General features: G+C 38.4%; 5 protein-coding genes across 7 annotated transcripts; 3 read left to right on the top strand and 2 right to left on the bottom strand.

Moving 5' to 3' along the window:
* The first annotated feature begins 19,387 nt into the window (after nucleotides 1-19,387).
* On the top strand, nucleotides 19,388-26,780 carry eif2b4 (eukaryotic translation initiation factor 2B, subunit 4 delta). Of its 2 annotated transcripts, none has more exons than XM_041804584.1 (13): nucleotides 19,388-19,455; nucleotides 19,984-20,021; nucleotides 20,596-20,776; nucleotides 20,903-21,112; nucleotides 21,600-21,682; nucleotides 23,572-23,663; nucleotides 23,765-23,879; nucleotides 25,038-25,114; nucleotides 25,242-25,344; nucleotides 25,482-25,609; nucleotides 25,881-26,058; nucleotides 26,147-26,327; nucleotides 26,434-26,780. In XM_041804584.1, the coding sequence occupies exons 1-13, from the start codon at nucleotides 19,434-19,436 to the stop codon at nucleotides 26,631-26,633; spliced, it is 1,608 nt and encodes a 535-aa protein (XP_041660518.1). In that variant the 5' UTR covers nucleotides 19,388-19,433; the 3' UTR covers nucleotides 26,634-26,780. The 2 variants fall into 2 exon arrangements, with proteins under 2 accessions (XP_041660518.1, XP_041660517.1); XM_041804583.1 differs by having other exon boundaries at nucleotides 20,596-20,785.
* A 1,541-nt stretch (nucleotides 26,781-28,321) lies between these two features.
* atraid (all-trans retinoic acid-induced differentiation factor) lies at nucleotides 28,322-31,627 on the bottom strand. Its single transcript, XM_041805517.1, has 7 exons — nucleotides 31,520-31,627; nucleotides 31,206-31,342; nucleotides 30,784-30,852; nucleotides 30,040-30,111; nucleotides 29,827-29,948; nucleotides 29,621-29,721; nucleotides 28,322-29,539 (listed from the first exon to the last, which is right to left on the bottom strand). Exons 1-7 carry the CDS (start codon nucleotides 31,616-31,618, stop codon nucleotides 29,435-29,437), a joined length of 705 nt encoding a protein of 234 aa, XP_041661451.1. The 5' UTR covers nucleotides 31,619-31,627; the 3' UTR covers nucleotides 28,322-29,434.
* Nucleotides 31,628-32,342: 715 nt separating this feature from the next.
* On the top strand, nucleotides 32,343-74,288 carry snx17 (sorting nexin 17). Its single transcript, XM_041804710.1, has 15 exons — nucleotides 32,343-33,115; nucleotides 43,295-43,369; nucleotides 46,167-46,284; nucleotides 48,832-48,896; nucleotides 51,688-51,798; nucleotides 54,990-55,080; nucleotides 59,341-59,428; nucleotides 63,988-64,057; nucleotides 64,711-64,803; nucleotides 65,053-65,256; nucleotides 69,822-69,950; nucleotides 70,113-70,190; nucleotides 71,349-71,423; nucleotides 71,498-71,539; nucleotides 72,224-74,288. Exons 1-15 carry the CDS (start codon nucleotides 33,056-33,058, stop codon nucleotides 72,341-72,343), a joined length of 1,419 nt encoding a protein of 472 aa, XP_041660644.1. The 5' UTR covers nucleotides 32,343-33,055; the 3' UTR covers nucleotides 72,344-74,288.
* Nucleotides 74,289-76,078: 1,790 nt separating this feature from the next.
* znf513a (zinc finger protein 513a) lies at nucleotides 76,079-89,922 on the bottom strand. The gene is made up of 5 exons (XM_041805600.1): nucleotides 89,752-89,922; nucleotides 87,400-87,536; nucleotides 86,102-86,236; nucleotides 78,893-79,660; nucleotides 76,079-78,590 (listed from the first exon to the last, which is right to left on the bottom strand). Exons 2-5 carry the CDS (start codon nucleotides 87,437-87,439, stop codon nucleotides 77,641-77,643), a joined length of 1,893 nt encoding a protein of 630 aa, XP_041661534.1. The 5' UTR covers nucleotides 87,440-87,536; nucleotides 89,752-89,922; the 3' UTR covers nucleotides 76,079-77,640.
* A 4,380-nt stretch (nucleotides 89,923-94,302) lies between these two features.
* Nucleotides 94,303-134,898, top strand: si:ch211-278j3.3 (E3 ubiquitin-protein ligase RNF19B). Of its 2 annotated transcripts, none has more exons than XM_041805599.1 (10): nucleotides 94,303-94,512; nucleotides 113,561-114,146; nucleotides 116,560-117,050; nucleotides 121,982-122,187; nucleotides 122,360-122,501; nucleotides 126,509-126,671; nucleotides 127,033-127,147; nucleotides 131,060-131,191; nucleotides 131,798-132,068; nucleotides 133,418-134,898. In XM_041805599.1, the coding sequence occupies exons 2-10, from the start codon at nucleotides 113,994-113,996 to the stop codon at nucleotides 133,704-133,706; spliced, it is 1,962 nt and encodes a 653-aa protein (XP_041661533.1). In that variant the 5' UTR covers nucleotides 94,303-94,512; nucleotides 113,561-113,993; the 3' UTR covers nucleotides 133,707-134,898. The 2 variants fall into 2 exon arrangements, with proteins under 2 accessions (XP_041661533.1, XP_041661532.1); XM_041805598.1 differs by having other exon boundaries at nucleotides 122,354-122,501.
* The last annotated feature ends 1,540 nt before the right edge of the window (nucleotides 134,899-136,438 follow it).

The raw sequence follows: 136,438 nt of genomic DNA, 5'->3' as shown, positions 1-136,438 counted from the left end.
CAAGAGGCTGCTGTCTATCAGGACCAAAACCTCACACCTCAGAAACAGTTTATTCTTCTCTGCTGTCAGCCTCATGAACAATGCCCCAGCCTTCCCACTCCCCCACACGACTCAGACCTCCATCCAGCTCCAGAGCCAATAAACATTACAGTAATGCAAGTCTAAATCGGATCGTAAGCATTACATTAATACACAATAGATAGTGTGTATTGCTTTTGTTACCACTGCACACTGTATAAAACTATATTGTAGATATCTGTGCATCTCTATTACCCTTGTACATACTTTTTGTGGTCTTTATATTCTATTTTATACTTTCATATGGCTTTTATGTCTTGTTTTACTCTATTTAATCACCCATCAGAAGAGCTGCTCTTTATATAGCTTCTGACTTTATTGCTTCTGCCAAGGAGGCTATGTGATCAGGTGGGTTTGTTCATTTGTTATTTTGTTAGCAACGTAACTCAAAAAGTTTTGGACAGATTTTGATTAAATTTTCAGGAAATGTCAGAAATGGAATAAGGAAGAAATGATTCGATTTTGGGAGTGATCCGGTTCACCGTCTGGATCCAGGTATTTTTTATGGATTCTGTACTATTGGGAGATAGGGCTAATGGTGGAGGTCTGCGCTGTTACCACTTTACATTAGGAGGACATGAGTAACTTCAATCCAAGCAGCATTTTTGGGTGTGTTTCTATTCAAAGTTTTGGAGTTTATAGAGTCTGAAAGACGCAGGCCCGGTCGAGGAGACGAGTCAGAGCGTAACAGAGAGAAAGACAGCGAATTGTAGCAAGAACACTCAAAATGCTGGGAGGAATAGAGAAATATTCACCCTCTGCCATGACTTACAGTCGTCCAGTGAGACCATGGGTGAGACTGTCAGTGCATCTGTTGGCACCGGCAGGCAATGCTTCCATCATGACAGTCCACTTGTGGTGAAGCCAATGCTTTGCCTCACCGCGTGTCCACCCCGTCGGGGAGGGAGTAATTGGCGAATGCCGTGGTGGGGGGCACATGGGGACGGATCCAGGAATTTTTTAAAGGTTCCTTCACTATTGGGAGATAGAGCTAATGGCTGAGGTCTGCGCTCTCAGAGTGCTTTTCTAGTTTACCATTCTCCCTCTCAGTTCATTGCTGGAACAAAATACCAAGTTAAATCTATTCTATTTATAAAGATACTTGGCATTGAAACAAATCTGGATTTTGATGGAAAATGTATTGATAAATTTCCCCCGAGGCTTCCGTGGAGTAAAATATTTTCAGCCAAAACAAAGCCTTTTCCAAGTTAAAATAGGAATAAGGCTGTTGCGTCAAAGAATTTGACTTCATTGAAGAACTAAGAATCTTGAAAAACAACACTGTTTTTTCTGCTCTTTCATCTGATTTTTATGGGAATTAAATTAAGGTTTATAGCCATCTTGGTCTCAAATTTTGCCAGTTCTTCCAATGAACAAGATAAGATCCTTAAATGTCAAAAGTCATAGATCATCTTTATAGAAAGAGAAAGGTTGAGATTGTGGGTGTACCACTAATGACTAGATGCTCTCTGGTAGCTCCCAAAGCTACAAGCAGTGACTGGATGGAGGGAGATTTCTGTCTGTGGAATTTCATCAATGTGAGAGATCAGACGTACAGTGTGAGTTACAAACACGGAGCACATTCCAGCAATCCTAAAGGACCACACCCTTAAAGAAGACAGGGTTGTGTGTGCATATGTCTGTGTATGTGAGGTTTGACATTCAGCGAGAGAATAGGAGGGAAGAAAGGGGGGGATGGATGTCCCACATAGGTTTCTCCCACCTGCCCATGTCATGTGACTCGGGGTGACACCACAGCTGTTACCACTCATGAGGGGGATGGAGAGGACGAGGGGAGGTGTTGGCTGGGTGAGGGGTTCAACGGAGTCATTTCCAGGGATGAAGTATAAAAACCCAAAAGAAGAATTCAGGTCATTTATTCTGTAAAAACAGTAAAACAATAATATGAAAACACTCCATCACAAGTTTAAACTGCAGTCAAATGCAACATAAGCAAAAGTAACACTAAAAAGGCCGAAAATGTATGTAATTGTCCTCATTTAAGGCCCTTTTGACTTATTGATTATACATTTACTTTGACTATGAACACTGGTACAAACACATTATTGTGTAAGCAGTCAATCAGTTCCAGGGTTTGCAACCTGGGGCTCAGGTCAATCCAAAGGGTCCCAAAATGAATCTTAGAGCTCATCAGAGACACAAAAAGAGAAAATGAGCAATGTCTGTTAAATCTAAGAAGATTTTTGGGGTTTTCTTTGTTGTTTTCTCTTTTTTCACTAAAAGTAATAATGCGAGGAATTTGCTTTGGTCGGCTTTGTGTCCTGCCGCAGTAGATGTTGTAATATTCAGAGTGCTGTTATCTCTACTTCTGCTAGACAACATGCATTTATTGACAAATAGAAGAAGATGATAAAGACATTTTTAAAGTCAAAGAGCCATGTTGACTGACAAGGTACAGTAATCTAACTAGATTTTGTATCATCACCATCCTCTTCCTCATCAAACAGCACCAATTAAGGCTGACTGGCTCTTTTAAGCTGAAGGCTGGTGTGCGAACTTGCTGAAAAAATACTGGGCTCTGACTCTGTTCTGAAATAAATGATTATGGTGGCCTTGTGCTCATATAATGAACGCCTGTCTTACTGTGCTCATATAATGAATACAAGTTTTTGACTTCTAATAAGTGAGTGAGATAGGCAGGTGGCCCAGGCAAAGCAACTAAGAGTCTCTCCCATGCTATAAAGAATGTAACTTATTGGTTGGCAAGCATGATTTATGCTGAGGGTAATCTGTGTTATGCTTGAATACTGATGCATCTCTGTGTTGTGTAAGATTCTGTGCACAGCTTGAATGAAGAGGTCAAGATTCTCATTATGAGTGTGGGGATTCAGTGCAGTAAAGCAGCAGAGAACTACAGCCTGCTACCAAAGTTACACACTGCTGAAAGCAGGCAACTAAATAAGTGGATGAATGGGACTTATGAATTTAATGATGTTTAAGAAAAGCTTTGCTCATATGGATGTAAATGACTGTCAGACAAATGTTAGTGGTAAAGATTATGACTACACTTACCAACTGCTTTCAACAGAAGCCCCATTGTTTGCTCTGAGCCCACAAAGCTGTCTGAACATCTGCAACAGAGAGAGGAAAATAGTGCCATGAACAACTTATTAATCTGGCTTTGACTCAATCATGTGTCACCATTAGGAGGGCTCTGACTCATCAACACTTTGCTTTAAGGCTTGTCACAACCTGTAGCTATGGTAGTAGAAATGCTGTAAAAGTTTTGTCTCCTTTTCTGTCTCATTAAGATGCATTGGAGTTTGCAGTTGACCAGAAGAAATGGGAGAAAATGGGCAGCCCAGACTGAAAACAGATACGTTAGACTTAATGTTTTCAGCATCTAAACTCAGTCAAAGCCACAAGAAGAAAGCAGGGCTGCAAGCAGCACTGAAGGCTCCTCCTTCATCATTTTATGGTGTGTTGAAAAATATTGAAGTCTGCTTCTTTTTCTACTTTAGGTAGGTAGGTAGAATTGGTCTTCTCGCAATAGGATGATTGTGGGTTTAACAGCTCCTGTGGTCACATGTCGACGTGTCCTTGAGCAAGACACTTAACCCCAATTTGCTCCCACTGCTTCACTAGTGGCGTGTAAATGGGCACAGATTCGATTGAATGGGATAAGTTAATACTGATGGCCAATTCTCCATAGCAACCTTTGTCATCAGTGTGAATGGGCAGGTGGGCTTTATGTTGTCAGATAACTAGCAAAACGTTAAGATCATTTACCATTTTCTAGGTCACTTTCTGATGATCAAATGCACAATATGCAATACAACTTGAACTTCTTGATTGCTACTGAACTAAAGTTTGGTATGGTAAGACTCACATGAAGGGCAGGTGTGGTTTAGTGGTAGAATTGTCATACATCTGGAAGGTCAGGGGTCCAATCCCCAGCTCTTCCGTCACATGGAGAAGTGTCCTTGTGCCTAGACACTGAACCCAAATTTCTTCCACTGCTGCATCAGTGGTATGTGAACTTGTATGGAAGATGGGATAATTGCAGCCTCAGCCATCAGCATTTTGTCTAAAGGAAATCATATCAGCCATAGATATTCATAATCTCCATCGATGCAATTTTTTTTTTCCACCAGTGTCTCTGCTGGAAAAATTTGTGTTGAAGACAGAATATTTGGGAGATCATGAAGATAAAAGCCATGTATTTTTTAAACAAGGGCCGAACCAGTGTTGATCTCCACTGACTCTTCTGTTAAACATCCTCAGTTGGGTGTCTGATTCAGCTGATCCAACCACTCTGTGCCTCAATAAACCCCCACATCTCTGTTTTATCTGCTGCTGCTGTTTCTGCTGCTGCTGACTCTCCTGCAGTTGTCGTCCCCTTTTGGTGGGAGCCGGGCAGCTGACTGACGACCCCCACAGGCCCCTGGGTGTCCACAGGCTCCACTACATTCAGTCATCCAGCAGGAGCCACAGTTAAGACAGGATCATGTAAAAGTATTTTCCATGTACTACAACATGAGGCAGAGCACTTTCCTGTGATGTATGACACACTTCTGTGTGTGAGGAGTCTTAAATACAGTATATGTAGTGAAACTGTAACAGAAATGTACGATCAACAGTGTATTTTGTTCCAGTATGAGCTATATTAAGAGCTGTTACTTTACACCGTAAAACATTTAGATAGAACTACACAAATACCAGCACATACTCCTGTTCATCTGCTGTGATATATTTGAAAGTGATCTCTGCTGCTTTCATGCACCTTTATATTGATGCATCCATACAATACACATGTACACAGATGAACTGAAGTCGTATCTCTCCTTGTGTCCCTTATTCTTGTGTTTTAAGGAACAATATATAGAATTATTACTCTGAAATGTCTTGACTGATTTAAAAAAAAAAAGATTAAACCAACTGTTTATACATTTGAATTGAGTAATTACATTAACTGTAACATTTCCAAAGCCAGAGAAATCCTTTATTTTTAATGATGTGATGGTCTGTGTCTTGTCATAGCAACTGCCTAGACAAAGTCTCCATGACAGAAACAACCCGTTCGTTCCACTTTTAAGAGTATACTGGATGGTAATACACTTCGTTGCGGTACACTCTCCCAAACTGTTGTCCTTTTGCCTGTTATTTCTTCTTCTACTTCTTTTTAACAGCAAACTGCAAACAGCTATTAGGCAATTATCACTAAAATTCGACAGCTATTATAACCCACTATTATAGGCATTTAACCTGTGCTTTATTTGAAGTTTATTCTCTCAAAGATAATGAACTTTTTTTTTTTTTTTTTTTTTTTTTACTTTCAAGCTGAAGACTTTAAAGCAGGTATCCTCATCGCTGCTAGTAGCATGAGAGGCATTTGGCTGTAGATCATACATTTCTGTCTGCCACTGACAGGCTGTCTATCTGAGACACTGTATACCTCAGAAAGGAAGTGGAAGGAAGTAATTTGCCGATGCAAAATGTTTCCAGTTTTAGATTAAAAAATAAAAAAATCTACATTAATCATAAACAATGTCTGGCATGACATAACCACATTGCATATAGACTTAGAAACTTATCATAATAAAACAGAGAAGAAGGTCAGAGGTCTAATCTGGAATGAAATCATGTATAGACCTGTTTTAGACGTAGTTACATGAATGGTGTTTTATTAGCTTTCACAAAAGCTAACATTGCTATGCTAGCAACATAATCAAAACTACTACATAAACCAATGTAGCTAGCTTCAGCAATGTAAACTTTAGTGAATGTAGCTAAAGCTAACGTTGCTACATAGATAACGTACCAACATTGCTTGCATGCCTGCTTTGCAAGCTTAGCTATAGCTCCATTAGCTATGTTAATCTGTTAGCCATATAGCTCTGTTTTCTTACACAGTCAACAGAACTACACAAACTATGTTGGAATGTTCCATGGAGGACAAGCTTTTTTCCTGTAAGCAGACTGTTTACTCAGCTTTCTTAAATATTTTGTAATCAGGTTTTGCAGAACAAGTTTTGAATTTTAACTTTTGATATCAAATTCTTATCCTAACTCGAAACGGAAATTCAGTCTGAGGTTATTATAAAACTTTTAGCATGTATTTGCATTCTGAGTTATCCAGAGTCTGAGATGAAGTGTCGTGAGAGTGGCCATCCGAAATGCAGTCAGACTGTCTTAAGTATCACACTGGCCAGCTAGCAGATGCTAACATTAGCATGCTAACACCAAATCATTAACCCTTTAAAACCTGAGTTTCTGGACTCTTTGCTTATTCTAACCATAAAAGGCCTAGAAAATGTCCTGTGAGTACGTGCTTTTGCTAATTTTTCCACAATACTTAGAACTTTTAATATATGGCAGTTATTGACATTTTACTGCATGTTGGGACTTCCGGTTTGTAGATGAGACTGTAGACAGCTAACACAAGGAGCTCCCGGCCGAATAAGTTTAAAAAACGGAGAAAACCCTTATAATCATAACTCGACGGCGGAAAAATAATTAACATGGATAAAACACATTTTACTGCATGTTAAGAGTGTTTTAACAGTTTAAAATGAAAAAACACAAAAAACGGGGGAAATTTATGCTAGAATCTTAGTAAGAAAAGTGGAAATTACAGTAATAACCACATGCTGGCTGTGAAGCACAGTTTCTCAGCTTTCAGAAACTGCTTGAATTTTTCCAATAACACAAACAGTCATGCAATTATGGTCATGCAAAATGTGCTTCAACAGCGCATCGTCAGCGACGGGCTAGGATTTAAAGGGTTAAAGACTTTAAAACCTTAACCGACATAGATTTCACTACCAGTATGTACCAGCATTTGGGTAGGAAATGGTTTTGAGTGCTGCAATACTACTCTGCATTCTTGTGTTCTTCACAGTGAGAGCACTCTGCATGCACTTATGAATTCAAACTATTGGTACAGAAGTATGTGATTTGTGACATACCTGCTATGTTTATTGTGACCATGGTAAAGCTGAATGTAAAGCGAAGACTCCTGCATAGTGCTGGCACTGGGCCATAACCTTCTATTTCCATTTTTTACTATTTTAATTCATTTTCATAAATCAGTGCTATTGGTTGCCCCTTACAGCAGTCAATGGGTTTTACAAAATGTTAACCAATAAGAAGTGTCAAAAAGGTGCTGACCATGACCATTAAGTGTTAAACTGATTGAAAAATACAGCTTTTTTCCCTTCCCTGAAGAGTGGGGATTTTGGAGATAGGAGGTAATGGCCTGACACCAGTGACAGAAGCATGTCCTGCTACTGCAAACTGCTGTTTTGTTTTTGTACCTCATTTTGTTTTGTTTGTGATGGACAGTGTTGGGGGGGTGAAGCTTACAAAGTAATTCATTGGAATACTTGTATTTCTTTTTTGTTGTTTGTTCCAGCTCCTTGTTTTTGATTGGGGACTTATTTCAACAGAATCTGGTTTACCAGGTGCATCCACAAACCAGTGAACCATTTTTGCTGCAAGTTATCCCAAAAGGCTCTTTGAAAAGCTTGCAGCATGAACCAGGAGGGCCACTTTTAACATCTTTTCTCCTTCAGTCTGTGAGATTCATCCATGAAACCAAAACAACAGTTTAATTTTTAGTAAATACACTTTATAGAGTGCAATTTTATTCAACATATCCTCTATCCAGAACAGGAAGTAAGCAGCAGAGATGGGTAGACCTGAGCAGAGTGTCTCTATTCGACATCTTTTTACAATTTTTACATGGTCTATGACATCAACACAGTAATTATAATGATAAAGAAAAACTATTTATACATCTCAAAATTTGTCGTCATTATTATGTGAGGCATTTATTGCTTATATTTACTTCATATACAGTATCACAGTGTCAAACATGTAGTTTCAACCCACTGTCCTATTTTGGGCCTCTCTGGACTTGATGATACTGCACTAAAAGGCTTTCACAAAGCTTGATTCATTGTAAAATTTTAAGCATCCCCTATCTTTATGTCTTTGTAAACAAAAATACTTCTGTTTCAAACAGGCAGATCTTTATTCTGGGACAATCTGAATTGGAAAGAAATGTTATTTTACCCCATAAAATTAATATAAGTTCTGGCGACTCCTGTGTACTTTGTTACACCTTGATCCCCCACACTGTGTCACCCGGTCACTCAGAGGACGCCCTACTGTCACACGCATCAAGTCAGAGCCATCAAACAGGGCCAAAGTGTGACACCCTGAGGCCTTTTATGTCCTGATTGTTTAGTTGGTGAGAAAATTTGGGGATCTGTTTCCTGTCATCGTACCTTTTGGGGCTTAAAGTGACAAATCAGGGGCTAATGAGGGCACCATATTTCAAGAAATCTCTATGACCGAAACTTTGATGTGATAAACAGTGACTGCCTGTTGTTTTGGTCTTTAGTCTTCTGATGTCTCTCTATGGTTTGAATATATTTTAAAGTATTTGCAATGTCCACCAGGAAAAACTGTAATTTACTCAGCTGTCTAAAGCAGTGGTTCTCTTCTACTTTGGCCTTAGGAACCACTTCTATTCCTCTATTATGAAACATTGTAATTTGCATACATTTATTCTACTTTTTCCAGGGATAAAGTGTTGATTTTGGTTATTTTTATAGAGATTTTGATAACATAACACATTATCATGGGGAAACCAGCTTAGAATCAGAAGACAGAGAGATTGAAAAACTCCCAATTTGGAGAAAACAACCAAACTTTATTCAGTTGGAGTAAAATAAAAAAAAAGATATGTGGCTACTAAAGGCTTCCTTACTGAAAACAGCTCTGCGGCCCATTTTTGGGTCGTGACCCACTAGTTGAGAACCACTGTTCCAAAGAGTTATTTTTTCAGTTTTGTTTTCTCTGTGGAATTGGTCATCTTCTTAATCTGCATCATTAGAATAAGTAGTTTTTTTTCAGTCCTCACTCCTCAGATCTAATGACCTCAAAGCATCCGTCTAAATCCTCTCACAGGAGCAGGCTGACTTCACCTCTCCCTCACCTGTTCCCTCTTTTAGCCTAAATGCTGCTGACCGTTGACCTTTCTGCTCCGTTGCTCCACCACACGGGACCATCTCTCCCTGCAACAGCTGTGTCAACCTCAGGCCGGCAACTGGTGTGCCCAGAGAAGGACGCAGAGCGGCATTAATGTCGGCACACGTAATGAGTCAGCAACATGGGACTGCTTTATCCCTGTCAGGATCAAGCAGATCACTTTTACATGTTGTGCTGTCATTGAACCACTGTTTTCTATCCCCATATTTCAGACATGTATGAGAAAAGTGCATGGACAGCTCTGTCTTTTTTTATTAAAATTTCACATTTTGGGGCACTCTTCCCATTAAAGTAATGCTGGAAAGAACTTTGTAGATTTTTAACCAATTGTATTCTGAGAATAATCAAATTGATCATGGGAAAACATAGTGCTAATATACTATTCCTTGTGTAGCTACTGAATATTTAATACATTTGGGTTTAAATTAAAGAGATTATTATGAAAACCTTTGATTAATTTTAAAGTATTTTCTTTTCCTTTCCTTATTAAAACATATTTTTCCAAATTTATGAAATTATTTGTGCAAAAAATTTTGCTTCTAACATCAGAAATCATGTTTTCAGTCACATGTTCACATGAAATACAAAGAAAGCTCAAAATCCCAATTGAATGTATTGTACAATTGCTTTTATATGAATATCAATAGTGAAATTTAAAGCTAAGTCTTCACTTCCTGAACAGACTTCCCTCCTAAGAACAGCTCCTAATCCACCCAGTGTCCTGTCTTGTGCATGTGCACGACCTGATCTGGTGTCAGCTGGAGGTTTATTTATACCAGTAGAAATCCTCACTCTCCACAGCAGGAGGAACTGCTCTGGGGTTAGTCAGGCTAAACTCCTACCTGCTGTCCCAAGGGAAATAATTTCCTCCTGCCGAGAAAAGTGTGTTGTGACCTCCGTAGAAGCAGTGCCAGGACATTGGCATCAGGGTATGATGGCTCTGACAGAGGGGGGAACAAAGTGATTAGCAAACGGGGGCCCCGGTATGTGAACATGGGTTAAAAATAACCTCACTGACCCAATTTGCAGAAAACATGCAACACAACTGCTGAGCTTCTGTGCTGTTGTCATACCATTCTAGCTCAATAACTGTACTTAAAAAACACTTGATGAGATAAAACCTTTAATAACACACTGAACTGATACATACCTATTGATACAAGGTCAGGTTGCTCTCCCATTTTCTATGTCCTGGTTTTAACACAGGCCTTTTGACTTTTCTGTTTTATACTAGTGACCTAAAACAAGCACCAATTTAGAAAATCAGCTCAAGTTTTAATGATCCATCAAAAAATAAAACCATAAAAGAAAGTGTAAATGATTAATTTTTCAGGGTTTCTGATTAACCAAAGTTGTGATACACTCCCCAAATAATTCCTGTAGTGTGATATAGTGACTTATTTTCTCTTTTGTGCAAATGAAGTAGTGAAACATCCCCTCTGATTTTTTTCCAGCCATGACCTGTTGTGGAATGTAAAAAGAAATCAAGGTTTGTTTAAACAGAGCAATACGATGAAACCAAGTTGGTAGTTTTGCAGTTGGTATGGTATGGAATGGTATGGTATAGTATGGAATGGAATGGAATGGTTTGGAATGGTTTGGTATGGTATGGTATGGAGTGGTACAGTATGGTATGGTATGGTATGGTATTGTAGAGGGATTTTCACACTCTTTTTTCCTAAGACACATCAAATATCAAGCCGAAATCTCTAGGCACACCATATTCATAATTCATGAAAACAGCATCTTTTACCCATGTTAAAGTATCTTAAGTTATTGTTTAGTTTAAGTATTACCATATGATCATACATATTGTCTATGAAATTGTATGTTATTATTTGTTATGTTATGTTATGTTATGTTATGTTATGTTATGTTATGTTGTGCTGTGCTGTGCTGTGCTATGCTGAGCTATGCTATGCTATGTTATGTTCTGTTATGCTATGCTATGCTATGCCGTGCTCTCTTATGCTATGCTATCCTATGTTATGTTATGTTATGTTATGTTATGTTATTTTATGATGTTATCATACTGTGTCATATTGTACCATTTTTTAGTATTGTATTGTGTCATATGGTATCGTAACATACAGTAACCTTTTTTAATTGTATCCTTCTAGATCGTAATGTATTGTACTGTGTTACCATATCATTTCATATATATCATGTATCATGTTATATCCATTTGTTTCATATTGAATCGAGTTGTGCTCTGTCATCTCGTATCGTACCAAATTGTATCTTTCGTTCCATGTCATATTGCTTTGTATCATATTGTATCATATCGTATCCCATCATATCGTATCATACCATATCGCTTCATTCCATATGGTATCATATCGTATCATATTGTGTTGTGGCAATCATATAATATCATATGGTATCATATCCTATCGTCTATCTTAATGCTTCATATCATATTGTATCGTATCGTATCTTATTGTATTGTGTTGTGTCACATCTTATCATACCTTATTGTCTCGTTTCATAGAGTAACGCTTTGTATTGAATCGTATCTTATTGTATTATATAATATTGTGTTGTCATTTCATGCCATATCATATTTTATCATATCTTATCTTACAATTCCATTGTACCCTTATGGATCAAATCATGTCATATCATATCAAATTGTATCACATTGCATTGCATTGCATCGTTTCATGATGTATCGTGTGGTATCATGTTGTTTCTTGTCGTATCACATAGCATCGTGTCATATCATGTCGTATTGTGTCGTATCATGTTGTATCATGTCGTATCGTGTAGTATCATGTGGTATTATGTCATATCATTTCATATCGTGTCGTATCGTTTTGTATCATTTCGTATCGTGTCATATGTCGCATCGTGTCCTATCATGTCATATCATGTTGTATCGTGTCATATCATTTCATATCGTGTCGTATCGTTTTGTATCATTTCGTATCGTGTCATATCATGTCGCATCGTGTCCTATCATGTCATATCATGTTGTATCGTGTCATATCATGTCGTATCGTGTCCTATCATGTCATATCATATCATATCGTGTCATATCATGTCGTATCATTTCGTATCATGTGATATTATGTCGTATCGTGTCGTATCATGTCATATCATGTTGTAATATGTTGTATCTTGTTGTATTGTGATGAACCAAATGACTGCCTGAATTCTTCTGGATTTCAAAAACAACACCATAAGAGTGTGATTAAGCACATTTATTTATTCAACTCCTCAGAAGAATGAACAATAGGTATGCTATGCTAAGGTACAGATAGTGAACTTAATTATATCACACTGTATTGTATCAGATCATATTAGTTGTATTATAACTTAATCTTTCCTTCAGTACTGTGTTGAGGTATTATGGTATTATATTTTAATTGTGTACGAGAGACTGTTACAATGCTGAAGAACACTGCCTGTCTAAACACGTTTGTTGAGTCTTTTGCACCATCTTACCCATGATTAAAAGAACTTGACAGGGTATTTTCGAGTGCTGACCCTACAGTTTTCTTGTAAGTCTTTTATGGTTGTGCACTTTAGAAAGTTGGACCATAGAATGTACTCCTTTCAGCCTTTTATTATATTAAATGTCATCATGTAGTATTGTTAGTAACATATCCTGTCAGACGGTGTTGCACCAAACCATGTTGTATGTGTCTTGTCCGCTTAGGTTGTAGTGTTTCGTATTGTATCGATTCATATTGTTTGGTATCATATGATTTTGTGTGGAATTATATTTTATCATTTGATTCTGTAATGTGTCATAAGAAATGTTATGTTATGCAGTTGTATCATATCACATTGAATAGCATTACGCTGTGTTTTATTGTATCGTTTAATTGTATTTCATCTTTGTGTCATCAGTTTTTGATATTGTATTGTGTCATAAGTTATGGATGGACTTACAAAATAAACACAACAACAAAATGTAAAAACTGAACTTGTACTCTACTTAAATGTTTTTCCTTAGTTGATGGCCAAACCCATCACTTTCACCTCTGATGTTTTGTGAACATTTTTTGTGGGATTTCTTTGACTTATAAATGATCACCTGGCTGAGGATTGGTGCTTTGATAAATTAAACAGAGGAGGAGTTGACAGATGAAAGAAGAATCAGACTGTAAGATGAGATCTTTTGCATGATGTATGACAGATGATGAAAGAAGAACAGATGATTAGATGAGACACTCTTCATCTGATCTGTTTGTTGGCTGATCCTCCGCTGTATGTGACAGCGATCAGCTGTTAGGAGGAACAGCAGGATCATGATTTGTGTCTTAACCATTGTGTCCGGTGTGAGTGACCGAGGAATCCACTCAACAACAAAAGCCATCTGATATTCTCAGCACCCAGATATATCTGGCCAGGCCTTGGCGCATAGCTGACATTAGTGGAAATGTTGCATTTGTGATACACCCTGGCTTGGGGCCATGGGAAATATCGAACAACTGTCAAATTTAAACAACATCCTGAGTGCGGGGAGAGAAAGAAAAAGCAGGAGCTACAAAGATGCGATGGGGAGGCTATTTGTGGACAGCGAGTGCCTCGAAAATAGCGAGACTATTAGGTTTCAATATAAGCCCCCCTCTCTGAGCTGGAGCTTTCTGTGAATGAGGCCCGGGTTCCTATCACACCCAACCCCGCGCTGATTTTAGAACACAGGTGTTGACCTTAGCGGAGCGGCTTGTGCTTGCAGCAGAGGAAAATGAACCCTGAGCCCGAGCCTCTACAGTATTGGTCACTGTGTGGTCGCACAGATGCTCCAATACAGTCATATAAGGATCTCCAGAGTCTTTATGATCACTAAGAAGATAATATTAGAGAGAAAACTGACACTCAAGTGCTAATGGGAATCAGGTTGAGCTCTTTGGTTCTCAATGCACTGTTTTAGCTGATGTGTTTTTTACACTTCCATCCTTTCATCTTGCCTTTTCTTTCTGTAAATGCAGATCAAATGCGGCTCCTGTTTCATCCTATGTTGTTTTCTAAGTGTCATGGCGGCAGGATGGTCACCTTGTAGCCACTTGAGATTTATTGCTCAAGTTTTATTGGGCTATAAGAACACCCATATAACATTTTCACACTCCTCACATATCATTGAGTGAGCTTCATTAACAGAGGCTTATATTTCAGCAGATTGATTGATTTGTTTGGGCTTTCTCCCAAAGAAAAATCAACACTAGCTACATGACATCAAATCAGACGTTAGCTAAATGACTGACATCTGTCACTTTTTCCTTAAGTGAAGCACAAAAACCAAACAAGGATGAAACTCAACCTTGTCTTCAGCTGTGACTCCCGGCCTGCTGTCACTGCTGCTCCGGCTTCTCCCAAACCCAATAAAACCCGCCCACCCTGCAGTTGCTTCCTTGTTTCCTTGTATCCCTCTCTTTACTCCTTTTTTTTTTTTCTTTTTTTTTTTTTTTTGCTCCCAGAAGCAGCCATTGACATTCGGTGTAAAATACACGCAGGGTGGGGCTGTGGTGGGGTCTTTTTGAGTTGGGGGGGGTTGAACAGAGGAACGGCAGGGGTGTAGGGTGTCTCGAGCCCAGTGTGAACAGCTGAGAGGTGTGATTTCACAGGCTGGCTCCCCCCTGTCAGGGCCCTGATTGGGCCGGACAGGAGGCGCAGGAGAGGCCCGGGCTTCTAAAGGACACCAACAGGTGGGAGGCCGCTTTGGAGGGGGGCGCTCCTGGGCGGGATAGAAAAGGCCGATCTGCAAGGCCTGCTGTGGGCACAATCCACCGGGTCAGATACGGAGGAGGTGGCAGGAGGGCTGAGATGGAGAGGAGGAAAATGAGGAAGGCTAGGGGGTAAAGTGTAGCTTTGTACTGAGAGTTAGGACGTTTTTAAAGTGTTGTTGGCCACAATCTTTTCTAAAACTTCTCTTAGGTTGCTCTTTTTTATCTACCTTTTTCTGCTTAGTCAAAACTCAGACTTACTACCCTTCTAGTTTCCTTGATTTCCACTACAATGTGAGTAAAATCAGGTGTCAAACCAGTTGTTTAAATCCTTCTGCAAGTTTTACGATGGACTCCCATGGCCCACTGTGGAGGAGCCTGACACCTCAGACAGGTGAGGGGAAGCTTGAGGTGTGATACAGGAAAGAATCAGGATCATTTATTGATCTGACATGTGCCTCTCACAAAGTGGCAGGGTTAGTCTTTTTAAGGCCATTTGGTTGACGGAGCGGTGGTTAGACTTGTCAGGGACGGGGTAGCCTTAGCAAAGGGGCCTCCTGCTCAACTCCAGCTGCTCAAGAGGAGACACAACAGACTTGAAGGTGAGTTTTAAAACATTACAGCTCCATTTATGTATAACTTTTTCATCATTTCTTGTCTTGAAACAGTTATATAGAGAGCATTTTTGCATGGCAGTTGCTTTCAGGCATGATGTTATGTGTAGAGAGTGACCTTTGCATGCTGGAAGTCAGAATTTGCCTCACCCTCTACAGTCATTTAAACATGATCAAGCTTTCCAACATCACATTGGTGTTCAAATATCTCTATTTCCAGGTATTTAAGAGCTTTAAACTTTATCTAGAAGAGAACATAAGAGACAGGCATAGTTTTTTTCATGCAAGTAGGCCCTACATACTAGAGGATCTCAAATAAGGTGCACTTTCAGTAGAAATCAAACTTGAATTCCCTCTTATGTTAGAATAAAGCATTTATTTCCTATCTAGTATTTGCCGCCATCACTTTTACTGCCTTCACGTTGCTCTGCCACAGTTATTAAGCTGGGTTCCTCCTGCGTGTCTGCATCTGTGTGACTATGAAAGGCTGCTTTGTGCCCCAAGGAGCTGAATCCAGTTGTTACCCCTTGTGAAGACATGCTTCCTTATATCCCCATATTAATACACCACTTATGGAATGTAAGGAAGTGTGTGGTTTCAAGGGGACGATCGCACCGACAGCAAAAGGAAGAAGATTAATCATATATTCTGCTTTTTATTTGTTTGATTTTTCATTCAGCACAGTTGTCAGAGTGTCTGTTTTATGAGCCAGGAGGGGGAGGAGGTCAGGGTTCATGAGCGTGTTTGTGTGAGGACAACAGGTGAAAAAGGCCCGCTCTCTCTCCTTCAGCTTAGGCACGTGTGCAGTTTAGCGTTACTCCCCGGGCAGCTCATCGGGGGGTCTCAGGGACTTCTTGAAAAAATGCCTGCCCTGCCCAACCGGCTGACAGTCAAAGAGGATTGACAGAGCGCAGCTGTCACCCATTATAGCACCCACAGGAGTGGGTCTCAAAAAAGGGAAGAGGGGAGCAGAGGGAGGGAGGGAGCTGTCAGTGAGGGTGAAGGTTTTGCTCCTGTAGGCCGGATTTGGATGGAAGTAGGGCGATGTCACCGGCTGTCAGGGTTCCCAGGTCTCTAAATAGGACCTGGTCTGCTCGGTAACATGGCGGCGCTTGTAGCTATGCAGACTATGTTCATGAGTGAGTCACTGATGATATTTCATCTCTCTGTGTTTCATCAGGTAAGGCTGAAGAGGACAACCCCGCCTCCAGAGGATGATGCCCACCCTCTATTCCCGCTCCTTCTCCCCTCTCATTTCCTTCTTTTCCACTCTGCCTATGTACTTCCTCCTCACTCTCTCCCTCTCTCTCTGTCTCGCTGATGCAACACGCCTTGCTGTGGCTGGTCAAACGGAACCAAGTCAGGTGTTTCTGTGAGGTTTGGTCCCCTTCAACCAGCTACTGCGTCGTGAATTCAGTCAGCAGACACCAGCGTGGAAGCAAAGACACAAAGGCCGTGTGGTGTAAATGCTGCTTACTTCACAGATACCCGCCTATTATTAAGCACTTTAGGTCTGTGTTGTTTTCCATGTGGACATGTATGCTTCAAAAATACAAATAAAAGTTACTGATGACACACAAATGTAAATCACATTCCTGATAAATGTTTACAATAAAAGACAGGAATCCAGATGTTTATAGAGCCAACTCTTAGAGTAAAAATTTCTCATAGCATCTCAGTTTAAATATGTTGAGTGTAAATTGAGTCTTTCCTGCAGTCATAAAATAAAGTTAACTTGGCCTAATTGCATCAATGAATAAACTCTTTGTCATAATAGACTTTAAGTCTGAAAAGTCTTAAGCTTAATAAATGAGTGATTCATGTAGTCTGTTTATCTCGTGTCCATTACTTTATTCAGAATATTCTTTGAGTTTGTTAAAAATGGCATTCCTTCATGTTAAACAGCATCTTTGATTGATTTTATTTCTTAAAAAGGATAGAGCGAAAATTGCAGCCCCCAAAATATTTACATTTTTGTTCATCTTTATCATCATGTCCAAATGATTAATGTCAGCATCACAGTTCAACTACCACAGAGGTTTCAGCCCAGATTTCTTTCTTTGTTTTATAAACAAACAAGTCAGACTTTGACATAATGGTTATAGACCTGCCTTTGCAAAATTTTAGTGAGTTGTGGCCTGAAAATCTTCTTCTCAATTTTGGTCAACTGTAGTAAAGTTTTTTCAGTGTTGTTTAACTTATAAAAGTCACGTTAACCCAAAATAAATGTATGAATAATGATTATCAAAACATCTATTTCCATTACTTAAAATCTCTGATGTTAGTTCTACGGTGTAGAAATGTTAATGCAGCATTGTTGAATGTTTAATTAGCAGCACCAGTTAATACAGCCCCAATCAAACTACGACATATATATCAGACTAAATAAATGTTGAGGAAAACTGATTTTTTAAATTCATTTTAAAGTTGTATTTATACAAGAAAGCAAACCTGGAATTTCAGAGTTTAAAAGTTGGAAATTAAGGAAAAAACCCTAAAAACTTCCAAGTTTAAAAAGTGTTACATTTTGACAAGAAACTTTTTTTAAAAATCAAGATTTTGAAATAATTTTACAACATTGTAATTTCAAAAATGTACAAGAAACCGAACTAAAAACAGTGGTTGGTCTTTCAACTTTACATGATCAGAACTTCTACATTGTGGTTGACCTACATTTATGACTTTCAAAGTAAAACATTTCTAGTTTTTTTTCTCGTAAATGATTCCTTAACCAGAAAATTTGTTTAAAAGTTTACTTGAAAATAAACAGCTCCTCTCTTTTGTCAAGAGCAATTGTATGTATGCCTATTAAGCTGGGATTTTGTCAATGGCAACAGTTAAGCTTGATGTTTATTTGAACTTCTGCACTAAAACCACATGAAACAGAATGAATGAAAAACAGTGGCACCTGAAGGCCTTTGCTTATAATGTCATAAGGTCATACACACACACACACACACAGACACTGGTCTATACACACAAGCATACCACTTCAACTAAATCAAAATATGGGGCATCTTCAATCATATCAAAGTTGAAGCAGAAACAGAAATAATAACAAACTGGAGCGTTTTGGTGAGTTGTTTACACTGCTGCGACTGCAGCCCAAGTTTTTATATATATGGAGGCAACCTGTGGAGCTGGTCATTTTTTACCTGGCAATATGGTAATATGTTCCCAAGATGAAGTGCAGCTTTGGGTGATGGTCTGATGACAGCGAGCCATTTACTCAGCCATATACTCCTACAGCCACTGGAATGATACAGGGACCCACCCGTACGCCATCCTCAGAATCGACAGCTAGGTTGACAGCTTGATCTGTACATCACTGATGACATGGTAAATCTTGGAGGGGGGCTTAGCTTTTCATAAATACGTGTAGGGGGGACATGCAGATTTGAACACTGGTATAGAGAGTACGCCAAAAAATAGATCTGAAATGTTTTCTGTTGATGAAAGGTCTAGACTTCAGGCAGGCAGTTTCAGACCGGACTCTTCTTTTTCAAAGAAGTTCTCAGGATTGATTGTGCCTTTCCAGATGTGCAAGCACGCCATAGGCACTAATGCAACCCCATACCATCAGAGATGAAGGCTTATTGAACTGTGCACTGGTAACAAGCCAGATGGTCCCTGTGTGTCTGTGTGTGTTTTTGCATTGTTACTTGACAAGGGATTCTTCTAAATAATTTGTTCACATGCTATGATTGCTTGTAGGTAAACTGGAAAGGGCCTAATATGTAGGTGTTTGCCTTGGGCCTCCAAATTAGCGAAATCCCCCCTTCAATCTAAGATTCACAAGTGAAATAGGTTAATGAATTGAGACTGTTTCCATGACGACGAAGATGAAGCTTTATGACAAAAGTGCAAATATCACAACATGACAATATTAAAAGACGAATCAATGTAAAGCACATTTTATTCCATTGATGCAAAGCCAGACATACTTGGAAGCGGGGTTGAAAGTACTTCAGTCCCCCACCGGGGGGCAGTATACATTTTCCTTGGCGGTAGTTTCTGTGGCAGCAGTCGGAAGTGAAGCGGCAGCGTAAACATGGCTGACAGTGGAGACACAGGTGAGTTTGAGAGTATTTAACAGCTGGAGTTTGTAGCCGTTTCCAGATATTGTGATAACCTTTTACATAAACGGTAAGAAAGGATTACATGCAGTCATTATATGTATTATTTTAGTCTTTAAAACAGGCTTGTAGAAATGTTTCATCTCTTGTGCTAGTAATGCTAATGTTAGCACTTCAGGCAATTCAATAGTAACAGTGCGTTGAACAGAGTGAGCGGTTATCACGATGTTGTTGCATCATATTTTTCAGCGCTATTTAGAGTTAACTAAACAGGATATGGTTGTGTTCTAATTTGTGGCCGGGCTATATATATTTGGTGGCAGCCTGGTGCTTCTGATGCTGCTGTCGTTAGCATGATGCAAACGCAGAAAGTCCAGTGTCATACAGTCCGCTTACAGCATCACAGAAATAAAGGAATAGTTTAAGATCAGGGGCTGGCTCTAGTCAGAACTGCCTGTGGACAAAGATTTAACAGAAATTTGTGATTATAGAATATTTGATATTTTAATAATTTCTGTTTTTCAGATGGTGCTATCAAGAAAGATGATATTGAACGAGCAAAGGTTGGTTTAATCCTTAATTTTCATCATTGCAGTGACTCATAAAAGACTTCATATTTAAAAGAGGAGCCAATGACTGATCACTGATGAATGATAACTTAAAAGAGGCCTTATACCACTAGAACATTCGGTTTGACACTGCATTAAACTGCTTTTAAACCTCTAACAAAACATTTATTCATTAACTTTATCTTTTTGATTGTATTTATCATTTATTTAAACAATTTTAGACTTGCGAAGCAGAGCAATGTGATATCAGCCTTTTGATGGGTGAAGTCTGTCAGCATTTGCTTTTGTTAGGGAATAAGCCAGACTCCAGGTTTGTGTATTATTTCTATATTGTTAGAAAAATATTTTCTGTTTCACAACTTTTACTTGGTAACTTCAGTCTAAATGTATGGTGGGCGCTAGACTGGGATCATATTTTAACAACACACAACGTGGCAGTACAAGAAATAATCAATCTTCATGGCTATATTTCACTCAGGACATATGCTAGACATAAGCCAACTCTAATGATTAAAGCCAAATAGCAATACAGTTTATTATTCTCTATTTAACTTGTTTGTTTTTTTAGACTGAAGGCAAAGAGCTGACCAAAGAGGAGAAGCAGCGGCTGAGAAAAGAGAAGAAACAGCAGAAGAAAAGCAAAGAAAAGAAAGAAGATAAATCTTCACAGGAAGGGGGGAAAGAAAAGAAGAATGTCACTTCAGATCCCCCATCAACCCAGCCCACATCACAACCCACACCACAAAAAGGTGACTTTTGTAAGGACAGCATTATAAGTTGTGTTGTTGCTGTGATTCATTTCTTGATACCTCTAAGTTTCATTGTATGCTGAGCTCACAATGACAGTAAAGGCATTCTGATTCTGAACCCCTTAGCTCCTTCAGCGGTGCCTGCTCCAGTCCCTGTGCCTGCATCAGAAACTCCCGCCCCAGCAGATAAGCCAGCTAAGAGTAAAGCCGAGTTAAAAGCTGAGAGGAGAGCTCGACAAGAAGCTGAGAGGGCCTCCAAACAGGGCAAGAAGGGAGACGCAGGACAACAGGCAGCCACAGGGAAATCTAAAGCACCGCCTAATGAGCTGCAGCCAGGTACTGTGATAGCCTGGAGATCAAAATCATTGTCATGCACACAATCTGAAATAATTGGAAATGGGGGGTGCCTGATACAGGTTTTTTTTTTTACAAATTTATTTACAAATTCATTTTAGCCAATATTGATATTGATAGTGATGTATAAATAAAGTTCAGGCCTAAAACGCCTGTCCTTAAAAACACTTTAAATCTCCAGGATGAAAGGAGGAACAAACCTCAATCCTCAGTACATTTTAAGATTTCTGCTGATGTAGATCTGTTGGTCCTGCCTAAAACTTCACAAACCTATTTGTACATTTGGCTGATATTTTTAAGCTGATATGGTAGTTTTAAATATTGGCATACATTTTTATACCTGGACCTGCTGGTACAATATCTGATAATATCATGCATCCCTATTCCAGACAAATGAGTTTCCCTTCACGGATAAATAAAGTTATTGTTTTGTATTGTATTTGAAATAGTTTTTTCTCATGTGTTTTAGTGGTGAAGAGACTTCCAGAACATGTACAGGTGGACAACCCGGAGGTTTTAAAGAAACTGGCAAAGAAACTGGAAAGACAACAGGTAAGATGCCTTTGTGTCATCTTCAAAATCTATGTGAAAACAGCATATCTGATTTAGTTTCACTTGACTTAATAAGAAAATACTGCCTGTCAGACTTTGTGAGCATTAAGGCTGAACAATAAAGGAAAAAGGATAAATTGCAGTATTGTTTTTTTTTCTGCAATATTGCTGTATACAAAATTAACAGGTAGTCAACCCAAATAAATGCAGTGTTTATAGGCTTATGGTAAATGAACATTTGAATCTTACAGTTGTCATTTAATTATTTTGGACTTTAAATCTATTTTATTTGAAGCTCACACTATATGGAGAAAAAATGAAATACATGGAGAAAAAATGAAATACACAGTACTATCTTTCAGTTTTGTGATAATGACATGAAGTGTGATGAATACAATACAAGAGAAACTTAGCTAGCTTAGCTGGAAATTCACTGTATTTCAATTTATTTCTCTTGTATCCAAAATGATAAGGACAAATTTTTTTTAAACACAAAAATTACAAGTATAACTCTGATGGTGGCTGATGGCTAGTCTTAGTTTCATTTGACTGCATGATGGGAATGTAAGAGCGTTTAGCTGCTTACATCCTGTGAGGAAGGCAATAGTTTGGCATTGTTTATTTTATTTTTTATTATTTTTCCCTTTTTGGTTTTAATTTTAGTTTAGTTTAGTTTTTTACTGATGTTTTGTTAGTTTAGTTTTTACTTTGCAAAAATGCTTCATTTTACTTTAGTTTTGATTAGTTTAAGTGTATTTTCAGTAATGCGGGATACTTGTCAGGGGCGAGACCAAAAAGGGCCAGAAAAAGTAAACATTAGACAATTTAAAAAAATATGCTCTTTACCCCTCATTTTATTTGTTCATATTTTATTCTACAGCTCAAGATCTAAGACCTAAAATTGCCATTGTGTGAAATCTTCTTCAATTAAATCAGGCCATTTTACTTTACCCAGTCAGTATGCTTCTGTCAAAGATAAAAACTAAGGATATTTTCTTGCTAATTTTTTCATTTTAGTTAGTTTTGTAAAAACAGTAACAGTAAAATTCCGACTTTAGTTAGTTTACATCTTTTTGTAAATATTTTTAATTTTAGTTTAAGTTAACTAAAATTATTCTTACATTTTAATTATAGTTGACTACAACCCTTGATGCAAAGCTTATATTGCAAAAAAGAATAAAATTTGGTTTCATTTTGAAGCCTAAGACAGCACCCTATGTAGAAGATTTATGTAAAGAACCAATACACAATGTGTTATCTATTAATTGAAAATAAGCTAGGATCTGGCATTAATCAGTGTATGATTTAAGTGGATTCGCAACAACTTCTCAAATTTCCTTAATTACTTTCACATACAGTGTTAGGAATAAATTGTGTTCACCACTGTAACCTCGTCTAACCCAGAGTCATAACTGCATGTGCTTGTACTGAACATTTCTTTCAGACACCAGGGTACAATGCTACTTCAAAGGTCAAGCTCTAACCTCTGTAAATGTGTGCTGAATATATTTGTCAAGATTATTTTGTTTGCTAGTTAGTTTTTGCTGTTTGTGTTATTACTTAAGAGTTAAGTATGCAAACCAGTCAATGGGATTTGTCTATTTGATGAGTTATTTTATTGTTTTATTGAAACAGAGCTGGTTTGTGTGCATGTTTATGATTAAATCTCATTCTGCTGTGTTTGCATTTGAAACCAGCTTTTTCTTAAAAATGAATAACTATCTGCTGTTTATTGGAGAGCAACCTATCATTAGTAGAGTTCTGACCTCAGACATATTTTATTGTTTGAATTCTTTGCTGTGCTGTGAATATACGGTTTCCTCATAAACTACTTTTCCTGCTAATGATTTGGGATTGATAGCAGTCTAATCTAATCTGCTTTGTTTCAGATTCCGCTCCGGTCAGACTACGGCTACAAAGTCAGCCTGTTTTCTCATCTCCACCAGTACAGCCGTAAAGCTCCTCTAACACAGCAACTTGGGTAAACGGACACAGTTAGCAGAGCTCTCTAAATGATTCCTTGATTCTCAAAGATAATCTGTAATCTCACTGGTTGTATTTGGCTGTTTTTGTGTGTTGCAGCATTCCCTCCACAGTGATTCATCCTGCTATCGTTCGACTGGGTCTCCAGTACTCACAGGGAATAGTGGCAGGGTCTAACGCTCGCTCTATTGCTCTCCTGCATGCCTTCAAACAGGTACAGAGCAAAGCCTGTTTAGTCTAAGAGCTTAACTGTGCCATCATGGCAAAAAACAAGGCTGCTTTTGTTTGCTTCTGTCTGTAATCAAGTTCAGTCAAAGTGGAAGATGTGAGCAGATACCAGACACACTTCTGATTGCCTTACATGTAGTCAGTAGCAATTGTTTAAAACACAAAGATCATGCAATTGGGGATGGAAATACCATAAGAATATAAACATCATTGCTTTGATTTAATCACCTAAATTAAGGATGTGTTGCATTCAAAATTGACAAAATTTTCAATAGCATGTGTACTATTAAATTCAATAGTGCTAAAAAGTACTAAAATTGATGGAAAAAAAAAACAGTGATCGGTGATCAAGTAGACATCTCTGTCAGAACACAAATACACACTAAAATGTTTGAAATAAAACTGAATTAAACTTCTGTTTAAGGTAAGGGTTAGGATATCAAAAGTTAAAAACCTCACCTGCAAAACTTCATTACAAAACATGAAGCACCCTTACAGGGAAAGGGCTTGTCCTCTATGAAAACATTCTAGCGTAGCCCTTTAAAAGCTAAGTTATGTAGCTTATGTAGCTACGTAGCTAAAGCTCAGCTGACAAAGCAGCTAAATAAGTTAGGTAGCTAAGTTATCTACATAGCTTCATTAGCTCTTGCTCCGTTTGCTGAAGTTGACATTGCTGAAGCTAACTTAGCTACATTGGCTTATATAGTATTGTTAATTATGTAGCTAGCGTAGCTAATTCAGATTAGACCGCCAACATTTTTCTCTGTTTTATTTATGAAATGTTGCTATGTTGTTATTTTGTGAATGTAATTGTCAGGCTTTGTTTCTGAATAAAGTTGGACTTAAAAAAATCTGGAGATACGTTGTGACAGCAAATTACAGCACTTCGTTTCTGACAGAGATGGTGTCTCACCTGATTGCTCTGTGAGAGGGGCTGTCAGAGATGTACTGTCTGCAGCCAGGCTGTTTCTGGCTGCTTCAGTTAGGGCTCCCTCTCCTCAGTGGGAAATTTTACGCAGCTAACTATCTCACCTCAATTTTGTAAGATACTGCTTTCTCTAGTATGAGTTTGACGTTTATTTTCCATTTTTATGAACTCATATTTAAAGTACGAAAAATAAAATCATGTATTTGTTCTCCTCAGGTAATAAGGGACTATACCACACCTCCAAATGAGGAGCTGTCAAGAGACTTGGTCAACAAATTGAAACCTTATATCAGGTATAAAAAGCATTTATCAATAAATCTGTGAAATTTACTGGGTTTATTGTTCACTCTTTTTATTTGTGCTTCGTACTAGCTGTGAAATTCTCCAATTCTCACAGAAATTATCATTTTTTTCTTACAGTTTTCTGAATCAATGTCGCCCTCTGTCAGCCAGCATGGGTAATGCAATCAAATACATCAAGAAAGAGATCTCCAATATCCCCAGTCAGTGCAAAGAAGAAGAGGTTATTGTCACTTTTTATTTTCCATGATGCAACCAGGGGTTTTAACGCATTACAGAACATGAAAAGTGGAATACTGCATTGATACAAGACTGTTTCCTTCTCCATCACACTTTTGCTTCCTCTCATCCTGTGTTTAGGCTAAAAGCAAACTGCTGAACTGTATCGAGTGCTACATTAATGAGAAGATCATTCTTGCTGCTAAAGCTATTGCCAAGTCCTCCATAGAAAAGATCAGTGATGGGGATGTCATTCTAATTTATGGATGGTAAGTCTAAAACGGCTATGTGTAATTTTATCTGTTTTTCATTCTAGTTTCAGATATAGAGTCGGCAGTTCTGTTTACACACCCACTGTGTGATAGTTTGTCATGTCAAGCTAATGCAGCTTTAAGTTCTACTTTTAAACACTCCTCTGACTTTCTGTTCCCTTTTTCCCCATGCCAGCAATCAAATCTTTACCTTCCTTCCCCATTCTCTTTCTGTAGTATTACTGTTGACTACTGCTGACTATTGTTGATTCAATCTCCCATTGCTCAGCTCCTCACTGGTCAACCACATTTTGTTCGAGGCCTTTGAGAAGAACAGGAAGTTTCGGGTCATCGTGGTGGACAGCAGACCTCGACTGGAGGGCCGGGAGGCTCTGAGGCGTCTCGTCCAGAAAGGAATTAGCTGCACCTACGTCCTTATCTCAGCTGTGTCCTACATCCTTCCAGAGGTAATCAAGTGTTAATAATTTCACAAAGATTTATGTTAGAATTTCTTATGTTCCTGTCTTGTTAATTCTCTAAACGTTGATCTTGAAGGTATCGAAGGTGTTCCTTGGTGCGCACGCCCTGCTGGCCAATGGCTATGTCATGTCTCGTGTAGGGACGTCGCAGATAGCTCTGGTGGCCAAAGCCTTTAACGTGCCTGTGCTGGTGTGTTGTGAGACTTATAAGTTTTGCGAGAGGGTGCAGACAGACTCTTTTGTGTCTAATGAACTAGGTAAGAGAAAAATGACTGCTGTTTGCTGAATCGTGACACTGTCTTTTTAAAGTTCCTTATGTTTGATTCAATCACATTAATACGTCATTACAACTCTTCTTTCCAGATGACCCTGATGACCTTATCGTGACGCGGAAAGGGAAAACCCAGCTCGAGCACTGGCAACAGGTGCCCTCACTTGGCCTACTCAACCTGGTCTATGACGTGACACCGCCTGATTTTGTAGACCTAGTTATCACAGATCTGGGAATGATCCCGTGCACTTCGGTCCCGGTGGTCCTGCGGGTCAAAAACGTGGACCAGTGAACGATCTTCTCATTCCGGCCTGAGCCTGAAGGCTGTTTCTCTGTCGCCACGGAGGAGTCTGTGCGCTTGATTGCACGCACACAACACAAAATATTGTGCTTTGAGCATGCAATAAATATATATCTGAAATGGCATAAGCTTTTTAAACAGAGTCCATGTGTGTTTTTGTTATAGAAATCCCATCAATACAGAGGTTTGATCAGCTCATTGATCTAGTGTGAAGAGTAGTTTTTTCATAATTGGTAGATAGCAAGATCTCAGTAGATGTGTGTGAACTGGTTATTTATGACAAAATACAAGTGCATCTTTTTTACTGTGATTTAATTCAACAAGTGAAACTTCAAAATATTCTACAATTATCTCATACAAGGTGAAAGACTTTTTTAAAAATCTTGACAAATATGGCTGACAAAAAAAAATCAAAAATCCACTATCTGAAAATATTAGAATATCTCAAAACACTAGTCTGAAAAATGGAAAATTATATTAATTTATGCACTCAATAGCTGGATGGATCTCCTTTTGCACAAATAACTGCACCTATGCCACGTGGCATGGAGCCAGTCAGTCCGTGGCACTGCTGGGTTGGCCAGTCAACCACAGTAATACCTGGGTATGCAAACCAGTTTCTGGTAGTTCTGGCTTCACTGTGGACAGGTGCCAAGTCCACTGGAAAAGGAAATCAGTATTTCCATAACTCAGCAGATGGAAGCATGAGGTGCTCTAAAATGTCCTGGTAGGTGGCTGACAATGTTGACACTGGACTTCAAGCACCTTGGATTCTGTGCCTCTCTGATCTTTCTCCAGACTCTGGGACCTTGGTTTCCAAATAAATTTCAAAATCTACTTTCATTTCAAAACAGGACTTTGTACCACTGAGCAACAGTCAAGTTTTTTTTCTCTGTAGCCCAGGTGAGAAGCTTACAATGAATGTGGTTCAGGACTGGCTCAACACCAGGAGCATGACACTTGGAGTCCATTTCCTGGACCTGTCCGTGTGCGATGGCTTTTGATCCACTGACTCAGCCTCAGTCCTCTCCTTGTGAAGCCCCTTTAAGTTCTTCAGTCTGCTTTGTTTGACCCTCTGAAGGCTGAGCTCATCCATGTTGCTTGTGCGCCTTTTCTTAACACACTTCTCTTCCAGTCAACTTTCAATGGATCTGATTTGATACAGCTCCTGAGTTCCTGACCTTCTGTGGTTTCCAATCTTAATGAAGGGTATCAACAATTGTACTCAGGACAAGTGATAAGTCAGCAGTCTTACCTATAATCGTGGTTGTGTGTATTGAACCAGACTGGGAGAATTGAGGCTCAGGAAATCTTTGCAAGTTGGATTTTTTCACAATATTCTAATATTTTGCAAGTTGGATTTTTGTGAGCTGAAAGCCGTAATATTCAAGATTGAAACGAAAAAGTCTTGGAATGTTTCAGTTTGTGTGAGATGAACCTAGCGCTTATATTTTAACTTTGTGAAGTAAATCATGGGAAGAAAGAACTCTTACATGGTATTCTAATTATTTGAGATGTTCCTGTAATTAATTGCCTGAATTTGTAGCTACATGGTCACATTGTGATTCACAGAAGACTCCTAAATAAATACAATAAATACAAATAAGTACCTTCTTCCTGCTATTTTAATGATCTGATCTGTTAAATAGGACAAAGAAAGTCTGAGACTGGGAGTAAACTCAGATCGTTTATTGTTTTATCCAAAATTGAACACATGATACTCACATGCTTTAGATTTTATTTTGGCACATATTGAAACACCAGTAAGAAAACAACACTTTTAAAAGCAGCATTTTGCACACAGCTACACATGGAGTGTGTCTTTAACAGTAGTCAGACTGCAGTCAATGCATTAGTTCATGCATTTATGCAGTTTTCAGATCCATAAAAGGCCTTCAAATGAGCAAATTCTTGCATGTGCAAAATTCATGAGCAAAGCGAAATGTGAACTGTGTTGATTAATCACAACTCTGAATGTCAATGAATCAAAACTGTTGCTAATCAGCAGCAAGACGGTGCCTAGATACCACATTTAAATGATTAATTAAGGGTTTAACACCAAGGCTCTGCTTCATAGCAGAATGTGGAGTGTAATGCAACAGAAGACAAACAGGATTTGTGGTCAAAACATGCAAGACATTGTAACAGCATTTGAAACTTCAGATTATGCTATGGTTGTTCATATCACTTTTTGTCTCACTTTTTTTCATCAAAATTTTTCATAGTGTTTAAAACTTAAAGCATAACACCCGATTAAACTCAGGATTCCAGTGGTTTACATAAACTTTTTTGTGGAAAACCTGGATTAGTTTGTCCTATAGGAAAAGTATGTGTTCAACATGTGGTACACAATTTCACAAACTGTACACATTTTCTTAAATATGGCCGTATATGTACATAATGTTCTTTGTGTAATCATACACATGCGGTGCATGTTCAGCAAAGTCTTTAGAATCTTCCAAAACAAAATGTTCTCATTGAGATCTTTCCTTACCTTACAACGCTTGAAATATTTAACTTAACAGTGGCAATATTGAAAAAATAAAAAAGGAGCAAAAATTGGGGCAGCATGCACTCAAATTACTTGTCTCCTTAAAACTGTGCTGATAAATCAGTTATTTGGTTTTAAAAATGTCCAAAGATAAAACTTAGCTACCCAACAAAAGGTGTAAAATACATCAACTGTATATTTTTAAAATACAAGACTTTGTGTCAGTTTTGCCCTTTCAGAACAGTCAGTTTCCGCTTGGTCGGTCATTACAGATTTAGAAAAAAAGAGAAACCTTTTGAATTTAAAATGACTTGACTTTACGCCTTTGTGTGACCCATAGCAGGACAGAGACCAAAATTGTAGATGCTCCAAGAGGCCCAAACACATACAGGGCTGGAAACTCCCCCTAAGTTCAAAGAGAAATGAAATGAACTTAAAATTACAAAAAGATCTTAAATGAAAACTGATTCATTCAAAAGAAGCTGACCTCTCTGAGACACTTGTATCCATGATAGTTGTCAGCACAGCTGCATTCAAAGAAGCCAGGTCCATAGGGGGCGCACAGGGAATTCTCAGGGCATTCAATGGCTGTGGATTGCCAACAATCATGACATAAACAGAAGTCACATGTCACCATAAGCCATTGGAGTTAAGATTTATACCCAAATGGAAAATTATAAAATGGAAACTTACACAGCTGTCCAGTCTGATTGCATATATCTTTCTGGCCTTTGCAAAGACGATTTCCTGCCTTGACCTCAACCTTTTCCCAGGAAGAGTTGCCTCCAGGACAGTCTATTTCTTGTGGCAAAATCCTATGGTGTCACAAAAATCAAGTTACAATTACTTTAACTTACAGGGGCAGCTTCCGTAGTTGTACTTATGCAGTTTTAACAGAATACTTACACATAATTTAACTCACTAAATCCCTGAAACACAGTGTCACTGATGTTAATGATGGGATTGAGTGAGAGGTCTCTGTAAAGCAAAAGTACATAAAATCAACCAGTAAAAAAGAAGAGCAGACCACAGTTATCAAATATGGACCTCTTTTGTTTGTCTGGATAATAAACACAAAATTAGGTAAAGTTTCAGGGGCAAGAGTAAAGTTTCTTTCCTTCTTTCCTTTAAGGGGGTTGTCATGCATCCTGTTAAAAAACAGCTTCTACCTCAGAGCCACTATTGAACTGAACTATACAAGAATAGTGCCACAAACACAACCACCATTTCCCCAAGAACAGTGACAATTACAGGACTCACATCTGGCTTTGTGAGCATGTGTGCTTAACATTTCTGTCATTTTCTCTTTCAATTTTTATGATACATCTCTTCTAAGCTGCAAAACGATTATTTTAAAGGTGCAATATGGTCTTATTGTCTTGTGTAATGCGGCTGGTGCAATATAACTAATAACCATGTGTAATTTTTCGGTTTTTAAATAACCATTTTTTAAGAACACTGTAAACTGCACTGAATGCATAAGACTTTTTATAACTGTTTAAAATCTCTTTTTTTATATATATTATCCTTGTTATTGAGAGTAGCACAGCAGATTTATTTGTACATTGAGCAAGGACAATACAGGTATTCTATTCTATTTTATTATAAATATAAGCACAGTTACACAAAAATTAGTGTTATAATACATACATCATTAATGCCTTTGACGCTTCCTGCAGATCCACCACATGAGTAAGTGAACAGTTGGATAGATCCAACCTGATACAGAAATACACAAAAACATGTCAAAACACTTATAATGCTAGGTCAGGGTTACATGTTTAAGTGGTCCTACTAAGCTGAAAGAAAATTACAACAGGTTGTCATAAATGTTAAATAAAATTTTCAAAAATAAAAAAAGTTAACTGTTTTATTGTTTCATTTAAGTCACAAAAATGTAGCATTTTTGTTGAAGTACTCTTACTTGTTTATTCACTTATATATTTACTTAAAGTGATGATTACATATCTGCTAACTCTAACACAACTTGGTTGTCAACGGGGTACACTTGTATAATTAGACCTTTCTTTCAATAAATCCGATAGGTCATGAAGGCACCATCAAAGTCCTACCCGGTGATGCGTTCATGGCAACTTGTGTTGTCATATTTGAAGCAGCAGCGTCCCAGTGTCCGACCAGCGGATGAGGCACAAAACTGACCCACTACGGAGTCGTTTAGGACGGCCCCGCTGCAGAGCTCACATACCTGCTATATTTAAAAAAAATCGGAACAGAAAGGGGGTAAAGATTGTAAACAACATTCCCAGCACTGGCTGTACATACGTCGCATCAAAACAAGTGGTTACTCAGGTATGCGTTGATGCAGTGTATCATTTAACATCGAGGGTTTTACCACAGCTGTTCAAAGGGCAAATCAAATTCTTACCTGCAGCTCATTAAGTTGAAAACTTGAGTAAAAACAGAGATTAAAGATCAAAATAAGCACCACAGGTTTTAGCTGGCTGTACCCAGCTTTCATTTTCATCGACTGGAGTCATATGATCCGTCTGAAGTGGACATGTGACAGGAAGTTGCTCTGACACGTTTCTATCCACACAGTTCTGCGCTACAATTACGCACATATTTAATTTTGAGTATTTAATTATAACTTATTTCGAGGGGAATGAAATAGATAAAAAAAAAAAGTGTATTAAAATTGTGTTTCATTTAATTGTCTCACCAAATTCCGTTACAGCCCCAAATAATCATTTTTCCCCAGATAATTACAAGCATAATTGTAATTATTTTAGTATATTCAATTAAACACCGTTCAAGCAGTCGAGCACCTTTTCTCTGTTTTACAGCAACAATTTGCGTAACTGGAAAAAGCGCGCCAATTACAGTAAGATACAATAATAAAGAGTAGAAATTCATTTGTTTTCAACAAATGTTGACGGAAACTAGACGCATTATTTTGTGACTGTAATGAATTTTGACGACGCTTTCACTGTCACATTGGGTGGCGCCAAATAAAATGGGGACGTAAAGTTACAAGAATTCTACCCGACTGAAAATATATGTCATTTTTTATTACTGGCATAATAATTCCTTTTAATTGCACTATTTTGTTGTTTAGAAAAAGAAACTGTACTGGAATTGTGCTACTGTAGTCTTATAGTTCAACTGTAAAAACTGAACAACCCCCGCCTCACAACGAGATGGTTTGGCCCACAGGGATTGTTGCAATGCTTCTTGATGGGCCACTAGATACACTGATCACAGAAAGGTTGGAAGGCGATGTTACATCTGATTTCTATGCTTTTACTTTCACGTTTTATCTATGAGTTTCCTCTGTCGCTTTGCAGTATTTCTTCAGAAAACATAGGAGACAGGAAATACAAAACAAAAACAACACAACTGCAACTGTCTCCCCTCTTATTTCGAGAGGTTTTCCAACGGCTCTGCGACGTTGTGTTGTTTGGAGGAATCAACGGCTCCTTTATCTGGGAAACTTCATCTGGCGATGCAAATGAACGGAGTCACCTGTGTACGTTGAGACTTAAAGACAACAGTAGGTGTTTTTAAGTCAACCCAAGTTTCTTAAAAGTGGACGAAAAAGATATTTTGACGCCTGTATTGAAGGTGTAATTACTTCACACTTGCAACATGGCTGCTGCTGGAACGACAGTGAGAAAAGTTTGACACTGACGTGGGAGAAGTTTTATGTGAATGCTGGTTGGTACATGCGTTTTCTGGCAGACCATAAAGCCGCCGACAGACTCCCCCAGCCTGGCACTGCTCTCCCCGGACCTACAGCCCCAGTGGATGAACCGTGTGAGACCCCCCTCCTCCTCCTCTGTAGTCGCCGCCGACAGTCACTGCAGTGGTGGACTTTGTGGAGAAACTGTGGTTGCTTCTTCTCCATCGTAAGCTGCGGTGGCGTCAAGGACCTCTCGTCGGGCTGTAGTGTAATTGAGCTAAAATGCATTTTTCAATCCCTGAAACGGAGGTTCGTTCGGGAGAAAATGGATCAACATATGTGGTGAGCATGATAATTTGTGTTTTTGTTTTACCTGCCTTCACTTAAGCTGGTGGCTACAAGTCGGGTTAACATCAATGCAGCACGACTTTCTATGTTTACCGTTAGGTAGAATCTAAAGGCAGGACAATAATGTATCAGCACAGGACTGCTAATGCAGAGGTGGGCAACTGGCGACCCCCCCCCCCTCACCCATGTGGCCCACGAGCCAGTTTCTAATATCAATAAATTGTGAAAATGGACAAAATGGCACGTAAGCATAAAACATTACAAGTATACCCGCAATGACACATAGCTACAATTTGAGATATGATTGCCTGTAAGTGTTGCTGGATAACTGTTTCATAAAGTATTACAATGTGCATTTGTGAAAATAGATATGTAAATAAAATACAGTTTTCCCTCACATAGATGACACTTGGGTGTGCCACTCAAGTGTTTACATATCCACCCAAGTATATTTGTTGACGATTTTTCCTGTTCTCCTTTAAATCCTTATTTAATCACCTTTCATTCACATGAGGTGTCTATGAATATCCTATATGAGGAGTGATGTTTCATGAAAAAAGGATTTAGCTTCTTACATAGTTGTTTTAACATTTTTTTCTAGAGGTAGACTGATTATCGGCCTGGCTGATTATTGAAGCTGTTATTAGCGTTATCAGCATTTTATTTCATTGATAATCAATGAAACAGTGTCATCAAAAAGTGCACTTCTTTGGCTGCACTACAAGTACCCCTCTGGCTTTATTTTTACTCTCCCCTGTCACACAAAATTTTCCATCCGTTTTTGATCATGTAATTTTACTATTGCCACATAAAAGTCTGTGTAAAGTGAAATCCAAACTTTGTGTCTAAACACACAAAATATGTTGGAATAAGGCTGCTGTAAACATGTGAAAACACAGAGATCTATGTGTGACTGACAGGGCTTGACATTAACTTTCTTGCTCACTGGCCACCGTGGCTACTTGTATTTAAAAGTTACTAGCCACTGAGCATTTCCACTGGCCACAATTATGTTGATGGGAAACTATGAGTTACATGCCAAATTGGGTGTGTCTGGTATGAGATGAAACACATGCTCCATTTCAGTCTTTAATGGATAATAAGTTTATGCTAACATTAAAACATTGAATTTTAATTAGCTTTATTCAAAAAATCAGAAATGCAGTTGGTTTCATCTAATTCTGACTCAGACAAATGTCCACCAGAGAATGCTGAGGCTGTCACACTGATAAATTCCACTGGCCAAAGTGGCTAGTTAGGGTCAATCTGGTGCCTGCCACAGCTGAAATCCACCCGCATTTGGCTAGTTGGCTGGTGTAAACATCAAGCCCTGGTTACTGAATTTTTATTTATTTAACTCTGTGCGTTAGACTTTGAAATAATAATTTCTGATGAAAGCTATCTGTTTGTTTCTTTTCTTAAATTACAAGTTATTATGATTGCTTATTTGACAATTTCCTTCAATTTGGTCCTGTAGCAGTGATGATAAAATGAAGAGTCTGTTTTAATTGTCAAAGTTGCCCATCCCTGGCTTTATGCATTACAAAGTCCAGCTACAGCTCTGAGTGAAGTGAAGTGATTTTATAAAACCCAAAAGAGTCAAGAAAAGGTGTAATTGTGAATATGGAAACATATGAATGTATCAGCAGGAGAGCCACCAGCCTCCTTTGTATTTAAATATATATTTAATATGAACTCTCTTCTTTTTGATTTCATGTTGCTGTAGCTTTTGTTGTGTGTCAAATCGTATTTACTGTAAAAGCCACCCAACACAGTCTCTTTTGTTGTGAAGGTTTGGGTCAGCACTTTAATTCCTTCTTAGATTTGCCACCATAATATTACAATCCTCCTCTCTATTTAGAGAAATTACAGCCACCATTCCCTAACTCTATTGTTCAGTGTTTGCCCTAACAGTTAAATATAACAGTCTAAAACATAGCAGTCATCATTTTTAGCTCTATCATTTAACATGGTTTAACAGCAGGCTAACTTTAAGCATTTATTCAGCTCGGCATTTCTCTTCTTAAGGTTGTTTTTACGCCTTATTTATAGCAACTTGAATCACTGCTGCGTTTGGGAGTTGCTATGCCTTGCCTTGACACATTGGTAGACGAGCTCTGCAGAGCTCAGAGAGGATAATTCATGGAGGCTGGTCAAGGACAGATGAAGTGAAGCATCATAAACCATTTTTAACCTTTTGGAAATGAATCGGCTCATAACTACAAATACCAGTGACACACACAGTCAGGATACAGTGTTTTGGCTAAGGCAGTATTGCTTAAAAGATTTACTGACATCCCAAAATATGTCCTCCTTTTCTTCTTCTAGACAACAGCACTAGCATAAATGTGCCTATTAACATGCCCCATCCATACTCACAAGTCATTATGTTGCTAGGAAACAGCTTGGGTTCATTTTTCCTGTTAGTTTTGAATATCATGTGAACAAACAATACAACGAATAATAGTCTTGAAGAGCGTGATGTGTATGGTTTTAATAAGAACAAGAAAAAGTAGAAGATGATTTGATGAGGAGCGCTGTTGCTCATACTCACCAGATGCTTTGAAACATCTGTGACATCTGATTTCCATGTGGATGTATAATGGCTGTTCTTACTGTGATACACCTGCAAATAACTATTTTCATCTTGTCTGCATGTGCTTCAGAGATGGAAGGCATATCTTAGAATATACTCATTAATATTTAGCTTTATTGTACTTTTTCTGCTGTCTTGAGAAGCACCAGAGAAGCTGGGATTCTGACTGTTACTTTTCTGTAGAGGTATTTATGGAATTGTCATCCATTGCAATTCTACAAATCCGTGTTGTCGAGCATTTCAGATGACCTCTATGTCTCACTTGGCTGAGCACACTTTCTCGCCTGTATTGCAGTGGAAACTTTAAAGCGTCAGGTTTTCACGTCTCTGCCTGCCAGTCGTGTGACAGTCATTGCGACCGTCCTGTAACAGCCTACAGGAAGGGACTTTGCTTGATTGTAATGCTGAGAGATGAGCTGTGTACCTTGGAACCAGCAGAGCACAGAATCTGCAGAGTTTGCACAGGGCTTTTTAGAATAACAAGGTTTGCAGTTTTTTAAATATGGTGCCATTCCTGTGCAAGCACAGACAAATGGAGCGCCCAGTCTCACTTCCTCTGGTTAAGCAGACTTGTAGCTTCCTCTCTGCTTCACATGATATTTACTGTAAGGTGTATGGGTGTTTGTGGGTGTGTTAAGGAATTTGGCGTTACTGTAAGAGATAGAGTGAGGGTGAAATGTTGTAGGGGCAGAAATATCACAGTTGAGAACAGCACTGTGAATGGGACTGTTGACTCATTTATTTCGCGTAAGAAGGAATATTAGATCATTGAGACAAGCAGGTTCATCTGTTTCTGTTTTCGGGGTTGTAAACCATGTAAGCTGTGCTTAACAGCATGTTTGAATCATATCTAGCAGTCAATAATAGGGACTGTATTTAGAGATACACAGATGAAAATGTGATCAAATAAGGAGCCATGGCTGCTCCATTATGGCAAAAATCATAAAGATAATTATTTTGATTAATCTTAATTATTTTTTATCCAACATTTTGCTTGAATTTCAGATCATCAAGTATATTGGTTACATTGTCCTTAAAGGTAACTATAAATGTGTTGGCAAATCTTACAAGTTATTTTGCATCTTTCCAGGTCAGACTCCTCCAAACCAGGGCTCTGCATGGCTGATGTCATTCTGCCTTTTTATTTGTCAACCAATAGTTGCCCTTCTGTGTTCTTCTTCAGCTCTCTTGCTTTACAAGCTGAAACCTGGCACACGCTGAAAGATTTTAAAAATCGTAACTGACTTTTTAACATGAGAGACCCCACACATGGTGACATGTAATGACAGATTTCACTGTTTTGTTCACACCGTCAGATTCAGTTCACCGACAACCAGACCCTCCAATCTAAAAACTCCAAATCTTGTGGAGTCAGACACAACATTAGAGTTAACAAGCTCAGTAAACTTGCAACACTCATGTTATCACTTCTGATGTCCATCTAACTTCAAGCTTTAGTTAGAAGCGGGGCACACACTATGATTCCCTGCTCCTGCTTCTGCTCCTCACTTAAATGAAAATGAGGTCTGTTTCAGTGGGCAGGTCAGAGTGCTGTGCTGTAAAGGACAGGAGGGTACGCTCTGTTTACGACACATGAAAAATCCTTTGGATTATTTGGTGTGTGTGCCAGTCTTAACCTGCGTGGGGAACTCCTGCTCCTCACTTGAATTAAAGTGAGAGCTGTTTTTGTGGGTGGGTTAGAGCACACACTGTGCTGTAAAGAAAGGGAGAGAACGCTCCATTTACCACACATGAAAAATCCTTTGGACAAAGCAAGTACAACATGGCATGTGGCATAGTTACTGAGGGGCTGGGCAATTATGGCAAAAATCCAAATCATGATTAATTGAACGCTTTACCTCGATTATGATTAATGAATGATTATTCCACCCCCAACCTCCCTACTCTGTTCTGAAAATCTTTTTTGTAAAAATTCAAATTTTCCAAGAAAAGTAAAAAAGAAATAAGTTGTATTTCTTGTTAAAGTAAAGTAAATTATTTTTATACTGTTGTAACAGAGAAAAAAAAACTTTGCTGCTCACATTGCACAGTCAGCTCTGTGTTAGAGTTTTAGTGGACTGGATGGGAATGAGCGCATGACTAGTGCTCTTAGGTTTACAGGAGGCTACATGCCTGGCAACACCTGGCTACCTATCTGTGACTACACAGCCAGAAGTTTGTTTTTAAGGGGGTGGTGCATTAGTAGAGAGAGAATTACAAGGGAAAATAATTGACACAGCAGGTTTATGTCGGTATAGGCTCTAAATGTCGGTTTCAATTATTTTTCAATTAATTTCCCAGCTCTAATTTCGATTATCTTGTTTTCATGATCATGAAATTGGGAAGCGAAAAATTGAAACCTGATTAATTCACCCAACACTGTAATGAGCTGTCTTAGAATTCCACTGACTCATCCCACACACATAACATAAGGTGAAAGGAAAGAGCATGAATAGGCACATCGTATGTGGGTGCAGGGCTACAGAAGACAGACAGACGCCTCCACATTAATTCCAAATATATTTAAATAGTGTTTCAAGCTCTGTTAGAGAATAGCTGCAAATGACTATTTTCATGAAAGATTGATCTACTGAATGCTTTTTTTATCACAGTTTTTTTTAAAGGTAACTTTCATGATGTCTCAAAATCTGAAGTGATTTTTTTAGAATTGCTTTGATTTTCAAAACAAAAATCCTTATTAACTTTCATATAAATGACAAAGGATTGGCAAAGACTTGATTATAAGAAGCTAAAATCAGCAAATGCTTGAATTTTTTTGCTTTAGAAATGACGGGATGTATTATATTACTAAAAAGGTGGTCCAAAGCAATTTGCTTGTGTTTTGTGTAATGTTATATTCTGATCTGACCTTTTTTGAACTATGGCATTTTTATTGTATTAATTATTTCAATAACAAGACGTTTCAAGAGAAATTTAAATGCTGGTTTTGTCTTGATTATTGAATCTGCAGTTGTCAGACAGTATGATTGCAATGACAGGCACATAACTGCAGTGCAGAATTTCTCATACTCAGCATTTTCTTCCTATTCACATTAGTAGTTATGGATAAAAACAACTAGTTATTTTTACTGTTGTGAATTTCATTTCCATCCCCATGGTGGTGTCTGACTTGCACATTTGTTAGGCAGAAAAAGAGTTTTCAAGAGATTTGTTTCTTATTTATGCAAGCCAGTTCTTGTACAAGTCCATTTAATCAGGATTTCTTATTTTTTGTCCAGTATGCCTTTTTCCATGAATTCCATAGCTTAAGCTAAAGGGGTTTTAATAGCATTGAAAGCTAAACATAAGCATGTTATTCTTCATATTGAGAACTTATTCTCCAGTCTTTTCTTTGTATACTGAATATGTAGTTTTTATTTGAGTTGCTGTACTTGTTTGAGCATAGATGGTAGTGATGGCCCATTTTTCCCTTTCAAATGGAGCGCTGGACAGTGCATCCAGTTTGCTGTTTTTAACCTTAAAAACAAAATATTTATTTAAGAGCTCGTGATATATCTTTCATGTTATCATACTCATTACCGTTATTTTCAGGGCTTTACTTTAAACTATCGGTAAGTTGGCTGTTGGGATTCTCAGCTGTGTTTTCTTCACTAAGAAGGCCTCATGAATGGGGCTTTTCCATTATTACTTTTGGGTGCGCTGATCCAAACTAAGCTGTGCTGATGTACTTTTCCATCACCAGTTTGGTTGTTCCGAGCCACGCCCAGAATGGTCCTGCTCTGAGGCAAGGCCCAAGCGTTACATAGAGAAGTCACCTCGGTTCATCATCATTCAGACATGTTTATGTAGAAACTGCGGCACCGATCTTAAATTAAAAAGCCCTATAAGTTCTACATGAACCAATATGATAATGAAATTAAAGTCCCCGGTTTGTTGTGGTATGAGCCACCAGGGCAAATTTCAATCATAAAAAAACATCCCTTAGTTTATACAGTTAAGCTTCAAAACCATGAGAAATGAGGCAGTAAAATCTGCTCTAGGAGGGTGTGGGCGTGTCAGTTGAATGAGCTGAAGCTCCGCCCACTCATGAGAAATAAAATCCTCTTAAAATAAAAACAAAAAGCTTCTGATTTGAGCACAGCTGCCTGGCTCTTCGTCAGAGCAGAGAGACAGAATTTGGAGAATAAATTTGATGGTTTTTTTTGGGACAAGTCTCTCCATTATCATGTTTCAAATGACCTGTAGGCCCCAGGAAATTTACCCCACAATGAACAAAAACACAGCATGTAGCTGGCTGTTAACTTTCAATGAAGGCAGTGAAATCAACTTGAAACAGACTGTACAGAGATGAACTGCTCTGGGATTTTATATTGGTGTAGCTTCAGGGGGGTGGGGTAATTCCCTAGAGGGACTGGTGATGTCATGGGCTCTTTTATTTGCCCTGCCAAAATCAAACCAAGCCACAACGGAGGTGAGCAACTTTCTATCGGCCTAAATCAAAAATTCAGTCACACATCGATCTCAGTGTTTACACGTTTACAGCAACTTTATTCCAACATATCTAGTGTGTTTAAACACAATTTTTGGGTTTCACTTTACAGAGACTTTAACTTGAGAGATCAGACAAAACTTGTTTTTGATATACACAAGTGTTAAGTTATCCGTGGGTACTTTAGCACTATTTATATTTACTTGATTTAAAATGTCCATGTAGAGAATTTTTTTTATGCTTTCTCAGCAGACATTTTTTGTGCAGTTCAACAATTTTTTTTTCCAATGTCAATGTTTTCTAGCCTTTAGCTGCTTTTTGTTGTGAAAATAGCTGGCTCTTACTTACTTCCCTTTGACTCATCAGTTACTTTACCTCTCGTAGCAGCTCTATCATCCAGTCAGATTATCTCTCACCAGACAAACATCAGACTGGACAAAAATCCAGTGAGAAATTCAAATTTGGTTTTGAGTTAAAAATGCAACAGATTATTGTGGTTGAATTCAAGGAAAAGCCCTTGCTGAACTGTCCTTGAGTTGAACTGCTTCTAATTCCCAGAAAATTGTCAGTTGTTTCAGTTTGTGTGTTGTCAAAAAGACACGCAGCATTCTGCAAACTCACTCTTCCTTCCTGCTGCTGATCTATGCATCTTTCTGTTCATTTGCTCTCTTTCCTAAAAAAACCCTCTTTCCTCTTTCCCTGCAGAACTTTCTCTGTTTTTTCTGTTGACAGGAAGTCTAGATCAACAGATACATGGGCAACTACATGCAACTGTGTGATCCTAAGCCTGCAGACTATTTTTTCTTGTTTCTTTTGGCAGATGATAGAATATGAATATCCACTGAAGGAGATTAAAGCACCAGCAGTTTAAGCTTTGACACCCAGAAGGGAAATCTCTTGAAAAAAGCAAACAAGACACTTCCCCTTATTCTCGACCTGAGCTGTATGAAGCCTGGTGAAGGCTGATGGTTCCTAGAAAATACACAAGCAAGCAAGTTTATTGTCATCACCATGAGTCCATTTCTATATGGAAGTTAAATAGAAAATGATTATTCAGTCAAATAAAAAGGGAAATGACAGCCTTAATCACAATAGAAGACAATATATCAGCAGTTTTCAGCAGTGGCCTCCTTTTAAGTCAGTTTGTGTTAGATTTTTTTGTAAATTAGAGGCATTTTATTAGTTACAGTGACGCTGACTGCAAAGAAACAAACTTTCTGATAAACTTTACTTCCTGATGCCAAAACTTAGAGTATCTCTTGCTTTCCACGCGGTCAAGTGTCATTCCTAATACTTGATCAATCACCTGTTCTAGAAAATAAGTTGATATTCTTTCTGAAATTGACTCAAAACAACTGAAAGCTGATATTTGGATGTCTGATTCCTTGTGTTTATTTTGAGAAGTATCCAGTGATACATCTTGCTCTATCTGTCTAAACAAAGCAAACCGAGGGGGTGCCTCAGAGAAAGAATTAAAGATTCCCTGTGTGACTTTTGCTTTCTGTATTTGTTAGCCTCTCCATAATTCGAGAAGACACTGCTGTGTTTGAAAATTGCGTAGCAGGCTCTGTTTTCCTCTGTGGAAATCAGCAGAGTTTGATCGAATCCAATTTACACTTTATTTGTTTGGTTCTCTTTAATAACTCGAGTGAGGAAACGCTCGGTGCTTAGATGAGATGTCTTGAGATTGTGCTTGCTGTGAGGGAAATAAGTAGTGAAACTTAAGTTCATGATGCAGTATGTTTGACCGTTGTAGCGTCATTGTCTTTCAACAGTTGTGGTATCATTTCTGGGTTGAGTTTAACTTGACGTGCACCTGGAGAAATCACATTCAGCTTTGAATGGATGCATTGAAAGTGCTTGACTTTTTAAACATAATATTCAAATAGAGGTTTTTAGGATTATATCTATGCATTTGTACTGTATATATATCTGTCTGTGTTTATTTAATCCTGTGATTATGCCACGTACAAGCTCTTCAGGATATGACCTTATGATACCAGTTTCATTTGCAAGTCACAATTGTCAGCCATTGCTGAGTATCTCTACAACTCACAGCATTTGGAGATTTATATAGCTGTTAAGTGTTTACACATTCAGGTTCACAAAAGCTGAGAGGCATTTATATTAAAGCTGAGAAATTATTTGGAATTGATGTAATATCACAATATGGCCTGCAATTTTTAAATCCCAGAATGTGCAATATTTCTTTAACATGAAATGTGTGTCAAAATTCCAGTTGAATGCATTTTTTTTTTTTGCAGTAGAAATGTTATGTTTCACACATTAGTTTGCAAAAAAGTCAGACTTTCCTTATTTTTTTGTTTTTCTAATTAAAAAATGAGATTGGTATTAAAACTACTCTCTATTATATATTTTCAAATCATTATTTATCCTTAGTTTACTCTATCTATAATGTATTGGTTATAATATAAAAGAATATATTGCCTGGGTTTGTGGATAAAACAAGGAATATGAAATATAATTGCTTATTAAATCGCAACATGGGGAAGAAAATTGCTATTCAGTAATTTTCTAAAATTGCTTAGCCCTAATTTATATATCAGTATTGATGTTGGTATTGGCCAAAAAACTGAAATATAGAAATATTGGCAAACCAAAATGCATACATTGCACTCTTCCAATGTTACACATTGTGCATGAGGCTTCACAAGGGTGCAAATAACCCGCCTTCATTCTGCAAACTGCCATTATCTTTTTTGCCCCACGTGCTTGAACTGGAGATACTTCTAACTACACAGTGTCATGGCACGTATTATTATTTTTTTCTTCAGCACTCTCTTTTAGGCTTTTCCTTGTGAAAACAGAACAACATGGAAAAAAATACAGCTTAATTCCTTTTTAAACAAACTTAAATGAAGTTTAAAGTTTACTTAGTTTGTTTTTGTGTGGAAAACGTTGTAGTGTAAATGCTGGTGATCTGGGTTTCTTGAATGTTACATTATTATAACAGCACTGTCTGAAGTTTTATAGTATCAGTGCATTGACTGGTGCACATGATGAAATCCGATTCCCTTATTTTAGGAGGTCTGTTTTGATATTGGTATTTCTGTCTTTATACCATCTTAGTACTTCATATTAACTTCGTTCTCACTCTCTCCTTCAGGCCTACAACATCCACGTCAATGGCGTGCTGCACTGTCGAGTACGCTACAGTCAACTTCTCGGCCTCCATGAACAGGTAAGCCTTCAGCCATCATGAGACACTCTAAACTGTTGGTGTGATTTGGACCGGAAGGGACAGTCCTGCGCATTATTTGCCCTGAAAGCTCTTCAAAGGCCACCACGTCCACCCAGCGTGACCTTTCACTCATCTCTGTGTGGCTTGGTCAATATGCCGCCCTCACATCACTTTGAATCATGGCAGTGGTGGCTTGAAGTCTCATGCTGTTATTGCTCCCAGAGTTCCAACTATTGCATGTAAATAGGCTGGATTGTTTGTGGAGGAGGATGGAGGAGGTGGTGGGTGACGTGGAAGGAATGTTCTTGGCCTTTCTTTGACTTCACCTGCTGGGAAAAAAGGAACCTAATCTGAGAAAGAGATGTTGTTGGAAAGTGTTGGGTTGCCTGGTCACTGCTTTAGTGAAGCTACACACAGAAACAGAAATTTGTAGGGTTGTTATTAGACAATTAGTGGATTCAGCATCCTTTTTGCTGTGCTGTTTCTAGAAATAAACTTACTTCAGGAATTCCTTGATATGCATTTAAAAAAAGGATTGTTGCAGAAATGGTTGCATTTTCTGTGCATTTATTTGCTGGATCTTTCCCCCAGAGCTCTTTGCGCTATAAAATGCACACTGCAGCATATAAGACTGTCTTATAGATGTGCTGGTCTCCTGCTTTCACACATTAATAAATAAGCAAGCAAGGGGCCAAACTTTGCTATCTCCCTCCACAAGTCTGTGTTATCCAGTCTGACAGTTACCGGTGTTGCCTGGCAACAGGATGTGGGGAAGACACACTTGAATCTTTAAGGACCAACCCCACAGGGCTTCCTGTGGCGAATGCATGACCCCCAAACATTAATAACTCCTGGGCACACAGAGCTGATGCTCAGAAAATGTGAATGTTAATTGTTTCTGTTGTTTCCCTCTTTGTAACAAGGTCCCACTTATAATGTCTAGAGCTTTTTCTTCCAGAAAAAGTGAAAAAACAAAGAGTTTTGCAAAGGAAGAAGCAACCTCAGCTCAGATTTTAGTTGGATTCCGTGGATACATCTGTAACCTGTGCTTAAGTGTGTGAGAGCTTATTGGTATGTGTGTCCAGTGCAGGCTCTGACGTACGGAAAATACCAAAGGGCAGTACGCTGAGGTGAAAATCACCTCTCTTCCTCTCTCTGTGTCTCGCCTTCTTCACACCATATGTGGAGAACCTGAGTGGTTTTATAATAGGGAAAAAATGTTAGTGAATTCCCTTATGATGAGAGTGATGTACAGTGTTTTTCCTGCCAAATTAAAGCATGTTTGATGTGTGATTTTTACTTGTGTGAAGGTTTAATAGTTTAAAGACTTCCACAGTTCAAAGCCGCCAGCGATAGAAAATGGGAAGAAATGAGTCAAGAAGCTGGAAGACAAAGTAAACTTGGACTGACGAGACTTTCAGGCTCCCAGATGTATCCGTGTGTCTGACTACGTGTATGTGTGTTAGGCATGGAAACTTCACTAGCTAGTCCATGAAAGAAACCTTAAAATAAACCTGTGATTCATCTCAAACAGCATGAATTTACCTCTAGGAAAAATGGCCCTACAGGTCCTCTATCTTAACGGCTGCTGCTCTGTGTGGAAGTGAATGGGTTTTGGTTTATTTTACAGATGTTAAAAAATTGATTAAAAACAAGCATAGCCATCTATCATGGGGTGGGACAATGTTAGTGTCCTTGCTCATATGTTATATTTATCAAATTGCTGGTGCCAGATATCTCAGGCTGACACCCTCCAGTCAGTTGGTTGTTTAGTTGTTCGATGTGCTCTCATCGGACTAAAATCTCATTGGTCTGACAACTGCACAGAGGGGTGGGGTAGTGGGTTATAAGCAAAGGGAGTGGTGAACGGGAGCAAACAGCAGAGGTTATGAGAGGGAGGAGCACCCAGCGTGGGCAGTATAGGTAGAGAGAAAGAAACAAACACAGCAGTTATGCAGAATGTGTTCTTTGTTGTTTGTTTCACTGAGGTTATGTTCTGAAGAACTTGGAAACAACACATGCACAACACAAATGTGTAGGATTTTGTTTTTATGGAAGTGCCTCTGTGCCACCCTCTGTCACAGCCTCTATCCTGCTGCCTGTTTTATTCACTGATCAGTAAATCTCCTCTGTCTTTAATTCTCTCAGAAAAGGTTGGGGAGTGTAAATTATGTTCTTCCGCGCCCCTTTTTTTGATGTAAATTTAAACTGAAATTTATACAAAGGAAGATATTCTCATTATAGCATTATAATGGGGACTCTTACCTTGTCCACCCCTTCTGCATCATTCTTTTTTATATTGGGTTAGCCTTCCCTCTGTGTGGCAGGGACAGACTCCCGCTGTAAGGTGCATGTGTACATGCATGCATCAACCAGATGAGAAGAATTTTAGGCGTAGAAATTCTCCATACATTTTCAGGAAACCACATGACTGCTCATCACCAGTTCATGACTCCTGAAGGGGGCCCTTATGCGATGAATGATACTGATATAAATAGAAGGTAAATGGCCAAAAAAGAATGGGCAATGGGATACAAGAAGAAGAAGAAAATGAGAGGAAATTGGCGTTGATAAATACAGTTATGCTGCACTTTAAGGTGTAGGGGCATCCAATATTCTTCACTTAATCAGAAATCAGGATGTATCATTATAAGATTGTCCACAGTATCACAGAATTGATTTGTCATGATATTATTGTGAATCAAATCATGAGTTACCCCTTAATTTGAAGTAATACATTTTGACGTTTTATAGCCTTGTCTCCTACAAACCCACTTCATGTGTTCTGTACCAACAGATAAAGAAAGAATATGGCAGCAATGTGGTGCCCGCATTTCCTCCAAAGAAGATCTTCACGCTGACTCCTGCAGAGGTCGAACAGAGACGAGAGCAGCTAGAGAAATACATGCAGGCTGGTAAGTTATTCCTGCTGAATGGCTTGTTTTGCATTTTATCTTAAGTCTGCCTGATTGTCTATTCAATGTGGTTGTTTTTGTCAGAGATTTAAACTGAACACCATTCTTCCCTGAATTGCAGAACACAAATCCATTAGACTTTATTTCCACATTTTTAAGTAAGAGGAGGGATTTATTCTATTTGTGGCGAAAGAAGAAAAAAAACGATCAGAGCCCCTCTTAGTTTTTGAAAGAGTGTAACTCTTCCACAAAATGTTTGCAATTCCACAACAATCACAGGAATGACCATGCTCACTGTCTGCAGGAAGTCCAGCCACACGAACTGCACATACGCTGGCCTCTTGATGTCATTAAAAAACATTAAAGTCTTACTGAAGAACTGATGATGTGAGAACAGACGAAGCAGGGACACTGAGCCAAAGCCTCACCAGACCGAGATCTGCTGACACATCTGATGAGGAAAAATAAACCTCTAGTCAGGGTTTCAGACCTGTTATCTTTTTAAGTTTTAGCTCTCTGAATGAAAAACTAACTGTAATAAAGGTGTAATTATCATTTTTTGTTGTTTTTAGGAAGAAGAGGAGCAGTCATTTTTACTTAACATTCCTTGTGACTATTTTGAAATAAAATATTAATCATGTTTATGAACAAGCTTGACTTTCATAACGAGTTTGGATGGTTTTCAGCAAATTCCCCAAATTTAGCAAACTACTCAGGGTTAAACTTTGTGCAAACACACATGAATAAGCGGAGCAGGCAATGCAGAGGTTTGTTTTAATCCTCTCAAGCACTGGCAGTTACAGCAGAACAAGGCAGCGTTGTTCTCGTGTGTATTTGCTCATAGTCTGGGAGCAAACGCACACAGGGTGTTCTTGGCCACAAGTGCGCCCGGTTACATCATGGCTTTTTACATAGTTATGGAAAATGAACGGCCACAAACACAGTCAGCTCTGACGCAGATGGCTCACTAGTTTGACATTTTGTTAGAGAGTTAGACTAATTTGCCAAAGGACAATAGTGTACAGTACGTGCACATACACACTCACAGTCATGTTGTAGTGGTACAGTGTTATCATGCAGATAATTAAATGCATGGCTCTGCAGCTGAAAAGTGCCTCATTAGAAAAACAAAGGACATGAGCAAAGGAGACATCTTGTCTGTTATTTACCAAAGCAGGGCTCTCCAGTGTGATGAAACAGCTCTTTAATAATTTACAGTTAATTGAGCCTTTGCCAGATTACAAGTAACGTATTGTTTGTTCTGGATAAAATTCATAAAGTGTAGTCTGCTTGCAAGGAAGGCTAAACTGCCTAGACAGAAGTCTCAGAAGGTCAAACCCATCTCCCAGCAAAAAGTAAAAAGAAGAAAACTGAAGAGACTTATGAAGAATCTTAGTCTGGGAAGGTTTTTTATTTACATAGCATCCTGTAAGAGACCCTTCTCTAATTGCTGAGTCTGTATTTCTGCTCCAGCTATGTTAGTCAGTATGTTTACATGTACAGTAATGCCTCGCTACAGCTGTAGCAATTAGGTCATTTCATCAGACAACCATTCATGTCCCAATATACATGCACAGTTGGTGAATGGATTTATTGGTAGGAGCATGTCTTAGATGGAATGATTTCCCCTTTTAACTAGTTGCTGCGGATCTTCTACCTATTAACCTTGCTAACAAGTTGGCAAACAGCTAACTGGTTGTATGTTGAATGATGAAAACAAACTACACTACAGTGTAGTTCTTTACTTTTGTTAAAAATGAGATAAATGACAAGCCTCTAGCTTATGGTGATAACTGAAATGACGAATGACAACACAGCTCCTGCTGCACTTAACATTTGTACTACTGAACTTCCGAGTCAAAGCCTGATAAGAAAACTGTGGAGCATGCGCAGAATGCCAGTCTGGTCTATTGAGATGCATCCATGCAACAGTAAAGTCAAGGTCAGACCACGAATTTTGTGTCTGCTACAATGGTCACTATGTTAGATAAGGGGATTATCCATCTATCGATCCATCCATTTTCTTCCCCTTATCCAGGCTGAGGTTGCAGCAGGCAAAGCAAGTCAACCCAGACACCTCTCTCCACAGCAACATTTCCAGTACTTTCTGGAGGATTCTAAGGCATTCCCAGGCCAGATGAGATATATAATCCCTCCAGCAAGCCTCCTCCCTGTTGGATGCTCCTGCAAGACTGACTTTTTTTGATTGTGTTCACTATGACACACTACACAAGATGCAACAGCAGATTTTTGAGATTGGCGGGTCTCAAAACCCCTCGACTGTTGGGTCATTCTATAATTGTGCTGAAAACAAGAAGTCTGACCTTGGCTCAAAACAGTCTCTTAGCACATTCAGTTTATTTCAATTTCTGTCAGATAAACATGTTTAAACATGTTTTTAAAGTCTATTTTTTATTTAGACTAACTCAGTAATTGGACTCTTTCTAACTGCATACTGATAAATGTGAAATGTAACTTATTTAGAGTCATTCTCCTGGTTGAATTCTCTAATTTCTCCCATGTTTTTTTTTTTTTTTTTTTTAACAGTGCGTCAGGATCCTTTATTGGGAACCAGTGAAATGTTCAACAGCTTCTTAAGAAAAGCACAGCAGGTTTGTAGAGTTCCTTTGATTGCCTCCTTTACCTGCACTGGTCTTGTGTGGGGTTTTTTTCTGTAGTGTCACTGGGGCTTTTCAGGAAGGGCATACTGTTTGACCAAAAGGCTGATGCAGTCATTTCTACCTGGTCAGTAGTTATTTTGGCATTCTGTGAGGTAGCTGTCAGCTTAATGTTTGTCACTGATTATTTTGGTTCAGGTCATCTTTGCTTGCTTGTGAAGAAGAGGCTTTGATAACATCAGTTTGTTTGGCTTTGCCTGCAAAAATTTGAAAAATGATAATGACCAACATTGAGAGAAACAACAACTGAGAGAAAAGCAACATTTAGCAACAATGAAGTTGCTTTGTGTGTGGGAGTTGAATCCTCTTGAACCATTATGTCATTAAAAAGAATTGAAAACATGATTCATCCGACCACATTTGCCAGAAAGCTCTTTCTGCACAACTAAAACTCATGCAATACCTAACTAAAGAACATAATTATTCAAGAGAACAAACTCTTGGTGTCATTGCTACTGCCAGACTGAGGAGACATTCCAGTTGAGGGAGATATTGATGACTTATTCAGACCAGGTAGCAAGGTTGATTCGTCATCATTCAAGCTGTAACCTGCGTTGCCAGAAGGGCTATAAATTCAATAACCTTCACGGACAGAATCATCCGTCTGCAGACACGTCACACCCGTTCTGCCTCTCCTCCTCCTATGTCTTCTTCTCTCCCCTCCCCCCATGCAGCTCCTCATGCACTGCGAGGACAGCAGGTGCAGAATAGAAGATGAGTTACCACCCTGTGTTGTCATTTTCATCTGCACCTTTGGTGGTAGGTGATGTAGTCAGAGACCCCGCTGAGGGAGCAAGGATGATGAGAGATGATTTAACATACGTGCTGACAGACTGACTGAGGGCACGAGAAGCCAGAGTTAAGATTTTCTACACCTTGATATTAGCTTTTGTTTGGAGAGGTTTAAGTATTAACAGCTTTTGGCACTTGGTTTATTTTCCTAATTAGTTTTCCATCAAGTCCGTGGGCTTTTCTTCCATCTTCTGCCTTGTTTGCTTTGGGATGAACAGAAAAACAAATACATCATTACTGATAAATCAAGCAGTCTTCACTTCTGTGCAAGATGTGAAACAAAAGGATGGAACAAGAGATGAAACATTTTGTCATTGAATAGGTTGATTAGAATTTGGAACAATTTATTTTTTGCATCCTAATTTAATGAAAAATCACCTAAACATTCATGTCTGGTTTTTCATGTCAATATTTGCTGGTGAGCTGACTATCTTTGGGTTTTCAATTGATTGCAGGAAACTGGGAGGATTTTTTTAACTTTCCTTTTACTGTATTGACAATTAAAAAATGAGTCAGCAAATAATAGTAAAAATAGCTTAAGTGATTAAGTGATGTGCTTTAGTGCAGGGACTTAACCACAAGTCGATAAATATAAAAACTTGAACTGAAAAATAAGACATAAATATGTAATATGAATCTGCCAACATCCATTCTGTGCAGTTGTTCTTTGATAAAGTGCTTATCATTTGTTTATTGATAAACTCTGATGTTAAAATGCTGAATTTGTGGGTTTGAAAGTCAAGTTGAAAGTTTTTAATGGCATGGAATAAATCCTCATCAAGCTTAGTGTTTGCTTTTGTTGCTTTTCTTCGTGAATCTCCCATAAGTTCTTCAGTCTGCTTTGTTTGACAGTAATCTGAAGGCTGAGCTCATACCTGTTGCTTGTGCGTCTTTTCTTACCACACTTTTCCCTTCCAGTCAACTTTCCTTGAATCTGCTTTGATACTGTCTCTGAGAACAGCCTGCCCTTTGTATGAAATGAGTCTTGAATATATGGAAATGTATCTTTCTGAAGTTAATCACAGAAAAAAATCAACTTTGACTTGGCATTTTAATTTTTTGAGGTGCACGTTTTATATATCACTGTTTATTACAAAATGAGGAAGAAAAGTTTTTCAATTCTATCAATGTTCTGTGTGTCCATTATACTGTTTTTGCATGAAAAGTGACTAGTCTTTTGACTAGTCAACAGACTGTAGTGAGTCTAGTTCATCTCTATTAGGCTGGATACATACACTTGGTACTCCATCAGAAGGGTTCAAAGAAAAAGGGCAATATAGATCTCTTGTTTTGATGTTTTTTTTTTTTTTTTACTAACTTGACAGTGGAGGTGCAAATAATTGCATAGCATAACCAACCAAACTGAACCAGACTGCATAGTGGAAAACAGCTTGATAGTCTTTACCATGGATAATGTGAAACAGGCTGTTTCTGCAGTGTGCTGTTGACCACTTTACCTCACACCTACCTCAGAAGCAGCCATATGTAGCATTAAGAATTGCTATAAACTAAAGACACAATATTAATCGTCATGTCTTTTTTTGCTTTTAAAGGTCTGTGCTGGATCTTTTACATGCTTTTTGTGTCACTGATTTAAGATAGATCCTCCCAGGTCATATTTTAATTTGTACCAATGATTCCAGTCTTGGCACCAAGAATATACACGTAACCATGTTACTAATATTTTCAGTATTAAAGCTGAGACACATTGTACTTGTACAAGACAACATCAATTAGATTCAGTCTTTATCCTTGCATGGTGGTTTTATAAAGAGCTTTATGGGGGGTTTACTTACCTCATTTCTGACCAGCCTACATTATTGTCTCCACATGTGACTTTAAGGATTGTGTTATCTACCCTCAAAAATGAAAAACAAGTGGCTTAACCTTGGAGCTGAGAAAAGCCTGTGATGTTTTTATATCGTTCCTGTAGGAGACACAGCAGATTCCCACAGAAGAAGTGGCTTTAGACATCTGCCTGTCCAATGGTCAGAAGGTCACCGTCAACATCCTGACCTCAGATCAGACGGAGGATGTCCTTGATGTAAGTGCTGAACAGACCAGAAACAGATCACACAGTACACAACCTAGTTTTTCATTAATAGAGGGGTTTTGATGCAATATGGAAATGAAATATAACAAAGCTAAGTATTTACAGTAAAAAAGGAGTTTGAGTCCTGTGACTGATCGTGTTTCACTTTCTGTGAGGCACTGAGCAGTTACATAATCATCAAAGTGTTTATATAGGTCATAAAACCACGTTTATAGCTAGAAGTAACATGATAAGTGCTGATAAACTCTGAAAGTGTCCAGAAGTGTTCGTAAGGTTAGAATCTATGTTTATTTACAGCTTGAACAGCATTTATGTCACTTAAATTAGACACATTTGATCTCAGGCAGGCAATCATGCTGCAGGCATTTCTTACAATGCTAAAAAAAATAAATAAAATGACATTTTTCGATCAGGCCACTTTAAACATAGAGGTAGTTTATCAAGTCTAGGCTACTTAAGCAAAACTTATCAAAAAAAGGAGTTTGTTTGCTTGAGCTTAAAATGAAAAGAATAGCTCACATCAAAGCATTTTGAATGAAACAACCAAACTAGAAACTGTGATGAGATTAAAAAGTAAACACATCTTGTTTCTAGGTCAGGTAGTTACTGTGATGTAACCTTTTAGTACACCCGCTTTTATTATTTTTTATAATAGATTATAACCACATAATCTAAAGATAATGACTACAGTAAGCAGGCTGCTGTTTCATCATAATGTTCTTTATGGCTCTTGGCTGTAATTCAGTTTTTTTTAGGGCACTCTTAAAGTTCTCGAATGAAAGTTTAACCACAGTTAGTTCACCTCCTTTCACCTTAACAGGTGTCAAAGTATACTGCTGTCACATTGGACAGGAAAAAACATGTAAGGGAAAACCGTGGGGGTAAAAAACAAGAAATAATAGAAATGAAGAAATACAGGCAAATATTGATTTTGTAGTCACAGTGGTGCTTTGTTCTGGTCTTAGAAAAAGATGATAGATATTTTAGATCTCAAATTAAAGAGTTACTATTCTGTTTTATTTTTGAAAAGAAGTTTCTGATCAAATCAGCAGCATATTGCATTAGCTTACTAAAAACTGTCAATTTGTCTTTGTTTTTTAAACATCACTGGGATGAAATGGAAATTGGAAACATATCTTTTTCAATAACACACTTTAAAGTTGCAGTTCTCAGCTGTTGTCCTGCTGCTTATAGTGTCCTTGATGTGTCTGGAAAATATAGTAGTGCCAAAAAGCGTCTTCTGGGCTTTTGGAGGATATTGAAGGACGTGTTTTTTTTTTTTTTTTTTTTTTTTTTGTTGCAGTGCGTGAGTGCACAATTGCTTATTATCATTCCAATAGTGCATGAGAGAAATAAACATTAATGCTTATTGTGCCATTAAACAGCAAAATAGCAGGAAATTTGTTTTAATGAGATGCAGCCAATTGGTGTTACTAGTCTCGCAATTAGTGAAATGGGGATCACCTTCGGGCAGTGAATGTGTCTCAATTGATTGTAGTATAAAGACACCTGTGAGTGGAAGATCCTGCCACTGGTTAACCAGTATTCCTGGCTACCATTACACCATGAAGACAAAAGACATCCCCCATAGTTCAGCTAAATCCATCATCAAGAAATGGAAGGAATATGGAACATGTTTAAATCTGCCTAGATCAGACATTCCTCAATAACTGAGTGGGCGTGCAAGAAGGAGACTAGTGAGAGAGGCCACCAAAACACCTATGTTCATATCTTCAGCAGCTGAGATCGGAGAGACTCTGCATACAGCATCTGTTGGCCGGGTTCTTCACCAGTCAAAGCTTCGAGAGTGGGAAAGAGAAAAACACTGTTGAAGAAAACTCATTAAATGTCGACTAACGTTCACCAGAAGGCATGTGGGAGATTCCATTGTCAAGTGGAAGAAAAATATTTGGTCTAATGAGACCAAAATTGTGCTGTTTGGCCATCGGAAAAGATGGATTTATGGCGGGCACCAAACATGGCACATCACCACAAACACACCATCCCCACTCTGGAGCAGGGTGGTGGCGGCATCATGACGTGGGGATGCTTCTTGGTAGCCAGCCCTGGAAGGCTTGTAAAGGTAGAGGGTAAATTGAATGTGGTCAAAAATGTGGTAAAAAAAAAGTCTGCAAGAGAGCTATGGCTTGGGAGAAGATTTACAGTATTTTCCAGCAAAACACTGGCCCAAAGCATACAGGGAAAGCTACGCAGAAATGGTTTAAGACAACAAGGTGAATGTTCTGGAGACGCTGAGTCAAAGCCCAGACTTCAGTCCAAAAGACAATTTGTGGCTGGACTTGAAAAGGACTGTTCACACCCAATAAAGGGCTAAAACATTCAAGGGGGTGAATAATTTTTATTGGCACTGTACACCTGTCCACATAAATAGAACATGTCACAGGCAAGCTAAACAGCATGGCTACACCTCTGGTTTCAGCTTTTCATATTAAAAAACCTGATTTGGCATTTCTGTGTAGAAACTCACCTTGTTTTTCCTTGTAAATAAAGACGTGACTGTGACAGCAGTAAGACATAGCCATCACACATGCTTCTGGTATAAAGCTGTGATGTTGTGAGCCAGAGCTGACATGCACCACAGCCGTCACGCAGGATACTTGCACCCAGTGTGAAACAGCTGCTGCACTGAGGACAAAAAGGTACAAAAAGCTCCACGTTATGTGTGCAGGGAGATGCTGGCACATGCTGACATGAAGCCATCAAAACTGACACGGCAATCAGAAACTAAACCCTCTGACAATGAGTAAAACCAGTTTACTTTTTCAAAGACGCAGACTGTAGTGTTTTTGGATATAGAAATGTTGTGATATTATGTCCCATATTAGGTTTTCACAAGACTCCTGTTTCATTATATAATTTGATTGGCTGAATTTATGAGAAATTTGGGTCACATTTTGTCATAGAGGAAGTGGTACTGGGTCCTGAAGCTGCACTACTTGAGAACTATTGGTTTAAAGTGTGCTGTTAAAACATTAAACAAAGTCTTATGTTGGTTAAATTTAGTTTCAAAAACTCGTGCTAAAAGTATGATATTTCTTTACATTTTTTGTCTTTAAAACTAGCAATTATTAACTTGAAGAAAAAGGAAAAACTATTAAATACACAACTTGATTACATAGGACCATAAAAATGAACTTTGTCTCGTTCTCGTCTTTCTGCAGGCTGTTGCAGCAAAGCTCGACCTTCCAGACGACCTTGTTGGTTACTTCAGTCTCTTCCTCGTCAGAGAAGGTGTGGACGGAGGTTTAACTTGTAAGTAACAACCACTGTTCCTGAAGAGGACAGAAAAAATCTTGTGTTGAATGGAATGTAAAGAGGAAGAAAGGCTAAAGTAATTCATTTGTGAAGAAAATCTATTGCTGCTTGAGGATTTATAGTCAGCCTGGAAAGTATTTTCAGCAGTTACTGAAAACAGGCGCTTTTGTTTTTTGTCCGCACAGCTGGAAACCCTCAGATAAGCAATCATGTTTGTTGAGGAAAGTAAATGTACACTACACTCTCAAGAAATAATCTAGAATTTACTCCTTTATCAGGCCAGCAAAGCTCCATTTTCCCTGTAAACACACAGAAAACACAAAACTCAGAGGATGAATTATGCCTCCAAACAGGGACAGTTATGTACGATTATCCACGGTAATTTCATGCTCATAATTTTGTCTCACTAAACTCCCTGAAATGAAGCGTAAAGAGTTTGCTCTGGCAACAGTCCAGCAGCTCTGGGTTAATCTGCCTCTTTCTTTGGAGATTCACTCCAGTTTAATTAAAAAAGAAGAACTGCATCCCCTCGTGAGAGTCTTGTCTTGTATCCGAGTTCCTACTGTATCTGCTGGTATAATGGATCCTTCATTTATTAGGCTCCTCACAGAGGCACTGTGAGAGTCGGCCTGTGTGTGTCTGGTGACCTCATACAAAACGATTGTGCAGTCAGTGTATAAATTGGTGTGAGCTTGCACAATGGACTAGTGTATGGGGAGAAAGTATTTGCTATGATTAAAATTCTAAAAACTGGAAAATGGCTGCAGAATAGCCCAATGATATATGCAGAAAAATAGGCTCTGGGTATTTGTTTTTGTTTTGCCTTCTAATTATTTTATCTGGAAACAAGAAACAGTGAAGAATAATACAAACCTCACAAACAGTACAGTATATTGCATCATTACTTTCTCTTAAGGATAGATTATACAAAGTGATCAAATGATTTTTTTGCCTTATTCAATGTCGAAAGTTTTCAACATGTCCATTGAGCATATCTGTGCTTAGAGTACACCCTTTTAATTTGTTTATTTCCAACACGGTGCCCCAGCAAAGTTAAACTTTATTGTTAAAAGTTATGTAGTAAAACGTTCAGGAGCAAGACAGTATAAGAACAATGAGCTGGACAGTTATTAATTCCTTTGCCCAACTGTAGCAGCAAAATATCACCAGAAATGTCATATAGGCATTCAGAGAGAAGCATAACTTGCTTAGGAAACAAAGAAACAAACATAAGATTATAGAACTATTTTTTAATATATCGTTATTTTACAATATAAGATATAAAGCAATAAGTATCGTGCAAGCGGGTTACAATGACCGCACCAATCAGCTGTTTTAAAGTCAACTACGTTAAAATTTATGGATCTGGTAAAATTTAAAACTGTAAGTTTATAAAGCAAAAAATAAATGACTACCTGGTAACTTAAATAAATTGTTCTTGGTCAGAGAGGGAGGGTATGAATTAAGGGGGGAGCATAATTTAAAACAACCCAGTGTTCGAACTACTCTTAAAAGTATGTGCATTTCTGTCTGTGGGATGACACTGTAGAATGGTCTGGAAAAACATATGAAAATGAGTAAAAATGTCAAACAACTTAATAAAACTTCTAAAAACGCAATTCTTGAAAGGTATAGAATCACAGGAGGAGAGCCAAGTGTTGCCGAAGGGCTGTTGGATTAATCCTCATGAAAAAATTATTTTATTTTTTGTATTATTATTATCATTTTCTTTCTTTTGGAACTGTTAGACTTGTGGATTGAGATGCTCATCTATTGAGATACACATCTGGTATCATGTTTGTCTTTGTTGCCTTTGCTACACTTCAGAGTGAATGGGAGGATGAGTGAGTGAATGACTGAGGGGGTGGATGGGTGAGGGGGGATTGTGGTAAAGCAACATAAGCACATTGTGGTTATTATAAAAGGAGAGTAAGTTGGGGTAGGACTCGAAAAGCCTCTGCTTCTTCCTACTCCTTTTCAGACTCATGAAATGCTTTATTTATTGATTGTATGGCATTATGGAATTATATACCCTTGGAATTTAATTGTTTTATTGTTGTTTTATTTTTTATTTTGTTTGTCTGAAATAAATAATAAAACAGTCACATTGTAGTTGGCTTCATATAATTTGTCAAGTCTCTTAGTTGTTGTGACTCAGAGATATTCTGTTGTTTTACAGTTCCATTTAAAGTTAAATGTGTCCTTAATTTCTTGAGATGGGGAATAGTTAAATGTTAATACCTGTGTTTTTGTTACATTAATCCTATATCCTGAGTAAAATTCATAAACCTTAAGAAAATTCATCAGCAAGTGGAATCCTTTTTCTGGATGGTTGTGAAAGAATGCAGGTGGCATCCTATCACAGTACCACGCTGGAATTCACTGAGCTCCTGAGAGCGACCCATTCTTTCACAAATGTTTGTAGAAACAGTCTGCATGCCTAGGTGCTTGATTTTATACACCTGTGACCATGGAAGTGATTGAAACACCTTATTCAAATTATTTGGATGGGTTAGTGAATACTTTGGCAATGTAGTGCATATGAAATGATTTTTTTAAGAGAGCCAGTCAAATCAAGCTTTTTCTGCCTTTTTGAGGGCTACAAACCACACTGTAACAACCTGCTCTGTAGAGCGCTGACTAAAAATGTGCCACCTTTTTTTAGGGAGCTTAAACTCTTAAATTAAAATTTAATCTTCCAATAAAAACAGCAGGTTAGTAGAGACAATCCTGAGACAATCCTGAGACAATCCTGAGAAAAGTGCCTGAAAGAACACAAAAACACATTGTTCTCAGGTACAAGAAATAAGCTGTACTTCAGACCTAAAACACCAGCCCAGAAAACGTGTTTCAAAGTTTAAGGAATGCGGATGAAAACAAAAATACTTAAGCTGAGGTAGGTCTGTTTGTTCTGTCTAAAACTCCACAAAAATGGGGCAGGGTTCTGAGACTTTTGCCCTCAAGGCAGCCAGCCTGAGTTTAGATCTGACCTGTGTCTCCTTTTCTATTCTCTCTCCTATATTTCCAGCTCTGTCCACTGTCTTATCTGCAATAAAGATGAAAAAACAATGTATATTGTAATGTTATTTACAGTCATCTTTCAAACCCTAGCGATAGCTTTCAGGAGGTGTTGACACATTTGTTTTCTTCCACTGGTTAATTATTAAGGAACATAAATCAAGGTGAAACATTTGCCCCTATATTTTTGTCAGAAAAGCAAAACAAAGTCACAGATGTTTCAACTGCCATTTTTCTGTTTTTTATAGCCCTGTCAGGTCAAAGCCCCCTTCATTTTCCCCCAAATTTTCTTCCTTCTGTCATCCACTTGCCAAACACTCCTCCAGACCTCACGCCAAATCCCTTTCAGGCAGGCTTAACACTCTGCCAGGTGAACTTGGAGGAATCTGTACATATTGCAGGCATGTTGTATATTCTTGGCACAGCTTAAATCTGAGCTGGTTGAAAGAGAGCGGCCATGTGTTGAATATGACTCGACTACTGGAATAAATCTGGCGCAGCAGGCCACGGATCAAACAAAAACTGGTGGGAGTATTGACACAATGGGGTAGCTATGAGAATTCAATCCCTCTCTGACAGGCTGAAAGTTTTCCATGAGTCTGTGTGTAAATCAATATGCAATGTGAAATATGCAAAGACACGCCAAGAAGGAGCAGTTTGAAATAACTCTGCTATTCTTCATATGCACGTTTTTTCATAGTTTCCTACCAATTCAGTCTGTTTTAAAATGTTAGAAAACATTTTAAGCATTGAGTTTGCATCTGTTGTTTAATCTCTTCAGAGATTTTCAAACATCAAAGTTACCCACATGGTTTTCTGTTTCTTTTAAGTTAGACTATAGAGAAGAGTAAGAAAATGCTTCAACAGTCCTAATTGCAGACTGCTGTTCAGCCATTGGATTTGTAGTGCTGTGCTTATTTGTCGATGGCTGGAAACCCGGCAGCAGGATAGCTAAGCACCTGAGATCTACTTCACTCTCCTCAGGGAGTAAGACGCAGTCCGACAGCTGCAGATTAGGCACAACTCCCCCCCCCAACACACAACACACTCACAGCTCATTATCTTTTTTCTGTCCTTTTTTTTTTTATTTAAAAACTCGTACACATGAAAAGTTTTAGCCTCATGGGACCTTTCCAGATGGAGTTCTTCCATCCTTCATTGTTTGTCGTTGCGATCATCAAATGTCCATGGGACTTTACTGAAGCTGTCACTTTCTCTCTTTTTCTCTCTCTCTTCCAGTTGTACGGAAGCTGCAGGAGTTTGAGCTGCCTTATGTTTCCATAACCAGCTTGCGGAGCTCTGAATTTCACATAATCCTGCGGAAAAGGTACCCACCACCTGCTCTGCTCACATCATTACTTTAAATTGCATCACACCCTCCCCGAAGCTTTCTCCTCTGCATGTGATTATCTCTCTGATTCATTGCCCCAAAGTGTTCATGCCATATTTATGCTGTTCTGTATTATTAAAAGGTTAGGTGTCAGTGTTTTCATAAGAGCAGAATATGCCTGCTGAATTTGGTGTAATTTCATTCAGTGAACCAGTTTCATTTTTAATTTTGGGTGTTCCTCCTTTATTCCTTATCTGCAGTGAAGCGGTCTTCTTGTGTCAGAGCAGCCAGCGGCTGTTTTATCTGACTTCACCATCATCTCCAAAGTACAAGTTAATTTGAGAAAAAGACCTAAGTCATTATTTAAAATTTATTCCAACTTATATTAGAACACAGGTCATGCACTTTGCTGTCACTAAAGAAAAATGAGGGATGAGACTGAGACATGTATCTACAGTCTGATCAGATTGCATTAATATTAACTGGGAATGACTCATATCACAAGTTTTACTCACCTGCTCTAAGAGAAACAGGAAATAAATGTTTCTCACAACTGAAAATGAATTACCATTATTAATAAACTGGTTTAAGTCACTTTTTTACAGAAAAAAAAATTTCATGCCAGGCAATCATTAGTGAATATTTTCTGGTTGCTTTAGATTCTCTGCAACAGTGAACTGAATATCTTCTGGGTTATGAATAAAACAAAACTTTAAAGCCACTAGGATTTTTTTCCTGGAAGAAAAAGAAATTCCAAAGTTATACTAAAGTTTGTTGGGTCATTAAGAATTCACAAAGTGTGAATGAAAACAAACAACAAACTTTGTGGATTCTTAATGACCCAACCCTGTTAAAAAAAACATCTTATGTTGGTAGTTAAACCACTTCTGTGTGGGGTCTCAGCTTTTTATTTCTACTGACATATAGTAATGGAACGCTGAGTTGCAATATTACCATAATGAGAGTAATATACTACTAATTAGAGCTGTCTTGTGAACAAGGCCACCCATAAAGAGGAAAGCTTTCTGGGGCCCAGCCAAATGGGGGGCTGTTGGAGATCAGGAGAATCATTGTCTATTTTAAAGTTAATCTATTGTAACCATAATTTATTTTTCCTGAATATTAATCACTCTTATCAAAGCAACATAAAATTTATTTATTTACTTATGCTTTATTTAAATTTGCTGTAGTAGAGAATAACCTATTTGAACAAAACCATTTAGGAGGTTTTGTCAGACCCCATAGCTAAGCTTAAGTGCACACAAATCAGGGCTGAAGGCCAGAGAACAATGTAGAAGGAACTGAATTAACTTCAGGGAACGTTAATGAAAGAATCAGGAAAAGAGAAAAATGGCATAAAAAGCTGAAAATATGCAAAAAGTGGCAAAAATTTGCAGTAAAAAGCGTAGAAAAGAAGTCACAGAGTTGCAAAAATGGAATAAAAGTGTCAAAAAGGGTCTGGGAAAATGGTGAAAAGCAGTTAAAAAGTGGCAACAATGTGTTACAGAGGCAGATATTTGAATTGCGAAAAGTGACAAAAATGGGCAAGGAAAGGAAACAAGTGCAGGAAAAATGGTCAAAAGCAGTTAAAAAGTGGTAACAATGAGTTACAGATCCATAAATATGCAAAAGTGGCAAAAATTGGCTAAGAAAGTCAAAAATGAACAGAGGAAATGATGAAAAGCAGAGGTAACTGCTAGCCAGGATGCTAGCACAAATGCTGCTGATCCAACACGCATGCATTGGTATCGTCGATAAATCACAACTGGGGAGGGCCCATTTGTTGAGTTTTTCAGGGGCCTAAGCAGATATGTGGGAGGCCTGCTTGTTAAACAGCTCATCTGATTCAGGCATTTTTTTTGCATACATCAACAACTCATTTCATGACCTCATGAAAAGTTTTTTTCTCTCTATTTTACTTGATGCCATTTTAATTTTAGAATGCCTTTTAAAGAAAGAAAAGATAAGCAAATGTAGAACGCTTTAAACTTCACCAGAATGTATCCACAAACTCCCTGACATTTCCTAACTGAATTGAAAACCCTCAAGATTGAATAGAAAACTGCTGTGTGAAGGTCGGTGGAACCGGAGAGTGAAGCAATGGGCGGGTCAGCAAAGACTGCACAAAACTACAAGTCTTGTTTTAAACACAAAGCATCTACAGCTACACAAAACTAAACTGTGACATATTCTCAAATGTTACAGCCCCTAAAATCAGCAGAGCCCGTGTGGTGTAGCTGAACAGTATTTCCTTTGGCTCCATAGAAAATCCCGGAGTCCAGCTCTATTTATGGCTCGGATATCTTTATGGAAACAGTTTAAAATTAAATGAGAGGGCAGAGGGTCAGGGCTGCTTGTGCAAGGAAATGAGCCTCTGTCAGCATGAGCTGCACACCTCAAAAATATGAAAATCTTCCTTGGTGGGCCACGCAAACAAATTCGGTTCTCCCCTCTTCAGCGTTACATTTCTCTTCTTCCTCACGTGTTGTCAGCCAGCCTCCCACTGACTGAGGTACACAGGATGTTTACTTTCTTTCTGCCTCAAGGAAAGTCTTAGTCCTCCTGACCTAGTTTCTCTGAGGAGTGTGGAGCAGCGAGGGAAGAATAAATGTAGAACTAAAGAGTGGAGGTGGAGGAAAAACAGACCCCCAGTGTACGAGATCCAGAGGAGGATCAGGTCCAACTGAAGGGAAAAGCTGTTTTCAGGCACACAGAGAACTTGTTTGAGAACCTTGTTTTTGTCCAGCATAATCTCAAACCAAAGAAAAAATTTACCTTTAATCCACAGAATTCATTAAATAAAACATGGAAACAAGGAGAATTTAAAGTGTTTTTTCAGTTGTGATGCAAAAGTATCTCTATGACATTCTCTCAGTCTTCTCTTTTCTAACCTGTTTTTAGTTGCTGATGCAGCCAGGCAACATCTGCTCAACCCACTACCAGCCTGTGTGTCATATGGCTACAACTTGTTAAATTTCCATGCCTGTAGTAAAGTGTTATGACATGACTTTACTGAGGTTTTTGCCTAAGAGCGGAAGTGAATAAAATAATTGATTGGGCAATTATGATCCCGATCTCGGCTTCGAACCAGTGCTGTTTGAAATGAAGACATTTCAAACAGTGGTGTGCAAGCCATTATCCTTTCTTGTCTCTTTTTCGAAGCACATTTTTGGCCATGTTCACATGTAATCCCAGATGTGATCCTCACTCTGTAAACTGAATTCAGGCATTTTTTTAACGTCACGCTTCACTCCTCAGGCTACCCTCCAGCACCCACACATCTCTGCGCACAGATGTACCAGCAATAGCATCTAATACCTCCATAGTGCTGCCTTAGAAACCATTCAAACACAAACCACCTTCAGCAGACCAACTGTCAAAGAGATAGATGGGTAATAGGAATGCTTATACCACAATCTCATTGGCTTTGAGCTGAAACATTTACCATGCAAAGCTTTCTCAGTGCATTGATTTGAATAGTGTTGAATTATTTATGTGATGTTTGGATTCTGTTATTTTAAATTGGCCTTTTTTAAAACACTTACTAGCTGTTTAGAACCAACAGATGACACACTTGCCCCCCCCCCGTAATATTATCTATGACAATGGTCTCCCTTTCCACTGTTACACTGATGATGTCCAGCTTTACGTCTCAACAATTCAATCACCATAGAAACCAACTCCACATCAACCAACTGCCTCCCCAAAATATAAAAAAAATGGATGCACACGGATTTCCTACCATTATGAAAGATCTGACATTATAACCATTGGCCCCAAATCCCTCAACACATCCTTCAAACTCCTGCCTCAAAACTGTCAAATCCCAGGGTTTCTGCAGATCCTTGTGAAGTCTTACACACTCACTGCACTAAGGAGCTCCATTAGTGAGAGGATGCTCCACCTGAAGTGTGTGAAGGAGAGGTATCGCAGGTCTTTTCTTCCTGCAGCTGTTAGGCTCCACAACAGCAACTGCTCCAAATAATCTGTGCAATAAATGATAGTATAATCTGTACACACGTTTGTATACATATATTTGTGTATGTATATATGTGTATATAGGTGTACATATGAATAGCTCCACCACACCCAATCTGTAACATATCCAACCTGTACATAATAGTTTGTAAATACTATTTATAATGTTTTTCACCAATCACAACGCAGTATATTAGTGTCAAACCCAGTAATGGACAACATGAGAAACCCCAAATATGCGGCCAAAATATCTCATTTCCCCCCTTGTGGCTGGCTGCAGAGTAGGTGGCCAGGACTGATCTCACAGCTAAAGGCAAAGATTTATGTACATTAAACAGATTTATATTTTTCAAAACACAAATGTGTTACTAGACTAAAATCTTTATTTTTGTAAAGTGTCTATCAAGGAAAAATCTGGCCCTTGTACAACTGTAATTGATGACCCCTGATAGACACAACTGTAGTTGATTATATGTTTAGTGGCAAAAAAGGAGGTATTCAGGGTGTTATGCCTCTTCCTTATATGTAATGTTTGTTGAAAAAAGGTAAGTAATAATTGTGTCTGCTTTATTCTCCAGCTACTGGGACATGGCATATGATAGTGATGTCATGGACAACAGAGTTGGCCTGAATCTGCTCTACGCCCAGGTAAGAGGCTACTTTACATAGCTAACACAGCCACTCTTGTTTATTTTCAGCAGCCAAAGTGCTCACAAAAGCACCTTTTAAACAAGTTTCCCCTTGAGACGTAGAACCAAACAAAAAAAATCAGGATTAGACATGATTATGTTTGTTTACATATAGCCTCTGTTGTGTTTTATTGAGTTTGCCTGGCACCAGCAACAAGACAGCCAAATCAAGCGCTGTTCAGAGCCTCCAAATGCCTCCGTCCGTCCCCAAGGTCTCACTGTTCTGTGATTGCGATGTCAGCTTGCTCTGACTTTGCAACACCTCTACTGTCATTCCTCTTCATGTTCTCTTGTGATCCTGTTGGCAGCACATGGCTTTTGCTGCAACAACTGTGATCTGTTGTGTTAAGCAGTTTTATTTTCAGGGCTGCAAGTTTGATAAAAATCTGGAACTGCTGAGTGTTGCCTGTGAATTGCAGGAGGTTTTAGAAATGAATCAAAGAGAAATAAACAGTGTTAGCAAGAGTGTGCATGCGTCTTTGCAATAATTTGCCAGCCTGCACTGTTTACATGAAAGGCTTAGGCTGTGATTTCTCCCATGTGTACCCAAAGAAACACAGAAACCTGCTTTGTATTGGGTAGAAAGATGACCTTCCTTTTCTTTTTTTTCAGACAGTGTCTGACATTGAGAGAGGCTGGATACTTGTCAACAAAGACCAACACAGGCAGCTCAAATCACTGCAGGAAAAAGGCTCTAAGAAAGAGGTAAGCAATGACATCTTTTCTAGATAATTCTACCTCTACAGCATGATCAAATCCAAAGAAAAGCCTTTGTCCAAGGATAAATCTGTAGAGAACACAGGCTTCAGTGCATACTGGGATGCTGTTAGTCTAATTTTTCCCCTGATATGAATTTTTCATAATCCAGACTTACTATCTCCAGGGATTTGACAAAAGCATATTTTTAAGAGAGATTCAGCTGAAAAAAACATGCTTTTTTGTGTTTTTCCCCAGTTTATCCACCTAGGTCAGACCCTCAAATATTATGGCTATATCAAGTTTGATCCATGTATTACCGACTTCCCCGAGAAGGGCTGCCAAGTCATTGTCAGCGCGGGCAACAATGAGCTCAACTTCCACGTCAAGCTGCCCAACGAACAGATGAAGGAGGGGAGCTTCAAGGTCACGCGCATGAGGTGCTGGCGAGTCACATCCTCAGTAAGTTTGTGTGTCTGTCTGTGAGAGAGAGTGAGGATGAGTGGATTCACCTTCAAGGTCGCCTGTTTCTCTAAATACTCAAATTGGAATCCCTCCATGTTGTTATGAGACTGTGAGCTGACTGAGAAGAGATGAAGAAGCTTCAAGCTGGAATGTGTTATGTGTTTGTTTACACGCCTCCTCTCACCGCTGCTGCAGAAACAAACCTCTTTAGCCCTGCCAAGCGTTAGTTTTTACTCCTGCTGCTTGCTCAAAGTGCTGACCTCTATGCCATCCGTCCTCATCAGTCTAATAACCCAAACACACTGCCCACTCAGGACGGAGCTGTATTGATCCACCATGCTCACACACAAGAGCATCTTTTCTTTGAACTGATAATTGCCTGTTGGTGAGAAGGAATCTGATGGTTTTCAGTTAGTGGAAGCAGCTACAAAGCCCACTCTTGTTCATCCATACTCTATATAAATAAACTAAAATAACAGACAGAAAAGTTTTTAAATAAAAGTTGAAAGAAAGAAGAGATGCAATATTTTCTATAAGATCAGCACACACAACAAGGCTGTCACCTTTTAACTGTCATTGATCAGTGGACATGACACACAGTCAGGAGCTGCAAGACTCATTTGAGCAGGAGGCAATCATTGACTGATCAGGAAGACTTACAGATTCCCTGTAATTAATTAATTCAAGGTGTTAGAAAGAAGAAAGAATGGAAAATTCATATGAATTGGCTCCTATTTGTAACAAAAGGAGGAAGCTCAAACAAGCAGCTGTCATGTCTTTTGAAATTGAGAAAGAGCTTGTGAGGTGTGTTTCAAGTCTCTCAAATGATGTGTCTCCAGTCCTCTACCATGCTGAGGACTGTACCAAAGCTCTAAACTACTTAAAGTGATGTTTCTCAGCTGTGGCTCTGGACCCAAAGTGGGTAGTGAAGCTGTCTTTAGTGGGGTTGTGAATCTTTGTATGGGTCTTTTAATTATTTTGGTCCCATCTTTTAAGTTTTGATGGCAGAAAGGACATGAAAATTGCTCTGCATAAATTTTTTCTCCTTGAATTAATAATTTTGATTATGGATTACCCAAACTCATAGGAGGCATAGGCATTATCTCAAAGATTTTTAAGGAAACTTGGGGTAATTTTTTTCCAAAAAGTTTGAAGTTTCCTTAGATTTATCTTCTCCAGTAGCATTTCAGGAATTTTCAATGGCACTTTGTTTTTAAATCTTTTATAGGATTTTTACCAGAAACTTTCAGAAATCTTCCATGATTCCTTCCTTTGAATGTTATTCTTTATATTATATGTCTTATTTTCACAGACACATTTCTATCCAAATCTGACTGTTTGGGTCTCCATTTGTGATTATGGAACCTGTGGTGGATCCCAAAGCTAGACCAGTTGCGAACCATTGGCTTACAAACAAAAACACTGTCAAATAACTTCAACACTGAAGACCTTTTCACTTAGAATGAAGTTAAAATTACACTTAAAGAGTCAAAACCAACTGAGAAATGTTTAACCCTGAGATACGTGCTACTGTGTAGTCAACAGACTACAAAAGTGCTGTACCCAAGTAAAGTACAGTTACTCTGGTTAAAACTTACGTAAAGTACTGATTTCAAAATGTACTAAAAAAGTACAAGTACCATAAAAATACCAAATTCCAGTTATCTGAGTAAGTGTAATTAGTTATTTTTCCCCTTGTAAATTGCATACACAATCCACTTTTAAAGATGACCAACAGCTGATTGATAATAATAAGCTGATGCTGTCATCAAAAATGGAAGTGGCCTCATGTGATGCTACTAAGGAAATGTCATGGCTTTTTCCTCTTTTCCCAACTTTTTTCCTTGAGTCTCTCCATGCTTCTCTTGAGTGAGGGACAAAGATGTAAGAAAGGACTCAAGTGTGAGACGCATGGACGCAATTTAAGAGACTTGGGATGCTCCTGTGGTTGGCAGGCTCCTTAACTGCACGTAAGCCAGTGAGCCAGATATGTCACATTGGCCTGACTACCCAGGGCTTCACTCAGAACTTCAGGCCACATAGATGCTCAGGACTGGTGAGAAAAAAAACACACACACACACACCAATCAGGGCAGCTTCAGGGTCGTTACTAAAACAGTTCCCTTTTTGTTATTTTCCAGGAACTGTTTGAGGCTGATGACTCCATCAGTCAGTCAGCTGCACATTTGTACATATACTATAAAACAACATTGTTTACAGAGGAGCAAATTTAGTGCTACAGCAACTGTAAAATGACTGAAAACAATAAAAGAAAAAATTTAAAGGAACATGTCAATGTTATTTCAGTGTTATTAATTATGGGAAGCAGTACTTAGCTCTCACACAAATGCTCCTCAGTGTCTTCTGGAGGAGCTCTAGGTAAGCTGGATGATGTTTGAGGCTCTCTTGAGGTTGCAGCCTTTTTCAGTAGAAAGTAAGTTTAAAAATGATTGTGTTTGGTGTAAAAGAAAGAATATTTTGTACCAAGGGGATACTTTATTTACTGAATGTATGTTTAAAGAATTAAATAGAGTATAAAAACACTGAAGTAAGATGTCTTCACATCTGAAGCACAGATTATGACTGCATTCTAATATTTTATGGCCCCCAACATTAAAAATATCAGTGCAGTGCACCTGTACCTAGCAGGACTTCCACAACATGTTGCGTTGCTAAAAAACAAAAATGAAAATAATTGCCACCCAGATTTAATTTGAACTGAACCCATCATGCACCACACAGCTCATCTGCCTTGAATCTGCATCTTCTTCCTGCCTCCAACCAGTTGTTAATCTTGAAAAGAGACAGCATTACAATCTATTTTACTTCTGTGAATAGCTGAGAAGAGCGATGCACGCAGCTCTACCCACATCATCTCAGCTAGCTTCTTTGACAGACGAACATTTACAGTCACTAGACCTCATTTAAATGGAGATGGGATAACAGCTTACTTTTGGATGTATTGGCACAGCAGAGTCATTATGTAAATCACAGACATTTTTATGATTCTCCTAAAGTAAATTTGCACAGAGATGTGGAAACAGCAGCACATCTAAAATTAAAACACATCTTCGCTTGTCTGATTATGGACTGAGCCCCCTCTCCGTCCAGCGGGATGTTTAATTCCTGAGCGCATTCTGAGAGGTCAGAGTCATTTTAATGAGCCCTTTCCTCTCCAACTCACTATTCAAAACATCATATTTGGTGCAGCGCTGCAGCCCCCCTCCTAGTCTGATCTCAAATTGCATCCGGAAGATCCCGTATAAACAGATGGCGTGTGTGTGTGTGTGTGTGTGTGTGTGTGTGTGTGTGTTGTGTGTGTGTCAGGCCTTTGAGTTGGTCTGTATTTTATCTTCATGTTATCTTTGCCTGTGTGGTTAGCTTGGGAGGTACATCAAGTCTCTGGCCCAGAGGAAACAGTCTCAGTGAGGAGCAGAGGCTCCATTAATGAGGAATGAGGGCTCGTCTCCAGGGAGCCTTGTGTGTGTCTCTGAACTTCACATATTCGTGAAGGCATTTGAAATTCTGCTCTTAGACAGTTGTTTTTTCCTTCACACCCACATTAATCTTTTAGCATGTGTCTCCTATAGATTTGGCTGCCTGTCACTGATGATGCATGGCAGCTTAGATGCAAACCAACACAAATGCTATGGTGGCCTGGAAGTGCAATACAAAATTATAAAGTCTGAAACATTTTTACAAAGCTTGGAACAAATAACATTAACCAAAAATGTTTACATTTCATTAAACAAATTAACATCAGCAAAATAATTTTACAAATGATAAACAAATTTAAATTTAACAAAACAAGAGTACAAAAGGTCCAATGAAAATTAGACAGACTGAAACATTTTTACAAAATCTAAAACAAATTTACAAAGTCCCATATAAACTAAGAGGTCTGAAACATTTTTACAAAACTTGAAATTTTGGTAGAAATTTGTTTTGTAAATTTGCTTTGTAAAATAAAAGTTTAACATTTTCAATGCTTTTTAAAAAATTGTTTCATGAAATGTAATTTATTTTTTTCTAAAAGTGTTTCAGACTTTATGATTTTGTCATTTTGTTCCATGTCTTGTAAAAGCATTTTAGTCTTTCTTTATAATTTTGTATTGGAATTTCTGTGAATTTGTTTTGTATAATGTAAATTGGTTTTGTCATATAAACAAGTGTTTTGCTAATGTAAATGTGTTTTATGAAATATGAAAATGTTTTGGTTAATACACATTAGATCAGGCTTTGTAAAAGTGTTTTAGACTTTGTAATTTTTCATTGCACTTCCAGGGCCACCGTACAAACCCTCTGGTTATGGTGTTGAATAGCAGGCTTTTCTTTTTCTTCTACTTGTATTTTGTTTTTGATTACTAAAGATCTATTTCTTAGTCATTCCTTTGAAACATCAAAAGACAGATTTTACATGTAAGCTTAAAATAGATGAAGTTCACAATACCATGTTCAAGAGAGAGGTTATGCCTGTTGGTGATTGTTTGTAGTTTATTATACTTACTAAAACGAAAAAGAAGACACATGCCAGCTAACTGTCTATCTTTGTGTCTCTGCAGCAAGTCCCAATAGCAAACGGCACAACAAATCCCTGCAGCTCATCCAAATGTGAAGTAAAGCTGGAGCTGGCCTTTGAGTATCTGATGAGCAAGGACCGTCTGCAGTGGGTCACCATCACAAGTCAACAGGTAAAGCGACAGTCACTGTGGGGGCTACACACATGCAGCTCTCAAAATAGCTCTCAAACTTGTCGTGTGCATTTTTTCAATGTCTTATCAGAGATTAATCAAACTGAAATTGATACAGTGCAATTTCCTAAATTTGATTCATTTTCCTTGTGTGATTTTTAGGCTATCATGATGAGTATCTGCCTCCAGTCGATGGTGGATGAATTAATGGTGAAGAAGTCCGGTGGAAGCATAAAAAAGGTTTGTTTTTAGGAAATTTAAGTAAAGTAGGGCTGTCAGACATTTAAAATAAAATAATTCCAATCAATCTCAGAATCCCTCAATCAAGATCAATCTCTGTTTTTTTTATTATTTTGGATTTTTTTTTTTTTTTTTTTTGAATCTTAAAATGTGGTAGCTGACTTCCTGTTTTGAAAAAAAGACTTGATTTTGAAAGAAAATAAGGAACTTTAAGTAGATTAAAGCTACATAAAAAGGAACTTGTTATGGACTGGAAAGGAAAAGAAAGAGTGAATATTATTTTGCCTAAGCTAGATATTTTTGCACATTGCCTAAGACATGTCTTTATGCAATCTTCGTTTCCTATCTTTTTTTTTTTTTTTTTTTTTTTTTTAATTTTAATCGTTCTATTTTTCATGTATGCCCGGTACCGCCAGTGTGTGCAGGGTCAGAGAGCAGCCTTCTGTGTTGGCATTTTTTTGCAAAATAATTAAGGGAAAGAATAAGAAATGTCTTCAGTCAATAAAACTGAGCAAATAAAAGCTGGATTAAAAGTCATCTTTGATGAGATAATTTGGGGGCTCTCTACTCTGAGGTCGTCAAAATTTGATATATGCTTATATTTTTTTAAACCATGAGTAGAAACTTAATGTATTTGGACCTACCTAAAAGATGAAAAAATGAAAATCTGTTAGTTTTTGTGCAAAAAAAGTCACCATTTTGGAGAAAAAATATCTTCTAAATTTTTGAGATTATGAAGTCGTTATTTTACAAGAAATCAAAGTCAGAATTTCAGAGTTTAAAAAGTGTTAAGTGCAATTTACAAGAATAATCTTGAAATTTTCAAGTTTAAAAGGTTTTCATTTTTGACACTAGAAATGCAAGAATTTAGAATTAGAATGCAAGCTTTAAAAATGGTTAGTTTACAGCAGTGTTAATTCAAACAATTACAAGAAACTAGATGCAATTTTTCAAAAACAATTCCACAGATTAAAATGTTCTGCTGCATGATTTTTAGCAGTAATTAAATTTTTGATGACAGTTTTTCTTTTATTTTAGTGAGTAGTTTATTCAGTTATTCTGCTGAAATAAATTCAAATTTCACAGCTTAACAAACCCTGAGAATTTAAAGATTTTTTTGTCTTTATGCCTCATCTGCTTTCCTCAATCCTCCTCCAGATGCTGAGAAAACGACACAATGGCTCCATCCACCGGTCAGACAGTCAGCAAGCTGTGAAATCCTCCCCTCTACTGGTGAGAAAAGGGAACAGCATGCTTTAACTTTGACTGCTGGATGATTTTAACCCTTCATGTTGTTTTTGCTGCAGGAATCTCCTGACCAGAACCGTGAACAAATTGTCAAACTCTCAGTGAGTAGATTTTTGACTTTACAATTCTACAGATACAGTCAGCATCAAGGGCAGCACCTACACAATTTTACTTCGGCAGGACTATAACCCTAATGATGTAGAGTTTTTGTGTGGCCTTCTGGATGACACTTCAACTTTAAAATCTGGATATTTATATTGTAGTTTTATATTTACTCAACCAGACCACAGAGCTGAGTAGGAGAACTCTGGGCTACAGGTCATCTGGCAGGATGACAAGTTTTGTCCAACTGTTTGGTCCAAAATCCCAACGTTTGTGTCAGCACTTTGTTCCATATTCCATGTAAAGATGGATAAATTGATATTAGGTTGAGTTTAATTAATCATATCTACAGAAAAAGTGATTTTATTTCTTACCAGATGATTCAGCTAGATAGTTAAAGATAATTGGGAATTACTGGTTAGGCCATGATCTCCTTCATCAGTTAATTGTAATGATTCATTGTGGAACATTACATTTGGCTCACATTAGCACTGGAGGTTAAAATCTGTGAATTTGCAGTATTGCAGGCTAAAAGAAAAAGAAAGTACTTATTCACCCATGGGACTCCCTGCCTCCTACTATGTGATGCTGAGTGTATCTGTGATGAAGTCACATAACTTAAACATATGCTAATAAATCACTGCTAGTCCAGTGTCTAATACATTATTGATCATTCCATAAAGACCAAGCTGAGCTCGGTGTCCCTCCGAGGAATCAGCGCCTCCAACTCGGCCAACGACATCAGTGGCAATGATTTTCACGGAAACTACGCTTTCGAGGGAATCGGGGACGATGACCTGTAAGCGCCGACCCTCCTTCCCTCCGCCCCCCCACCCCCCTTCATTCCGCTCTCAGCAAATGGGACGACAAAGATTACAAGCTGAGCTGAGCCGAGCCGAGCGGACCACACAGGCGTCCGAGTCTGCGAGATTGTAGCTTCTTCCTGGAGAAATTGCTGCCTTAAGCTCTCACCATATTCCTTTCTCAACTCTAAAAGCTTGTGATTTGTATTTTGGCTTCAATCATTTCAATTGAAACTCTGTCCCTGTGTTGTCAAACTTGTGGCCACATACAGTAACAAGCATGTAAAGCTACAGGTACTCAAATAGGGGCGCTTTCAGTACATCATGGTGTGAAAACTTCTAACTTTAGATTCATTACTGTGTCATCAACAGTATGAGTGAAGTTCTATAATGCAGTTAGATTCTTGAGGTACAAGTAAATGAAATATATTTAAACTACATGAAGAAACCTCCCTCAGTGGCTGCATGTTCCCTCCCAACTAGAGAGCCAAATGTTGAGTTTGACCTGGCACTAGTGATAAACAGCAGAGCTGGATCTTTAAAGGTCCAGAGTCCAGTGAATGTGATAAAATTGATCTGAAAACTGTAGACTTTCACAGTAACCGCTAACTTTATGTATGATAAACATTTGGCTTGGCTTTAAACCAAAATGTCCTGTTTTTATACCGTAAGTGATCCTGTGTGTGTCATGCTACTCATGTGCCAAGTCAATACATGTCTCAGCAGATTATCAGTCATGTTTTTAGAGGCACAGTCACTCATACTGCCTTCAGAAATAGTCTGATGCCTTAACTCTTACTTTTTTTGCCTCATGGGCTACCGTATCACTCAACAAGATATTGGCTGAAACTTAAAGTAAGCACGATTTTCAGCAGGCATTTCCTAAATCTTGCAGAACTTGATGGAAGGTTGATTGGGCCAAGCTCCTTGCACTTGCTGAAGCCATCATTTTGCACAGTATTACAGATGGAGGTGAATGTTTGAGTAGAAGCTTGAGCATGACTTTTGGACATTGTGTGGAGCTCTGTAAATCCATTTATGATTTTTTTTAAGGACCAATTTTTTAAAGGTTTCTCATAAATGCCAAATTATAGTTTACTAAAGCATTTTGCACAAAATAAACATAAAAATTATGACAATGTCACTTTTTATATTATGTACATGCAATTAAGTATTCTGAACATTTACTAATACTTTATCATCAATAGCTTATTGTAATCAAATAGATCAAATGTAATCTACGCTGTATAGAACACAGTTTAAATGGACTAACATGTATCAGTGTTTACATAATGTGTAGAGGAGTTTTTTAGTTATAATGTAAAGTGTTTACAAATTTTGCATCTGATTTTCTTTGTTTTATTTTGGGGCGAGTGCTGGTGTTGTAGGAGCATTCCTCCCAGCTTCAGTTCATTGTAATTTGGATGTACGTTGTGCCAATCATCTCAGAGGATTTAGATAGGGTGCTTTTGATGAACGGGCTAATGTGATCACGATCTAGTGCTGGAGAACAAAGTTTATAATGAGCGAGCAACAAAATGAACATATCTGCTTTTTTTATAGATTTGTCATTCCATTTTTATATCAGTCAGCGTATTTTTAAACCTCTATATGTAAACTGATGCCAACCTATCAACAGCTTTACTCTCTCTGGTAGCCAGAACTGTAAACGAAATGTTCTCAATAGAAATGTCGTGTTCTGACATTGCAAATCATTTTTTAATTTCCTGTTTTATTCCATGTATGTGGAAGCTACAAGGTCCCGGATGTTCAGAAATCTGTAGGTGCCAAATTTAAAGTGCATTTATCATTAGCGTCACCTTTCTAGCAATTGTCAGACTTCTTGAAGATTGTATTGACTTCATTTATTGTACCATGTTTCATTTTGAGTGGTGAGGTCAGTGACAGCTGTCATGATGCTACAATAAACTCTGAAATTAGCTAATCCTGTGTTTCTGTTGTCAGTTTATGCTCCATGTCATGTTTTCATCTTTAAAAATAAGCAGCAGAACGGCTTGTTTAACCTAGAAATGTTGAATTTCAGGGATCACAATCTTGAGACCAATTACAATGTATGAAGCGGTACAGACTTTTTATTTTTTATGTTTTTTAAAGCTCCTGTGAGAAACTTCGTTAACTTTGATCCTGGATTTAGCAGAACCCCTTATCTCCAAGTAAGGAGGGGTAAGGGGGGGTAAAGGGGAGAGCTTTTGGGGTTCCAGCCAAACTGGGGGCCCATGGAGGTCAGCAAAATCATAGCCCATTGAAGCTAACCTGTGATAACCATATTTTCTTTTAACCTGAATAATAACCACTCTTATTAAAGTAACAAAAAATAAATTTCCTTTATGTATGCTGTAGTACAATAAAGCCTCTTTCAAAATTGTAATCCCTGTTATTAAAACAATTACTGTTTCATTGGTAATGTTAAAGTGGATTGACAAACTAAACTAATGGAAATGTGATGTCAGACTTTATAGCTAGGCCATGATGTGCACTGTCAGGATGCCAGAAAATAAGAAACTGAGACAGCTTTTTTTGAAAATATAGTGAATTTGTAATTGACAAAAAATGGATGGAAAATGGCAATAATGGGTGAAAGGTGGTAAAAATGGGGTTGGTGGCAAAAATAATTGACAAAAATAGGCTCAAAGTAGCAAAAATGGGTTAAATGCAGCAAGAAATGGATGAAAGAAGCGAAAGTACGTGAAAAGTTGCAGAAATTGGCAAAAACAACTAAAAAGTGGTTATAAAAAGTGACAGAAATGGGTGAAAAGTGCAAAACTAGAATCAAAAAGTGGCAAAACAGACAAAAATCAGCATTAGGCAGCTAAAGTAGGCATAAAGTTGCAAAAAGATGTTGCGGAATTGGGCAAAAAGTGGCAAAAAATGTAAACAAAAAGGAAAATATGGGCCAAAATTGTTTTAAAAAGAAAAAAAAAAAAAGTTAAAGTGGCAAAAAGATGTTGCAAAAATAGATTAAAAGCGGTGAAAAAAAAATGGCAAAAAGAAGCTTGAGTAGGCAAAAAGGTTGCAAAAAGATGTTTCAGAAATGGCCAAAAGTGGTTAAAAAAGTGACATAAATGGGTTTTAAGGGCAAAAACAGGATCAAAATGGGCAAAAAGTGGCCAAAATAGACAAAAAGCAAGCAAGTTCTTTGTCCTTTACAATTTGACATTTCATAAACAGTGCATTACATCTGGTGCTTTGCTGGCCTTCAGCTTGTTCACCGCCTGTCCAGTCTCCTCGACAGCTGGTGGATCACAGCTTAAAGGTGGGTCCATCCATTTAGAGCTCACGACTGGGAAGATCTGCCCAGTAAAACTCCTCTAAGGAGCCAGACCTTGCTATTTGACTCCTCTGTCAGGATTGTGCCATCGGGCACTGTAACTGCAGAGTATCGCAGAAAGGATGCAGCTGCCTTGAGGCTCTTGGTGGCCCTGTAAGTCAGACAGGTATTACTTGTGCCCAGGTGGCCCTCATTGGTCACAAGAATACGAATTAGTTGTAACTGGTTATAAATAAAATGTATTATTTTTAATTGCTCCGAGTAGGATTGACCATGTTTTTGCTGCCCCCTCCCTTCATCGGTCGGCCTTGAAATCAACCTCATGGTGAGTCAGAGAAAAATATTTCCAGTTGTAAAGACCCACAGTTGTGGACTGAAGCTTTTTCAGGTTTTGAGAAACAAAAAGAGATTCAGTCGGTTGGCTGACATTCAATGGCATGAATTTCACTTGTTTATTTTGAAATCCTCACTTAAGGCATTTATGAGACACTGCATAAAGACATAAAATGGACACTTGGGGGATGTCAGTACTATTTACTGGGTTCTCCATTGTGTCATGGTAAAATTGGCAACCTGATCTCTCATTTGCATATAATAGAAATTTATAAAGAGAGTAAACAGGAATCACAGTCCCTAAAATTCCCCATATCTAAATGACACATCACACATTCAAAATAAAAAAACTCTACATATTACGCTAAGTATGCACTTCTAGCAGTGTATTACAGTCACATTGAAATAAAACAATTACACACACATGCTTTCTAATGTGTCATCTTCTTTTTTTCAAGTAAAAACACAAGAATGGGCTAATTTCACAGTAAATAGTAACCAAAACAATGGTGTTCTCCTTTAACATGACCCAAAATGAACATATTTATGGTCTAGTGATTTGAAGTATAAGGATATGTAGAAACTACGAGTTTGTTAGGAGGAGTTACTTTAGCAACATGCTGAATCACATACAAGTGATGCTGACACTTTTGTTCCCTTTACAAGTTTTTCTTAAACGTTCAACAAATCTGTATGTTTGTTATTGTGCTTTTTCTCTTAACATAAAACCAAGACAAGACCAGGGAGGTTCTTTCAAGATGCTTGTGCATGCAGTCTCTGAGAGAAAATGATAAATTCTTGTTTTTTTAAGAGTGCTGGATCATAATTTCTAATCCTGAGGGGGTTTAGGAAAGATGACAGTTAAAGACACTGCAGATTTAGTCACTAACTTATAAAACAATGACTGGTGTAAGACAATTCCAGTGCTATCAAACAGCACTTTGCTAGTAGTTCATACAAAATTAAATTAATCTGAAGGCATGCCATTACCAGAGCAATGCTCTGATGCTAACAAAGCACAGTACTGGCCCTAGATGGTGCCATCTTTACTTAAAGCTGCACTGTGTAGTTTATAAAACTTGCCACCATATTCTTTAAATTGTTTTTTTAAGATAACCTCAATAAGAAAACCAAAGGTCAGCCAGTGAAATTTAATAAGAGGACAGGGAAAAAAGTAACATTCAAGTGGTTTTATGATATTTTTGGCACAAAAAAGGATTAATCTTTCCCAATTAAAAAATAAAACATCAAATAAACTACACAGTGCAACTCAACTGTTCAGGCAAAATGTGCACAAGTTCCGTTTATTGAGGTGTATTAGGTAGTGTTCTCTGTCAGAACTAAAAGCAGGATATGTGTCATAATATGAGAGGGATATTTTGAAACACTAGTGTGGTGTAACATAAACAATGAGACAGTCAACTTTTTATGAAAACAAAATCCCTTTTTCTTGACACAAACAGTCTCACCAACTTTTCTTAGTTCAAAAACGATAAAAAATATTCAGAAGAAATGTTTTCATATTGTGCGAGATTCTACAAATCAACAATTAGCAGCCGTTTGAAGACATCCGACAAACACTAACAGACCAATACACACTAAAAACAATATAAAGGCTCTGTGAAAAACTAAAATAAAACCAGTTGCTGGTAGCTTAGTGTTGCTGAGTTTTATTTTATACAATCTCAAGTTTGTAGCAAGGATGGATGGACTGTCCCCCCTCCCTGGGCATAAACTGCATATCACCGCCTGTCTCTTTCTGGTGAGTCTGACCACCAACTCCCATCCCTTTGTTCACTTCTTGTTCTTCATCGTTGCCTGTCGTTGGAACTTTGACCCAGCCATCCGTGGCCAGGCCGTGCTTCTTCTGGTGCCTCTTGTAGTTGTCCCAGTGGCCGGTTGTGTAACCGCACTCTGCACATTTGTATGGTTTCTCTCCAGTGTGTCGCAGCATGTGCCGCTTCAGGTTCATGCTCTGGTTACAGCTGTAGCTGCACACGGCGCACTGAAACGGCTTCAAGCCTGAGTGCACGCGCTGGTGGCGCTTCAGGTTGGCCAGATTCCCGCAGGCGTAGTCGCACAAATGGCACTTGTAAGGTTTCTCTCCTGTGTGCACCCTGTGGTGCCGCTTGAGGTTGTCAAAGTGGGCTGAGGCGTAATCGCACTGTGGGCACTTGTACGGCTTCTCGCCGCTGTGAGTCTTCATGTGGCGTGCCAGGTGGTTGGGGTAGTGTGTGAGGAAGGGGCAGGCAGCACAGGTGTACACCTTGTCGCTGCGCTCACCAGGGCTGTTGGGAGATGAGGACGAGTCTTTAGTCAGCATTTCAAGGGTGCACTTGGCACAAATCTGGGCGGAAGAACCGTCCTCGTCCTCCAGGACAATGGCGCACAACCGGCAGGTGAAAGGGAAAAGTGAAGGGGGGAGGGGGGGGCTGTCTGCTACACCCCCTCTGGTCACCCCACTGCTGTTTGTGTTCTCCAGCAAGGGTGGAGGCTGGTGGCCAGGAGCTGGGTTTGAGGCTGGTATGGGTGGTGGTGATGCCCCCTTTAAGCTGTCAAAGGCTGGTAGGTAGTCGTTCTTAGTGCCAAGACTAAGGTTTGAAGTTGGCCTCACAACTTCTGAAACTTCACAAAAAAGGAGAGGGATTAATTGCCTATTTATACAAATAATTCTGACAGAGTAATGCAGATATACAGGACAACAGCAGCACTAAGGCTTTAACTTGAAGCAGGTTTTCAGAACCCCTTCATCCCTTTATTCAGATCCATCAAAGTGGAATCTCTCTTAAATTATTATTATAAGTAGCTGTACGATAGTTGGAAACAGATACATTTGGGTGAAACAAAGCAGACACATGGAAAGACACAAAACAACAACTGTCCGTTCAAATTATGCCAAACTCAGTACTAAAAGAAAAGATACAAACCCTTGGCTGAAGGACTTGTCCCTTCATCATTGACTCTCTGTCCGCTCACAGTCCTCTTCAGCATGTTTTGGCCACTGGTGGGTCGCTGTGGTGGCATGTCAGGTCCCGCCCCCAAAGAGGGCACATGCATGCGCTGGTGCCTCTTGAGATTGCCCAGGGAACTGCAGGCGAAAGTGCAGCTGTCACATTTGTACGGTTTCTCCCCAGTATGAATGCGCAGGTGTCTCTGCAGATTCACCAGCTGGGCTGAAGCGTAAGTGCACAGGGGGCAGTTATAGGGCTTCTCCCCATTGTGCGTCTTCATGTGGCGCTTCACGTGGTTGGTGTAGCGCGAGGAGAAGCCGCAGAGGTGACACGAGTGCAGTTTGGGGAATTTGTCCTCAGCTGTCAGTGCTTTGTCAACCATCCCATTCCCCACACCTTCACTGTCCAGCTGCAACCCTGAGCGAATCCCGCTCATGCTTCCAAAAGGTGAGCAAAAGTCTGTGCTCTTGGCTTCCCTCGAGGCTTTGCAGCACCTGAGGCAGTACGGACCCCCCAGGTCTATGCCTGGTCCTAAAGGTTCATCACGTAGCAGACCGCAGCCTCTGCAGGACAGGTAGGGAGGAAAACTGGGGTCGGACTGGGATGATCTGCCCTCATCTTCTCTCCCGTTGTCAGTGGTGCCATGTGAGTTTTCTGGTTCACTCTCCATGCTGAGCTGGCTGTAGGCAGGGCTCTCCTCATCAGCCAGAGGATACACCGAGAAACCAATCTCTGCAGCTACTTCTGTACAAGACACAATTTGAATAATGTTTCAAACACTCCCCATTTATAGCACCCTAATCTCTAAAAACAGTATGGACCCAAATCAGTCTTTCACTCTCTGAACTGATATCAAGAGTTAACTTTTAAAGACAGTTTTATTAATAAATGGGGGAAAAGGCTTCTACGAAATTTAAAATGAATGTTTTCATTACATCTTTTGGTGTAACACACCCACACTGCTGACATTTTATGTGGGACCACAAAACAGATCAGAGTTTGTCTATTGGGTCACATCTCCTGCCCAATAATGAATTTCTTCTGTGAATCAACTGTAAGATGTGCTAAATGCCAGAATTAAATTGCTACTACATAACAGATAAACATCTGCTTCTGACATCTGTTCATGTTCACAGTTTGCAGATGGTTGATGTTTGTCAAAAGGGCCAACTTTAGCAGACACCGATGCCAAACTGATATATCTGCGCTAGGGCTGCACGATATTGGATTTTTGCCGATATCCGGTATTTACAGATTCATTTTACCCAATACAGATATCGAAACCAATATTTAAATATGCTTTTTGGACTAATAATTCCAGTCCTTTTGGACACTTTAAGGTTAAAGGACGACCAAGGAATCAAACTGTAGTCCTTAAAAACACATTAAAGTTTAAAGCATGAGGATAAATAAAGAAAAAGACCTCACCTGACATAGGTCTGTTGGTTCAGACTAAAACTCCACTAATGTATTAGTATATATAGAGAAAATCAACAGTTGATAAATGCTGAAATACACAGGCAAAATATCGGATGTAAATATCGGCAGAAATTTTGATATCTGTCGATTCCAATATTTGCCTTTGTAAGCTAATATCTGCCAATCCCGATACCAGACCAATAATATCGTGCATCCCTACTCTCCGCATCCCTAATGAAAAGTTATCTCAAAAGACTGAATATACGACAGGACAAAACTCTTTCATTGCTGCCAGGTCAGAGAGCTAACATCTTTATATCACAAACAAGAACTGGTAAGAAATAATTTCTCTATAAAAGACAGAACCATTAAAGCATCCTGAAATAATCAGAGCAAATGATATGAAGACAGCAATCTCCTCCAAGAAAATCTGGATAACTGGTAACAAAATGTGTCATCATGAAGAGTGATTTAAAAGTGAAACACCTGATGGCATAAAACCAATTTAACATTTTTCAAACAAATTCCAGTCAGTGAATCAAAGCTCCTGCTGAACAAAAAAGCACCATCTACAGTAAAGTAACTTAAGCTAAGACAGACATTTCATTACAGAAAAATTCACAAAGAAACTTCTGACACGCAGAGCTACCAGAAAGTTTACCTGCTTTTACCCGCAGTTGTGCCATCCAAGGTTTTTGAGACAAAAGAAAGACACAAACCAAAGACATTTTCCCCCGAGGGGAGGAAGAGAGGCTCCAGGACTTCAAACACTGATCACTCTGGCTTCAGTCTGCACCACAGAGAGCGAGCAGAAAGAAAAGTTCCTTCCTCTACAGACGCTGAGGCAGGATGTGAGGAAGGCAAGGTCTGCACTGCCCTTTTATCTGCCCCCTGGAAACCCCACGTGGATGATTACCAGCCTAATGATAATGATGATGACTATAATGGTGAGGCTGCAACTGATGATGATGATAATGATGATGAGGGAAGATGATGATGATGATGATGATGATGATGATGATGATGATGATGAGGGGGAAACAGTAATGGTGGTAGGAGCAGGGGCTGCTGCTGCTGATGATGATGATGATGAATACGTGCCCTCCTATAATGGTGTCCTTGATGGTAATAGTCCTATTTTTATGACCATTATATAATAATGGCGTCTCAGCTCCTTTCTCTACTTTTCCATTTTTCAGATCACTCTCACTGACAAAGAGGCATGCTGGGATACATAAGCTGCCAGTTTCATTTCTGCTACTGTCACATAGATGGGAGAGGGTGAGGGGCACTCTTTATGGCTGAGAAATAAGCCTACAAATCCTCTTTGCGATACAAAAGAAACCAGAATGTCTACTCTTCCTTTTGTAGCAAAACCACCAAATAATTTTTAAAAAATATTTACAGAGTTTTAATGGAGGGAAATAAAAAGGATGGCTAACCATGGCGTGAAGATTCTGTCATCCTTTCACCAAGTGAATGCAGATAAAACTGCAGAGTACATTTAACCAGAATAAATGTTCATGCTGTGTGCAACTTCAATTTCCTTCATCGTAAAATCAATAGAAACATTTGTAACATGTAGAATAAGATGCCCATAACTTTAAAAACCAGTGAGACACTCAAAGAGATGAGCTTGATATGTACAAGAAAGGCCAGCCATTGAAACAGAAAGCTTTCTAAGGCCTAGCAGTACAGGAGCCCATGAAAACAACAAAAACATAGCCCATCCTAAATGAAAACAAACCAATAATAAACTCTACTTTAAACAAAAATACTAAAGATGCACAGATTGCATTTTTTCATCCATTTCAATTTCCAATTTTTCCCTATCTGACATAGCAATACACATTTTGGCTGATAAAGAGTTTTTTCATTAAGAAATTATCCACGTTATTCCTAGTGTTCATGCCACTTAGTGTGAATCTGGGTGTTTCTTCCAGTGCTGGTATTTTCCATAGTTACAAGACGCTAATTCCAACAATAAGAGCAATTCAGAAAGAAAAATACATGAATATCATCTGTCGCACCTCAAATGGGAAAATATAGTTATTCCTCTGCCTTCTACCAAGGAGGGATGAGAGTATAGTATGAAGTAATGGCCTCAGATGATGTAAAGAACTGTGTTTTGCTAACCTTATTAGCTATGTAATATGCGAAGAATAAGGATGATTGTGTCTTGTTAGAGGACATGGGATATGACCTAAAATTTTACAGCAGATGCAGAGCCAGTCAGTCTTAATATTTCTCTCTTTAGTTTGTGAATGTTCTGAAAATCTTTTTATTTCACAAACTAATCTCTATTTTAATACACTGATCAAAAATATAAACACAACACTTTTGATTTTGCACCCATTTTTCATGTGCTGAACTCAAAGACCTAAGATGTTTTCTATGAACACAAAAGGACTATTCCTCTCAAATATTGTTCACAAATTTGTCTAAACCTGTGTTAGTGAGCACATCTCCTTTGCCAAGATAATCCACTCATCTCACAGGTGTGACATATCAAGATGCTGATTAGACAGCATGATTATTGCACAGGTGTGCCTTAGACTGGCCACAATAAAAGGCCACTCTAAAATATGCAGTTTTACTGTATTGGAGGTGCAGGGGGTCAGAAAACCAGTCAGTATCTGGTGTGACCACCATTTGCCTCACACAGTGCAACACATCTCCTTCGCATAGAGTTGATCAGGTTGCTGACTGCGGCCCGTGGAATATTGGTCTTCTCCTCCTCAACGGCTTTGCGAAATTGCTGGATACTGGCAGGAACTGGAACACGCTCTCGTATGCGCCGATCCAGAGCATCCAAACATGCTCAATGGGTGACATGTCCGGTGAGTATGCTGGCCGTGCTAGTCCTGGGATGTTTTCAGCTTCCAGGAATTGTGTACACATCTTTGCAACATGGGGCTGTGCATTATCATGCTGCAACATGAGGTGATGGTTGTGGATGAATGGCACAGTAATGGGCCTCAGGATCTTGTCACAGTATCTCTGTGCATTCAAAATGCCATCAATAAAATGAACCTGTGTTCGTTGTTCATAACATATGCCTGCCCATACCATAACCCCACTGCCACATGGGCCACTCGATTCACAACGTTGGCATCAGCAAACCGTTCAACCACATGACGCCATGCCCACTCAAGTCGGTTATGATGACAACTTCAGTCAGGTCGAGACCCTGATGAGGACGACGAGCATGCAGATGAACTTCCCTGAGACGGTTTCTAACAATTTGTGCAGAAATTCTTTGGTTATGCAAACCGTTTGTTGCTGCAGCGGTCCGGGCAATTTTGGAGGTGAAGATGCTGGATGTGGAAGTCCCAGGCTGGTGTGGTTACACGTGGTCTGCGGTTGTGAGGCCGGTTGGATGTACTGCCAAATTCTCTTTGGAGATGGTTTATGGTAGAGAACTGAACATTCAGTTCACGGGAAAAAGCTCCAGTTGACATTCCTGCAGTCAGCATGCCAATTGCACGCTCCCTCAAAACTTGCAACATCTGTGGCATTGTGCTATGTGAGAAAACTGCACATTTTAGAGCAGCCTTTTATTGTGGCCAGCCTAAGGCACACCTGTGCAATAATCATGCTGTCTAATCAGCATCTTGATATGCCACATCTGTGAGATGGCAAAGGAGAAGTGCACACAAACGCAGATTTAGACAAATTTGTGAACAATATTTGAGAGGAATAGTCCTTTTGTGTAAACAGAAAAAGTCTTAGATCTTTGAGTTAAGCTCATGAAAAATGGGAGCAAAATCAAAAGTATTGCGTTCATATTTTTGTTCAGTGTATATCCAAGACTCTCATAGCCACCTCTTCACCTGACATTACATGGTAATTTATGAAGAAGTATATGATGCAGTCAGAAAGTGAGTAACACGTTTAAAACGTCACAGCTGTTAGAGACACAAATTTCATCTAGTTGTTATTACAACCACAAAGAGCCCAAAAGCTAACGAGTAGTACTAACGCTTACACTGTTTGAGAAGATGACCAACCAGGCATGCTCAGAATCACACCGACAGCCAGTTTAGAGTCATCAATTAACCTAACAAGCATGTCTTTGGTGGTGGGAGGAAGCAGAGGTACCTGGAGCGAACCCATGCATACACGAGGAGAACATGCAAACTCTGCACAGAAAGGCCCTGACTGGGAAGCTCGCACTGCTGAGTAGCGTTTGAACAGAGTATCTCAGTGCTATGTGGACAAACCAGCGCACAAGTATGCGTTACTCACACTACAGCATAGACTCGACACAGAAAAATAAACCAGGCTTACTCATAATTTCCACATTACCACTGGCTTTCCATAGTGCCACGATTTTGCTCTGTGCACAAAGTGGCAAGTGCTCAAACCCTTGTGAGCAGTCACCCTACCACCAATCACTACTGAAAATCAGAAGATTCTGGTCACCCACCGATCTAGCCGTCCAAATAATACTCAAATTTACTTGAAGTATAAAAGCAAAAATACACTGTTGCTCGTGCTACTTTTCTCAAAGGAATAAGAGGCACTAAAGTAAGGATTCTATGAAAGCCAGTTTAAGAAGAAAAGAGAACTGGCAAGCACATATGACCCCGGTGATAATCTGATTTTTTATAGTATTAATGTCAGCTTTTTCTGCAATAGCATCAATTCTTCTCTTCTTTTTGTTTTGTAATTTTCATGGTATGTTGTTTCTATTGTTTGCAGCTGTGACTGCCTTTTCTGTCCCAGTTTAAAATTGACCCGCAGCACAGCTGCAAACAATAGAAACAGAAACAACTAAGCATGTTTATCAAAGCAAATGCTTTTACAAAGTTTCTAATCACTTCCCTATAGCTGCATCAGAATGAATGCATGAAAGGTTAACAACAACCACAACAAGAAATGCCTGCAGTATGTTTTAAAGAACTCTAACAAATCTCTTCCAACACATACAGCTTTGCCAAAAATGAGTTCTGTGCTCCTCATGTTCTGTAAGAAATTCTTACATGTACAAAGTAAGACCCCAAGCAATGCATGAAGAACAGAACTCACGCTAGACCCCTCATACAAAATTTTAAAAGAGTGTGTTATCAGTACACAGAAAATAGTGACCCCCTTCCCTAGACTTACCAACACACAGTCCTGAAGAGCTGAGAGAAAAGTCCCCTCAACCATCCACCCAGATCACATGACCTGCCCCTCACAGCATCAGGACAACAGCTACATTTTTTGAAACGTCAATGCAAACAAAGCTTACCGAATTAGGAACAATGCAGCACTATTTATGCATTGTGTTGTCTTAGCATTAAAAAGCATCTCCAATTATGAGAAGATATCCTTTTAAATACACTTCTAACTGCAAATGAAGCATATTTGAACTGCAATTTGTGGCTTTGATCGTGAAGTAATCACAGGAGACAACCTTCTTCATCATAAAGTTAAAAAGGTTGTCATAGGCCAGAAGATCAACATGAAAGACCGCTTAGTATTAAAATCTGATCACAGCTGTCATAACTAATGACTGAGTTTGTGTTGAAAAACTAGAGTTAGTTTGCCAGGGAGAATCAGAGTCAGCTTTTATTTGCCATATATCCTTTAAAAAACTGGGAACTTATGAGCTTTAAAAGGGATACTTCAGTTGTTCACATGTTTTATTTCTGTAAACTAGCTGCAAATATATGTAGCTGCTGTTTCAATGATAATACCTAATGTTCCCAACTTAACCAGGATTGAAGCACTTTAACTTTAAACGCTTAAATAAGATTATTTTTAAAATTGAAAACAAACCTGAAAACTTTTCCAGGCCTAGAATCTTGTTTTCATGATCAGGATCATCAAATTCAAGGTCAGGTCCTAGAAGGAAGTCTGTGTCTAAGGTGAGGTTTTCTGGAGTTTCAAATGCTACACCATCTTCAGAATCCACTGCAGAGAAAAAGGAAGAAGAAGACAACATTACATGAAAACAATTCTATTTACGGTTTTAGTTTTATACAATTTGCACAAGAAAGAGTACCTAATTGTGGCAAACTTTTAAGGCATTAGTGTTGAAAAGCTACTAGTTATTTTACAGTTAGATTTGGAGGATTTTAACCCTGTGGTGCTATAATACACTGTGCCAAACATATTTACGGCTGCATCAAAAATCAAAACAACCTGATTCTTCACATATTGATTAGTATTCCTGGTCAAGCTGCATTATGTTTTCAAATTTAAAACTGCTCTCAGTACCTTCAGTTCAACACTTTCAGTTTAGTTTCAACGTGACAGTAAAATGTCAAAGTCCCATATATATATAGTTTTCAGAAAAGGTTAATTTACTGTAGTGAAACAACATTTTCTATATAAAAGTGAACTGCTAACAGTTGACAGATGGAGCTCTTTTACCTCAGTCACAGCTAATGATGCCTGAAATTCTTGTTCTTGGTCTCTGAAGCTTGATGGCATCCAAACAACTATGGCACAGCTGTCACTGTTCAGAAAACTATGAGGCCAATTCAAGGGCATCACGCTCAGCAGCCCATTGTGAGAAACACCATCAATGCTGCCATCTGCTGGTCATTACAGTGTTTGAAGTAATGATGATTATTTATTGGGGACACAGTGTTTCCCATTTCAAATCAGATAGATAAAATAGAATAAATAAAGAGTTGCTGCTTGACACTGTTATTTTAAGGCCTTAGCTAATTTCTGATTAATTACAGGGCCTTCATTTCTGTTAACATAAGCACTTCATGTAGGGTAACTACTTAAAAAGTATTGGCAGTCTGTTAACATTATAGAATCAACTTTCAGTGATTCTATAATATTTCAGTTTCATTCTGATTAACATAGGATCTAATACCATATTACACTGTATAACTAATCAGAGAATGATGAGGGTCAGTATAATTGATTTAAAACATCCCAGGCACTTTACACTCAAGTCTGGTGTCCAGATGTGAGCAGAGAAACAGAACACACGCTAACCACAGACGGTTGCAGGAAAAATAAAAGTAACTGTCAAGCTGTAACTTTTCTCTTTGTTACAATAAAGCTGTGAGAAGTAAGTGTAGCTATCCACACTTGAAAATGTTTGAAGTACTCACACTTAACTGGCTGTGGATTCTGTTGTTTTTTTCTTGGCATCTTCCGGTCAGCCTCTCTCTTTTCTGGAGCGTCTTCTCGCAGACTTCCACAACCATCAGCTCATTCTCATCCAACCAATAGATAATACTCAACAATTCTGTAAAGTCAGAGAAAAAAAATGAACTCAAGCATTAAGGAGTAGTTTGGGTCAGTTGGCAATACTTTCATCCATCACTGGTGGTTGTTACAACTATTAGTCTGATGAGCATCATCCAAAATTTTCACCTGAATAGCATCACCTGATGTTTTATGATTGCCACCTGATATCTAGACATGTATGACACTACCTATAATTTCATAAGAGCCAGGTGTGACACATGTGACATCCATTGGCATTTATGAAGTAGCTTGCCAATATTTTATTTTGTGATTTGTCTTCACAATCCACTGAGATCCGTTTCTGTAGCAGGAATGAGCATTAGTACCATCAGGGCTTTACATTAACGCCTGACAGTCAGCCAAGTGCGGGTGGATTTCAGCTGTGGCAGGTAGTAAAGTGACTCCCACTAGCCACCTTGGCAGGCTGAATTTATATGTGACACATCACATACTTTATTGTTACTGGGCTCAGCTGTTAACTCCCGTCTTTGTAAACACTGCAACATTGATAGATGCTTATTGCAATGAGGCTGTTTGCACATAAACAGGGTTACTACACACTTTTAAGGATCAAATTCAAGACTTTAAGACCTTTTTAAAGACCTAAGCCTTGTGTGGCATATGTTAAATAATGAGAGGTGTGTGAGATTTGTCAGTTCACCGGTTAGAGATGAATTCTCTAATTTAACGCACTCTTCATGATATGCCAATTGATATGATTCTTTTTGGTCATAAAAACCAAAGTTCAATGATTTCAGGAATATTTAGTGCCTCTATCCTACTGATGTAACACAGAGTGATATTAATTATATGCAACAATACATTCAAGAGAAGATTAAAATCAAATAAACCTAGCTAGAAAACAAAGACTGGATAGTGACACGGCCAAGTCAAAGTGCCTTCTACATCCATGACTTCTCACAAGTAAAAATAAGGCTTTTTAAGACTTTCCAAATAAAGACATTTTAAGACATTTTCAAAGATCTGCAGGAACCCTGACAAAGGAGTAAAACAAAAATAACTTAGATTTGTGCCGGCTTTTAGAACACAAACTTTGTGGGTCAATTTGTGTTTTCTCCAGGGTTGATGAGAAAAATAGTTTGAAGCTGGATGCTCAGTTTTTATTTACATTTCAAAGGGTTTAGTTAAAGTACATTTTAGCATGCCAACCTTCATCATATATAACCTTATTTCCAACAAAAAAATGTGGCTAATGAAAAACTACTAGCCATAGTGGCTGGTGTGCAAAACAAATGTTAAGCCCTCAATACCCTTATTTATTCACATTAGAGAAGCTTGGACCAATCACTTCTCCTCTCAATTTTCTTACAAATATGATCAGTGTGATAATTTCGCAATGATCATTGACAGATTTTTGTCTTGTCAAGTAACCACTAGTTTAATGGATTTTTGAAGCATCAATTCCTGCCAATGGTTATAACAAAACTTGTGACATTGTCATATTAAGTAGCTAACTTACAGCTGAAAATGACCAATACTTAATCTTAGTAGCACAATGAAAAGTCTTCAGACAGCTGATTTGTTGTCACCTAAGAAATAACAATATTCTATACGTATCATAACGGCTACTTTAACCTTATATTATAACACGGGTAGGTTTTCTGGTCGCCTCAGAGCCATTTTACTGATACAAATCTTCATCATAAAAGCTACAAAAGCTACAAGTCACAAGCTACTGATTAAGTAGACAGTCTTACCGCAGTCTATCTTATTTTTTAAATCTACTCTGACTCAGGGAAACCCACTGCAGTGAAAACTACAGCTTAGCAGTTCTTCTCATATAGAACTACTCTAAATGTTCATATTAAGTCCTGCACCTGTCATTAATATATTAGTAAGGGTAAACATGGATTACATTTTATTAAGCTTAACTGCTAGCCTATGAGCTCCTGTCCTGCAAACCGATAGAGAGCAATGAAGCGAGCCAGCTAGCACTTTAAACTGAAACATGTCCTCACATAGCATCCAGCTAGCTAACATTGTCACTGTAACTTACGGATTGAAATGTCAAAAAATACGTTTAAAAAAACAAAACTGCGCTACCTAATGAATGGCAGAACACAACGCGCCCTCGTAAACACGTAACAGCTAATGACAGGCAACTGCCATCTTCAGTAAATATTATCCGTGGCTAAACATGTTAACCTACAGCCAAAGGCTAAATTAGCAGAGTAGCTATTGAGCTAACTTACCTGAGATACGTAAATATTCCTGTCGGTTGACAATGTTTCTGTCGTATGTAAACGAGCCATTAGACACCGCAAGTGTACAAAGTCTGGAGATCCGCCATTTCTTCATGAGCTGCGGCGACAAAGAAAGGCAATTAATGGTATTTTTCATAACTTAATTGATTTTCTGATTCGTCTGAGATACGACAGCAGCAACAACAAAGTGACTTCCGGTGAGAAACTTTCAAAGTAAGAGCAACGCAGCTCGTTCTCTCTTTTTGGTTCTCTTCACATTATAGAAGTAATAGAAGGACTTTTTTATTCTTATTCTTATTTTATTTATTCTTTTTATTCTTATTCTTGTTTTATTTATTCTTTTTATTCTTACATCGTAATTTGATGGATCATTCTTTGATTGAAAAAATGTGGATGTAGCATCACAGTGTTGGAAACATGTATGTGAATTATAGTTATTATACCAGAAGGAAAAACTTAAGTATAATAGTAGAGAATATCAGATGAAACTGCATTGAGCTGTGTTCTGATTTTCTTACAGTAACTCTTTGTTTGAAATATGACGGAGAGTAGGGATGCACAATATTGTTTTGCCGATATTCATACCATGATTTCATATATTTGGCTGATGTCAATGCCAATATTTAGATGCAGTTCAGACCTAAAACGCTATCCTTAAAAAACTCAAGTGTGAGGAGTAATGATAAATAAAGAAAACGACTTCAGCTGAAGCAACAGCCTAAAACCACTAACTTATTTGTTCTTTCCACCTCTATTACAGCTGTTATAGCTGGATTTTTATAGTCAAACATTGGTCGTAAATACTGGCAGAAGTTTCCATATCTACCATTAATTCAGTTTTTAAGCTAATATCTGCCCATTCAGATACAATACTTGATATACTGTGCATCCCTAATAGAGACCTGTATATTTTTTAAGCTAAAGCATCTTTATCGGCCACTAAAGATCAATGAAACAAGTCAAACTGTATCATTTTAGAACAGAAAGCAGTAAAAAGTAGACAGCTGAAAATGTAATTCACATTTTTTTAAAACCGTATCCATCAAACTTAAAAAGGTTATGATAGTAATGATTTACAGTACAGTACAATACGGCCATATTCACTGTCCCTTTGGCCCCTTTGACAGTATGAGACTTTAATAAACTTGCCAGATGATCTCATCCTTTCTTCTTTTTTATTAGCATTGCCAGATATTTTCACATATAAACATCAAATTTAGCATGCCATGTCAGTGTAACAGAGGCCCATGTCCTGGTGCTCAACCTTTAATAATACAACTGCGCGTTGTCCTTTTCATATGGATCATAAACGCACGGTTTGTCTAGAAGTTTAGAATGTATTTATGGTGACTAATCAGTCTTCACACCTTTACTGAACAGTTTTAATTCATGGCTTTTATTCTGAAAGCATGCGGCGCAGTACCGGATACCTCATCGTATTTGTAAAGATAGAAATTTACCTTTTGTTCGTATTTCCGTTTCCGAAACTAATTAGCTTTGTCATATCATATCCAATCTGAATCCTTAAATCTTTCACATCTGTTTATTACCCTTGAATAAGTGTGACATTAAAGATAAGAGATTTTTAGCCATGTCCCTTCTCAAAAAGTTTATCAGCCTATGACACAGTAAGCTACTTAGATTTTCACACAGTATTCTGTGTCGTAAACGACAATTAATAAAAGAAAACGATGCCTCAGTAATGCGGGTAGAATAGCCTGTTAGTTTTCAATCATTATGAAAAACTGTTATTTATGTTACTAAAATGTCAATTCTTAGATCCATAAAGCCTCTGCAAGGCAATGTTAATTTTGGCAACTAATTTTAATTTTAGTCTGAGTTTCAGTTTTTTGATGAAATGCATTTTAGTTTTAGTCCCATTTTAGTCATTTTTATCCTTTTAAGTTTTAGTCAAGTCGACGAAAACTCAACACATTTTAGTCTAGTTCTAGTCCATAAAAAGTCCTCACATTTTAGTCTACTTTTAGTCCAAGCATTTATTGTGTTGCCTAAATCTGGTACCAAGCCATGGTAGTGTGTTCAATGCACTCTGCCTCTCACAGCTGAGAGGCAGAATAGCTACAGATGCATGTTTTTTTTGACAGATTTACCCACAGTGGAGAAATATCACATATTTTGAATATTTGACAAAAACGACATTACATTTTAGTTGCGTTTTAGTCATCTTGATGAAAACTAAATTTAATTTTTGTCAGTTTTAGTTATCACAGATATATCTTTGTTAGTCTTAGTCTAGTTTTTGTCCTGGAAAAAAAAGGCTATTGAGGAACATTTTTAGTCATAGTTTTAGTCATTGAAATTAACACTGCTGCAAGGTTGTTGGATTCCTATGGAGACAAAGTAAAACCACTGCACACTGTTAAAGGATTATGTTATCTCAAATTAAGATGGCTATGAAGTGGAAAAGTTGCATGGTTTTGTGCCAACATTGAAATGACAGTTCAGGGTAAAAAAAAATATTATTTGATATTATTTGTTAGTTAAAACTTCTCATCATTGGTAAGAAATACTTGGTGTTGCCTGTTAGGAAAAATGATATTACTTGTTAAGTAAACTTAATATGTGAGGATAACTTGATATCAGGAAAACTTTGGAGGCACTAATGAGTTTTGAACTTGAGAGGTCTTTGAAGTTCTTTAAAACTGTTAACTTCAATACAGTAAGGTGTGCAGGTTAACTAGTGTTACATATAATTAAAAATAAAAGTCCAGCCTCAGCAGTGTAGATAGGGGGTTGGGTTGTGGGTTTTTAAGACACTCTTCATTTCAGATGTTGTCCATTTCAAAGCCACACTTAGTAATTGGCTTGAAAAAGATTCCTAATAACAAAATTCTGACCAAAAAAATTTATAATTATGACTTATCTCATTATAACTGCTTTTTATGTCATAGTCTTAAGTATTTGTCTCACAACTAAGTTTCTGTTTCATAATTATGATTTTTTTATCTTACAATGTTGACTTTTATCATAATTTTTGACTATTTGTGCCATAATTATAGCATTTTAACAGAAAATGTTTAGTATTTGCCTCATACTTTCAAAAAAGGGATCTCGTGATTTTGATTATTTGTCTGGTTAGTGTACTTTTTCTCAGCATTTTGACTTTAATAACATAATTTTGATTCTTTTGACTCATTTTCAAGGCTGTTTGTCAAAATCATTACCTTTTATGTCAGACTTTTTACTTACAGAGATTTACTCTGAATTTGTTGTCTTTTAATTGACTTTTTAGTCTTACAATTATGACTATTAATGACATAATTTTTAATTTTTATTCATAATTTTGAATTCTTTTTCTATTCATTTATTTGGTTATAAAATGTGACTTTCAGCTCATAATTGGACTATATCTAATAAACAAGATTTTTCTTCATCATATAATTTTGACATTTATCTCATAAATTTGATTTTTTTTTACCTCACAATTTCATTTCTAATCTGATTAAACTATTCTCCTAAATGATTTGACTTTTTAGCACATAAACTTACCCTTTTTATCTCATGATTTTGACTTTTAATGTCATTTTAACGACTCAGGCTTGGGTGTTTTTCTAATTCATCAAATTGTACCCTCCATCAGGGGTGGAAAGTAACTAATTACATTTACTTGAATGTCTGTAATTGAGTAACTTTGTGTACTTGTACCTTTTTAGTAGTTTTTAAAATCACTACTTAAGTATATTTTGAGTGAAGTACTGTACTTAATAACATTTTACAAAGCATTGAGTACTGAGTAAAAAAAAAGATAAAAACTAAAAGTCACAACAGGGAGGTTCAAGCTTTCTGACAACATGAAAATGACCACTATAGGCTTTCACAACACATGGCGGTCAGTACATGCACATAGCAAGAGCATGATAACATATTTAGGCCCAAACAGCTGCTGCATTGTACTTTAGTTTAGGTCAAAATTTATAATAAACAACCTGATTGGAGGTCCATATTGTCTTGTTATTGCACATTATAAGGATAGGTCATATTTCACTGTGAAAGCCCCTTGGGTATCAAAAGTAGCTATACTCAGTAAGCAATACTTCTTTGAGTGAATTTCAAATGACTAACTGTTTATTTTCACTGGAGTAGACTCAAAGCCCAGTACTTTCTACTCAAGTAAATTTTAACTAGAGTGATTACTTTTACTTGAGAACAATAGTCTGGTACTTTTTCCACTTGGCCTTCATAAACAGGCCTGGTGGCGTAATTCGGCTACCGTGCATTAATCAGTGTGACGTTCACGTTCTATTTTTCATTTATTGCATTTTTTTTTGTCAACAACACCCTCTATAAAAGAGGGCATGTGATGTGAGTACATTTGGCAGTGACCTGATGTGAGAGCCTCCTGTCTTTTCTATGGGTCTGGGCATTTATGAATAGGAGATCCTGGCCGTGTGCGTCATTTCATTGGTTCATGTCACTGCAGTGTGCCTCCCCTCAGGCCGCCGCACAGCTCCGCCGTCAGTCTGCAGCTGAGAGGGAAAGAGAACCAGGGGGCGGCTCTCCTCCTCCCCGCGGGTCTCCTCTGCCCCTACCCGGCTTTACCCCTGCAACCAAACACCGGACCTGCATCACCATCATCCCTCCATCCTGTCGGCAGCGTAGACGGTGACATACCGCGTGTTTGGTGTGCGGCAGTAAAGAGGAGGAGATTTCTCTGCTACTGTTTGGTCCTGAAGGGGAGGAGCCAGTTGTTGATTTCTACGCTGCAAAGCGAAGGCGCCGCACACAGAGGTAAGACACCGTTTACGTAATAGATATTATTCCCTGTTTTATCTGCACACTTTAAACCGCGCTTTGTCACCGCTGCTAGTTAACCGTCTTTACTCGTGTCTCTGATGGATATCACGAGCTCGAGATGAATGCGAATACGTAGCCTTATTAAAGCATGCCACTCCCTGCAATAGCAGACTGATGTCCTGGACAGACCTCTCAGTAAATTATTAAAATGAAAGTATGAACATATGCTGATGACTCTTTCACAAATGTGCATATTACGCAAGACTGCGTTAGATTAGCGCGCTTTTAGCATCTTAAATGTGCAAATACATCCCTCGTACAGAACCTGCAGGCCTGCTCTTATTATTAAAATGGATATTCTGTTAAATAACACGCCTTTTATTTCATCTTACATCAGCACTATTCACTCAAATCACACGCAGCTGTGTTATGAAATTCCACGCTAATACAGGCTACTATGATATTATTTCAAGTAAAACTTAATCCCTCATATTGTGGTTATCCAATAACATGAATCAGAGGTCAGTAAGACTCAGTGTTCAACGCCACATGGCACAAAAGCAGCATCTTTTGGAGAGGGATGCCGTGGAGTACAGGAGTGAGTGTGTTTCTGTGTGTGTGAGCAGACTGAGGTCACTCTCATGCCTCTGAAACCCGCATTGCTGATGTGGGCTTATGTCCAATGAACAGATATTTAATAGGGTGTATCATCAGGTTTCCCTCCGCTTAAGGCACAACTTTGTTCATTAGACTAGAAAACTGACCTTCTTCTTGTGTTCACTGAGTGCAAAGCAACAGCTGGTTAACAAGTGCCCTCCAACACAGAAGAAGAGACGATAAAGGTAACATGGTTCATGCTAAGGACAAAATTTAGGGGAAAAAATCTGTGTCCTATTTCTGTTGTTTGTTATTCTGTACGAGGGGAAATGCTCCGGGGCAGATGCTGCTGGTTGTGTAATAATCCCATCTGTCATTGTCATTTTATCTGTCATCAAGAGGCAGAGCTGGTTTCCCACTGTTTGCTAAAACCTATTGACAATCATGAGTGGCATCTCAGAGGAAACAATGAATCAAAATACTTCTACTCGCACTGGATTTCTCACTGAACATTTTGTACAGATGTTAGATATGCAGGAGAGGAATGTGCTATGAACACAAATCTGAGCCAGCTTTTGTTTCAAAGTCTGATATGTTCTCAAAGCCATCAATCTGAGTGGATCAAATGCTTACACGACATGCCCTCATTCATTCATTCATTCCCTGAAAGTTTTTGCACCGGCAGGTATAAGCAATCGTGGACCCATAAGGCTGAAAAGTAGCAGTCATAACAGAGACAGCCAAAATATTATCACATGTTGGTCAGGCTTAAAGCCACAAGAGAAAGCTGAGGAGCATCATTGAAAAACTCAAACTTTTGACTTGGTTTAAACACACATTTAGGCTAATCTAGCAAGTTGAAATGTCCCAGTAATTCTCCATTTCTGTGGTACTGGCACTACTCGGCTCATCTCTTCTTGGTTTTGGTATGAGGTACTTTGTTTTGCCATTATAGTTGACACTTTGTACCTTCTTAGTGTGGGCAGAGTAGTCATTGGCACCACTGTGGTTCAACATGAGGATTTTGAGGCCTTTTTTTTTCAGGGATGTCAGGGGGTTGCGAGCAGCACCATTGAAATACTATTTAGCGTACAGAAACGTTTCAGAAGTTATAAAAAGCCAAAAAGAAGAGGGGTTTGGTGCCTGTGTTGGACATCCCACTTATAATACTCTAAGTGATGATACTCCTCAAACACTTAGTGGTCCATAGTGTCTTACCGTCACATTTCAGCATCGGCAGAGCTCGCTTGGAACCTTGCCAGAAGGGAAACCAAAAAAGCACCAGGTACCAGGTATCAACCCTAAAAGAAAACTAAAAGAAAACAGAAGAGTTGAGCTGGCACCACAGCTGGAAGGTACCAAAATGGCCCAGAAAGCCTTGACCTTCTGAACCCTGCTGGATTGCAGACAATCCCAAGTAGCACATGCATTGTTTACAATATGTCAGGAGCCATAAGACAGATCTCTATAGAGTAAATTGGAATCAGAAGCTTACCTTTTTGCTGATCTACAGAGGGCTCCCCATTCAGAACATTTTTAATCCAGCAGCGTAGCCAGCATAGCAGAGCAAAGCGTGATTTTTATTCAGAGCTTTGGTACTACAAATCCCCATAGCTAAATTAATTATGATATGACTATTTATTATGTTTTTCGCAATGTAAAAGTTAGCAGTGTTGCTATCTGTCCTCCATTTTGACATCAGAAGTAAAAGACAACAACTTCCGGTTAGCCTTGTGGCCAATCATGATGCTGCAATTTCTTCTATTGTTTTCTTGGTGGTAGTGTCCAATCAGAGCAAGCCAAAGATCAACAAGAGACAAGATCATTATCTGCCTGTTTGGAAAGGTTGAAGATTTCACCACAACCCCTTGTAACTCAAGATGCAAGTTGGCTCTTGGAAATGAAGGGTAGGGGTGAAAGTTAAACACTGGACTGAACCCAAATAAATCTAACCTTCTGATATAAACCTTTGCTGAAAGTCTTTTTCATCATGTTAACAATATACCCAAACAGCAGCAAAGAAATCATATGAATATGCAGACCAACCAGAAAGAGACACACAACTACAAAGATATACAGGGTGAAAACAGAGAAACACCATAAAAGACTGATAGTGATGACAAAGTAACAGTATTACACAAGACCTCACTGACTGACCATAGAGATGCAGGATGACTGAGACAGAATAAAACCCAAGTAGCCAAAAAATGACTAAAGAGGAACACAAATAATGCCAAAAGACAGAATAACAGACAAGACAAGAGATGCAGACAACCACAAAGAGAGAGAATGACTAGAAAAAGACAGAAACGGCTACCAAAAGGAAATAAAGCAGTCTACAGAGTACAGATACATGCAAACAGCTACAAAGAGACACACAGTGACTAATGAGAGACACAGCCACAAGGGCAGACACTGACTCAAGAGACACTAAGGGCTATAAAAGACAGTCTGCCGGGAGACATAAAAAGCTACAAAGACACACAAAACAACAATTAAGAGAAGCAATCTGCAACAGAGATCAACTGGATGATTACAGAGAGAGACTGCAATGAAACAAAAAATGGCAAAAGAGAAATATGAACATTCAATTCCTGTAGTTTCAAAAAGTCAAATTATTGTTGGTCTCACTAAACTTGGCCTTTTAAAATACGTTCAGTCATACCAGTCCAACAGAAATTGTACTAAATTGAATTTCTTGAAGTTGATAATGCTGTAGGGGATTGATCTACTCTTGCATATCTTCATCTCAACTAAACCCAAACTGGCCGAGATGTTCTGCACAGGCTCGGCAATCCCCGGGTTTTTACATAGAAGTTAAACAGCATAAATGCTAACCATAGCACAAGTTGCATTGTGATCAGCCTCTAGGGAGTTAACTTCCACTTAAGAGATGTTCAAATCTGTAAAATTTTGCATGTTTTTGTTCCATATATAACCAGTTAGCTGTTTGCTACACTTAAACTACGTAGGTCAAACAGTAATCAGGGGAAAAGGGGTAAGCATGTTCCCACCTTTGCTTAGCAGACTTGGACATACTTTAGTTGATAAGTGGTTTTCTTGTGTTTATGAGACAATAACAGTAGTCCAGTTAAATATCCTACAGCTCAATTTAATTGTGAACGAGAGTGTACTGAATGAGACACTGATGAACTACAGAAAGGCACAAATACAGAGGGACTACCAAGAGATGCCAACAGCAAAGAGACAGAGAATATCTAAAAAGACACACAGATTGTCAGTCCACAGAAGATCTTCTGTAAGGGCTTGGGGGTCATCAAATTATATTTATGTTTTTTTGGCAAATGTGAGATGAGCCTTTGTGTTCTTTTTGGTCAGCAGTGGTTTGGGCCTTTGATTGTCCCATGGATGCCGTTTTTGCCCATTCACTTTCTTATTTTTGAGTCATGAACACTGACCTTAACTGAGGCCAGTGAGGCCTCCAGGTCTTTAGATGTTGTTCTTGGTTCGTTTGTGACCTCCTGGATGAGTTGTTGATGCGCTCTTGTAATAATTTTTGTTGGCCGGTCACTCCTGGGAAGGTTCATCACTGCTCAAAGTTTTCTTCATTTGTGGATAGTGGCTCTTATCATGGTTTGCTGGAGTTCCAAAGCATTGGAAATGGCTTTGTAACCTGATAGACTGATAGATGTCAATGACTTTATTTCTCATCTGTTCTTGAAGTTCTTTAGGTATGATGTGTTGCTTTATGAGATCTTTTAGCCTATTCCACTTTGTCAGACAGCTTCTATTTAAAGGATTTCTTGAGTCACAGGTCTAGCAGTAAAAAGGCCTGGGTGAGGCTAGTGAAATTGAACTCAGCCTTTGCGACAGGTCTGCAGTCATGCCTTTTTGGTGAAATTTGAGTCATTTTAGCCATGGGGGATTTTCAATCAAATTTTGCGACAGGTTTGCTGTCATGATTTTTTGGTCAGATTTTGAGGTATTTCCACCATGGATAAGTTTTGCTCCAATTTGGCGACAGGTTCACAGTAATTACTTTATAGTGAATCTTTGTGTTGTTCCACTGTGGTTGATATTTTGGTCAGATTTAGCAACAGTTATGCGGTCATTACTTTTTAGTCCAATTTTGAGTCATTTCCTCTGTGGCTGATTTTTCTGTCAAATTTAGCAACAGGTCCGCAGTCATGTCTTTTTGGTAAAATTCGAGTAATTTCCACCATGGGTGATTTTTCACGCAAATTTTGCGACAGGTTTGTGGTCATGATGCTTTGGTCAGATTTTGAGTCATGAGAAGTTGACAACATGTCTTCGTTAAAAGAAGAACAAAGAACAGCAGTGAGTTGTTTTCTTTTCAAAAACAACAAAAGTCATGTACTGACATGCCTACAGTCGCCATGGTTTGCATTATGCAGTTCTATAGGGGCGCAACTTGGTAGCGGCTATGTCACATGTTATGTTGCTATGATTTGCCCGTAAAGATGTGAAAGACAGAACATTCATCCAGTCATCCTCCGAGTTTTTTTTGCAAAGGCTCTGTCCTTTCCCAAACACTGTCTATGAGTGGTTTACCAGATGGATGTGTGAAACAAATCCATCTGGCATACCAGGATACGCCATGGGGGAGTTTTCCTCAAATTTGGTGATATCTAATATTAAAATTTGTTTCAGGGTCTGAAACATTTAAGTGTGACAAATATGCAAAAACATAAACAGTGAAAACACTGACTGTGAAAATTAGGACAATGCAGATGTTGAAAATGACATTTTTGCCAATGCTGATGTTTTTCATGACTTCCCATTTGCTTCGTCAAGACTTCCCCTGTGTCAAAGTTATTATCAAAAATATGAGCTCTTGTGTTTGCCACATGATTTGCAGATGGCTGACGTTCGTCATCAGAGCATTATCAGCCAATACGATGTTAAACTGATGCGTCTGTGCATCCCTTCATACAAGCAGCAATAATTCAATATTTTAAAATAATTTAAAAGATCATTGTAGACAGACAAAATGGCTAAAGCTACACCTACAGAAAGATATAAATGATTGCAAAGAGACAAACTTAACTATAAAGATACTGAACAACTTAAAGTCACAAAACCACTATTACGACATCAAAATGAAATGAAAAATAGCCCTAAATGGAAACATAAATCACACAAATGAAGCCATTTTGAGACTCTTTCTGATTTAGCAGGGCTGGGGGGCTCACTTTTATGTCTGTGCTCGGGAGACTATTGACTCATAATCCATCCATGTCAAAATGAGATCACCTTGTTATCATACACACCTGAACTTTCCATTTGTGTTTCATTGTATGTAGACATGAGCTTAAATGTTTGCTGTAGTTGCTGTTTGAATGAAATAAATGTGAATCAGCCTGCTGAATCATGTTAGTAGGTAAGAAAACAAGACTCCAGCCAAAGGCTTAGTGCATTATGTAATGATGTCCGGTGATGCTGCTGGCCAAAGGATCAGTTTGCTTCTGCCTGTTGAAAATGAATAAAAAATGCGGGTTTGCTGTTGTGAATGAAGGTGTGGGGACGAAGATTCTGGCGCTCATGTAGCTACATGGTGTCATTCAGTGTAAGGTCACAAGGTTAAACAGCCATCTTGTTTGAGTTCTGGAGAGATAAAACGTAAACATCCATCTCCTGCAGGCTGAAAATGGAGTCGGTAGCTGCTCTGGTTCTTGTAAGTACTTAAAAAATCTTTAAATGACCATGTTATTAAATAACTCAGTGGGAATATTAAGAAGACATGGTGTGGATTAGTATGCTTTATAACCCATACGTCTGTTCCTAATTAAACCTCCTTAACTGGAAACACTGCAGTGAGAGCTACTCTACAGAGGGTTTCTCTTTCAGGACTAAAGTGGGTTATTTTTCTCCCATGGGACTCACTTCAACATTATTGATTTTTTTCCCCTCTGCAGTGGTGCGACTTAACTCTCAGAAGAAGTAGGTGTTTCCCAGGCATGCAGCAGCAGCAGGATAGGACACATTTTGGAGTTTTACTCAGAAAAAGACGTTCTGGTGTGACATGAAACTTAACCAAAAAACACAGCATGGAAAAGAAAAGAAAAAATAGTGTTTGAGCTCTTTTTGCACAGAAAATAAGTTCCAGGCCAGATTTTGTATTCGTCCTTTAATTCTCTGTAATCCCCATTGACGCCTTAAGAATTTGAAGTCTTGTACTAGTCTGTGTTGGTGAACTGTTCATTCTGTGTGAGTGAGTCAAGTATAAACCTTCAAAGCAGGGCTGTAGCGTACATAGGAGAGGTCAAGTCTTTAAGTGTGTCTTTAGCCCCGGGAGCATTTACAGCATACTGTGCACACATACACTATCATTCAAGAACAGAAAAGCATTAAGCTGTAAGCTGAAGATGCACACTCTCTCGCGCTCTTTTCCAGTAACAGCTGCGTCCAAGTCTGGGGTTGTTAAATGTACCATCCCTGGAGCTTTCTGAGGGAGCACATTAAAGACAGAAACAGGCTGCTTTCACTCTCTTAACCTCTACTGCAGTGTCACCAACCTTGGCCAACTAATGATACCCTATGATGTTAACAGAGAAAGCTAGATCTAACCGTCCAATATTTTTTTTAGAAAAACAACATCTAATATTGACATATCAACTGATATATTTTACCCACATACAGTGCTTAAAAAGTATTTACCCCCTTGAATGTTTGATCATTTTATTGATTTTATAAATCAATCATGGTCAATACATTATGACTTTTATTGACAGAAATACAAAAAATGTCTTTAATGTTAGAGTAAATAAAAGATTTCTATGAAATGGTGTCAATTAAACAAAAATTAGTGATGTAAAATAAATGACTGCTTAAAATTTTCACCCCCTTTAAAGTGACTGACCTTATTCAACTGTCTCAACTATCTTGAGTAATTGTAGTTTAAAGACACCTGTGTCTGGAAGGTCCTGTCACTGGTTAATTATTCCTGGCTACAATTACACCATGAAGACAAAAGAACACTCCAAGCAACTCATCCCCTCTACTCAAAAGTAGAGGGGATGTCAGGGGATGGATACAAAAAAAAAAAAAATCCAAGGCCCTGAAAAACCCCTGGAGTTCAGTTAAATCCATTTTCAAGAAATGGCAGGAATATGACACACGTGTAAATCTTCCTAGATCAGACCGTCCTAATAAACTGAGTGACTGTGCAAGAAGGAGACGAGTGAGAGAGACCACCAAGGCACCTGTGATTACTCTGAAGGAGTTCCAAGCTTCAACAGCGGAGATGGGAGAAACTCTACATACAATAACTGCTGGTTCTTCACCAGTCAAAGCTTTTGTGGGAGAGTGGAAAAGAGAAAGCAACCGTTGAAGAAAACGTATTAAATCTCTGCTAGAGTTCCCCAAAATGCATGTGGGAGACTCCATAGTCAAGTGGAAGAAAGTTCTTTGGTCTGATGAGACCAGAATGGGGCTTTTTGGCTATCAGACAAGTTGCTGTGTTTGGTGGACACTAAACTCTGCACATCACTACAAACACACTGTGGAGCACAGTGGTGGTAGCATCATGCTGTGGGGATGCTTCTTGCCATCTACCCCTGGAAGGCTTGTAAAGGTAGAGGGTAAAATGATTGCTTCAAAAAGGTGCATCTAAATACTGACTTGAAGAGGGTGAATATTTATGCAGTAACTTATTTTACCTTACATATTTTTATTTTATTGACATAACTTTGTAGTAATCTGTTTTTACTTTGACATTATAGAGTTTTTTTGTAATTTTAATTTTGTGCCAAAAAAACAAATTACACTGACACAACTTTGCGAGTTCTATTCGAAGGCAGCATCATACAGCCTGATAGAAAACACAAGAAAAGTTCAGACTTGCCCTTTGAATAAAACACCAACAGTATTAAAACAGAACAGTGTATGCAAGTTTAAAGCACATTTTATCCATCTTGCTCATACTAAAAACTGAAGAGTGAAAGAAAATTAGAGTTAGAGCTTTTCACCTCTAGTGTTAAAGATCTCCTTAAACTGTCTCAAAGATGTACCAGTAGGTCAGGATCAGGTTGGATAGCCCTGCTGAACTGTCTCATTATTTCATATTTTCTAAAAGAAGCACAGAGCTTGTTCAAGATGATATATTCAAAGAAGAAATATAACCATAGACCATTCTTTTAATTGCTTAGCATCAGCCTAAGCATCTTTTGGCACAGTGTCTGACTGTAGTTGCACTTAGTTCAGCTGTTTAATCAGGATTTGATCTATGTATTCCTTTAAAACTTTTTAATGCATTAAGATATTTTTATATCCCTGATTTACTTAAGTGTTACCTTTTGAATTGTGAGTTGAGCTGGGCCATATAAAGTTTATGTCAGTAGGGCTGCACAGTAATTTACAACTGTGTATCATTATTGCAGTATTAGCTTTTGAAACAAACACATCACGAAGAGTCTGAACAAATACGATAAAATTAGGTTATTTTTAAAAAAGTTTTTTTCATTCAGTATGTGTTCATTTTAGTTTTCACATTTTATATTATTTGTATGGTATTTAAAAAATACGGTTTAAAAAATGTACTGATTAAAGATAAAGATTTTATCATTTTCTCTTCAGAGTATCTTTGAATTTAACACACTGTTGAATTAAAATGTTTTTAGCTGCAGTTTCACCAAGCACCTGAGTTCATTATTCAGCACAGTTTGCAATTATTTGCCTTTCCCCTGTCATGAGTTGGGTACGTACCAAAATAACTGATCTGCACTGTCCCACTTCTTTGGCACCTTTCTACTGAGGTACAGAGTTGACATACATGACCCCCAAAGAATTCAGCTACGCACTGCAGTTTGTTTAGTCATGGAAAGCATTGTCATTTCTTGTGTATCTTCTTATGATAAACAGCCTTATTCTGAAAAAAAGAAAAACAAAAATGCTGTGTGCCCTCCACTGATGCCCTTTGTTCCTTTGTTTATTGTATAGCATTTTGCACATCTATGATTTCCTTCTATCCAACTAGATCACTGTCAGTAAATAGAAAAAATGATCTAATTTAATCCTGCTTCACTACAACTTTCAAAACACATCTCTATCATTTTAAACAGGTTTGCACAACATTTTGTTTCTGCAGTGAATAGTTTATCAGGAACCATTTTTATCCAGCTATCCACCTTATTCCTGGGGCCGCTACTGTAAATCTGAATATGGACAAAACTTCAGGTGCGGAAGTACGTAATTTCATGTAATTTAATACAGCAGCTAACGATAGATGCTAACTACAAATGACAGTTGTTTGAGAGAAATTCACAGCAAATTTGTAAATATAGATATATTTTTGAAATCACATGTTCACATTGTTTGTTGTGTAAGCTGTAAGTAAGTAAATAAGGTGGATACTACATTATACCTGGGTGGTCTACTGCTATGTGGTTGGAACTTCCCGTACAGTAACAATAATAGCAAAACACGATTCTTCCAAGGGATTAAAAGTGATTTAGCGTCAACAGTGGTTGTTCTGAAATAAATATTTGCTGCTATAAATACTGCTTCATTTTTGTTAACTCAATAAAGTTAAATGAGCTGAATGTTTAAATAACATTTTCTGTAGTACTCAGTACCTGTTGCTTTGGCTGTGGTACTAATTATGTGACAAAGTTAAATATATGTCTTTAACAACAGTGTTTTAAACATGCTGTTCACTGTTTAAATGCATTTGGGATGTAATTCTTTCAATATTAATTCATCATTAATTCAAAACTTGTCGTTTACCAAACTGAAGAGCTGACAATTTCAGTCATGGATAATTTTATTTAATATAATCCCCACATTTTAAGAGGGATTAGTCGGTGGAATAAGGATTTCAGCAACCCCACAAACTAGAAATGTTATTGAAAGTGGTGTCCAAACTCATTTAACAAAATGTGATCATTTATTACTATACAGATATGAAGCTAATAAAGTTAGCTAAATATGCTTGTCTAGGTTATCTGAGGTAATGTCGTCACTTTGCACTCTTTAGTAGAGGGCTGAGAAATAATAATATTGTCCCGATTGAGGTGAAGCAGTCGAAAGTTACATATTTCAATGTACAAATTGCTCTAAAAATTGTGATTCACATCTCATATTCAATGCAAAGTCCTATTTAGATAGAAGGGACCAGAAGTTGCACCCATATTTCACGCAAAGAATCATGGGGACTAGTAGTAATAAGGTGGGTTTTTTTGTGATTTTAAAGTTGTGCAGAAATTTAGGTTAGAACTTAAAAGTTATACTCTTGATGTCTTCAGAATGCCTATTATATATTTAGTAATTTCCCACTATATTTAGGATTTTTACCCAGCAAACCTTCAGTGTTGAATTTTGAAAACCGCAGTTCCTCGACTGTCCTCTTGACGATGACTACTGAAGTACCACAGGTTGCATACACACCACTCCTTAAAAGGAGGATTTTTCCACCAGAGATTAGCATGTTTACAGCCTGGTTTGAAGACAACTCTGGTTAGAATAGGTCATGCCTTTAAGGGAGGTGAATTTTTTGTCGAACTTGTCCATTTTGGGTAAAAAAAAAGATGAGTTAAGCATAATTAGAATTATGACTGATATGACTGCAAGCCAGCATGATACAGCTGCTTGTCAGGAGGAGTGAGGTCCACCTCAGCTCCACGTCTTTGTCTGTTACCAGGCTGATATAAAGTTTTTTGAGACAGTGTTTACAATGTAGTGAACCGAGCAAAAACCCCCTTCAATAACTAAATAGCTGACATACAAACAGCATCATTATCAGACCCACTTCTGCATTCCCAGTTCTTCTTCCACATAATTCAAACTTCATGATAACTGTGTGCTTGCACATCAGCAGCCTTTGTTTTGGCATTTATTGATGGATGGATGATCTGATTCAAGATGATGACCTGTGCACAAGTGGCTTTTAAATGTTGAAGAGAAAAAAATATATATATGGCTAAAGGCTCTTGACCCAGCATTTGCCTAAAGTCAACAAATTTACAGGCAGAGTTTCCAAACACTACTTTTTTACTACTTTGTTGTTGGTGCAACTTACTTATCAGTTATGTAACTATAAAAAGCAACAAGGTATGCTCAGAACACTTTCAACTCTAAACCTAAACAGGCATCCTCCCCATAGAGTGAAAACATATCTTAATCATTCTATTACAAAGGTATATAATTACCTGACTATCTGTGTTTTGGTATGCAATGATCAGCCCTAGCTGAAGCCCACTGAGCTCTTACCTTATAACAGTCAGTTCTGATTGTGTTTGCACGTTTACAAGTGTGCGTGTCTAAGTCCAAGAGTGAATACATGAACATGTAGAGACAGAATATATGCTGCACGCAAGCTCGGCTCCTTTGAATGTGTAATGTGTGCATTTGATATTCTTCATGTGTAGGAATAATTCCTATAAATAAACAGCAGCACAGCGATGTCTTCATCACAGAGGCTGCTGCTTTGGATCGTGTGCTTTGGCTGAGAAAGTCTGTCTCTGTGGGAAATGTGTGTGACGGAAATTCAAGCGGATGCAAAACACAGATACTGGAGATTGGCTGCTGAAAAGATACTCATGCTGAAAACAAAAGAACACGTAGGGAGGGCTTAACTATTTGAAATGATAAGATGATGATGTGTTTTATTTAACCTGACTAACTCAGCACATATACTTTATTTTTGTCTGCAACAGCAAGTTTACCCTAAATAGAAAGATGACATGCATTTAGTCCAAATATAGATTTTATTGTGAAAGATTAAAATTAAACAGCTGCGATTGCATCTGTGTCAAACTGTACCTCTACCATTTGGTCACCAAGTAGATTTCCCGGGAAGCCATCTGGTATGTGTCAAACATGCCGCATAATTGTTAACCTTGCAAAGCTGTCAGATTGGCCAGATTCTGTCTGTCATCAGGTGGATTTATCTATAAAGCTTCAAACTGAAAATGTGTTCCCGGCCAGAAAATGACAGGACCAATCAATATCATTTTAGGTGGTGGTGGTGGGCGTGGTTTAGTTGAAGCAGGTGCAAGCCTGTAAACGGTGGTTGGTGAGGAGATTAGCTTTAGCGGTATTTTATCAGAACTGGACATTTCTAAATTATAAGAAGAGCAAACAATTTCACTGAAATCTTTTCTTAGGGGTTTTGCTCATCTTCTGACTACATTTGCTAAGACTTTGATTTATTAACTGGCTAGTAGTTATTCATTATCATAAAGTCCCTTGGAGCTAAAATAAGCTAAGCTTATGTCACACAGCTTTTTATATGAAGCAAGGAGAATATTGACCCTAGGTCTTTGCGAATTACTAGTGTTTGAGTTTATTTCTGTTGAAATACATATGAAGATAAGTTATCTGGCCCTTTGTGACTCACCAGCACAATCTGTTGATTTCATGGCAAATTTAAGTTGTCAAATACTCTTTAAATCTGCCCCTTTATGTTGTCCTAATTTTAATAACAATTCTTTATCCCAAAGCAGGAAGGATAAGCCAATCTAAAACTATCTATGCTGTGATTACACATTATTTTATTCCAGCTTTTCTTTTTTAATCAACACTTATTTTGCATATTGTGCTATAGCTTACACATCTTATGGTATGGTATTACTTTGTTTAAATGTTATACTGTGGCACTACTGTTAACTTAACTCGCTTTTATTAATCATACTATGTCACTTTATGTCATTACTATGTCACTTTAGGATACCATTAATTTCAAAGCATCTGTTGAGAGTCCTACAGTCATGGACAAAAGTATTGGCACCCCTGGAATTTTCCAGAAAATACACAATTTCTCCCAGAAATTGTTGCAATTACAAATGTTTTTGGTATACACGTTTATTTCCTTTATATGCATTGGAACAACAAAAAAAATCAGAAGAAAAAAGACAAAATTGACACAATTTTACACAAAACTCAAAAAATGGGCTGGACAAAATTATTGGGACCCTTTTAAAGCTGTGGGTAAATCATTTTATTTCAAGCATGTGATGCTCATTTGAACTCACCTGTGGCAGTAACAGGTGCTGGCAATCTAGAAATCACACCTGAAGCCAGTTAGAATGTATAAAAGTTGACTCAACCTTTGTGTTGTGTGCCTGTGTGTGTCACACCAAGCACGGAGGAGGGAAAGAAGAGCCCAGAATTGTCTTAGGACTTAAGAAGCAAAATTGTGAAAAAATATGAACAATCTCAAGGTTTCAAGACCATCTCCAGAGATCCTGAAATTCCTTTGTCCACTGTGTGTAATATAATCAAGAAGTTTATAACCCATGGAACTGTAGCTAATCACCCTGGATGTGGACGGAAGAGAAAAATTGACAAAAGACTGCAGCGCAGGATAGTTTGAATGGTGGATAAACATCCTCAGTCAACTTCCACACAAATTCAGGCTGTCCTGCAGCCTTGGGGTGCAAAAGTGTCAGTTCGGACCATACGTCGTAATCTGAATGAGATGAAGTGCTATGGCAGGAGACTGAGGAGAACCCCAGTGCTGACAAAGACACATAAAAAAACCAGACTGGAGTTTGCAAAAATGTACCTGAGTAAGCCTCAATCCTTCTGGGAGAACATTTTGTGGACAAATGAGACTAAGGTAGAGCTTTTTGGAAAAGCACGTCATTCCACTGTTTACAGAAGACAGAATGAGGCCTACAAAGAAAAGAACACAGTACCTACAGTCAAACATGGTGGAGGTTCAAAGATGTTTTGGGGTTATTTTGCTACCTCTGGCACTGGGTGTCTTGACTGTGTGCAAAGAATCATGAAATCTGGAGACTACCAAAAAATTTTGGGCCACAATGTCGGGCCTAGTGTCAGAAAGCTGGGTCTGCATCAGAGGTCATGGGTGTTCCAGCAGGACAATGACCTGAAACATACCTCAAAAAGCACCAAGAAATGGTTGGAGACAAAGACCTGGAGAGTTCTGAAGTGGCCAGCAATGAGTCCGGATCTAAATCCCATTGAACACCTATGAAGAGATCTTAAAACTGCTGTTGCAAGAAGCACCTTTCAAATCTGAGAAATCTGGAGCAGTTTGCAAAAGAAGAGTGGTCCAAAAATCCAGTTGAGAGGTGTAAGAAGCTTGTTGATAGTTATAGGAAGCGATTGGTTTCAGTTATTTTTTCCCAAGGGTATGCAACCAATATTAAGTTGAGGGTGCCAATAATTTTGTCCAGCTCATTTTTGGAGTTTTGTGTAAAATTGTGTCAATTTTGTCTTTTTTCTTCTGTTTTTGTGTTGTTCCAATGCATATAAAGGAAATAAACGTGTATACCAAAAACATTTGTAATTGCAACAATTTCTGGGAGAAATGGTGTATTTTCTGGAAAAACTCCAGGGGTGCCAATACTTTCGTCCGTGACTGTATATAATTTACTTACTCCTTTATACACCAGATGTATAAACCTCTTGGTTTATTCTTTTATTGTTCTTTAAAGACACTACACATTCATCAGCACATGAGCAGTAAGCATCAATGTAAATACAGCAGAATTAGCCCAAAAGCTAAATAAAAAATGAGTTTCTGTATTCCTTCTTTTTATCTTGTTTATTCTTACTTTCATTGGCTGTAATTATTTGCTGTTTCTGTGTTTGTATTGCTTGATTTCCACTAACAATGTTACATTACATTACATTACATTACATTATATTACGTTATTTTATGTTATGTCACGTTACATCTTGTCATGTTATGTCATGTCAAGTGACATCATGTCAAGTGACTTCATGCCTCATTATGTCAGGTCATGTTATGTAATTTTAAGTAACCTTAGGTTATAAGGTTACATTGTGTTATCATACTAACATTTTGGTTGCGTTATGTTACATTATGTGATGTCACGTGAAGTTATGTTACATTATGTTACGTTATGTAATATTATGTTAAGTTATGCTATGTTACGTTACGTTACATTACGTTACATTACATTACGTTATGTTACATAACATTATGTTACGTTATGTTACGTAATGTTATGTAACGTTATGTAACCTTATGTTATGTAACCTTATGTTAACCTTACAATTTGTTACGCAATGTTACATTACTTTATGTTACGTTACATCATGTTACATTATGTTATGTTACATTGTGTTACACAATGTCACGTTATGCTATGTCATGTTATGCTATGTCACGTTATGTTATGTCTCGTTATGTTATGTCACGTCATGTTATGTCACGTCATGTTATGTCACGTCATGTTATGTCACGTCATGTTATGTCACGTCATGTTATGTCACGTCATGTTATGTCATGTTATGTTATGTTACGTTATGCTATGTTACGTTATGTTATGCTACGCAATTTTACGCTATGCTATGTTATGTTATATTACGTTATGTTTAATTTTGTTTAGTTATGTTATGTTATGTTACGGTATTTTATGTTACAGTATGTGATGATACATTCCATTATGTTTTGCCACATTATGTTATATTACGTTATTTTATGTTACATTATGTTACGTTATTTTATGTAATGTCATGTTGCGTTATGTTACATTATGTTGTGTTTCATTATGTTATGTTATTATGCTATGCTATATCATATTATCTTATTTTTTAGTTATGTTGGAAAAATTGTTGCTATTTTTTGTCCCCCCCTATGGCCAGAAAGGCTTCAAAAAAATGTTTCTTTCAGTTTAAGATTATGGAATGAATATTTTTTCATTTTGTTTGAGAAAGACATTAAAGACATAAGTTTGGATTCTCAAAAACTGGGTAAATATTTTTACTATTTTTCATCATTTTGTACACAATTACCCAGCACAGTTGTCCTAAGATTAATTTATGAAGAAAATAACTGTTTGTAACAGCCCTAATTAAGTGTTGACATGTTCAGATTTCTGTTGAAACATTGTGAGACTGCTTGATAGATCACTGAAAAATAATATTCAATTTTTGCATCCTAAAAACTGAAAATATTATGAACATATAACACAACTGGACAAAGTGTGCACAAAAACATGCATCTTTGTTTTGTTTTGTTATGTTCTTATGTACTGGAATGTCTGTATCTCAGCTAAACACACAGTTACAGCATTTCCAGCAGCACTGTAGTGGAAAAAAAGAGCTTGCATCCAAAATATCAACACTAATCATCAGTTTATGCTGCCAGTTTTTCAAAGGGCAAGGATGTCTTTTCTATACTCTTAAATTACTATATATAATGATGTACTGCTGCAAGAACAGCATGCTCTTCATGTGGATTTTTACATTTCCACATGACTGGAATATAAATGCAACTCTCCGTCTCGATGCAAGAAAGCAGGTTAGACTCTGCAGGGTTACATAAATCCAGACTCTTGGTGCATCTCTGTGTAAAGATAGCTGGAACATATAGTTAACTGCCTCTGGTAATGACAGTAAAATATCATGTATAAGCATCTTCAAATAGATTATCCATCATTACATTACATCCGATTTCCATGGTCTGATTTGACAGTGGCGATATGGAGACAGCTATTTTAATTGGTCTGGGCCTGTATGAATCACCTCACGCTCTCTTTGCTCTCTGGGCCTGATTAGGAGAGCTCGCTTCAGCCTAATGGAGACAGAATGAGTCGTCTGTCACAACTCCCTCATCCATCTGCTCGCCGTGTCTCACAACTCTGACCTCACTGCTCATGTCTGCGGCCGGGTCACAGGGGCTCAAAGCTCCTCTGTGTGTTTTCGGCTCATTTAATTTAAATAAATTTCGGAGGATTTAAAAGAGGGATTTACAAGTGAAATGTCAAAGCGTATTTTTTTTTTTTGAAATGCCTATTTTTGTGACATTTTTAAAGGTCAGATTGGAAGATCCTGGTATTGTGTCTGTTCGGTAAAGGGGAGAGACTAAACACACTGTTTCATACATAATGTATCTTGTATTATGTGTAGTTGTTTTGGGGTCATGAAATATTTATAGATTGCTAATGATGATGATGATAGAACGAGCAATGACACAGATTTGATTGAGCTGTCTGTTTTTCTATTTACTCCTGTTGTTCTGTGTAATGCAGCTAAAGGTAAAAAGTTAATATATGACATATTTATATTCATGTATGTGAAGTTTTACACAGAGACTTAACTACATCTGATATGGTCACAACAGAGAAACAAGACTGGGTAAATGTTTTGTGCGTTCAGATGTTAATGTTTTATGTCGTATACTATGTTGTTGCTTGGGGTATTGATATGGCATTGATAATGGGCTGGATTGTCTTTGGGATCAGACCTAATCATGCTGGTTTGGCCCTTTCATAGAGGTCTCTGTCCATCAATAGCTTTTTTTGCTCTGTCAACACATGCAACCTCAGTTTCTGAGGGCTGCCTCACTAAAGCTTGCTGTTGTTAGGTTATAAAGGAGCACTCCTGCTGCTTCCCTGGGTAGTGTGTGTTAGTGTTTACTTCATTCTTCTTTGTAAACTGCTCAAGCTCTGTCAAGTTGCTTGGAGACGGACTGTGAACAATCCTTGTCAAGTCCAAAAATGTTGTATTGGATTGAGGTATGGGCAGTTGACTCTGCCTCTCCAGAACAGTCACCTTGTGTTCTGTAAACCGTTTCTGTGTTTCTTCTGCTGTATGCTTCAGGTCATACATTGTCTTGCTGGAATGTAAATCTTCTCACAAACTGTAGTTCTTTTGCAGACTGAATACGATTGCCTTCCAGGATTTTCCTATATTTTGCCCCATCCATTTTACCCTCTACCTTTACAAGCCTGAGAAGCATCCCCACAGCATGATGCTGCCACCAGCTTTGACTGGTGAAGATTCCAGGCAACAATTTTTGTATAGAGTCTCTCCCATTTCAGCTGCTGCAGTTTGTAACTCCTTTAGTGTAGTCATAGATGTCTTGGTGGCCTTTCTCACTTGTCTCCTTCTTGCAGGGTCACTCAGTTTGTGAGGACGGGTTGGATTTACACATGTGCCATATTCCTTCTATTTCTTGATGGTTGATTTAACCTTTTGTCTGAGTTGTTTGGAGTGTTCTTTTGTCTTCATGGTGTAATGGTAGCCAGGATTACTGATCAACTGGGACTGGACCTTCCACACATAGGTGTCTTTACACTACAGTCACTTGAAACACATTCACTGCACTCAGGGGATCCCCATTCCAATAATTTGTGAGACTCCTAGCACCAATTTAATGGACCTCAATTGAAATAGGTCAGTCACTTTAAAGGGGATGAATATTCATGCAATCACATATTTTACATTACATATTTTGATTTAATTGACAATTACTTTGTTGACATCTGTTTTCTGTGTGACATTACAGAGGGTGTTTTTTTGTTGTTGAATAAAAAGCCTAATTATATTGACCATGATTGATTTATCCGATCAAAACAAGGGTAAAACATCAAAGAGAGTGAATACTTTTTATAGTCACTGTATGATAATGATGCTTATTATTACCTACCCTGAAATGGATGTAGTCGCTTGTGAATCATCATATTTGCCTGAATGCACATCCTTTTATATCTGATTGTGAAGTCATGATTGTGATTTTTGTTTCCAGGGTGAAAGACTGAAGAGGAGGCCTGAAATCATGAAGCACTCTCGAACTGTTACGGACTAGCTCGGACAGAGGGATCTGCATCGGAGGTGGAGGAGGAAGAGGAGGAGGGACAGAAGACAGAGGAGAGAGAGAGAGCGAGAGGGAGCGTATCACATGACCTGGCCTCGGACAGGCTCCAGATCTGCGATGCTCCCCTCAGGCAGGGATTACCTCCTCCTCCTCCCCACTGTCTGCCTCTCCATCTCTCCCGCTCTTCCTCCCACATTCAGCAGAGCAGCCACCCAGCTTCAGGACTCTGAGCCGTGAGAGCTCGCTGTGAAGCCCACCTACACAATCACACACAGATAAACAAAGACACACACAGGCTTCTGCATCCTGCTCATGGTCGTAGGCCTGCCCTCCTCAGTCGCTGCTCCCGCTCCACTCCGACACCATGAAGAGGCCCAAGCAGCAGACGGGGCCGCTCAGCTTCCTCAACTTCTTCAGCAGAAAGCCCAAATCAGAGGCGAGGCCCGAGAAGTCTGTGGAGGCCCGGCCCAGGGAGGAGGTGGCCATCACGCTGACCCCGAGCGAGCACCCGGAGCAGGTAAGACCAAGGATTCAGATACTGTTTCTTATTGATGTAGGATCAAAGGAAGTGAGTTTTTCATTTCTTTGGTTGTTGCTTCAGGTTAATCAGGTGTTAAATCTCAGCTTGAGTTAAAGTCTGTCTGTTTTGTGCTCTTTTTTCTGTATTCCTTGCTACTTTTTCAGCATACTTTACCTCAGGTCCTGGTTTCAGGTCAGCTGATCCTTTAAATCTTCTATCAGGTATAGATGTAGTTACATGAAGTGATAATTTACTAATGTTAAGTGTATTGCACAAAACATGGAGAAAATAAATATCAAGAAATATGGAAACTGGTGATACACATTTTATATTACTTTTCTCACCATATTAAACATTTTGTCCTGATTTGAGGGATGCTGCTATATGAATTTTCACTGTCAATTTTTAACCAAAAAAATAAACTTAATGAGAGTGTAGAGATTAAATGGCATGCTGTTTTCAATAAAAGCAACTTATCCAACTTTAAAAGTAAAGGAAACACTAGGTATATTCTTATTTGTTGGTTTTTCATCAATAAAACCTCAAAACTTGTTTAGCTGTAAATTTTCACATCATACTGAAAGTAAATGCTTCAGTTGTCTAGTTGTGTTGCAAAAATCTAAACATCCAATAAGTGTTGCATAAGAACAAAGGAGCTGCAGAGAGGCTGTAGATCATTAACTCCTGTTGTATTAGCCTCTGGCTGCTTCCTCCATCTCCCATACAGTTACAGCCCAAATCCATTAGAGTGTTTATTTAATTAATTGCTAATTTAGGGATATTATGTTGCCAAGAAACCAAGTACACCAAATACAAGAAGTGTCTGGCTACATGCACACCCTGACTTGGATGTTAAGGAACCCCAGGAAGAGTAGCTGCCATGTACCAGGGCTAATGGGGGTCCTAATAAGCAAAAAAAAAACCCAACAATAAACAATTTTTTCAAAGACGGTCTGACTGCATCTCAGACAGCTCTGATGCCGTGTCTGTTAGAACAGAAGTGTGATAATTTGACGGCACACATATTTCCATTTTTTTATTCCAATGTATTCATTAACAAAATCTAGCAGTTACATTCATGGAATAAGTTCATTTCAAAGATTACAGAAAAGCAACACTTCATAGTTATAACAGAGAAAAAGATCAGAGGTCCTACCCGGGGGTTTAATTTAGTATAGACCCATTTTAGAAGTAGTTACGTGAAAGGTGGCTGGCTTTAGCTTTATTAGCTTTATTAGCTTCAGCTTAAGCTAGCATAGCTACACTAGCTTTGCAGTTAATTTTACTACATAAACCAATATAGCTAAGCTAGCTTTATCAACTGGGCTTTAGCAAGCATAGCTACAGCTACCGTATTTTAGGGTGACCAGATGTCCTGGATTTTTGAAGACAGTCCCCTGTTTTAAGAGACCTGTCTGCGGCTTATGCCGTCCCATGAAATGTCCCTGGTTTTTACTCTGAATTCTAAAAAAGAGCTGCTTCTTGTTTGACTGCAGACTGAGTGAAACTTCCCCCTGATCTGCTGTTAAAATCTAATGAAATGTTTTGGAGTTTTTTCTGTAGCCCATATGCTTTTTGAGTTTTGCTCATTTCCCTTTAGTAGTAATGCTCTGTCAAAATAAAAGTCTGCTTGCCTTTTTCATGATTTTAGTGAGATGCTGCAACAGCGGGAAATGTTTGGTTTCAGTAACAATTACTTGACACAGTATGGAAAATATTCTACAAATATTTATTTACTTTATTAAAAAAAAGTTAAAAAAAAATCCTGTATAAATACAGAAGTTTAGTGAATTTACACAAGAAGAGGTGGAGTGGGAGAGTTACAGATGAACAGTTAAATAGAAGAGTTATGTGAATTTTTTATTTGATCATTGGCTCTTTAGTTCTGATATTTTTATTATTGATGAAATGTTAACATGATACGGTCTCAGAATAAGGCCACACAGCTGTGTTTGATGCCCCCTGCATAACTTCTGTCAAAATAAATTGAACTTTAAGTGTCCCCAGTTGGTATGTCATCATGACAGTATTTCATGGTTTCAGACTGCCTAACTGGAAACATCAACAGTTTTCACTTTAGAAATCTGGTCACCTTACCAAAACTACATAAGCTATGTCCGTAATGTAGTTTATGTAGCAATTGCTAGCTTTGTTAGATAGACATCCATGAGCTTTAGCTTAATGATTCCACATTATGGAGGTGAGCTTGGGCAGTTGGACTTGCAACCGATGGTAGAGAACAATTGTTTTTACAAGGACAGCATCCAGTAGTAGTTCCCACAGCATAAACACATGTCTGTCGCTGCAAATGTGACAGTCTGTTGATAAAGACATTAAAATTTTGGAAATATTATAGTCTTAATGCCCATGTCTAGGTTTTCTAAATCATCAGCTCTGTCATTTTTCACAGGAACTCGACCTCACAGCAGAGGAGGCTGGAGAATCAAGAGTTTCTGGAGGAGAAAGAGGAGAAGGAGGAGGTCAGTCAGCAGCGGCTGAGGCAAGCCAGGATGGTGCTGCCACAGCCGAGTGCACGGGCGGGGCCAGCAGCGGCTCCACTGGCGTTCTGTCCCTCTCCTCATCCTCCCAGGAGCAGCTCTTGGATGAACACTTGGAAGAGTGCCCTCTGTGCCTGCTCAGTCAACCCCGCTGCCACTTCCCACGTCTCTCCTCCTGTGCTCACCGAACATGCTCCGACTGTCTCCGTCAGTACCTGCGCATCGAGATATCAGAGAGCCGGGTGTGCATTGCGTGCCCCCAGTGCCCTGAGACACTCGCTCCCCTCGATGTCCGAGCCATCCTGGACGATCAGGCGCTGCTGGAGCGGTTTGAGGAGTACCAGCTGAGACGTTTCCTGGCTGCTGATCCAGACACTCGCTGGTGCCCTGCCCCTGATTGCAGGTGAGGCTGAAAGTTAAGTTATGTAACAAAGGTTTCTTTTTTAGCATAACAGCTTCATGCATACTTACAATTCAGGAAAAAAGTATTTTAATAAGCAGGAGAAAAGGCTTAAATCTCTCTCCAGATTGGCTAAACTTGTAGAAAAATTTGCTTTTAATTGACATCTCTTGTCACAGAGTAATAATTTACTACACCATAATCACCATATAAAAGAGACCTACAGTAAATCACTATTACAATATGGCAGCTCCTGTCAAACCCACGACCAGCTTTATGTTGTAAAAGACAAGGCTGCTGCAGTTTTCCCATGTCAGAATGATTGACTGAGCTTTCAAAGGATGAACTGTCAGCAAGTGAAAGCTCCTTTTGAGCCTCCATGAATCTCAAGGCTGTAATGATTATAAAGATTTTTATGCCACTCGATTTTTTTCATAACCTGTAAAGCCTGTATGTGGATTATAAAGCAAGCCTCTTTCCTTTTATACTACAGATTTGACTAAATTCTAGGTACGGTCGCACCAAATGCATTCAGCATTCAGAGTGAAAGGAAGAATTCTCCCTCAGTTAGTTTGTTATGTGGTGTGCCTTAATGTTTTTTGGGGAGCACATTTACCATTTCAGGTTTCAATTTAGAATTTGTCATCTTTTCGTGTAAATTTCATCACAAGTCATTATTGGTGAAACTCTACACTATTCATACAGCAGCTGTTTCCTTTGGGTTTCAAAGAGATCAGGATGCTAACATTATGCTATTCGAATGGGCTTTTTGTTGCAGCTTTTCAATGGGGATCTCTCTATTATTATTATTGTTGTTATTATTATTATCTCAGGGCTTTTGTATTAGTAGCAACTAAAAGACAGTAAATAGTTGAAGCACAGAGGAAAAACTGGCTGTTATAACAACATATCAGCCCCAGACTCACAACAGCTCAGGCGAGCATTCAACCACTTCCTAGCTAGCGTTACTATTTGATGGTGTTACAAAATAGAAAGGAAAGTTAATTCCTCACCATTTACAAGTTAGCTAATGGTAATTTTATCTTAATGGTTGTTTTTGGCTGTTATGAATTCACTGTCAATGTAACTAATATCTATCTATTGCTATCTGCAGACAACAACTAAACTTGTTTTCAAACACTTTTGTCTGACATGTTTGATGAAGTTACAAGACTGATAGCAGATTGCATGGGAAAGGTACTCTAGTCAGTAAAGTAAGCTAGGTAGCTAGCTGGCTTAAGGTTATGTTGGGAAGGAGTCATATGCTAATTGTAGCTCTTTGACACAATGTTTTGTTTTGGTAATCTGGTAGACTACAGGTTTAGAATGGAGACTTTTTCTAGTTAGCACTGTGTACTGTTACAAACTAACAGGGTTCCTAGCTAATATTGTCTGCTAGCCACAGGTTAGCCAGTTAGTGTGTCCTAAATCTCATACTCCTATACTAAATATTTGAGTACATAATTGCGCAAAGTTCACCTGAGAAATATGCTAGAAAGCAGAATACGACTGGTGCACTTAAAACCATCCAAAAGTTGAATGTAGAGTGATGGACACTTCAAACCCTCAGTGAATGCCATATTGGTGACATAGCGGAGGCTGTACTGTTAGCATGCTAGTGCACTAGGTAACATTAGCATCCACTATTTCAATCAAGAAAAAGGCATTCAAGAAAAAACAATTTCTCTAATGGAGGAATGTTAACATAAAATAAAAGTTACATGTATCTGTCTAGCCTACACAGTGTGTATACATAATCTACATTGCTACATAAGTATTAGCTAGGTTTGCTTAAGCACATTTTAACGAAGCTAACTTAGCTACATTATCTTATACAGTAGGGGTAATAACACAGCCAGCGCAGCTTTGTTAGCTTTAGCTGAAGCTATCAAAGCTGATTGAGCCACTGTTTGTGTAACTACTTCTAATACGGGTCTATACATGATTTAATCTCTGATCTTTTTGCCTAGTTTTATTAAAGTACTTTTTCTAAATCTCTAATGCTTGCTGTGTGGTTATTTCATGGTAACTGCCAGATTTTGTTCATGAAAAAAGATGAACTTAAAAAATCTTAAAACTGGAAATATGTCTTAGATAAACGTTGTCTGTGAGAGTGGCCATCTAAGATGAACAGTCTACAACCAGACCCCTCTCAAACTAGCCGGATAACCCAGAAACTACTTTAGCATTCAAATAACTCTGAGCCTACATACTTTTGGTAACACTACCATAACATGGAAATGTTTCACAACAAACCGTATAACATCAAAAGATTTAAGAAAATATGGACCTATGGCCCTGAATGTTCACAATCCTTTGTATTTTCAGTTGTCACTTAATGTAGCAGCAGTAAATGCTAAGGATTTCACCTTAAATCATTATAAAATGTTAAAGTTGTCCCTTTGAGCAAAATAAGAGAGACTGTGGCTGCTGTCTAAATACAGAGAATGTGCTGTGAGCTAGCAGCCTCAAAGTACCACAGTGCATAGCAACCACAAGCCATGTTCTGGGTTAACTCTCATATTTTCAACCACAACATGTACACACTGATCCTTGGCTTAACATTCATGGATGTGAAACAGGATAAGGATAGTGATGGGAAATCATAAAGTGTTCCCATGTTCTGTGGGTGTCGCTGAATATCTGTGGTCTATATCACACATGCACCAGGATGCATTTGTAGACTGTCTGTCTCCCTGACTGTCAGTTCTCACAGCCTGGCCATGATGAACGAGTGGAGCAAAGATCAATAAGCCGATTCTCCTGCTGTTGTGGTAAATTAAATTTAGCTGAGGGAAACAAGAGACTGGTTTTCAAAACTATTTTGGACAAATGAGCTGAATTTTCAGTTAGAAAAAAATGTTTACAAGTGGAGGTCAGGATGTTCTGCTTTGTAATGGTTCCCACATAAAAGAGCCTTTGAAGAGTTGACCCATTATGTAAAATGGTCATTCACAGTTATGATTTGTGTATTTTCATGTTCCCAACATACACACATTCCTCGAGGTCTTAGTGACAGAAGCTTAGCTGGAGATTATGCTGGCTCTGAGAAAGTGTGCTCTGTGTATGTCCACACACTTGTATCTATGTGTGAGACATTTTGTTATGTTTTTGCTGCAGATTTTAACATTATCTAAAGCACAGGGATCCACACGCAGATCTTTATAGAGCCCATATGTTCTTATATTGAATAAAAACGTTTTCATCATCATAGGTTGATCACAGAGGGAAGACTTTAGTACATTTACTCAAATATACCTGTGATAGTTTAACGTGTTTTTAGCTGTGTTGCTTTGTAGTCACTTAGATTTTAAAATGATTTTGTCAAATATACATCATTTTGTAATGCCATGTTATATAAACTATTATTACTATTCTTATTACTACTATTATATATTTATATAAACTAAGTATAAACTATCTTTTATATTCAGGTTGCAGCCTCAAAAGTCTATTTTATACTCTATACTCTCTATAAAGTGTTTTTATTTATTACTATTTTACTCCATATAGAAATTGAAAACACCTCAGGTTGAGCTGTATTTGACTCTAAATAGATTAATTTTCCTCTTTATATAGGACTACATTTTCTCCAAATGTATTATTCTCTTTCTGCTGCCTGCAGAGCATGAGATGTGGTAGTATGGTTAAAGATGTTTAGGTCCAGCAAGCTCCAGGAAGCTGTATCATACTCTGGTTTCTGAAGGTTCAAAACGAGGTGAATAGAAGGAGACTTTGATTCTCAAGGATTAGCTGAAGCTGCGACACCTAAACTGGGCCACACACTACGTGATAATCATGCTGATTGTTTCTGTTGTCTCTCAGCAAGAATTGTGTGATGGCACTTAAGAAGTGGGTGTGGTTAAAATTATACATACTCTTCATCTATACATGTATAATTACATGTATAGATGAAGCGTAAACTGATCTTCTGCCATATCACTTAGGTGTGATAATCCAACTTTGAGAAATTTTATTTAGTATGATTTCAGTTAGATGAACATATAAAGAAGTCTGTTTTTAGTCATCCGTGTTTCCATGCATGAGCAAACTTTTGCTGAAGATGTGTTCAATTTGACCCCTCAATGCTGTTGACAGCCTATTGCAACATTGCTGTGTGCTTTTTTTTGTCACGCAAAGATAAGTGTCAGCATTTCAAAGCAATAGATTTCAGAAACTGCAGGTTTCATTTACAAAGGCAGATACCTGGGAATGTGGTGAGAGCAGGTTCACACTCTCTCTTGTTAAGCCAAATGTGTTGCCAAGAAAATATGACACAGTTTAAATCTACCCTGACGCCTGAGAGGGATCCGGTAGCAGCCTCATTACCTTCCTATACGTGTTCTTCAGTCTGTCTGATTCTTTTACCTTTCTGATGAATCTTGAAACCACAAAAGGCTGGAGATGCTAAAGGAAAAGGCCTGAAGGAGCTTTTCAAACACTTCACTGCAGAGCAGTGCTGCCTTGATCCTAAAGGCCCTGTGAATCTCTCACAGTCACTTTCACTTGTATTTGATCATAATCACATGATCCTTTAAATATTAAAATTTATGTTAATGTCACCCCTGAGGAGTGGGATTAATTCCTCGGGCGTCAGGCTCCTTGTTATAGTCATAATGACTGTTCAAGATCTGAGGATGGGATTATTTCTGGTTCAGGTGTTGAACTCAGAAAACCTGTCCCACAGTCGCATCTCTTTTTGAAATGTGATTCATCAAGGCACAAAGCCAACAAATGTTCTCTTTTTCAAACAAAAAAGCAAAAAAGAACAAATCAGTGTGCTTCACCAGGCTGAATGGAAGCAAATACAGGGCAGTTAAGCAATATCAAGACATAATGCAGCATCTTTTAGATGCTACAGAATCTAACAGCAGTATATGCCTCTTGGGGAACAGTCAACTCAGTTCTTACATTCATTTTCTTCTTCTTTGCAGCTATGCAGTGATCGCTTACGGTTGTGCCGAGTGTCCCAAACTGAGCTGTGGCCGTGAGGGATGTGACACTGAGTTCTGCTACCACTGTCGGCAGCTGTGGCATCCCAACCAGACGTGTGACCAGGCCCGGCGCCAGCGAGCACGCCACACCTCGGGGGGCAACGATGCCTCTACACTGTACGTCTTCAATGAAGAACCAGGAGGAGGTGAAAGCGGCAGCAGCTGCTGCTACCTTTTTTGATTCCAAAGTCTCTGTGCTTAAAATAGAATATTTTCTCAGTTTGTTTTTGCTTTCATATCACATATAAGACAGTCCAGGATGAATATTGCAGAATGTGTGGTCACTGCTTACACATATTACTGTTGTTGAAGATGCAGAGGAGATCAAAGCGTGCCCTCGCTGTGGTGCCTACATCATGAAGACTAATGATGGCAGCTGTAACCGTATGAATTGCACTGTGTGTGCCTGTCAGTTCTGCTGGCTGTGTATGCAGGAGATCACCGACGTGCACTACCTCAGGTACTCACATCACACCTAACTCATCTTTATAAAAGGCCTAGTATGGTTAGTTTTTATTGATCCTCGGAGTTCTGCAATATAAGTCCTGCTCCAGTTCCTTCCTGTAATGCTATTTTGCACATTTTGATGTGATTTTCAGTAGTTTTGCCAAATACCACACATCCCTAGAATCTCTACAGCCTAGGATATGACATGGATGGATAGATAGAGAAAATATATCTAGCTCTAAAAGTAAGTAAATTTGTTTGGTAGATTTTGTTGTAAAAATGCATATTGGCATAAATCTTATACTGTTAGAAAGCCTGTTTATTTACCCTTTAAATGGGGCAATATTTGTAAGGAACATGCATTTGTGGGATGAGCAGCCAAGCTGAGTACATGGGTTGCACATGAAAAATATGCCAAATCTTCTCTCAACAGCTTTTTCTACCATTGACTCTTGTTTGGGGTTGTTTGGTGGATTGGATGATTGAAGAAACTAGACATATTGGCAATATGTCACACTGCTGTGGGATGGCATCCCATTCTTTAACCAGCATTTGTTGCAAGTCAGCCACTGTGGTTGTGTGGGTCACTATGGCACAAACAGCATGCCTGAGTTAGTCCCATAAGTGTTCAGTGGGGTTGAGGTCAGAACTGCTGTTAGGCCATTCCATCCTCTCCACTCCCAAATTCTGGATGTAGTCTCTGATAAACCCCGCTCTGTGTGGTCAAGACTTGTTCTCTTGGAGGAGAGTTCAGACCCAGACTGTGGAGATATGGGATCGGCAGTGGTTGCAGAATCTCATCTTAATATTTTTCTTCAATCAGGCGCCTAAATGTCAGCATCTGACAGCCATCTCCAAAACAAAAGTCAAGAGCAACAGCAGAATAAACTGTTTGGCATTGGGAAATGATTTGGCAAATTTTTAGGGGCAACCCGCATACTCAGCTCTGCTGCTCATCCCACAAATGCATGTTCCTTACAAATGTGGCACCATTTAAAAGTGAAATAAATAGGCTTTCCAACTGTATAAGAGCTATTGCCAAGAAGCATTGTTACAAGTCTCAAAGTGATCCTCAAATATAAGCCAATACATGGAGTCTATTAGAAGTGCACAGTGAAGTACTGTATTTAGCTGACATGAAAACAGGCAGAAGTCTGAATGTGTTATTGGATGTTGTAACTCCAGACACGTGCACAAGGCTGTTAATGTGCAAAAATACTGATCAGATGTGTTGAAGTGCAAACAAGGCATCAGAAAATACCATGAGCAGATGCAATGAAATGCAGATACTCAGTCAGGCCTTATTGAATAATAAAATTAGGTCTTTTTAACACTCAACAGTCTGCTTAAGCCATACTTATTTTTCAATCATTGTGACACATCTGTATCTGTATCTCTGCTTATTTGGCTTATTATTCTCATAATGTATTCTTCAATGCTATGCAATGATTGATTCAACTTATATTTTCATATAAGCTGTGCTTGATTTGCTGTCATGGTTGTTTTATGATAACAATTCTAGGCACAAACAGCTGTTATTTAACAGCAGCATGTTTATGAATGTCTGCACATTGTCTCCATGTTTTGAGCCTGATGTAACACAGTGTAATGACATTACATATCTAACATATAACATTAGGAAAGGAAGGCTCAGAGCTCTGCTGCAAATGAATAAAGACTGTTCTTGTATGCTTTTTTGAAAGGTTATATCAAAAACAAGACTATTCAACCAAATGTTCTGTTTTCATGCTGATATATATGATTCTCACTGTTCCCATTGATTATTAGTATAATGTAAAAATCTGTTTAGGGCATTTTTTTTGCTTGTCAAACAAGCTATTTAATAATCCCACATTTAGCCAAAGCCAATTGTAATGACTGTGCAGAATAGCCTGATACATTACAAGAATCCACAAATTAATATGAAATTAAAATAATCAAATGATTGAATTCCTAACATGATCTATCTTGGTGTCAGTGTCTTTACAGTGAAAGTGCTGCACCAGAAATAAAAGAAAGAGCAGCAGAATTTGATCTTGATGTAGAAGCAGCTTTTGGTAGAGATAATGCATGGTTTCAGTTCTTCTTAAAAGACGACATCCTAGAATATACTCTCTCTATAATGAAGATATCTTTCATATAGGGCTATTCTAGCTGTACATGTTTAAAAGACATGGATTAATGAAAAAAGTGGGTCAGTTTGGTAGACATCTGCAGTATGTTATTGTTAAGAGATTGTACTACTTTAAACTGCCTGTCGGGGCTCACATTGATTTTTTCCAGTTCTGCTGACTTGTCATCAATGTATTGGCATTGTCTGCCTCCATATTTCCATGCAGCAGAATGTGTTACTCAAGCTACAATACTAGGCCGAAGGTCCGTTAAAACTCAACTTTCAAGTGGTATAGGGGACATGTCAAGAAAACCTCACTTTTTAGAATTTTGCAGATCTAATTGGGCCTTTGGAGCATCTACTAACTCATAAAATGTAAATTAGATGAGCCAACCCAATACCCTGTTCAAAATCTACCTATGTCTGAGAACATGAAATCTGGCAATCCATTCAGAATAAGAGCTGATTGTGACATCACAGGGAGTCCTTCAACCATACCTGCCCCTCACCTGGTATCTCCACCCATAGATCTCCACCATGGAAGCACACATTTCCACATTTTCCTGATACTTTGCTCTATATCATAATTTGACCAAAGCACAGGACACGTGCTTCATTCAGACCACAGGGGCTGACACGGGGGTAGGTCACCTTTAAATCTCATGTAATTTTACAACTACATCACATAAACAATTGTGACTCTACCTACATTTTTCCTCCATTCATTTTTACATCTTTTTCTTCATCCTCTCTCTTCCTTTCTCAGCCTGCCTCTTCTATTTTTTTTCCTCCCTGCTAGCCTTTCACACTAAATATTACACTCTCGTCCTATAGAAGGGCAAAGCTTTTAGCATCTCACTGCAAATCTGCCATGTCAGAGCAACAGAGCACAACCTTAATATCTCACTTTAATTCCCCCCACTCAGGCTTTCACATCCTCAAGGTGACATTCACTGCAGTAAAACAGATGCATGCTTAGAGAACTTTCAGAGCCCCGAGGTGCTATTTGTGTTGTTTAATGTCACTACTGCTCCTATGGTGTAATTGCTGCTTCATTAGGACCAAACAGCATCAGTCAGTGTTGCACTATGTTAGTTGGCACTTAGAATTTGAACAAAGTCACATACTAGATTAAAAAAGCCATTGTACCTATTATGCATTAAGTGACAGAGAATTGACCCATTATAAACACACTTAAATAACCTGCTTTTTTATTTATCTGCAGCAGTTCTTAAGATGTGAAATGGTGGCTGAAAATGACAGTAATTCAGGGAGATAGGACAAGGAAGATGAGGTCATCAGTTCTGGTAAATGATGCAATGACAGCCAAGAGACAGACAGGTAATGTTGCCATGTTGTTGTCAGGAGCCATTTATAAGAGCTCTGTATTAATAAATAGTCATTCAGAATTGTTTTGTGTTTGTGTGATAGTGTAATGAGGCTTCATGATAAAGGAGGGGAGGATTATTTATGGTCTCTGTTCAACATTTCAGTCTCCTCCATTTTTAAAACCTTTAGAAAAGCCACTAAAGGTTTATGGCCTTGTCAAAGCACTTTCCCGTCACTCAGATGTATGACTTTTATTGTGATACTTTTTTCAAAACTTCCAGTTTTGCAGGCAAATGTTTTGTTTGCACATTTTTTCCCTTCAAACTGCTGTTTAAACCTCAATCTTCCTATTTTGTTAGGGGTGTATCCTCATTGGATCTTCTATATCAGTAGCAACCACATTTACCAACCTAATAGTTCTCAATAAGTACAATCCAAAAGAAAAATGTAACCGCATGTTGAACCAGAGGAAAAATCCAGAGATTAAGGGATTAAAAATGCTTTGAATTTTAATTCTGACTATTTAATTTCTGAGCTCCTTGCATGATTACATTTCCCCTTGTATTTGTGTGTCTCAGTCCCTCAGGATGTACCTTCTGGGGGAAGAAGCCATGGTCTCAAACCCGCAAGGTTCTGTGGCAGGTGGGCATGTTGCTTGGAGCACCGGTGGTCATTTCCCTCATAGCAGGCATCGCCATCCCAGTAATCATCGTAGGCATACCAATCTACATGGGCCGCAAGGTACTAAATTGCTCATAAAAGATTTTTTAAAATGATTTTACCACACAAACATACTTTCCCTTGTCTTGGTGAGCCTTTAACTAGCTGGGCCTGAACTCTTTCCATTTGGCTGTCTAGGATGTTTAAATTGTAACCAAGTGCTTATATCTAAATTATATGTAAAGCATGTGATAAAATATGAAATAATCTCTTGAATGTGTAAACATAGAAACCTCTGACAGCTAGCACATGTCCTCATTTCCCCTCATGCATGCTGGAACACATTTATCGGCATGAACAAGTGGCAGCAGAGAAGAAAACAACAATAAGGAAGAAATAACAGTTCTGTTAATTCATTTGTGTTTCATTTGTTACTTTCCAGGTCCATGGTCGCTGCAAGAAAAACAATATCTCAGGAAGTAAGCACTATTTAACTGTGGCAAGCGGGGTGATGATGTCAGTGTTTGTGTCGCCGGTCATAGCAGCTGTTACTGTGGGTAAGGAACAAACAGCAATATGGACACTTTCTGACCTGCACAACAATTTCAGTTATAAGCTTGTTTCATATAATAGATAATAGATTCATATAATAGATCAAATCTGTTCTGTCCTGTAGATTGACAATTGAAATGTTTTGCATTATACATAATTTTTCTGGGACAAAAAGGTTAAAATAGCAACTATATCCTGAGTCATTATCAAGCTCTAAATTTCTAATATTTGAGGCAAGGACCCCTGTATAAAATCATAATTAAAGATAAAGATTATCCATGTGTGTTTCATCAGCACACTATCTTGGATAATCCCTTCCATGATTATGAGAAACTCTCATATTAGAAGATAATACACACATTTTTCCCATCAACCACACACAAATTTATAACCACAAATATCAAAAAACAAAGGTCCCATTGTCCATCCATCCATCCATCCATCCATCCATCCATCTTCTTCAGCTTATCTGTGGCTGGGTTGGTCCAATACAAGTCTGCAGTACTGACAATGCTACACTATCTGTCTGTCATTGTCATGGTCTACTCTACCCCTACTCATGAACAAGACCACAAAATACCTGAATTCCTTCACTTGAAGCAGAGACTCGCTCCCCACCTGGAGGGAGCAATCCATCATTTTCAGCCAGAGAACCATGGCCTCGTCCTTGGAGGTGCCGACCACTTTGCACTTAGCTACAAACCGCTCCAGTGCCTGCTAGAGTTCCCTGACAGTAGAAGCCTTTAGAACTACATCATCTGCAAAAAGCAGAGATGAAATTCTAAGGGCCCCCGAACCAGAAACTCCCCCCCCCCCCGACTGTGCTTTGGAATTCTGCCCATGAAAATCTCAAACAGAATCTGGAATAAGGGGCAGCCTGGGTGGAGGCAAACAGGCACTTGGAACGTGTCTGACTTTGTGCTCAGGAACAACTCACTTTGGTTATACAGAGACCTGATGACTTGCCACAGCGACCAGGGGACCCCATATTACCACAGTACTCCCCTCATGACCCCCCATTGAACACAATCTTAAGCTTTCTCCAAGTTCATAAAACACGTGTAGACTGGATGAGCAAACTTCCATGCTCACTCAAGAAGTCATGCATGGGTCCCATTAGCATAGCTAGAAAATTGACTCCTCTCCGCTATTTGTATGCTAATGCAAAGTAAGCTTTGCACTGATGCTAGTTGCTTCATATTGCCAATTTTAAGACAGATCCCTTGCTTTTTCTTCTCTTGTCCATGCACTGGAATTAATTCCACATTTAGCATACAGGCAGATTTCCTAAAACGCCAGGTAATCCCTTTTATGACAACAAGAAAGGATCAACAAGAAGAGAGAGAAACCAGAGACTTATCCAGGTGTGACAAATATAGACCAGAAAAATTAGTTGAGTAATTAGTTATTTCCTAAAATGTCTGACTCTTGTATTCATCAGTGTTGAGTTTCATGAGTACACAGTAACAGACAACAAACACACTGAGTTTATGTTCAAACTTAAAGTGTAAGGTAGTATTTTGATGACTCATGCTAGTTGCTAGAGCATTTAGCATTCCTGGCTGTGACAAAAATCCTCAGGGTGTTAGAGGCCAAACAGTTTCCTGCTGCGGTGTCACAATCTTCACTGCAACACACTCTGACTCAGACATTGGACACCTCACCTTAATCTCACCCCTCTCACTGTTAGCATCACAGTCCTCATGTTTCGTTTTTCACTGATGGCCACTTAGGCTTCACTCTCTCCATCATATGTCTTCTGTTTGGTGCTTTCACCACCCTACATTGTGATTTAGTTTCTCACAGTCACAGCTCACTGTCCTGTCGTTTCTATCTTTCTCACTCACCCAGACACACAGCCTCTCACAGTCTGGCAGGCTGGTCCTCTTGCCCTGGTTTCACCCTGATGCTGTGTCTATGGTGTCCCGGTTCCCGCCGTGCTAACGATGCCCCTTTGTTTGGTCGGCACTATGCTTTGTGTTTCTAAATTCCTATCTCAATCACAGATTACATAATCACACAGTGTGGGGGGAGGGTGGGATGCTGTTGCCCACTGAGATGGAGACTTTTTCAAAGTTGTAAAAGGAAACAAAGGCATGCAGGGACGGCTTTCCTACAACTTTATCATAATGCATACTTAATATACAACATTACTTGATAACACAACACAGCAGCATCTACTGTTAGTATACTGTATAAATACAGTCATGTGCATATGTTTAAGGTGTGAAGGGTGCTAAGGATTCATCACAGGGGGATAACCAAGGTCAAGCTGTATGGCATTTCTTTTGTCCAGACCTTTTCAACCCTGGTGATATGCCTGGAGATTGCTGGCGGGCCCTTGGGACGTCTACAGCACTACGAGGGGGTTATGGCAACCTTACTACCTGCCTGGCAGTACCCTAGGCCATGCTTACACTCCACATCCACCCCTTACTTTGCCCTAAACACATGGAGATTGTTATTTTTTCAACAGATTATTTTCCTATGCTCCTGGTAATATGCAAGAACATCCAAAGCCTGACTAGGGTTGTGTCAATCCTCCTACCCGCCCGACGGTTCCCTCAGGTGGGCTTACTTGCATTATACAGCTTACGTTAGCCTCCATTTTTTGGCCCAAACATGCCTTTAAGTCCTGCACACTACTGTATGTGAAAAATATATAACAACAATATTGATTTAGACAAGACAGAATAATCAAGATTTTTAAAGCAAATGAAATAAGCTCAGTGAAACACTACCAGTTCAGATTCGTGGCCAGAAATACGGCAAGATGATGCATTAGATCAGGGTCATCAACTACATTAGTAAAAGGGCCAGGTTTTGTCTTGACGAAGGGGAAAATTAACTTATAAAATACATATTTTGGCCTTATTAGAATTTGTATTTTCTTTCAAAATGTTAATAATTCTAGTCATTAACTCTTAAATCAGTTCCTATCACCTGTACTGAAACCAGCCGCAAGGGGGCGATTGAAATATTTTAGCTTCATATTTCTAGGGCTACCATGTTGTCTTTTACTGGCTTTGATGCTAATATGCTTTGTCCTGATAGGTGAAAAACACAGGCAGGAATCAGGTCTTTTGTTTGGATTCTCTGGCAGGAGATTTGCTCTCTCCAAAAGCCAGAAGATTTAATTAAGACTGAACTGATAAGTATGAGTTTGTCATGCTGACAGGTGGATTTATGAAAAAAAAAAGGACCAAACATTAAGCCGTTCCTGATAAAACTGTTGCAATCTTGATCATTATGAGGTTGACATGATATCTGAAGTTTAAAAAACACAAAAGATACCCTAAAAACCAAGACAGTTATTGTCCTCCTCACATTTACTGAATGTAATCATCTTTTGGGGGTTGGATAAGGAGCTTTGGGGGACCTGATATGCCCCCTGGCCTCCAGTTGATTATTACTGCAGTAGATTAAAATACATGCATACAATAGATGATACACCAGGTGGCCTCTAGTTGAAAGAACAAGAATATATAAGTTTCTTGTGCCTTAAAATTTGTCATAGCCTTATTTTTGAATTAAAAGTGGTAGAAATGTGGAATCTTAATAGCCAAGAACAATAGAGATAAGTCTTTTTCAGCAACTTTGCTCTGTGGGGTATCCATAGTAAAGTAGAAGGGGCTCCCTCTTGTGTTTCATTTTAATAATACAGTAGTATAAGAGACACTGCACAACTGTAGCCCTCTTAAACTAAAAACAAGACTGAACACAAGTCCTTTTAACAGGTCTTTTAAGTCTGAGAAAATAGCTGTTGTTTTTATTGGGTAGGTAACTAAAGATTCAAAAGGAGAGCTTGTATTTTAAATTTGGGATATGGAGTATAAAAGATGGTGGGATCCACAAAGCATGGAGGTGTGTTTATCAGAACTGTATTTTAAATTCTCATACCTTTCTGTTTTCTGCAGGTGTAGGGGTGCCACTTATGCTCACTTACGTCTACGGAGTCGTCCCCATGTCGCTGTGTAGGAACGGATGGTGTCGACCGCAGACTGAGCCCCCTGAAACACATAAAATACAACTGGAGGACTTAGCCAGCTGTGAGTATGACATCTAGAGATATACTGTGAAGATTTGAAAAGCTTTCATTTACTTTATAAGAAGTGGAAGTCACTACAAATTAAAGTTTTCAGCATTTGCTATGATTTGAGGGAGGAGTTATTAGCCTAGCTTAGCAATAAACTGAAAGCCGCAAGAAATCGTATAGCTTATCTGGGTCTTAAGCTAAATAAATATCCTGCATCTACAAATTCATGAATTTTTTGCATCTTATTTGACTGTTCAATACACAAAGCAGTACTATTAAACACAACCAGATGTGGTTTTATGGGATGCTTGAACCATTCCTTGATGAGCTAAACCCAAGCATGCTAATGCCTTTATCTTGCTGGTTGACAAGCAGCAACGACACTCTAAAGACTAATTGTTTAAGGTTCAGGCCAACAAGTTGAATAGAACTTTAAACATACTGGTAGGTATAGTTTTGAACAGACCTCCTCTGTTTTACAGTCCTTTGTTAAGCTAAGCTAATCATCTCAAGGCTGTAGCTAACTATAGTTCCCTTTAATGTAAGTAACTTGTACATTTTTTTTTTTGTTTGTTTGTTTTTGCTGTCTGTTCTGATGAACTTTCCACTTCTTTTGCAGATCTTCTATTCTCTCATGTAGTCAGCGACCACTGGACGGGTCAAAACAACCCAACAGCCAGCGACACCAGCGTCCAGGAAGTCAGAGTCAGTGTACAGGAAGTGGGCGTACTCCCCAGTACAAGTACCACACCCCCAGATTTAGATAGCTATGAGGTGTTTGATGATGCCTCCAAACATCATGGATACACCCAGCAGGACAGCCAGTCAGACTGTGAGGTTGTTATTGTGCCTGATGGAAAGCTTGATGCCACACAAGCGCTTGCTTTAAGGTAAATATTTCACCAATTTCTTCACTTTTCTGTTTTTATCATCCACTATATAAACATGTTTGTATTCTCTGGGATTTCACCCACTGGTTTGGAGCTTGTTGGTAAAGAAAACTGATAGCCGAGGTCAGTCAGAAGAAGTGCAAAGACATCTTGTCTGGCAAGAGAAGCTATCAAAATGCGCTCTTGTTTTGCTAAAGAATTGGGGCTGAGTTCTGATAAAATTGCCACTGTACTACAGCTACATCAGAGCTTAATGCTACACCGGTGACAGCCATTGCTATCGGCTTCCAGTACCAATAAACCCTTCCTGTACGTACCACCCTGTTCACCTCAAAAGACTGGATTTGTCTGGCATAATGGTTTCAGATTGTAGCTTTGTGAGATGAATTTCCTTGATAACAACAATGGAATCCAGCCAATCCGCCTGCTTTGCAAGATAAATTATTTCTTTCACCATTGAAATCAAGTTCATTTTTCTATGGGTAATTTCATGTCCTTATTTTCTTTCAAAACAAAGAACGTCTGTATGCAAATATGAACTCAATTACCCTTAGTTTAAGACATTAAAACCACAAAATGAAAGAAAAAGTTTCAAATGCAAAATAGTGGATTTTCAAAATGTAACAACAAGGTGAGAATAATTGTGATTAACAAAAATTCAGAGATTTATCAGGTTTAAAACTTTTAATAGTTTGATGGACACTTTTTAATAATTAAATTCAACCTCTGCAAGGTGTGTGCCAGTAAAGAGATAAGTTGTTTTGGCCAGTTTTTCCTTTTGAACAACAGTGTAAACATGCTGAGTTCTTCTGTAAAAGAAGACATTATAATGTGAGTGTTGATGGAGCTTCCTGGGCTTTTGTAGCCAGCCTGGAGTGGACACAAGAAACTGCAGTTTGTTCACTTCTGCATAGGCTTCCTTTTCAAATCTGGAGGTTGCTGCCTGGTTGCTGCTTTCGTTATTCCAACCAAGTTGGTTTGTTTGTAATGTCTTCATAGCTATTGGATAATTTGCAAAAATTTTCAAGACAGTCATTCTGCAGATCGTTTATTTCTGATAGTCACGACCGTTCATCTGAAGACGCTTGATATCTCAAAATGGAAATACACGCTAAAACTCTCAAAATAAAATAGGGTTAAACTTCTGTAAGGGTTAAGGTAAGGGCTAGGATACAAGACATTTTAGTGTTAGAAGCCTGCTGATTTTCTATCATGAAACTGAAGCAGATATTGACTAACTGAGGGATTTATTCATTATTATTATTATTAAATTTCCCGAAATCATTAACACTGGCATTTCCAGACAGCCTTAAATTGATTTTATTATGTGTGTTTTTATGTCACCACAGGGAAGGAACCAATATTGAGGTCCGTGTTGAAATTGAGACCCATCCCAGAGGCGCCCGCCAGTCCAGCCTCAGTAGCATCCTGTCTAGCCGAAGCTTGTCGGTGGAGTCACTGGGACACTCGCAGTCCCAGTCCCAAGACTACCTGTGTGCCTCTGAACTAGAAGACAGACAAGAGGGAAGAGGAGGAGGAGGAGAAGAAGAGCAGGAAGGAAGAGAGAAACCAGGAGGGGAAGAGGAGGGAGCCTATGATGGGACAGTTTACCCGGTCTTTGAAGTAGACGGTGTATGAAGTCCTTTGATGCAGGCTTTGTACTTGGTTGAAGATTAGACAGGTTTTATGGATTAAAAAAATCAATGAGCTGAAGTTTCAGCCAGATTGACCTGAGAATCATTGTCCAAGGCCACTTCCTGTTTCTAAGACAGGCCCCCCCACCAGATGCCTTCTAGCTCCAGCCTGTAAGGAAGATGCGGGTTTAGTGAAAACAAATGAGAGTGTGTATGAGACTTAAAAGCATGAGGGTATGACAGAAAAACTAAAGGGGACAATCTGTAATGCAGACAGGATAGCATCCATGAATGAATAAAGTGGCTGAGAGCATGTTAGCTGGTTAGTTCACTTTGTTGTTTTCTATGTTGTCTTTTCTGTTGGAGACTATCTCACTCCCCTTCTGTCATAAATCTATTCAATGAAACCCTCTCTATGTCTACTCTCACACTTCTTTTAGTGACCTCACCTCCCTCCAAGGATTTTATGATGCAGTGTTCATTCTTAAATAGGAGGAACCATAACAGGTGACGCATGCTTCACTGTTTGTTCACTCTTTTTTCAAGGATTTCAAGTTAAAAATGACTTTTGAAACTGTTGAAGCCTGTTCCTGTTGGTCTCTATAGGAGTGAATGGTGCTCTGTGACATTATGAAAGTGATTAAAAACAGAGGGGTTTATAAACAACATGAATTATAATATGTAATCTCAAATCCACAGTCTTCCGTAGAATCAGGCAGAGGGTAATGTCACTTCTGGATCATTTTAGTGCAGCGTTGAGCCTTTAGGAGGCTACTTCATAAATGCTCCTTCCAGTACAGAGGCAGACTCATGGCAGCAACACATTTTCTCTAAAGAGTTTTAAATCTAAAAGTAGCTGCATGATTCTGCTACTCGCTGTGTGCGCAGGATAAACACACACAAGCAGATATACACATGCAAACACACACATGCTGTATATGCCCACACGCACAGCAATCAGTGAAGTTGCGGTAGTACAGCTAAGAGCATTAAATAGAAACTTGAGACCCTCTTAAATGATCACAGAGCACCAAAATTACAACAGCAGCATGGCACCCTGGGCTAAATTCTAATAACCCCTTTTAGGTGATTTATGGGAAATACATGACTTTACATGTGCTGCTTAGCTTCCTGAGTGTGAAATATTTGTGAGACATGAACTCGGACATGACATGAGAGAATGTGCTGAGTTGTGGAGAGGATTTGAATAAAGATTTCACCATGAAGGACACAGTTACAATGCATTTTTATTGTCTGCTATACACCTTTTATTCTCTAGTGAAAGAGACAACCATTTTTCTGAAACTTGAGTGGTGTTTGAAATGAAGTTAGTGGCTTGGTAGTAACAGAACAAAGTTTCTAGGTGTAAAGCTGTGGTTCCCAACTAGTCACAACCCAAAAGTTCATGAAATTTTCAATCATAACCAAATTTTTTTAAAGAAAAATTGTACAGTTTGGTCTTTCAATGGCACAAAAGATGCAATAGAACAAAGCAATGAGGCATATCCTTCAAAATAAAAGCATGCCATAGACTTTTTGTAACATAACTTTATTTATTGCAGACACATCCAGGAACCTCTGTAATTGGCTTTGTGACCCACCTTCGGGTCCAGTTGAGAACAAAGGGTCTAAAGCAGTGGTTGTCAACTGGTGGGTTGGGACCCAAAAGTGGGTTCGCAGAGCAGGTTTCAGTGGGTCACCAATGCGTGTCTGGAAAGAAATGGTTGCAAAAAGTCTAAGTAGTACTGAAGTCCTTAGTGGACATGCATTGATAACTTTTGATTTACCCTATTTTACTTTGAAATTGGGTCAAATTAAATGTTTTATCAATATTTCAACTCATTTATCTCCTTTTCTTGCAATGATAAAAGCTGCTTTTCCCATGATAATGAAGTAATTTCTCAAGATCTCTGGAAAATTGGCAAAAAAATGTACACACAATGATGACAAGAGGGGGTGTAACACTTGTCAGTTTTGTCCTGTCTCTTTTTCCAATCATATATTGTGGTCCAATCACGTTCCAAATTGCAACACATTCAGTGAACTAAACATGCGTTTGTAAAAATTTGGGGAAATTTGGGTCACATAATTAGAGAGACTGGTGGGTCCTGAGCCTAGACCAGTTGAGAACTACTGGTCTAAAGGACAAATCTTCTTGTAATCAGATGAACGTCAAGTTAAAAGCAAATTATAGTGCAATGTCTGAAAACAGTTCCACTTACACCTCTGTATTGAAATCTGGTACCGATATTGTACCGGTACCAACAGGCCTGATACCTACTACACGTAATTACAACAATATCGATACTTCATTTCGATACCCTGTCACCCTAAGTAAAGGGGGGGAAATCGATATAACATTTGTGTGGTTTATGTATTAGTTACAACAGTTTCCTTTTCATATCCCATATTTGACTGGCATCTTATAAAGATATTTCTGCGACTCATTTACAATACCCAAACAGCTTTTAGTCTCCCCTGACTTTCAACTTTTCCCCTCTCAATAGTATCAATTCAAGCACAAATTAGGCCCTGGCACCATATAAAAAGAATCACTTTAGCACCAGACAAACAATACTCATCACTAGTTAAACTCACAAATGTGTATGAAATATTTTAATCCTGCTTCTGTCCACTGTCAGTCATTGTCAGCTTAGAGTCAGCTCCTCACCTTTAATGACCATTTAAATCTTCATGTTGGGAACCACTGACTGCAATCAAAAAAATCCTAGTATG

This window comes from Cheilinus undulatus, linkage group 14 (genome assembly GCF_018320785.1).
Source record: "Cheilinus undulatus linkage group 14, ASM1832078v1, whole genome shotgun sequence".
Taxonomy (NCBI): domain Eukaryota; kingdom Metazoa; phylum Chordata; class Actinopteri; order Labriformes; family Labridae; genus Cheilinus; species Cheilinus undulatus.
The sequence above is the reverse complement of the archived record's forward strand: the minus strand, read 5'-3'. Positions and strand labels throughout refer to the sequence as shown.

Coding starts and splice junctions, on each gene's coding strand:
- eif2b4 (XM_041804583.1), top strand. CDS start 19,434: ATGGCTGACAGTGGAGACACAG. Junction 19,456..19,983: donor GGCTGACAGTGGAGACACAG/GTGAGTTTGAGA, acceptor TCTGTTTTTCAG/ATGGTGCTATCAAGAAAGAT. Junction 20,022..20,595: donor ATGATATTGAACGAGCAAAG/GTTGGTTTAATC, acceptor TTGTTTTTTTAG/ACTGAAGGCAAAGAGCTGAC.
- atraid (XM_041805517.1), bottom strand. CDS start 31,618: ATGAAAATGAAAGCTGGGTACAGCCAGCTAAAACCTGTGGTGCTTATT. Junction 30,853..31,205: donor TGCCATGAACGCATCACCGG/GTAGGACTTTGA, acceptor TTTCTGTATCAG/GTTGGATCTATCCAACTGTT. Junction 29,722..29,826: donor CAATCAGACTGGACAGCTGT/GTAAGTTTCCAT, acceptor GGCAATCCACAG/CCATTGAATGCCCTGAGAAT.
- snx17 (XM_041804710.1), top strand. CDS start 33,056: ATGCATTTTTCAATCCCTGAAACGGAGGTTCGTTCGGGAGAAAATGGA. Junction 65,257..69,821: donor GCTGGCGAGTCACATCCTCA/GTAAGTTTGTGT, acceptor GTGTCTCTGCAG/CAAGTCCCAATAGCAAACGG. Junction 70,191..71,348: donor CCGGTGGAAGCATAAAAAAG/GTTTGTTTTTAG, acceptor ATCCTCCTCCAG/ATGCTGAGAAAACGACACAA.
- znf513a (XM_041805600.1), bottom strand. CDS start 87,439: ATGCCAAGAAAAAAACAACAGAATCCACAGCCAGTTAAGT. Junction 86,237..87,399: donor GAATCCACAGCCAGTTAAGT/GTGAGTACTTCA, acceptor TTTTCTCTGCAG/TGGATTCTGAAGATGGTGTA. Junction 79,661..86,101: donor AGGCCTGGAAAAGTTTTCAG/GTTTGTTTTCAA, acceptor TGTCTTGTACAG/AAGTAGCTGCAGAGATTGGT.
- si:ch211-278j3.3 (XM_041805598.1), top strand. CDS start 113,994: ATGAAGAGGCCCAAGCAGCAGACGGGGCCGCTCAGCTTCCTCAACTTC. Junction 131,192..131,797: donor ACTGGAGGACTTAGCCAGCT/GTGAGTATGACA, acceptor CTTCTTTTGCAG/ATCTTCTATTCTCTCATGTA. Junction 132,069..133,417: donor ACACAAGCGCTTGCTTTAAG/GTAAATATTTCA, acceptor ATGTCACCACAG/GGAAGGAACCAATATTGAGG.